This window comes from Polypterus senegalus, chromosome 9 (genome assembly GCF_016835505.1).
Source record: "Polypterus senegalus isolate Bchr_013 chromosome 9, ASM1683550v1, whole genome shotgun sequence".
Classification (NCBI taxonomy): domain Eukaryota; kingdom Metazoa; phylum Chordata; class Cladistia; order Polypteriformes; family Polypteridae; genus Polypterus; species Polypterus senegalus.
In genome coordinates this window covers 128,898,728-129,042,906 of record NC_053162.1, presented here as the reverse complement: position 1 = coordinate 129,042,906, position 144,179 = coordinate 128,898,728, and the positions used below count along the sequence as shown (strand labels likewise).

At 36.7% G+C, this 144,179-nt stretch overlaps 1 protein-coding gene across 1 annotated transcript; it reads right to left on the bottom strand.

Moving 5' to 3' along the window:
- Nucleotides 1–24,953: 24,953 nt before the first annotated feature.
- On the bottom strand, nucleotides 24,954–138,339 carry LOC120535778 (septin-7-like). Its single transcript, XM_039763837.1, has 13 exons — nucleotides 138,082–138,339; nucleotides 115,253–115,352; nucleotides 107,365–107,471; nucleotides 96,992–97,092; nucleotides 92,926–93,060; nucleotides 77,893–78,010; nucleotides 74,017–74,109; nucleotides 72,967–73,063; nucleotides 52,861–52,912; nucleotides 43,243–43,368; nucleotides 38,084–38,219; nucleotides 35,946–36,091; nucleotides 24,954–33,867 (listed from the first exon to the last, which is right to left on the bottom strand). The coding sequence occupies exons 1-13, from the start codon at nucleotides 138,118–138,120 to the stop codon at nucleotides 33,828–33,830; spliced, it is 1,290 nt and encodes a 429-aa protein (XP_039619771.1). The 5' UTR covers nucleotides 138,121–138,339; the 3' UTR covers nucleotides 24,954–33,827.
- Between the last annotated feature and the right edge of the window lie 5,840 nt (nucleotides 138,340–144,179).

Below are 144,179 nucleotides of genomic sequence, written 5' to 3'. Positions count from 1 at the left end.
CTTGAGTAGTCTTTTCACCAAATACTTTTTTACTCTTACTTGAGTAATTTTTTGGATGACTACTTTTTACTTCTACTTGAGTAATATTATTTTGAAATAACTCTACTCTTACTTGAGTACATTTTTTGACTACTCTACCCACCTCTGAAGACCATACAGCGGTTAAACAGAATAGGTTCCACTCAGAACAGGCCTCGCCATTGGTTGACCAAAGAAGTTGAGTGCACGTGCTTAGCGTCATATCCAGAGGTTGTCTTTTGAAAATAGACGTATGAGTGCTGCCAGCATTGCTGCATAGGTTGAAGGGGTGGGGGTCAGCCTGGCAGTGCTCAGACCATACGCCTCACACTCCATCAAATTAGTCTGCATAGCTGTCGTCCCAGAAGGAAGCCTCTTCTAAAGATGATGAACAAGAAAGCCCGCAAACAGTTTGCTGAAGACAAGTAGACAAAGGATATGGATTACTGAAACCATGTCCTGTGGTCTGATGAGACCAAGATAAACTTATTTGGTTCAGATGGTGTCAAGCATGTGTGGTGGCAACCAGGTTAGGAGTACAAAGACAAGTGTGTCTTGCGTACAGTCAAGCATGGTGCTGGGAGTGTCATGGTTTGGAGCTGCATGAGTGCTGCTGTCACTGGGGAGCTATAGTTCATTGAGGGAAGCATGAATGCCAACATGTACTGTGACATACTGAAGCAGAGCATGATCCACTCCCTTCGGAAACAGGGACGCAGGGCAGTATTCCAACATGATAACGACCCCAAACACACCTCCAAGAGGACCACTGCCTTACTAAAGAAACTGAGGGTAAAGGTGCTGGACTGGCCAAGCATATCTCCAGACCTAAACCCTATCGAGTATCTGTGGGGCATCCTCAAACCGAAGGTGGATGAGCGCAAGGTCTCTAACATCCACCAGCTCCATGAACTCCATGCCCAAGAGAGTTAAGGCAGTGCTTGAAAATAATGGTTTCAATTAGGGGTGTACTCGCTTTTGTTGCCAGCGGTTTAGACATTAATGGCTGTGTGCTGAATTATTTTTAGGGGAAAGCAAATTTACACTGTTAGACAAGCTGTACACTGACTACTTTACATTGTATCAAAGTGTGCTCACTTTTGTTAGATACTATATATATATAGTATATATACTATATATATGTATATATATGGTTGAAATAGTTTTACTGTCAAATAATGCCAAGAGTACGCGACACGTGTTTCGCCTTATATCTGGGCTCATCAGGCGTACACACTCACTGCACCCCCTCTCGGGAATTGAACCTCGGACGTCAGCGCTAGAGGCGAAGCCTCTTACGTTGCGCCACGGTGTGTGGTTTGTTTATTTGACAGTATGTAGATCGGGGTAATTACATTCAAGGCTTGTAGTCTGAATCACAATCTGACTGTATGGGTGGTTATCTACCAGGTAATGCTTGTGGTTGGTCAGCAAGTCAGCTAACATCTGCCACGGTGCCCTTAGTTAGCCGACTTGCTGACCAACCACAAGCATTACCTGGTAGGTAACCACCCATACAGTCAGATTGTGATTCAGACTACGAATGCCTTGAATATATATATATATTATATATACACTGCTCCAAAAATTAAAGGAACACTTTTTAATCAGAGCATAGCATCAAGTCAATGAAACTTCTGGGCTATTGATCTGGTCATTTAAGTAGCAGAGGGGGTTGTTAATCAGTTTCATCTGCTTTGGTGTTAATGAATTTAATAACAGGTGTATTAGAGGGGCAAGAAGGAGACGTCCCCCAAAACAGGTGGAGGCCACTGATATTTTTCCCTACTCATCTTTTCTGACTGTTTTTTCAATAATTTTGCATTTGGCTACAGTCAGTGTCACTACTTGTAGCATGAGGCGATACCTGGACCCTACAGAGCTTACACAGGTAGTCCAACTTCTCCAGGATGGCACATCAACACGTGCCATTGCCAGAAGGTTGCTGCGTCTCCCAGCACACTCTCAACGGCATAGAGGAGATTCCAGGAGACAGGCAGATACAATCACATGAAAAAGTTTGGGAACCCCTCTTAATTCTTTGGATTTTTGTTTATCATTGGCTGAGCTTTCAAAGTAGCAACTTCCTTTTAATATATGACATGCCTTATGGAAACAGTAGTATTTCAGCAGTGACATTAAGTTTATTGAATTAATAGAAAATATGCAATATGCATCATAACAAAATAAGACAGGTGCATAACTTTGGGCACCCTAAGAGATATTACATCAATACTTAGTTGAGCCTTCTTTTTGCAAATATAACAGCCTCTAGATTCCTCCTATAACATTTGATGAGTGTCTGGATTCTGGATGGAGGTATTTTCTGACCATTCTTCCATAAAAAATCTCTCCAGTTCAGTTAAATTTGATGGTTGCCAAGCACGGACAGCCTGCTTCAAATCATCCCATAGATTTTCGATGATATTGAAGTCAGGGGACTGTAACGGCCATTCCAGAACATTGTACTTCTCCCTCTTCATGAATGCCTTTGTAGATTTCAAACTGTGTTTTGGGTCATTGTCTTGTTGGAATATCCAACCCCTGTGTAACTTCAACTTTGTGAATGCTGCTTGAACATTATTCTGAGGAATTTATTGATATTGGGTTGAATTCATCCAACCCTCGACTTTATCAAGGGCCCCAGTCCCTGAACTAGCCACACAGCCCCACAGCATGATGGAACATCCACCAAATTTGACAGTAGGTAGCAGGTGTTTTTCTTGGAATGCAGTGTTCTTCTTCCGCCATGCAAAGTGCTTTTTGTTACGACCAAAAAACTCAATTTTTGTCTCATCAGTCCAAAGCACTTTGTTCCAAAATGAACCTGGCTTGTCTAAATGAGCATTTGCATACAACATTCGACTCTGTTTGTGGCGTGAGTGCAGAAAGGACTTCTTTCTCATCACCCTGCAATACACATGTTCTTTGTGCAAATTGCGCTGAATTGTAGAACGATGTACAGATACACCATCTGCAGCAAGATGTTCTTGCAGGTCTTTGGAGGTGATCTGTGGATTGTCTGTAACTATTCTCACAATCCTGCACATATGCCGCTCCTGTATTTTTCTTGGCTTGTCAGACCTGGGTTTAACAGCAACTGTGCCTGTGGTCTTCCATTTCCTGATTACATTCCTTACAGTTGAAACTGACAGTTTAAACCTCTGAGATAGATTTTTGTAGCCTTCCCTTAACCAAGATACTGAACAATCTTTGTTTTCAGATCTTTTGAGAGTTGCTTTGAGGATCTCATGCTGTCACTCTTCACAGGAGAGTCAAAGGGAAGCACAACTTGGAATTGAACACCTTAAATACCTTTTCTCATGATTGGACACACCTGTCGATAAAGTTCAAGGCTTAACGAGCTAATCCAACCAATTTGGTGTTGCAGGTAATCAGTATTGAGCAGTTACATGCGTTCAAATCAGCAAAATTACAAGGGTGCCCAAATTTGTGTACAGCCAGTTTTTCACATTTTATTTCATTTCATACAACTAAATACTGCTTCACTAAAAATCTTTGTTTGGAAAACACCCCAGTACTCAGATGTTCCTTGGAAATGAAAGACATACCACTGTAATCTTTTTTTGTTGAAGGTAGAGTAAATTATTATGCAGACTGAGAGGGATTCCCAAACTTTTTCATATGGAGAGCTGGGCAGGCCCATAAAAGGTCCTTAACCCATCAGCAGGACTGGTATCTGCTACTTTGGGCATGGAGGAACAGGATGAGCACTGTCAGAGCCCTACAAAATGACCTCCAGCAGGACACTGGTTTGAATGTCTCTGACCAAACAATCAGAAACAGACTTCATGAGAGTGGCCTGAGGGCCCGACATCCTCTAGTGAATATTTTGACGACCCTCACCTTCTCCCATCCCGGACAAACACTATTACTAAGAAAAAATAAAGTAACCCTAACACTTTTGAATTGTTTTGATCTTTTATATTCAATGCATAACAGTAACAGTACAGAACGAAAATAATAGGCTACATGTAAACTGAAGCCAAACAGTAAACATAATGTGCAATAACATGCTTAGCAGTGTGTATTACTTTACTGAACAGATTATTTCCTGTGAATACTGCAATATATCAGCCAGTCTTTCCTATGTTTAAATGAACTTGTGACACATGAACTTGTTCCCTTTCAAGGCTACAAACAGGATGGCATCTAATGTAAGCTTTGGGCTTGTTACTCTTGGGCCAGTAATGGGATGTCAGGTGTGATTTTTGTGACAGACAAACGAAAGTCACTGTGCATGTCAAGCTTGTTGCGTGGCTTTGATTTGATGGTGACAAGAGCACTGAAAGCAGTCTCTGATAGGTATGTGTTTGCGAATGGCAGGATGAATCTGGTGGTGGCATGAAGCGCAAGTCTTGGAGCGGTGCCAGGTCCTTTCACAAGCCAAAACTGCATGTATCGATATTCATCATAGAATTTCTTCAAGAGAGAATTCGACTTAATATCCATGAGTTCATCCTCAGCCTGAAGATATTCCATATCCTCCTCTTTCGTGAGAAATGGGTCCATCACCCATGTGTCCTTTGCGACATGTTCATTTATATCTGAAAACTGGGATTTCATCTCCTCCTTAAGCTGCTCCATGTGGTGGGTGAACTGGGGGATCAAACCATCGGATAATTTCCCCCCTGCTTGTTTATTTAAAGAGGAGAAGGGCTGTAGATCCCTCTTCACCAGTTTGTTCTTTCTGTACTCCACTTTACACAAAAATGCATCCACTGCTTCCTTGCACACCATTATTCTGATCTCTGCGCCCTGAATGCGTTTGTTTGCTTCATTATAGAGACTGAATATCTCCGCCATTTATGAAGTCTTAATTTGAAACTCGGCTGTCATTTCTTCCAGTAGTTTCTGGTTATGGAGGGTCAGGAAGTCTCTTATCAGTTTTTAATGTTCAATGAAACGCTCCAACACTTTGCCCCAGGACAACAAGCACACCTCAGTATGGAGGAGGAGTGTCTGGTGGGTCTCATCCTCACGCAGCTGTGCAAAGATTCGTTTGTTGATTGGATGAGCTTTAATAAAGTTCACAATTTTTACAACAGTCTTTAAGGTTTCATTTAGTTCCTCATAGTGGTGTTTGCTGGCCTGAGCCTGTCTGTGTATCATGCAGTGAAACACCAGGCAATGGGGCGCTTTCTCTTTCAAACGGCTGTTGAAGCCTTTATTCTTTCCCATCATAGAGGCAACTCCAACTGTGCAGCATGCAAATAAATTATCATAGGGAAGATTGTGTTTTGTGAAGTATGTGTCAAGAACACAAAAAACATCTTCTCCTCGTGTGGTGGTTGTTAGATTGACAGACATAGGAATGTCTTGTTTCAGTTCGGTTTTGTCGATGTACTGTACATATACAATCAGTATCGCCTCCTCTCTCACAGTGGTAGTTTCAACGAGCTGGATGAAAAACGGGCCCGTTTTGAGATTTTCTATCAGTGTGTTCTCACTGTTTCCAGCCATTCTATCAATTCTGTCTTTCACCATGTTGTTAGACAGTGGTACAGTCTTGAATTTGCTAGTGACCTGAGGTTCACACATTATTTCTGCCATTTTAATGCAAGCCGGTTTAATAAGTGTCTCTGCTATGTTATGTGGCTTTTTGGCTTGTGCAATAAGGAGAGAGTACTCAAATGATGCAATAGTTGCTTGCTTTTGGTCACTTCCAACCCTGGCAAAACTTTCCCTGATATTCTGAGGGCTGTTATTTATCACAGTTTCTTTTTTTCCGGAGAAAAATCTCCCTAGGTTTACCCACCGTGTCCGGGTGTTTAGTAGTCTTGTGTTGCTTCAGTTTGCAGGGTTTCATACTTTCATTCGCCAGTTTCTCACCGCAAATGACACACTCAATTTTGACTTTGTCCATTTACTCAATGAAACTAAACTCCAAGTAACTGTCCTGATAAATCCTTTTTTTCTTTCTAAGACAATCAATACTCTCTTTTCCCTGACGCTTGGCCATTTTTCAAAAAGCCCTTTAACTGTTTTACATCGTAATTCTGTGGTTAGATTAGCTTGCATGCTAGCTCCACTCTGTGAATACTAATAGTATTATGCAAATAGCGTCATTGTCATTGCCAATATTGCAATGTTTATGTTTTTTATAAAGAAATAATACAAACTTCTACAAATTTACTTGTTTAAGTTACATAAACATTAATTAAATGCCTAGACATGTTAAATAAACAAATATTTAAATAAATAAATTTTGCACCCCTTAAAATGGAGAGGTCCTCACGACCCACTGTGAGGCTTTGGCGACCCCTGGTGGGTGTCAGGACCCCCAGGTTGGGAATCAATGCTCTAGTGGGCTCTGTGCTCACTGCCCAGCACCGTGGAGATCGATTGCCATTTCCCATAGAATACCAGAATTGGCAGGTCCATCACCGGCACACTGTGCTTTTTACAGATGAGAGAAGGTTCACCCTGAGCACATGTGACAGACGCGAAAGAGTCTGGAGAAGCCGTGGAGAATGTTATGCTGCCTGTAACATCATCCAGCATAACCGGTTTGGTGGTGGGTCACTGATGGTCTGGGAAGGCATAGCCATGGAGGGATGCACAGACCTCTACAGACTAGACAACGGCACCTTGACTGCCATTAGGTATCGGGATGAAATCCTTGGATCCATTGTCAGACCCTATGCTGGTGCAGTGGGCCCTGGGTTCCTCCTGGTGCATGACAATGTCCGGCCTCATGCGGTGAGAGTATGCAGGCAGTTCCTGGAGGATGAAGGAATGGATACCACTGACTGGCCCCAATGCTTGCCTAACCTAAATCAAAAGTAACACCTTTGAGACATTATGTTTTGGCCCATCCGACGCTGCCAGGTTGCACCTTAGACTGTCCAGAAGCTCAGTGATGCCCTGGTCCAGATCTGGGAGGAGATCCCACCATCTGTTGTCTCATTAGGAGCATGCCCTGGACGTTGTGAGACATGCATACAAGCACTAGGGGGCCATACAAACTACTGAGTACGATATTGAGCTGCTGCAATGAATTTTTGGCAAAATGGACTATCCTGCCAGATCATTTTTTCACTTTGATTTTTGGGGTGTCTTTGAATTCAGCCCTCTGTAGGTTGATAATTTTCATTTCCATCAAACGATGCAACATCCTTTTGTTCCTAACACATTACTCAGTCCATATCAGTATAGATATCCAGCAGGATTTTTTTCTCCATTGGGACCTGATGTATTTCAAAGTGTTCCTTTAATTTTTTTGAGCAGTTTATATGTGTATGTGTATGTGTATATAACATACACCATTATTCAGATCTACTGTGGAGGATCTCACATGACCCGACCCAGTTTGTAGCGGAGACTTACAATGGACAGCCCATTCTCTTCCATCTCCTCAGAAGTCCTAAAACTAAACCTTTTGTTGATCTCTTTCACAGAAAAAGCAAAATGAATTTTCCACAGACACTCAATTTACTGTTTCAGCACATTTTTTGATTTGTTTATAAAAAAGTTTTTAAATTAATTTGCATAATAGAAATGAAAGTTTATTGAAAGATGCAACCAGAAACTCCACAGTTTATTTCAGTCAAATGTATTCTATTTTTTTTATTTGGCGAAAGAAAATTGGAAATTGTATGGCCTGGAGGCCACAAAAACAATTGAAACGGTTTTTAAAATTTTAAGAATGTGATCAAAAAAACTGTCATAACAAAAATCTTTTTTTGAATTAAATGCTGTTTTGAACAACAAGTCAAGCTCCTTATTTTTAATTCTTAGGACCGGTTATCTTTAGGAAGATTCATTTCAAGTCTCATATCCAGTTTCTGCTGGACTACTGTGGAGTATACACACATGAAACCCTGTGTGGTGAACTGCATGACACTGAGTTGACCTGCTTTGTCCAGATGAATGAAGTCCTGCCTTTAAATAGAGACGCTATCTATGCAATGCTTGCTGGTAATTAGAGACACACGACATAGCCTCATTACTGTACTGTATAGCTTTGAAATATGAGAGGAATTACCTTTGGAGGCTCTGAAGTGATACATTATCAGACTGAAACTCTTCAGCGTATTTGCAACTCAGAGCAGTATAGGCAGTATTAAATGAGTCTTGTAAGGCCACTTCTAAAAATTTTATGGTTTTCAGAAGTCTTAATGCACTTATCTGAAGCCGTTATCTGTGCTGTAGGAGGTCTGAAAGAGGGAAACTTGAGAGGTAAATTTACGCAAGGCTAATTTATACTAAGCCTGTTTGATATTCAGTCACATGCTATGCTGCGTTGAGTACATGTCATGGCGTGTGATACCTAAGCTGTGGAACACCTGAAACAGAACACATGAAACGTAGTTGTGCTAGAGGAAGTCCAGAGACAAACTGCTAGACTGAGTGCAGAACTTCTGGGTAGGAGTTAAGAGGACAGAATGAAGTTGAACCATTTCAATTGAAGCAAATGGAGACAAGTAGCAACATGACGGAAGAATATCAAATTATGAAGGGAACTAGCATAGCTGAAAGCAACGACTACTTAAAATTGAGTTCTTTGATAAGAATTTGGATCACAGAAGGAAGCTGGATAAATGTTAATTCTGCACAAGTATTAGAAAGTATTTTTTAATACAGAGAACAATATATGTGATGGTATGTTAACCATCCCCTGGTCACTTACTGATACGGGTGTGCTATGAGGTCCAGGTGATATTGGGAAAAAGTCACATAAAGGTCAAGAAAATTCTGAGTGTTTTTATGTGTTTATTTTTCCCAGGTTTGTTGTGAGACACCAGCTTTAAAACAAAGAAAAAAGTGAACTTACCTCCTTGCATGGTTCATACCATAGTTTAATGCTTTCCCAGTTCTGACATTGCCCCACCATTGTGTGCTTATCCTGAATTCTCTCATCTGTATAGGATGGCAGATTCAAACTGGGGATGTATTTTTGAGCTACTTGTAAGCATTGTAAGGAAGGGTAGGTTTAAGGCTGAAAGTGAAAATAGCAAATTATTTCAGCCCTTCCATTTTTGTGGGAACTTGTGTTTATTTTAATTTTGCCAGGGAAAGAATAAAGAGTTACATTAAAGGTGTATATTTGAAAATGTCTTCACTACAGTTGAGCAGGAGGCCCCTATTTGGGAACAACACAGCCACATCAGTTGGGAATGGCTGAGTACATCCCACAGAACCTAAAAACACGACTTTGGGGCATAAATTGGGAAGAGTGATGATGGGAGTGAATGGGGTTATTTAGAGGTAGGGTGAGGTTTTCTGGAATTATCTCTGTTCAGCACTGATCATCAATGGCCAGGATTTTTACTTGCATCTCTTTTTGGGAATAACTATATGCTTTTTGATGGCTACAAAGACATTTTCTCTGGAGCTATTTTTTTAAACTTGTAGTGATCTGCCCATATATTTGTATATTGTTTCGTTAGTTATTATTTTTGTTTGTTCACATTTCCTGTATGTTCTGGATTACTAGGTTTGTTCGTTTGTTCTAAACTTTGTGGACTACCATAATTGAGGATTTGACCTGTGAAATTATCAAAACACCTGTTTAAACATCACTCATCATGCAAAAACCTTTCTTAGGGTACCGTTGGCGCCATTAAATTATGAAATACTAACAGGACACTGTCTCTCTCTCTCTCTGGTGGCCTGTAATAACATATACAGTACTTGATATATATTACCAAGTAGTAGAATACAGAAATACAGCTCTCCCTTGGTATCCTTGGGGGATTGGTTTCAGGACACTCCGTGGAAGTTCAAGTCCCTCATATAAAATGGCATAGTATTTGCATATTACCTACCCTACTCTTCCTGCATATTTGAAATCATCCGTAGATTACTTGTACTAGCACTAATAACACAAAAACTTCCATGGATTTCAGCTTCCTTTTGCTGTATTGTGGGAATGCTTGACTCATTCTTACCAACATTATGGCCCACTTTGGCAAGCCACATTCAACTTTTCAAATCGAAGATCTTTTACATGTTTGTCAAAAGATAGCACTTTATACTTAGAGGACTTAAGGCTTGTTAACACTCGGATGCAGAATGCTACATACACGGTTACACAAAATTTGTACACATTCCAGTTCTGTGTATTATTTGGTGCACAGCACTGTGTGAAAGTGCGTGGTTACAGAATTCTTCTAATTTTTTTCCCCCAATCTTTCCATGCCTTTACATATCGATCTTGCAGATATTTACATTTTGCCTACTTTCACATTTGACCAGTGTCTGGGCGATTTCTTGCCATGAATCCATGCACATATGACTATCACTATGTGCTGTTATATGTTCGATTGCGTAGGTGCAGGTAGTGACAATTCAGACAACTGTTCCTCCAATGAGTATATATTTTCTTATCTAGAGCATGCACAGTCAATGCGCACAAGAGTATATAGGCCCACAGAGTTGTTGACGCAAGGGTTCACATGTCAGCACTGATGATGAAATTTACACCACGTGCACCCTAGCTGTGCCTTTCAATGATGTGGGCACATCAAGCATAAATGGGCCTTTAGGCTTTGAGCTTGCACTGATTAAGTTCCTCCAGTCTCTGCTACCACTGATTGGATGGCTTAGTGAGGTCCTATAACTGTCCCTGCCACAATTGCTCGCTCACTCTGGTGGAATGCCAAAAAGATGATGAAGCTTGACTACACAGGAAGTAAATATCATTACAAGGTGTATGCTGTTCAAACAGTGGAAAGATCAAGAGTGAAGAGCTGGTACATCCTCCCCCTAAACCAGCATCCTGAAGGGTATGTCTACACATCACTTCATTGGTGTGGATTCAGCATGTGCTGCAAATTCAAGTTTTGCTTTTTGGAACTTTCTGAATTTTTGCTTTGCACCCTCCTCCACCATAACCTGTCGTCTATGGGGTGTGAAAGCTTTAGATTCGTCAAAAATTTCAATCTCTAGTTTTCAATGGATCTCGACACTTTCAGGGTTTCCCGATACCAAAAACATCAATATTTCGATGATGGGTGTACGCATGTTTGTGTCTGAGGACAGTTTAGAGCTAAAATGGCTAGACAGAAAAATAACAAACTTGATATTTAAGCCTGTTATCATATGATGATGTGCTGATTAGATTTTGAGCCAAATCGTTCAAGAGAAAGAGGCACTCTAGAGGAACCCTCATCTACTGTAATTTTGCAATAAATTATGAATTCCTCTTGCCAATTGCTGTCATAATGACCTTTTTCATGATCAGAAAGATCAGCATCAGAGCAATAAATAATTATTGAAATGTTACAGAACCGTTTGGGTAACTTAGTTCCTACGGTGCAAAGCCTACTGACGCTCACATCCAAATTTTTCTTCTTTCAAATTGATTCAATGTTGGTTGAATCTGTGCATGCGGAACCCATTGATCCGGAGGTCTGGACTGGATAGGACAATGAAATTTGACATAGCTTAAAGTATAAGTTTGGTATTTTTCAAGTCAAAGTTATTTCTTTATAAACATGGCATAAACTCATTTACAGGTAAAATTGTGTTCTAAAGTTAATCACTTTCTATAAATATGAAAAAACATGTTGCCCACACTGGCGCTTTACATTGCAGTCTATGGGAGAGGAAAAGCTTAAAAACTAACCAAATACGTCTATTTTTCAAGCCAACACCGTTGCCAAGTACTGATCCATGTCCTGCGATTACATACACACTGCAATACGTCATTTGTTAACAAAAAATCACCAGTATTATGAGATTCAGCCACTTTAACATGAAGACTAATCGTGTGCGATAGCTCAACACTTAGTCTTCCCATGCAACAACCTTTCACACCCTTATGGCGGTTGTTTTCTTCCAATAGATAATGGCCTCATGTATAAATGGTGAGTACACACAAAAATGTATAAAAACTAAACTTGCCATAAAACCACACACATTTTCATGGCAGTCTCACACCAAGTTACTGCTTGGTTTTTCAAACAGGTGGCATCCAGTGTCAAAGCAGTGCTACTGTTACTGTGTGTTCTTCTTTTTTTCAGATTCAGATCAATAACATAAGATTTATCACATGTACAAAGAAAGACTTTGAAAAATTGTGCACTACCTGCTCCTTTGCAAGTTCATTGCAAGATCTCCTTACACTGTGGTTGAACCGGCAAACACCAAAACACAATTCGTAGCAATGTCCCTTTTCCAAATTGGAGTGGTCAACTGCATGCACATTGCCATTGCAACACTGCTGGATAAGTTACATCAGTCAGGAATGAATCACCCAAAGAATGAGCTGGCATTACATCATTTACAGCAGGAGAGCCTATAAAGACGTCAGCCCTGCACGGTTGCAGGTGCTTTTTCCAACTAGTGTGGCAAAAGGCAAACAGTCATTTTAAGGATTTTGAGTCACCTCAAAAAGCCATGTAAAGAGCAGAGAATTTATCTGTTGTGGAGCTCAGAGCTGACACTACACTATACTGTAAAGGCACCTTCAGAGAATGAAATTGCTTATGTAAATAGGAAGCATTTCCATTCTATTCATTTGCTGCTCTATAGTCCACAGAAAGCGTGTTGCATTGTGCAAGCATGTAGAGTGCTGCATAATGTGGCACAATTTTGACTCGCCCGTACCTGAAGAGATATGGTATTATGAAACTGACCCTGAACCACCAAATGATCAGCCAAATCAGACAGCGTTACAACTTCGTTTGAATGTAATTAGTAGAATGTAAAAACAGATAATGAGACGTAGCATTTATTTTTAACCAATTAATTTAATATGTGGTCAATATCACATAGTATCGCCTTTATATACCTTAAGGCTTAGTTCATTGGCCACACCTTGTACAGAATCCACTGTTGCATTTTGTGACTTCAGAACAGTGTCCATCAGCACACAGCCCAGCGATTTCTGAGGCAGAGGTGTGAGCATCCAGCGTCTGAAGATTTTCTGGGCACAGCAGCACCTTCACTGCCTGGATTCACATCCTCCGCATGGGGGTCAACTTTTTGCAATATTCTGTGAAACAGAATAAACAGATGGTGGGCTGTGACTCACCTTTTCATGTTGACTATGATATCTGACAATTTTTTTTTATTTCAGGCACTGTGCTACTTTCTGCATAAGCCAAACAATAGTACTTCTTTTCTTACCTCCACTTTGCATTTGCTGAAATTCTTTTTACCACATGCTTTTGCCACTGTCTTTTAACAAAAGATTGAACAGAAGGGGCTAGTTACTGTATATTGATTTGCATATTCAAATATGCAAAATTCGAGATGTCTGGGTGGGGCAGTAGGAGCATGCATGTGCTTCAAAATGCACATTGATTAGGATTTATAAAGGGAAAATGTGTGGAACTTTGCTTATGTACAGTTTTATGCATCTGAATTTTTAGTGCATAAGCACATTTCCAGTTTTGTCCGTACACCAAGTTTGAGTGTTAATTCTATGAACAGAGTTATACATGAGACACTAAATCAGTTAACTTTTTGTGTCACATGGTTTTGGTTTTGATTTACTTCCGTTTTTCATGAAAATTGACACAAGGGAATAGAAAACATATCTTTACCATGAGAAAAGTAGTACCAGGAATATACAATAAAATGAATATTTCCAGATTCCTTTTGTTGTCACAAAGATGTGTGAGAAACATGGAAGGTGCGGATCAATATGTGACAGCAGTCTTGGCTTGAAAAACTGACATATTTGGTAGGTTCTTAAGCTTTTCCTCTGTGCCCCATGTTTTGGCCCATCCGACGCTGCCAGGTTGCACCTTAGACTGTCCAGAAGCTCAGTGATGCCCTGGTCCAGATCTGGGAGGAGATCCCACCATCTGTTGTCTCATTAGGAGCATGCCCTGGACGTTGTGAGACATGCATACAAGCACTAGGGGGCCATACAAACTACTGAGTACGATATTGAGCTGCTGCAATGAATTTTTGGCAAAATGGACTATCCTGCCAGATCATTTTTTCACTTTGATTTTTGGGGTGTCTTTGAATTCAGCCCTCTGTAGGTTGATAATTTTCATTTCCATCAAACGATGCAACATCCTTTTGTTCCTAACACATTACTCAGTCCATATCAGTATAGATATCCAGCAGGATTTTTTTCTCCATTGGGACCTGATGTATTTCAAAGTGTTCCTTTAATTTTTTTGAGCAGTTTATATGTGTATGTGTATGTGTATATAACATACACCATTATTCAGATCTACTGTGGAGGATCTCACATGACCCGACCCAGTTTGTAGCGGAGACTTACAATGGACAGCCCATTCTCTTCCATCTCCTCAGAAGTCCTAAAACTAAACCTTTTGTTGATCTCTTGCCTACTTTCACATTTGACCAGTGTCTGGGCGATTTCTTGCCATGAATCCATGCACATATGACTATCACTATGTGCTGTTATATGTTCGATTGCGTAGGTGCAGGTAGTGACAATTCAGACAACTGTTCCTCCAATGAGTATATATTTTCTTATCTAGAGCATGCACAGTCAATGCGCACAAGAGTATATAGGCCCACAGAGTTGTTGACGCAAGGGTTCACATGTCAGCACTGATGATGAAATTTACACCACGTGCACCCTAGCTGTGCCTTTCAATGATGTGGGCACATCAAGCATAAATGGGCCTTTAGGCTTTGAGCTTGCACTGATTAAGTTCCTCCAGTCTCTGCTACCACTGATTGGATGGCTTAGTGAGGTCCTATAACTGTCCCTGCCACAATTGCTCGCTCACTCTGGTGGAATGCCAAAAAGATGATGAAGCTTGACTACACAGGAAGTAAATATCATTACAAGGTGTATGCTGTTCAAACAGTGGAAAGATCAAGAGTGAAGAGCTGGTACATCCTCCCCCTAAACCAGCATCCTGAAGGGTATGTCTACACATCACTTCATTGGTGTGGATTCAGCATGTGCTGCAAATTCAAGTTTTGCTTTTTGGAACTTTCTGAATTTTTGCTTTGCACCCTCCTCCACCATAACCTGTCGTCTATGGGGTGTGAAAGCTTTAGATTCGTCAAAAATTTCAATCTCTAGTTTTCAATGGATCTCGACACTTTCAGGGTTTCCCGATACCAAAAACATCAATATTTCGATGATGGGTGTACGCATGTTTGTGTCTGAGGACAGTTTAGAGCTAAAATGGCTAGACAGAAAAATAACAAACTTGATATTTAAGCCTGTTATCATATGATGATGTGCTGATTAGATTTTGAGCCAAATCGTTCAAGAGAAAGAGGCACTCTAGAGGAACCCTCATCTACTGTAATTTTGCAATAAATTATGAATTCCTCTTGCCAATTGCTGTCATAATGACCTTTTTCATGATCAGAAAGATCAGCATCAGAGCAATAAATAATTATTGAAATGTTACAGAACCGTTTGGGTAACTTAGTTCCTACGGTGCAAAGCCTACTGACGCTCACATCCAAATTTTTCTTCTTTCAAATTGATTCAATGTTGGTTGAATCTGTGCATGCGGAACCCATTGATCCGGAGGTCTGGACTGGATAGGACAATGAAATTTGACATAGCTTAAAGTATAAGTTTGGTATTTTTCAAGTCAAAGTTATTTCTTTATAAACATGGCATAAACTCATTTACAGGTAAAATTGTGTTCTAAAGTTAATCACTTTCTATAAATATGAAAAAACATGTTGCCCACACTGGCGCTTTACATTGCAGTCTATGGGAGAGGAAAAGCTTAAAAACTAACCAAATACGTCTATTTTTCAAGCCAACACCGTTGCCAAGTACTGATCCATGTCCTGCGATTACATACACACTGCAATACGTCATTTGTTAACAAAAAATCACCAGTATTATGAGATTCAGCCACTTTAACATGAAGACTAATCGTGTGCGATAGCTCAACACTTAGTCTTCCCATGCAACAACCTTTCACACCCTTATGGCGGTTGTTTTCTTCCAATAGATAATGGCCTCATGTATAAATGGTGAGTACACACAAAATGTATAAAACTAAACTTGCCATAAAACCACACACATTTTCATGGCAGTCTCACACCAAGTTACTGCTTGGTTTTTCAAACAGGTGGCATCCAGTGTCAAAGCAGTGCTACTGTTACTGTGTGTTCTTCTTTTTTTCAGATTCAGATCAATAACATAAGATTTATCACATGTACAAAGAAAGACTTTGAAAAATTGTGCACTACCTGCTCCTTTGCAAGTTCATTGCAAGATCTCCTTACACTGTGGTTGAACCGGCAAACACCAAAACACAATTCGTAGCAATGTCCCTTTTTCCAAATTGGAGTGGTCAACTGCATGCACATTGCCATTGCAACACTGCTGGATAAGTTACATCAGTCAGGAATGAATCACCCAAAGAATGAGCTGGCATTACATCATTTACAGCAGGAGAGCCTATAAAGACGTCAGCCCTGCACGGTTGCAGGTGCTTTTTCCAACTAGTGTGGCAAAAGGCAAACAGTCATTTTAAGGATTTTGAGTCACCTCAAAAAGCCATGTAAAGAGCAGAGAATTTATCTGTTGTGGAGCTCAGAGCTGACACTACACTATACTGTAAAGGCACCTTCAGAGAATGAAATTGCTTATGTAAATAGGAAGCATTTCCATTCTATTCATTTGCTGCTCTATAGTCCACAGAAAGCGTGTTGCATTGTGCAAGCATGTAGAGTGCTGCATAATGTGGCACAATTTTGACTCGCCCGTACCTGAAGAGATATGGTATTATGAAACTGACCCTGAACCACCAAATGATCAGCCAAATCAGACAGCGTTACAACTTCGTTTGAATGTAATTAGTAGAATGTAAAAACAGATAATGAGACGTAGCATTTATTTTTAACCAATTAATTTAATATGTGGTCAATATCACATAGTATCGCCTTTATATACCTTAAGGCTTAGTTCATTGGCCACACCTTGTACAGAATCCACTGTTGCATTTTGTGACTTCAGAACAGTGTCCATCAGCACACAGCCCAGCGATTTCTGAGGCAGAGGTGTGAGCATCCAGCGTCTGAAGATTTTCTGGGCACAGCAGCACCTTCACTGCCTGGATTCACATCCTCCGCATGGGGTCAACTTTTTGCAATATTCTGTGAAACAGAATAAACAGATGGTGGGCTGTGACTCACCTTTTCATGTTGACTATGATATCTGACAATTTTTTTTTATTTCAGGCACTGTGCTACTTTCTGCATAAGCCAAACAATAGTACTTCTTTTCTTACCTCCACTTTGCATTTGCTGAAATTCTTTTTACCACATGCTTTTGCCACTGTCTTTTAACAAAAGATTGAACAGAAGGGGCTAGTTACTGTATATTGATTTGCATATTCAAATATGCAAAATTCGAGATGTCTGGGTGGGGCAGTAGGAGCATGCATGTGCTTCAAAATGCACATTGATTAGGATTTATAAAGGGAAAATGTGTGGAACTTTGCTTATGTACAGTTTTATGCATCTGAATTTTTAGTGCATAAGCACATTTCCAGTTTTGTCCGTACACCAAGTTTGAGTGTTAATTCTATGAACAGAGTTATACATGAGACACTAAATCAGTTAACTTTTTGTGTCACATGGTTTTGGTTTTGATTTACTTCCGTTTTTCATGAAAATTGACACAAGGGAATAGAAAACATATCTTTACCATGAGAAAAGTAGTACCAGGAATATACAATAAAATGAATATTTCCAGATTCCTTTTGTTGTCACAAAGATGTGTGAGAAACATGGAAGGTGCGGATCAATATGTGACAGCAGTCTTGGCTTGAAAAACTGACATATTTGGTAGGTTCTTAAGCTTTTCCTCTGTGCCCAACACCCTCAATTGAGAAGTGCCAGAGATGGCAAGATATATTTTTTTACTTTATAGAAAGCACTTAACCTTAGAATACAATTTCACATGGCAATTACATATATGTTTCTGAAGAAATAACTTTTACTTGAAAAATAAACTTATCCTTTAAATCCAATAGGATGGTTTTGAAGCACTTTTGTTGAAAGATTCCTTGTTTGTTGTGATGCCTATTTATTAAAGAGGTTGGCCATTGTCAAGCCAAACAGGCACTACAAGATTCTATAAATGGACAACCAGTCCTGCTTTAGAAAGGACTGTCAGATTTCCCTGACATATGAATAAATTTGACAAAATGTGTGAGTACAGTCTACTGCGTGGGTGCTGAAATTCAATCCTGGCAGGCCACAGTGGCTGTATGTTTTTGTTTTGTTTATAAAGCAGAAGACCTGTAAAGTCGGGACTAAAAACAACAGATTTCCTTGATCCATTTATTTTACTTTGTGACTTTGTAGTCCTTTTATCTAACTTCATCTTGTGTTTAATAATTAAAACATACTGCTTTAGCACATTTGACCTCCTTAGCTATGGAGGTGGTGCGGTTTGAGTGGACAAAGAATCTCCAGTGATCACAGCTGATAAATATGCAGACCTTAGTCGGGTCTTAGAGTTAAAAGGCTCCAAAACTATGATCAGATGCCACCTACATAACCACAGCTTGTTTGGAAGGGTTACCAGAAAAAGGCCTCTGCTGTCAAAAAACAAATTCAAGTGCCCAACTTCTACAGTCAGATGAGATAATCATAGAGCCTTTTAGCAATAAAAACCAAGAGGCGGTATTAGCAAAGAGTCATGTAGAAAAACAACTTGCTAAGATGATGCATGTCAGGGTCCATGGCTGCAGGCAGGTTTTTAAATAAAAATGGCACTGTGTGCATTTGTGCAGCCCTGGGATATTCAACGGGGAGTTTGGGGCCAATTTTGCATGGTTGGTTCCAGTTTTATCACTGACTCTCCATTGGTCATAAGGAGATTGCGCCCACAGAAGTATAAGAAAGAAACAAGAGGGGAGAGAAGAAAAGATTGTTTTCTTTTGCTGTAACCTCTGTTCTATTTCAAATAGAGAGTCAGAACAGGAAAGAGTGGGTGCATGAGCATGGAGGGAAGTGGTCAGGAATGTCCCCAAAAGGAGCAAGCAGGTGGTGCTCAAGGGGCAGGGTCGTTCCAGCCACATGATTAGGGAGCAGCAAAAACCAACCCCTGAGTAAGCTCCTGTTGTAGGCCGTGTAACGGATGGTTGTGGTGGGAGTCAGTGCAGGGCTTGTGGGGTCTCTGTAGATGCTGAAAGATGATGGTAGGGGACACAAGTCAGGTTTTGGTTGACCCAGTGATGAATGTCAGAGGTGCAAGTCCATGCTGAGAAGACCCGAAGAAGGGAACATCTGGGACATGATTTTCTTTTTTTTTTTTTAAAGGGGCACCAGGGCTTTTAAAGAGGAAGTCCTGACTGTGTTTTAAAGTGGCTTAACTCTGTTTAGGTTTTATGTATTTAACTCATCCTCACCTTGAAGTATGATGGTGGATCTTTAATGTTGTACTGCTGGTTTTCCTACCAAAATCTCTGAACAACCTGTTAGGATACATGGTATCCTGGATACCATCAAGTATCTATCAGCAAATATTAAATTAAAATCTAGCTCTGCTAGGAAGCTTAAATTGGGCTGAGGGTGGATCTTCCAGCAGGATAGTGACTCAAAGAATACCTCAAAATCAATACAAAATGGTTCAGTGATCATAAAATGAAGGTTTTGCTATGGTCACTCCAATCCCCTGATCTAAACATAATTGAAAGCTTGTGGGATGAGCTGAAAAAGACGCCTCATAAGTACAGTTAGGTCCATAAATATTTGGACAGAGACAACGTTTTTCTAATTTTGGTTCTGTATTTTACCACAATGATTTTAAATGAAACAATTCAGATGCAGTTGAAGTGCAGACTTTCAGCTTTAATTCAGTGGGGTGAACAAAAACGATTGCATAAAAATGCGAGGCAACTAAAGCATTTTTTTAACACAATCCCTTTATTTCAGGGGCACAAAAGTAATTGGACAAATTAAATAACTGGAAATAAAATGTTCATTTCTAACATTTGGTTGAAAACCCTTTGCTGGCAATGACAGCCTGAAGTCTTGAACTCATGGACTTCACCAGATGCCGGGTTTCCTCCTTTTTAATACTCTGCCAGGCCTTTACTGCAGCGGCTTTCAGTTGCTGGCTGTTTGTCGGCCTTTCTGTCCGAAATTTAATCTTCAACACGTGAAAAGCATGTTCAATTGGGTTAAGATCAGGTGACTGACTTGGCCATTCAAGAATTTTCCACTTCTTTGCTTTAATAACCTCCTGGGTTGCTTTGGCTGTATGTTTTGGGTCATTGTCCATCTGTATCATGAAACGCCGCCCAATCAATTTGACTGCATTTAGCTGGATTTGAGCAGACAGTATGTATCTGAACACCTCAGAATTCATTCGGCTGCTTCTGTCCTGTGTCACATCATCAATGAACACTAGTGTCCCAGTGCCACTGGCAGCCATGCACACCCACGCCATCACACTGCCTCCATCGTGTTGTACAGATGATGTGGTATGCTTTGGATAATGAGCTGTTCCATGCCTTTACCATTATTTTTTCTTGCCATCATTCTGGTTGATCTTGGTTTAATCTGTCCAAAGAATGTTTTTCCAGAACTGTGCTGGCTTTTTTAGATGTTCTTTAGCAAAGTCCAATCTAGCCTTTCTATTCTTGAGGCTTATGAGTGGCTTGCACCTTACAGTGTACCATCTGTATTTACTTTCATGCAGTCTTCTCTTTATGGTAGACTTGGATATCGATATGCCTACCCCCTGGAGAGTGTTGTTCACTTGGTTGGCTGTTGTGAAGGGGTTTCTCTTCACCATGGAAATGATTCTGCGATCATCCACCACTGTTGTCTTCCATGGACGTCCAGGTCTTTTTGCGTTGCTGAGTTCACCAGTGCTTGCTTTCTTTCTCAGGATGTACCAAACTGATTTTGCCACTCATAATATTGTAGCAATTTCTTGGATGGGTTTGTTCTGTTTTCGCAGCTTAAGGATGGCTTCTTTCACCTGCATGGAGAGTTTCTTTGGCCACATGTTGTCTGTTCACAGCAAAATCTTCCACATGCAAGCACCACATCTCAAATCAACTCCAGGCCTTTAATCTGCTTAATTGATAATGACATAACCACACACCTGCCCATGAAATAGCCTTTGAGTCAATTGTCAAATTACTTTTGAGCCCCTCAAATGAAGGGATTGTGTTAAAAAATGCTTTAATGCTTTAGTTGCCTCACATTTTTATGCAATCATTTTGCTCAACCCACTGAATTAAAGCTGAAAGTCTGCACTTCAACTGCATCTGAGTTGTTTCATTTAAAATTCATTGTGGTAATGTACAGAACCAAAATTAGAAAAAAGTTGTCTCTGTCCAAATATTTATGGACCTAACTGTATAACCTCGAAAACTGAAGTCTTTGCTATGTGTTCTTCAACCTCATTAAGTATTAGAGAAGACTCAGAATGCTGTTTTTGAAAATATTTGTTTTGTTATGAGAACTTTTTTTACCTGAATTAGTTTAATTCAATTAATAGTGAGAATATTGTGTTTAGCTAAGAATAGGGCTGTCAAATCAATTTGTGATGCCACAGAGCTGGCTGAAGAGGAGTCTCAGTGGTGAATTGCTGCTTGGATGCAAGCTGGGGTCTGATAACCGCCAGCTGGGTCACCTAGGTGAGGGTGAATGATGTTTTAACAGGCCTTGAACACCCGTTGATCCCAGGATACATCACTGATGATGCATCCCAGCACTTCTGAGGAAGTTTTTTGAAAGTTATGCTTGTTAATATTTTGAATGAAAGGTCAAGAGGATAAACAATAGTTATCTTTTCATAGTCCATTTTTCTTTAATTTACTTAGCAGAGGGCACTGCACATCATCATCATCACCCTACAATTGGAGAAACACTTCTGAACAGTGGTCTGAAATTCTTACATAGCAATGCATGTTTATGATGCAGTCTCCATCTGATTAACATGCTTGAAACAACACACCCTGCTTAAGGGCATTCCTGTTTTAGCCATTGCTGTCTCACACTGTCGAAATTCCCCACAATGTTAAAACTAAAGTTTTCCAGAATGGGCTTTGTATATGTATTGTTGCAACCAGAATCGGATATTGTTAGCGGAACCTTGCATAATGAGCAACCCCCAGGCTCTAGGTTCAAAAAAGCCTAAAAATGAGAAGAGGCGGCTGAACAGGACTGGCAAGAAGAAAAAATAAAGAGGAAAGAAAAAAGTAAACAAATTCTAAAGGCTGGTATGGTTGAAATTCATCAAGGATCTAACAACTTCCAAGGCTTAAAAAGGATTCAAATTAGAGTAACAAACAGCCATGGTCTACTAGCAAAGGATGGACCGACTCAATCCTGACCAACAAATGTATCCATTTACAAAAATAATGTCAGTGCAACCCATCTTGTTTCCTAAATTGAGAGCTGGAGACTCCATACAGCTACAGCTATAGTTACAGTTGTGTCAACATAACCAAATTTCATACTTAGCAATCACGGCTGAAGGCAGTATTACAGTATCCAAAGTAAATATATAAAGTATCTTTAACATGTGAATAGCCAGTTTCACCTGGCCAGTAGAGATGGCAGCACGTAGCCATTGTTGGGCAATCAGAAGTCTTAATTATTCAGGCCACTGAATGGAGATATGATGATAGGTTGACTTTGTGCAAGTGCAACAATCTGTCTCTTAATGTGGACAAGATGAAACAGATAATTGTTAGTTTCAGGAAAGCTCATGTTGTCCACACCTTACTGCACTTTGAGAGCTCTACGGTGGAATTGGTCAAAAGCACTACATTCCTTGGTGTGCACAAGGCCTTACTTGATCGATTAACATCACCTTCATAGCTAAGAAGGCACAGAGGGGTTTCCACTTCCTTTGGCAGCTGAAGAAGGCAGGACTGCTTCCCCTGATTCTCACCACATTGTACATTCTACATAAGGTGTATTCTAACCAGCTGCATCACTGTCTAGTTTGTGAACTCTAGGGTCTCTGACCACAAGGTCCTAAAATGGATAGTGCACACTGCAGAAAAGATTGTTTCATCCTTCCTGGACTCCACTGAATACAGTATGTCTTTGTAATGAATTGAATCCACAAAGCTTACAGAATTGCAAATGACTGCTCCCACCTACCTCTGATAGTCTCTTTATTCAACTTCCATCGTGCAGAAGGTACTGTAGCATTTAAACCAGGTCTGCCAGGTACTACAACAGCTATTATTATTTATTATTATCCATTTCAAATTATTACTGTCTATTCACTTACCTATTTATTTTTAAGCATTTATCTATTATAGTATATTTCTTTACCTGTTTTGTACTTGCCCTTTGTTTATGTATATTTTGAACCACTGTCCTGGCAAAAGTTATATTGTGAAAACTGTATGCTGCACTACTGTGTATGGACGGTATGACAATAAAGCCACTTCAACTTACTTGAAAGTTAAATCCTACTTGGAATCCATGGGGTCCAAGGATGCTGGGGATGCTAACAGGAGCCATTCTTTATCATTTAACATATTTGACACAGATGAATGAATTTCATTAGTATCATAATGAAGAAAAATATTGAATTAAATAAACCACTTACCATTATTCATTTTATTTATAATTAGGTGGAGCTCTGGGCAAAGGCTCACTTGGCACAAAAAAAACAAACAAATTTCAGTAGAACAAAAGAAACAAAAGTGAGAAAGGAAATTTAAGAGCAGCAGCATTACGATGTGTGAAAGATAGAAAGCCATCCATTACAGACACGAGAGCAATTACTGAAGGAAGGACTTTGCTTTGAAAACTTGCTCATTAGTCATTGTGTATTGGTCTCAAAAATATTTAGCATATTTAATAAACATTTTTCGGCATTATCCTTGAGGTACAGAGGCACCAGCAAAGAACATTTATTTATATAGAACATTTTCATACATGAAAGCAGCTCAAAGCATAAAACTCTACTTTAATGTAAAAGTACAGTGACAGTGTGTTATCAAAACATGGCTTTTTATTAACTGAGCTATTATTCCAAGTTAAGTGCATCTAGTAATGCAATATAAAAAATAAAATGTTACTATTGCTGCATATATTAATTTTCTCAGCAGTGTCCAATAAAGCAAACCACATGAGGAAAGAGAACACTGAAAGGGCTGGAGACTACCCATGCTTTGAATTATATATATATTTACCACTGATGAGATTATCCATTTTAGCTAAAGTTTAATGCATTAATTAATATTAACAAGGAGACAGCAGAGAGCAGTGACAAAACCCAGATGAGCAGGGTATAAGAAAGTGGCCAAGAGCAAAACCGGAAAAGTTAAGAGTTAATTTGTGAGCAAGACCAGGGTTCATATCGTTTTAGGTTCTTTGGTTCATTTTGGCATTGTTTTTCTTGTGAAATTCCCAATAAGTTTGATGTGTCACATGACCCTCTTCCTATTGAAAAAACAAAAGTTGGATCCAAAATGGCCACCATGGTCACCACCCATCTTGAAAAGTTTCCCCCCCTCACATATACTAATGTGCCACAAACATGAAGTTAATATCACCAACCATTCCCATTTTATTAAGGTGTATCCATATAAATGGCCCACCCTGTACTTCAATATGTTTAATCTACCTTCCTTTTTCCCCACCAAGTAACGAAATCTAAATATACAACCTATTTTTTCTTTAAAACAGAAAGTCATACAGAACAATTAAAATTAGCTTTTCTTTTTAAAATAAGTTTGGCAAAACAATGAAAATAGATATATTAAATGGGCATGAAGCCAAATACCATTAAACAGTTGCTGAAAAGAAAGAAATGCGTTAAGTGATATCACTTTCTAAAATAAGTTGAAAAAAATTAATGGAAATGAAAACTAGGTGACAAACCAACTTTTTACCTGTTCCTCATAACAAGTTTTAAAAACTGGAGAAAATAAGTTATATAAAATAAATATTTCTATATAAAAACAATGTTAATGATGCATAAATGTCATTACAAGTACTGGAAGGACACTCTTCTTGAGACAAGCTTCAATACTAATGCCACACTGAAGTCAAAGTTTGTGTTTTTTTCTAGTTTATTGTGTTTAATATGGTGCAAGTACAAAGTACACTGATTATTCATTAAGTAGCATGTTTATTTAGTTAATACTGTACACCGCTTAGGAATAAAATACACAAGCACTCAAGAATCATGTTACGTTTCCATTTAGCGTAACAATAGTTTTAATGCTTAGTACTAAATATATAATTATGAAGAAAAAGTAGTTAATGGAACTGAAATGACTGGAAAAGCTGACAATATTAAAATGTCATATGATAAAGTACTTGGCAGCACTAAGGAGGATTGATGGCAGCAAATTATATGTAGGAGATTCTAATTGTTTAACAAAAAAATAAATATAAGAAAAAGTTTAATCTTACTGTATTTCAGAACAAACAGTTTGTATTCATAGGAATTCTTCCTGTGTGGGTTTTCCTCCGTTTCTCTTCCGCTTATTCCAAACACAAGTGTTTCTTGTTAGATTAACAGAAAACTATAAACTGGCTCAGTGTTGGTGTTTGTGTGATTGGGCCCTGATATGAAATGTTGTGTCCTGTTCAGGGTTGGTTCTAGCTTTGTGCATAGTGGTGCTGGGAGTGGCTCCTACTCCTCAGTACCTTTGGGTGGATTAAATGTATTTGAGAATGTTACAGTGTGTGTGTGTGTGTGTGTACAGGGAAGACCAATTGTCTTGATTTTTTTTGTTTTTCTGACCTAGACACAGATTTTAAAATAGCAGAAGGATTTTTTTCTACAAACAACATGAGCCTTTTTAGGTAAAGAATAATCTTAAATATAATTTTTGCTTTGTGGTTAATCTGACTGAGGTATAAAGACAGCAATATAATAAGCTGCCATTATTTAGTTGAATCAATCCTCCAACATGCAGCTCACCACTTGGTTTACAATTTCATCTCTCACTATTTAGGTACTGTTTACACAACAAAGCCTTTTTCCAGTTTTCTTCAAAAATACTAAATTTTAATCCAGATCTGTTGAAACAAATATATTCATAAACAGCATATTTGAGTTATTCTTACCATATATGACAACACATGAATAAAAGGACATCAGTTGTGAGGAAGTTTTTTTAAACAGTTTTTACATGCATTAATCTAAAACATTCACTGTACTCTTACTCTACAGTGCATAGGAATGTCCTTTTAAAAATATTAATATTACTCAGACATTGTGTGTCTATTTGTTACAAAACTGAATGCATATTGCACTCTGCAAGATTAAACTGAAATACCCAAAGTCTGAACATACAACTTATGTGTGTTTAATTAGGTTAATACTGTTTGCTTTTTTCCTTATAGTTCTGCAAGTTCTAAATATCTCCACTGGGGCACAGAAGTACTCAGAAAAATAAATAATATTTAACCACCATCACAGAGTCTTTGTATATGACTACCAATCCATGCGTTTATATGAAAGTTATAGCAACAAACATTTTATATACAAAGATAAACATGAAAAACGTGACCATGTAATTGTATTCAACTGCGATATTCTCAACATTTATTTTTTTTACCGAAAATAATTATTCCTCACATAATGCTGAAATACACATATTAGACTTAAAGCCCAATTTTATAATGCATATGAAAAACCTTTTTAAGAAATTTTACACACCATTTAAATTTGGCAGAATCTGACATCATTACAAATATGAAAGTCTTTAAAAAGAATTTTTAACCTAAATAAATGTGACAAGTACAACACTTTAATGGATAACTCATTAACAAGTGAAAATAAAATCTTAAATGGGAAAGTAGTGGCAAAACTCCTAAAAGAGCCATATTTTTTGTCTGAGCAAAGGGAAACCAGCATAGTCTCTGTCCCAGAAATCACAAAATCCTTCTACATTATAAGCATCTAGAAAAGCACCATTAAGATTTTATTTACCTCTGCAGTGGTGTTTCATGTCATCAAAAAATTTCAAAGTGCTGGTAATGGAAGACAGGATTCTGGTGGAAAGCAGCTATACATACTGGATGCAGGGACCAGTCAAATGAAGTCAGAACTATCAATGCAGCACGATAACAGCTCAAATACCAAATGACCAGTTGCTCAGGCAAACATCCTTGGGCCTTGTATTTGGTATTAAGAATGCTGAAACACCAAAATGATTTTGGTTCTTTGACCCTAATAATCGAATGTGAAAGGTATTAGTGGGTACGCATTACAGGTGCACATTGAGCTTACACTGAAAGTATACATATTCAGATTTGGAAGAGAGTAGGAAAAACAGCAGTGTATTGGGAAAATGAAGAGGTACACTGTAACAGTGTGAGTGAGATGTCAACCTCTGATTAGCACCTTCAAACTATGTAAAGCAGTTGGTGTTTAATTGTGTAACATTTTGCATATTGTTAACTCTTATCAAAAAGTGCATTAGCCAAAAACAGAGATGAAAACATTTTGTAATTTGACTGTTTTCTGAACTGGGCACTAGGGGGAACAAAGGTTGCCTGAGACAACAAATTTTCCCAACTACACCAATGAACATCAAAGAGTTGTGAATATCTTTTGCTACAAAAACTGTGTTTGTTCTGGGTATCAAACAACAAGCAGCAAGAACACATGCATACGTTAACATAAATATCTCTTTGTGATGCACCTCATTTTAATGTTAAATTTTAGAGTTTCAAATGCTGTAAAATCAAAATAATGAAATACATATGATCCTTCTGCAGCATTTCAACCATAACCATGAAGCTAAATACACAACCATGTTCATTCTCTAACAAACTTCAATATTTGTAGCCTAGTCTCTTCAAATATAAATGCAACAAAGTCATCAGAGTTCAAGTAACTTCTGTGTCTAGGAAGAAGTAACTAAATTCGTCTGCAGTGTGTTATATAACACTGTATATCAAGTGTTTAACATAAACTAAGCAATTTCTAGTGCTATTATTATTGTGATGTTTTTTTATTGACCACTTTTAAGATTCAAAATTACAATTGATATTAGCGTTTGACTTTGATTGAGTATCAAGGAGTACCCTGTACCATTTTTTTTTTTTTAACCACCAAAGAATCCTGTACTAGAAAATTCAGATTCTGGAAATATGATTGATACTTTAAGAGACATCTTTTGACTTTAACATAATGTGATCACAAGCTTTAAATATGATCATAAAACCATATAGAATGTATAGTTATGTACAGAGTACAATGGAGGTCAAGAAACTAAATCGATTAATGTAATGTACCTTTGCCTAAAGATGTCTGAAAGAGTCAAATCTGGAGTTATGTTTAGTGTTCACTGTTTTTGTTTCCTCTTCTCTGCTTTTGAAATTCATATTTTTTGGAATATTTTTAATGCATTTCCTGTTATTGCTTACCATTGTATTAGTCTATTAGTCTATACTTTCTAGTATAATGAACAGCTAGAGTAGTATTTTGTCATATACCTGGAGTTGTCATTAGTGACATGTGATAGCTTCTTATGATCTCTTTGATGAATATTTTTTCTTTGTGTTTAAGAATACTAGCACATGAATAAAAACTGAGAGATGGACAAGTATGTGTGATTTTGTGGCATAAACCTGGCAATATGGAAGCAATTCAAACCAGGATTTGAGCTACATGTGAAGTTAAGACTTAGGCTGAACTGAAATAAGCTACTCTTTCATTAGGAAAGATAGAAATTGGTCAGTAATGAAACTGAAAAATAATATTAGCAACAAATATATTTTGTCTCTAGGTACCTAAACCAATTTCAACAAACATAAGCAAAACTTTATATGGGTTCCACAATTAACAGACATGTGTTTGCTAAGAAATCTCCACCCTAAAAGTTTTATATAGTGGTTCAAAGGAGCATGTTACATGACCTCTAATTTTCCAATAACCTGCATTTGGACAAATGAAAACACACAAAAAAACCACACATACACACAGACATGTAGTAATGCCTCTAATAATGTAAATGTTTTTGTTTCTCTGTAATCTGGTGTTTATCATAAGATGGTTGTTCTTGTAATGACTCTAATTGGGCCTTTTGAACTGTTAACAATAGGTTATATCTGGCTGTCTTGTGTATAACACAATTTGAATATAGACTGCAGTTTCTGTAAACACAGGTGGGAAACACTCAAAAACTAAATATAACTCAATTATATAGGTTAAATTAACATAATGCGTTCCAGAATACTATATTTATGCAACCGGTTAAAATATTATAATCATTATAATATAAAGCTATAATCATTTAATATATCACCCTCCAGTTGTGAGTATCATTAAACAAAAATAATTTAATATCTTTCAAAAGATATTCTGAACCTCTTTTAACATGATTATTCCACTGTTTATGGTCGCTAAAGAACAGATTGATGTTTTGAATATCAAAAAACTAATGTAAAAACAGAGCTTAAAAAAAATTTGTCTCTCTCTTGCCAGTTTCACATTTACCCAAACACTGTAACACTAAATAGTGTATAGTACATTAGGCCTCAAATTACTTTACTGTTCGCAGTTGAGAGATTGAGTAAAATCAGGATGACCTCTTGGAATTGGCAAATGCACAAAAGAATGCAAATTCATATGCAGTATATGTAGTATGCCAAACCTACTTCCAATGATCATCTGTAAAGTACAGTATAGTTCAACAAGAGGGAAGCACAGTATGCAGGTGTTTCACTATTTAAGACTGTTATGAGTACCTACTTTAAAAATAAAACTGTAAATAAAAGTAAATTTTTAAATATACTCACTAAATTATAACAGTTTGTTAAACCAATCAGATTCTACATTTAATATACAGACATTCCTGTTATGTAATGAAGCCTTAAGAAGTTGCTTAAATTTCATGATAGAGAAGGAGGGCAAGTGACGGTGAGTACAGCAAACTTTCAATCTTAAAATTGTGTAAGTAAGCCTTGTGTAATTCCAGTTTCCTAAATATACATACAGTAAATAAACAGTACAATTAGGTGTACTGCTTATTTTGATCTTTTAAAACTGTTTTTCATTCCATCTAGGGAAAATGAGGAGTTTTTTTTTTTTTTTTTCAAATTCATAATTCAGTTCAAATTATCGGCCATTTACATATAATATTTAATCTTAAAATATTTTAACAATTATATTAAGACTCAAAGCGTTTTCAAATAACTAAGGTTTTTTATTCACACAATATTTTTATTCCCATGAAAGTATCAGTTATTTAGAGTATACTGTTTATTCTTCAGTCACCTAAATATCTTTCCATTCATTGTTATTCCACATTAAACAAGTATATTATACTTACTGATTTGCATTGCTCTTCACACATATCATTCAACAATATCTCTAGTCTTTTAAATATGTTAACTTAAATGTGTGCTTGTACATCTGCACACATATAGTAACTGAAGCCGGACAAAAATCACAATATAAATCTGCCTTCTCTCTCTCAGTCCCTCTCTCCCCCATATACCAACTACATGACACTGCCACTCTTCTCCTCTGCATTTATATATAACATTGGACTTGCATATCCTCTCTTTTACAAATGGGTCTAATTATGACTTCTGTTTCTCTGCCTAGTCTTCAACTAAAACCATTTGCATATATTATAACACTTTATTAAATTTGGTTAAAGTAATCTTTATAATACTACAAAATTCTATGGCACTCTCAAGTCATCCAATGATTGTATTACAGAAGTAGATCCTCTGACTCATATGACCAAATATAATAAATGTGAATGCAAACACCACAAGGTGTTGCAGTCAGAATGCAAGATCCTATAGATCATATTTAGCAAATGGAAATGAGAGGAAAATCAAGAATTAATCAAGGAAATGCAAGACATTATTATTGCAAATCACATAAATCTGCTAAATAGCTAGGAGTCTGAAATAAACAGGCATACTTTTGCTAAAGTGCCACATAGAAATACTCTAAAACAAGTGTCATGAAAGCCAAGGAATATTTCCACAAAATCTATAAAGGTAGACACACTCTGAGGAAATTATAATTAATGATATATCATACCATGTATTTACACTCTTTGAACCTCTCATAAATCTTCTGACCATTAACTGTAATCATTCATTATTCCACTCTGCCCACCTCTTCTTCCCATTTCTTGTGCTCACGCCTAATTATTGCTTTCTTTATTTTACCAGTAAAAATTATTTAGTTTTAGGCAGACATTTTTTGTTGCACAACATGTGTTTATATTTATAGGAACAATCATCACTTCCATTAGTGAAGAAATCTACTATGAGCTTTTAGCAAGTACAAATTGCAAGAGTAATATTTTTTTGTCCTTTCATCATTTGTGTTGAGGGAAGAAAAAAAAAAAACAACATTTTGATTAGGTGAACTCTGGTTTGATCTAGCTACTGTGGCAGAAAGAAATAACAGAATATATGTGTGAGGTAATCCAATGATTACCATGTAGCTTGCAAACGAAATACTACACAACTATACTCCTATATCACCCAATTCCTTATCAGAATTGAGTGATGTTAAGGGTGGATTCCCTGAGGGGTCAGTGCTGGACTCGTCACTATCAACTTCCTGACAGTGTTCAGAACCCATTAAGAAGGCTAACAGAATGTTAGGTTTTGTGGCACAATGTGTTTACAAGTCAAATGAGGTTATGCTTAAGCTTCATAATGTACTGGTGAGGTGTCAACTGAAGTACTATGTACAGTTTTGGTTTATAGGCTTGGGGGGAAAAAAAAGAAAGAAAAAGTGCAGAGAAGAGTCACTAGGTTGGTTCCAGGATTTCAGTGTATGCATTATATGTAAAGGAGCTGTGCCATTCTTGTTTAAGCAAATGGAGATTAAAATAACATGATTGAAGTTTTGACAAAAAAATTAGTATAATAGATTGGGTCTGTTACTTGTTCGCACAAGCATTAGGTAGGTTCCACCCCCAACCCCAAACACACACAGACAACCATAGATACATGGAATAATTTACCAAGTAATGTGTTTGACAGTAGAAGTTTAGAGACTTTCAAAACTAGACTTAATGTTATTTTGGAGAATTATGTGACAGGGAGCTTTGCTGGGATGAATGGCCTGTTCGTGTCTTAAACACCTATTGTTTAGTTGCCATTAAAAGTTCATGAGAAACTTGCAATGTCTTCATCACTCAGAGTGAGCACCACTGAAGACAGTAGTAAGAACAGAATACCTTGTGGCCTGGCTCAAGTGGCAAGGGCTACTTTTATGAGTATAGAATGCATTCACATACTACTGAAGACTGAGAACATATAGCTGCATAGGAAGCAAGTTTCTCAATATTGCTACAACACTTTAATCCAATATGAATTAACACAACTGCATTTCAGTACTCCTGACATCTACTCTTCCTGAATTCTGTGCATCTTTACCTCATCACTGTTACTTATGTACTTGCTCACTTACAGAACCAGAATAAATGCACAATATATGTCTATATACTGTGTCTCAAAACTGATAAATATATACAGTAGCAGGTCAAATTAATACAGCATTTTAATAATAATTTTAACTTTATTAAATTAAAAAGTGGTCATTGGAAAAAATAGGCAACTCAAAAATAAACAATTAGCCCACTACTGAAACGTTCATAAGCCATTTCACTGTGCTCTATAAAGTCACAAAGACTACAGAGCCAGTTTGCACACTTAAGTACACTCAGCAGTTCTACATGTACTCTTGGTTCTTAAATATCCTTATTCACAGCACTGACATAGGCAGCAGAATGCAGAGAACAAGTAACATTTTCACACTCTAAAACAATACACTGTAAAGGCTAAGCTGCCATACCCTTAACATTGTCAGAACATTTACTACTAAATTGTTATTTTTACTAGTATTAATTTGGAGATGGTTTATTATTTAGTTTGAAGGCATAGGCTTTTATAAGATTCACTGCCCAAATGGCCTATTTTGAAAAGAAGGATTTTGGGTAACAATGCTGAATATCATGGGACATGTGACATGACTATATTCTTCACAACTATAAGCAGGAAAAGAGGAAAAATTAAATAATGTTATACATGCAAAAATGATATCCACAAAATTAAAGAAAATCAAATATATAAAAATGCAATTTAATCTAGCGTTTTCTTAAACACTATTTTTTTTTTAATTAGACAAGTAGTTATGGTGTTATTTTATGATTGTATCCTGCAATGGTCTGATTCTAGACTCCCAGCCTAAGATTTCTAGGCTTTGCTCCTCCAAACTGAATAACTGATAATAGCAAGTTCAGAAAATTGATGTTTTGAAAATATCGTGAATTTTGATATAAAAATATATGCAATGGGTAAAGTTTCTTATATAAAAATTCTACAATACACTAGGGGTTATTTATAGTTTATCTAACCATTTAGAATTTATTTGAAAAATATTTCACTGAAGAAAAACAAAATTAGAAAATTAAAATAAATGGATGAATAAAAGTTCAAAAAATAAATAAAAATGTTTTGAAATTTACAGCATAAGCAATGTTTCACTGAGGTAAGGATTGTGAAAAGTAATGCAAACCAAAGATAATCCTGTCTAAAAAAAAATCTATCTTTATTATTTACAGAAAAATAAAAATAGGAAATGCAACAAGTATGAGCTTATTTATTTTCTAGAATGCCGCATATCAAATTTTAAACTGTTGAAGTTTTGCTTAAGTGGCTTTTTTTCTCCTTCAAACTGCAAATTTTGTATTATATGGTATTGGCACCTTGTTACTACCCTCAGAATACAAGCTGCAATTTTATGCAAGTACTGTATAGGTAGATTAGCCAGTCTCTTGGCATTTTAAAGAACATGTACTTTATAATTGCAAGAGTATAATATGTGTGTGTGTGTGTGTGTGTAATATATATCTTTACTTGTCTAGGAAAGCACTGAAGGAAAATGTGAAGACTTCATTTTTATTTCCAGACACCTGGGCGAAATTTCAGAAGATTTTTCCCTTCTTCTTATTCTTTTCCATTGTTCTAAAAAAAGGAAAAAAGTAATAATTAAAAAAAGTAATTCCAGGTGTTGGTCTTTGGAATTATACATTATAGATTTGTACTGGACAATTCTAGTGACCACATGCAAATAGACAGTCTGTTTTGAACTGCAAGTTCCAAGACATTATTCAGTTGTAAAAAAGGCATAAAACTCATTCTTAATTGTGCTTACTGCCTCAGCATCTATTAGTTGCTTCTCTCTCTACTCACTCATTCACTCTTCACACCCATACTCAATTTTTGTGCAGTGAAGTTAACTCTTAATTATTTACTAGGTTAAAAAATGAGTGACGGGATATGTTACCATTTTTGGTGTTGGCAGCTTAATTTAAAAAAATAACTGAGTTTATCTGACAAACTATATTGATCCTCTGGCCTTCTAATCATTTACTTGATACTGAAATTCATCACTAATAAATTAAAACACACACATTAATTAATTTCATTATTATTAAATGAGGAATGACTGTTAAACAATTTTAGTCTAATACTGCTACAGTTTTACAAATGACAGACCTATAAATTAATCAGACAGAACCAATATTATTTCCATTATATTTAGGAGTTTATTAATGTGATTAGAAGATACTGGAGATCAACTATGTATGTTCTAATTCAAAGAATTTGTGACAAGTAACTTCTCACCATCAGCAGGCTTATTCTATGAATTTCACTGGTCAGTTTTGGCTATCAGTTACAATTTTCCATTATACTACCAACAAGCCAATAGTGAAACCTTACCACTTTTGAATGACTTATGCTTTGGAAATAATCTGTTTCCAGTAACAGATGTCCCACTTAAAGTCCTCAAGTCACAATACTGGCCAAATATTAACAATAAAATGGTCAAATTTATGCTTCTAGTGGCTCTGCTAGATCTAAGTAATCAGAAAGCTACAGACATTAGGAGTTACTAAGTTGCTCAAGTAAACAGGTAAATGACATGTTAATGTACCATTAACATATCAGGACCAGATCATTTCCATAATTCATCAAAATCATGGACACTATCATTCACAGTAGCACAATGCAGAATGCCTACATTGCGTTTGGGTGGACAGGATACCAAGGTCAGATACATCCATAAAACATTGTCTTTCACTGTGGGCACCACATGTTTTTGTTTATCCACTCTACATTCTGCACAGAATAGAATTTTCTTTTCTTCCATTGTCTAAACACATTGCCTAAACATATTATAACTCACCACTTCTATATTTACTATAATACCTAACAATGATTTACATAAAATGTCTATGTATATGACTATATATGCTGTCAGGGATGCCAGGGGCGACGACCCAGTGGGGACGCCTTGAGGACTGGAAGAGGGTGTGCGCCCACCTTGGATCACGTGGGGGCTGCCACTCTGGTTGCTTTGGGGGCACGGGTTGAAGGCATGGAAGCCCAACCCTGTAGGGGTCCGTGGTCACCGCCAAGGGGTGCCCCAATGCCTTGGGAACCCTGGACCTCAGTACTTCCACCACACCAGGAAGTTCCGGGGGGGGGTTGGGTGGGGGGGGGAAGAGAAGCAGGGACACCCGGAGTGCTTCCGGGAGTACAGCCAACACTTCCGCCACACAGGGGCGTGTCGGCGGGTGATTGCCGGGGAGCACCTGGAGCATATCCGGGTGAGGATAAAAGGGGCCACCTCCCTTCATTCGAGGCTGGAGTTGGGTGGAAGAAGGACTAAGCAGGAGAAGAGAGTGTGGAAGCAGCCCGAAGAAAGGCATTGTTTGTGTGGCCAGGACTTTGGGGGTTGTGTGTGCACTTTAATCTTGTATATATTGTAAATAAACGTGTGGTGGTGGAAAAACAACATGTCTACCTGTCTGTGCCCGGGTAACTTTCACAATGCTCAGCTGCTGTTTTGTATATTTTACTGAACATTATTTTGTGCTTCATTTAAATATTCCTATTTATAAAGATATAAATTTTAAACTAGAACAACATGTGAACTGAAGAAAGATATGGAGACAAAAGAGTTAATTTATTCAACTCATTTTTTATGCAGAAATGTAAATGGATTCCTCAAATATATAAGTTAACGTAATCCTTACTTTGATGCATCAAGTTTCAGTTGCTCCAATACACGTTGCTGTGCTTCCCAGGTCATCTTTTCTTCTTCGAACTGTCTGCGTTTTTCTTCTAGTTCTTTGTAATGTGCTTCTAGGTTTTTCTTCATCTGCTCATGTCGGCGCTCAAGCTGTAAGATAATTGAAGACAGAAAAATAGAGAAGTAGTATGACATTACATTTGTCCTTTTCTAAGGCCACAAATAATTTAAAAATGTATAAATGTGTTGTTTGCATGAAGCTTAATTCTAAACACTCACAGAGGACTTGATTAAGATATGCAAAAAAAAAAAAAAAAACGAACTTGAAATGAATATGACTTCTAGCATAACCACCAACCCATATCGACTATTAAGAAAACCTACCCAGCAACAGGCAGCTAAGGACAAGGGTAGCTTCCAGGTGGAAAAGAAAAGTAAATACCTTCATTAGATGCTAGGTAGTGAAAGGGTTAATTACAGCCTGGCAAAGCCTGTCATGCATGGTGCCCCAGATGAAAAATAAGTATTAATAGCGCATATGAAGAACAAAAAAATGAGAATGTGTGAAAGACTTCTGAAAGAAATTGAATGAAGGAATTCAAAAATTTATTTTGAAATGGAACAAAGGGGAAGCATTGGCTTCTCACACACCCCTTTGGGAATCATACAAGTGAAAACAAGTGTAGAGTGCTAACAAATAGTTGTTTGGATGTGACAGTGAGCAAATGTGATTATTTCTGTGATCACACACAATGCAAAAAACACTATATAAACACCATTAATGGTCTGGGATTCACAAATGTGACGTTTTGCACATGTTATTAACCTAGCATTTAAGAACAACTGATTCAGATCTCAGACCTCCTTGCAAGGATCAGAAAATTATATGCATTTTAATTATTATCATACCATTTTAACATTAATATCATTAATTGCATTCACTGTTTGAAAATTGCTTGCCACAGTTCTACACATTTTAATATGTTACATATATTTATGTGGAATCCTAAAAAAAGGCAGAGGCTCAGAATATCATCAGAGACAAAGACAGTAGTAGTATTAGTATCACTTCCACAACAGAATAAGTCTGCTATAGCTGAGCCATACAGGGAACTGCTCAGGTAAATGATCATGCATTTAAATGGTAATCTGCATTCATTTAGATGCTGATCCATTTGAATATTGGAAAATTATAAGCAGAAACATACTCACATTTGCAAGAACCTATGTCACCAACAAGAGGATTATTCTGTGTGTGACATTGTCAACATAAGCACATATTTGCTTATTGTTTACTCATCTTTATCAAGAGACACTTAAGAACATAAGTGAGAAACTTTTGAGCAATGCAGTGCTGTGGTTGCTCACCCGAGATGGTTTTAAAGAGAGGAGATATGAGATTTTAACAATATGGCTACATTATTATGTGCTGCTTTTGTTTAGTGCTACATACAGTATGCTGCAGAGAAACTTCTCAGAACAGATCTGGCAAAACTCCATTATTTCATTTCAATACCTCAATTATTATACATTTATAATGTTGATAGTTATAAATACATTTAGGATGAAAGGGTAAGATGTATACCCATGATACTTTTTATTTTGCTGCATCAAGAATGTGTCAAATTGTGACATTACTGTATCATATCAAATAAGAGAATTTTGTGATTAATTAAATCTCTAGTATTAAGTCATAAATCTGTATAATAATCTATGAGTGCATGTTGCCTAGTGACTTAAGAGTAAAAGTGTTATGAGAGAATTGCACTAATATCCACTATTTGAAGTATAAACACGAGACCTTCTGTCTTCCATTTTAAACACTGTTATAAGCAGTCTATAAAACACTAGAAAACCATTTTAAGTAAAATGAAAATCACATACACCTTTTTACAGATATTTTCTTCAAGACTAAAATTTTGTTTAAGTATTCCTTTAATAGTAATATTCATTTTTTATTCTTCACAGAACAGGAAAATGGGGAAAATTAGTTAAAAGAAGGGCAGTGAGTAACTGAAATTTCAGAAAACTAGTAACACTCAGTTTATGAATTCAGTCAAATAATGAATTGAATAAAAGCAGCTTATAATAACCATACTCAATCAAGACCTGTAATAGTGATTATTGCAACAGTAGAAGTACCTCTGCCTCTGAATCCTTCAATTTTTGCTTTTTCTCTTTGACTTTCATCTCAAAAACTTGTTCCATCTCGTTCTCCATTTTCTTCATTTTTGAAACATGTTCCCTTCTCTCTTCTTCCATTTGAGCTAAGGGACTCCTTAAAAGAGCAATTTATTTTATTTAATAACATGCCAAAATATCAGAAAACAATGTGACAATTAAATGTTACACTACAGTTTCTTGTAACACACTATATAAAAGGTATTCAATTATAAGTTTTTTCTCTTTTTTCCTCCTTATTTCCCAAAGAGAAAGTTAACCAAGAAATAAATAGGGCTTTCAGAAAGCACTGTGCAGATGGTTGCTGAACTGACTTAAGCATTATGGTATATAGTACTTTTTCGAATTACTTAAGGTAAAGAGTGAGGTTTCACATGATGTAGAGTTAGAGTTATTGTTTTTATTAATCTGAATTTAAGGGTTATATTACTGTAAGACTAGGGGGCTTCGCTCGCCAATCCCCGTGTTTGGTTTTCCGGATAACACACTTGTAAGATTTTTTTTTTTCTTTGAATTGTTGCTATTTCATTAGTTTCACTTTTATTTCAGAACTTCTGCAAAAACAATATTTGGAATCTTTCGTGTCCCAATATGCTGAATCTTTTAAATGAGGTATGTGAGTCTTGTGTTTAATGACTTTGTACAATAATTTAGGATAGGTTTCTCTGTTTGGAATTTCAGCACAGACAAAATGATCCACATCATCAGCAGTTAATAATATTTTTTTGCAAAGTAACCAATAAATGCATGTGAGTTAAACCCCATTTTTGAAATTCTCTGACTTAAACTAATTTCCTTTTGTTTGCGTCAATTTGATCTGTGCTATCTTTTTTTTGATACTGTAGCGACTGATGTAATAAAGTGTCACAAAAGTTCTACTTTAACAATCGCTGACTGCGTAACCAAAAACACAACTTTCTAGCACCCTCTCCAACCCCTCCTCCCACAAGTCTTGCCTCCCCCTTACCGCATCAATCAGCACCCAGCTATCAGTCTTCCGTGCTGCACTCTGCCCTCCCTCGATCGGACCTAACAGTCACTTAAAACAAAAAAGGCTTCAGCTTGGCTGGGACGCTACAATACTTTCAACTGTTACTGCTTTCATATTCTGTACCTTTCTCTGCATATGTATTGTGCCTTGGGTCTCTTTTCTCCGCGCTGCTCTTACTTCTTTGCTGAGAGCATAGGATCTGTGTCTTGCACGTGACTTTACTTGACTGAATATTTTGCTGGCTGTCCTTGCTCTTATTCGATAAGAAGGGCGTGTCTTGCAAGAATCGTATGTTCCATATCCCAGCGAGACTGCCCTGGGAGAATCTCTTGGGACCAAGTCTCATGTTTACAGTCCCCGTGAGACGCTCCATGGCCAGTCTTTTTTGTCTTGCGAGAACTTCCTAGAAGATCACGTATTGTCGTCTTGCTTTTCCATTCCAGGACTTTTTTTATATATTGAGAGAAAAATTTTTTGGGACTGAGAAGATTTTTCAGCCAAGATTTAGTGTAAATAAACATATCACATTTGTAAGTATGGATACTAAATACCATTACACATTTTTATTAGACTCTGAAGTCTTGGTAGACTTATTCCTGTTTACTAGAACAGTATATCACATATACTGTACACAAATGATTAAAATGACTCTTGAGGATTAAATACATTTTATCTACTTCACCTATACATAAAATACAAAGTTACACAGTTCTGAACTCCTTAGGTATTGTATTTTTCCATCCATCCATCATCCAACCCACTATATCCTAACTACAGGGTCACGGGGTCTGCTGGAGCCAATCCCAGCTAACACAGGGCGCAAGGCAGGAAACAAACCCCAGGCAGGGCTCCAGCCCACCGCAGGGCACACACACCCACATACCAAGGACAATTTAGGATCCGCAATGCACCTAACCTGCATGTCTGGACTGTGGGAGGAAACCAGAGCACCCGGAGGAAACCTAAGCAGACATGAGAAGAATATGCAAACTCCACACAGGGAGGACCCTGGAAGCGAACCCAGGTCTCTTAACTGAGAGGCAGCAGCACTATCACTGTATTTTTCTATAAATTAAATATAAGGCCTCTCAATTATACTTACAATTAACAAGTAATTGCTGTTCTTTTAATTACATTACTTAATTTAATTACTTTAATCAATTAATTATTAATTTTGTAATTACCAATAGGAATTCGCCAGGCTAATACAGTAGAGCACTTTAAAACACTGCTGAAAATACATTACTTTAACATGGCCTTTTCATAACTTCACTTAACTTAATCTCGATACTCTGCATGTTCAATTCATCATAACTACTATTCATAGTGGCTCTAAAATCCATACTAACCCCTACTCTCTCTTCGGTTTCTTTTTCCGGTTTCTTTGTGGTGGCGGCCTGAGCCATGGAGCGGCCTGCGCCACCACCACCTACTCAAAGCATCATGATGCTCCAACATTGATGGACTGAAAGCCATAAGTCTACGTGACCATCATCATCAAATCCTTCCGTGAGAACCCTAAATACAGAGGACCGTTTCATTTATGTTTGATAGATTGCCCAGAGGGGACTGGGCGGTCTCATGGTCTGGAATCCATGCACATTTTATTTTTTTTTTCTCCAGCCGTCTGGAGTTTTTTTTTTGTTTTTTCTGTCCACCCTGGCCATCGGACCTTACTTATTCTATGTTAATTAATGTTGACTTATTTTATTTTATAACCGTGTCTTTTATTTTTCTATTCTTCATTTTGTAAAGCACTTTGAGCTACATTTTTCTGTATGAAAATGTGCTATATAAATAAATGTTGTTGTTGTTACTTTCTTTATCACTGTCACAATAATGTAATAATCTTCAAAGGACTAGGCATACTGCTGCTGTAGATATCAAATGACAAATAAGTGCTAATTATAAGAATGAATCATAATCATGTATTGTCAGGTTGACTGATGATCCACAATTGTATTCACTAGCTAAAAAAAAAAAAAAACACTAATTAAACGAGACTTTGGGAGGAGGACGATTGAAGACAAATACAAAGAAAACAGAATGAGGTATAAGGATGATCAGGATTCAGAAGTTTGGTCAGAGAGAGCAACAGAGTGGATAATTTTAAATATCTAGGAAAAGAAGTAGCCCAATATGAATAATTAGAGATGCAGAGAGAACACATGGAGTGCAACGTGGATCAAAGAACTACAAGAAGGCATCAATAGTACTGTGTCATCAAATAATTAATGCAAAGGTTAAATGTAAAGTTTTAAAAGAGTGGTCAGATAATGAATAGAGATGGAACATGGGCAATAAATAAGTGCAGGAGAAGTTGGATAAGGCAAAAATAATAATGTTGAGATGGATGTGTGGAGTCACAAAAAATGATTAAGAATAAGAAATGAGACAATCAGAGATTCAACCAAAGTGTGAGAGGTATCTAAGAAAGAACAGGAAAGTAGGTTGAATTGGTATGTATATGTGATGAGGACAGACAAGGAATATGTTGGCAAAAAAGTGATGAAAATGTAAGTACAAGGGAACAGAATGTGAGGTAAGCGACAGCAGTGGTAGATAAAGTAAAAGAAGAACTAAAGAAAAATAGTTTTACTGGGGAGGAGATGCTGGACTGAACTGTATGGAGCAGCCTGGCCAAGCACATCGACCACATATGGAAGTGGGAAAAGATGAAGAGGAGAAGAAAGAAGTAATTAAATGAGACTATTAAAACCTCATTGAGGCTATACACAGCTTTCTATGAACCATTTACATCAAATGTGCTCCTTTGCTAAAAACATACAAAGGAAAAATGCTGCTTACATTTATCATCAAAGGCAAATAAGTGAAGGAGATAGTGAAAATTAAAAGCATTCTCCAAAATAAACTGCACCTTTTCAAGTCAGCTAAAAAACCACTACTAAACGTCACCAATTTCCTACAGTATTCCCCTTCTCCCTAAAAAAAGTATCACAGATGAAGTACTGTACTATAAACATCACTTGTTTACATCAGTCATTTCGTTATATGACAAAATCAGCAAGTTAACTGAATCTAAATTACATGCTGATCAATATATGCACCATCTATCAGCATCAAGGGTAAGTTCAAAAGAATGTTATATTATGATGTACTATCACATTTTTCAGATTCGTCTCTGCCTATTGTTAATTTTAAATCAGACTTTTCTTCTGTTATAATATTTACAATTTTTTAATCTTCCGGTCAAGAACCATTTTTAAACTCTCATAAAGAGTCCTAGGCTGGCAGAGCTGTAGCAGTTAAGGTTTTTAGATTTCACACCCTGAGGTTGCGAGCTCAAATCCTGCTACAAACACTGAGCAAGTCACTTTATATGCCTGTGTTCCAAATCACCTTGGATAAAAGTGTCAAGCAAAGATGATTGTTATAATAATAGAGACTGCCAGTGAAATGGAGAATAAGTGCACAGATGTACATTATTATTTCTCAAGTCTCAAAGGATTTTTTTTTTATTATTATTACGGACTGATCTCCTGAAACAGGCAATCCCTGAAATTAACAGGTAAAGCGCCAGACAAAAGACATCTATCAGTAAAGTCAGATTCAAGAATTGGTTTAGCAGTTTTCTAGACAAGAACTTGCATGATACCTAGAAATAAGAGAATTAAAAATCACAATATTTATTAAACATAACAAAATACACTATGTATTGTCTCAGAGGCACCTATGTATTTTATGTATGCAGTGATCCTGTAACCACACTCCATAAATATCAGTGGTGTCCATAAAATATGTAGAACTAGCCAAAGACAAAGTTACATTTGTTACTCAGTGTTTGATTATGGCATCAGATATCTGTCAGATTCCATAGTAAGTACTGAATAATTTAATGTTCCCACATGCTCACCGCTACACCTTAAACTGTCCATGCACCTTGAAATACTATACTTGTGGAGCTTGTTAATAAAGATGATTGTTCACTGAAAGGACAACTTCCTATTTAAAGTTCTAATTCAAGTAACTAGAAATACTGACAACGTGGCTGAAACATTTTGAGTAATATAAACCTAAATATTTAAACTAATTTAAATTTTCAATTGAAAACAGCTTTTTACTTGAAATAGTGCATTAATGTATGGGGGGAGAGGGAATCAACACTTACTTAGTAAGTTGACCTTTAGTCTTAGTTGCATCGACTCCATTGCAGGTGACAGCAGCCAATTTTTTGCTTCTATAATTCTCATAATGCACATTATTTGTAACATCCTTCAAATCCTGCATATGGGTCCTTAGATAGAAGAAAAAATATTAGTTAAGAATATTACGCATGAAAGATAAAACAGTCACCTAGAAAAAAAAAACATTTTTACTGCATGTAAATACTTTTACATTATATATTAATGCTGAAAACCCATGCTCAAAATTATCTTAATTTTTGAGTTAAAACATTAATTAGAATTAATACTCAATTAAGATTTTTTTTTTTCATTGGGCAAGTTTGTATTGGTATTATTTCAAACCAGGTTGTCAGACTGAACTAATTTACAGATAACAAAACAGCCCAAACATAATCCACCATATAGGTTGCCTAAAAAAAACAAATAAAAAGGAAATCACAAATTAATCTAAGAGTTCAGTGTGTACAACCTAACTCATACTACACTTTGCTTTAGGAAATGTCATTACACAATGTACACTACTGCACTGCTGTTAAAGAATGGCCAAGATGCACTGAAAAATATATTGTTAACTCTAATCTGAAAGTTGTCAGACCTAATATGTTATTAAGTAGAGAACCAAGTGATTTCTATTCTATTCGAGCTTTTTGGTCTCAATGGTGCACACTCAACTTGACTTAAATGGGTCATCACACATCATCATCATCATGAGATTACCATTCCTACCATTAAGCATGGTGCTTGCTGAATAATGTTAGCAAGTAAAACAGGATTTGGAAATTTTATATTCTAGTAGGATGGCAATTAACATACTTTTTCAAAAGTTACTTCTAACAAATGTTGACTCAAGGGATAAATATTTTTACATAATTGGTCATTTTGTAGCATTGGCAGTAGAAAGAGCAGCTGCCTCTCAGCTCTAGAGTTCTACATTAACCCCAGTTACAGCATATGAAATGTTTGCATATTTTTTTTTATTTTATCCTGGTATTGTTCCACATTCAAAAATGTCTAAGTTAGGATTAAGGACATCTCTGCATTGGCCTTGTGTAATATACAAGTGCAGATGTGCTGATGACTAGATCAATAAAGTAATAATAATAATAAAAAAAAAAGTAAAAAACAAAAATGTAATAATATTATATTGACACCATAAGCAGTTAATCAAAACATCTGTCTTACCAGACTCATTATAGGTGTAAATCTAAATATAGGTGACAAATTAATTCAATGGAAAAAGTGTCTGCTTATATACCTAATGAAAAATTAGGGATGTTCTGATTAGTTTCTTTTAGGGTCTATGATGTTTGATTATTCATCATCATTAGAATTGGTTGATGATTCAAATCCTATTTTTCACCTTCATTTTTTTTTAAACATTCAGCCTCTGCATAATTAACAATGTAAAAACTTTATGTCCCATTGAACAGTGTTAACCAAGGTATTTTTTTCGCCTATTACAATAAACTGCATGGCACACAAGTTATTTGGGTTTTTTTTTGTATTTTTTTTAACAAAATGAAAAAATGTGGGCATATTATTCAGACACCATCAAAATAAACATCTTACTAAAATAAAATAACTAATATTTATACACAAAAAAAAAAAAAAAAAAAACACCAAAACAAAATAAAAAAAAAAGATATAAGGCTAATAAAGCTCTTAAGCTAACAAGCCTATTGTTTACTAATCAGTGAAGGTGGAATCTTTTTTGTCTATATGTGCATCTGTGTATTTTTAAGAGAAGCTGTTCTGCATCTAATTTAAAAATAAGCAGTTGTAATCAATAGAAGCTTGGACATAGTCCAGTGTCTCTATTGGACTGAGGGTGGAGAGGAGAATATTTTTATTAACTTACCCATCACAAATGACTTGAGTGCAGATGCTTGCCCTAAGCATTGCATCAATATTAACCTTATCTACACAACAAGAGAGGATCAAAACTGGTTTCATTTGATGGGAATACAACTGCCTTCTGGCTAGAGATAAACACATGTGGGAGCCTGAGCAATTACAGGCTATAAAATTATTGTGCTCTGAAAAGACTCTCAAGGAAGCCAATTCTTTCTTTGAAGATAAAGCAAAGTTCAATTTAGTTAATGGGTTAAGAACTGTTTGGTGCCAAAACACACTTACTTTAACCCCTTTAAATGTTTTCTGACATCAGCAATGAGTTTATTATGTAAGAGGCGCCTTCAGGGAGTCATAGCACACTCCATCTGATTACTATTGATCTGCAAAAGTGTAATCGCATCAACTATATACAGTCTTTATGTTCAGCTGCTGCTCCTTACTGGTCAATTAACTTATGTTGGGCCATACAACAGAATATAAGAAGACTTGTCATGATGACCAATTTGCAAGATTTTAAGCCAATCTTCCCAGAACATATGTATGTGTTCTTAGCAATTATCCACCATATATTTGTAATTATATTACTTTACTGCCGTATATAATTCTGAGTTTGCCGTTTAATAAATTAATACATATATGTAAACTACATCACATCTTTTGCTCTGCTGTAGTGTTTTTGATTAAAAATAATAAAATATAGCCCTTTTTCCCTGTGCACACACACTGGAAACTCAACCTTCGAGGTTCACAGTCTCAATATTCACAATAGGAGAGAACTTAATGTACTGATGGGCAGAATTTGGTAAAGCATTTCTCATAGATAATATGCTCTGGTCAACAGTGACCTTGTTCATCAAATATTTTCCTGAAAATTTGCCATGCAGGCAGCATAAATTAACTTTTATTCAAAAGCACCTCAGCCAGTATCAGAAAAGGGACAGCCTCACATGTATATAACACAGATCTTAGTAGTTGGCTAAAAATTTGCAGAAAACTTGCAAATGCATTTAATCACAAAATCCGCACACAGAAGGAAACCAGAAATTTGGTAGTGCATACGTGTCTTAAAGGTAATGTCTTTTCGTATGGATCTGTATGTGACCTGTAACTGTAATGAACACCTCTACATATGTCCTTCAGTCGAAGCATCTGTCCATTTTCTAACTGGTGTATACAGTTCAGGGTTGTGCTGGGATGCATCTTACAACCACAGTTATGCATATAGGAGTGTGGGATGTGGGAGGTCTACCAGCACAAACAAAAGTCGCAGCAAATAACCATCTATGCAAATAAAGTGGCTATTTGGCTTGCCTATCCCAGTGATGACATGAGTGGCTCCATTTGCTAATACTAAAATAAAATGTATTTAGTCTTTTGCTTCGAAGGGCAAGGGACATCGTTTTATTAACACGACTTGGATTAGTTAACAGAGATGTTGCACAATGGGTGGCACATCGTGAGCACCTTGGTGTACAGTAGTACAGTAAAACCAAGGAAACGGTTATTGACTTTCACTGCACCAAATGTCCTGAATTTATGTCCTGCAAGTACGCTTGGGGGTATGGGGGTTGGATTTGGGGGCTGGGGGGTCCACGTTAATGAGAGGTTGGACTGGTCCTGCGCACATATAGGAACTATATAAAAAAGGGCAGAGCAGACTTTTTTTCCTTTGGAGAATACATTCCTTTAATGTGGTTAGTGACATTCTTCACATCATCTACAACTCTGTGATGGCCAGCACAATTTTCTACATTATGGTGTGCTGGGCTGGTATCATCATTTCAAGAGTGGCCCACCGAATTAACAAGCTAATTAATACGGCAAGCTCAGTTATAGGATGTACTCTGGACCCCCGGAGGTCATAGTGAATAAGGGAATTAAAACAAAACTGAGTGCTATTATGAACATGCTGCACATCCTCTCTCTGACACACGGAGTACATTCAGACAACAAATCATTCAGCAAAAGTGTGTTATGAAGCACTATTGGAGCTCCTTTATACCAATAGCAATATGTCTGCATAAGGCCACACTGTGACAGCCAAGTCAGAACTTTACTTTCTTTTGAATTTTCATTGCTTAGTAGTTATTCTGGTGTGTGTTCAAACAAAATTGTGTGTGTAGGTTTATTTATTTACTTACATACTTATCGACCTGTTTATATGTTTATTTATTTAAAGAGCTTCTGTAAAAAGCTAAACTTTCCCTGGGGACAAAAAGTTTGTTTGTTTGATCTCTCTCTCACTATCTATATGATACTTGGAAAGACATTCCCCTAATGACTGACATTGAGACTCAGTTAAAACACTTTTTTTCTGCAGGTCACTTGTTAAGAAGGCAAAAATTTGTCAAAGCTGCAGAGGGAGATGTGATGCTGTTTATGGCACTAAGCACATTTTCAAATATGGTTACATTTACTAAACAACAGAATCCCTTCAAGGAGCTTTTTTCAGTTTTGAACATTTGTGTATATAGAAATCACTGAAGTACAGAGCATTTGGAAAATTTGATGAGAATAGCTGTTTAAATTCTGGACACACTGTTAATGTTAATTAGGCCTAGGTAAAAAAATATCGATTTTTGGATTAATTGTTAGTTTTCATTTAAATGATTCAATATTGATTCTTAAAGTCTCAAGATCGATCTTGTGAATCTCCATCCTGCTATATTACTATATGCAGATTTTTGCGTCCAATCCAGTATATGGGCTAATGCACCTGTTAAGGACTTCTGCAGAAAAAGCACTTTACTATCTTGCATAAAATGGTGTGCTCTCATCAACTGAAATCAGCATCTTAGACACTTAAGTCAGATGCGTGGACTTAGTATGGATTCAAATGGTGCATTGGTAAAGAACAATGGAATATAGTAAAAGCAAAGCTATATGTAAGCTGTGTAACTCGGATGTTAATTATTGCTGTAACAGAACAAATTTGAGAGATCATTTACCCCAACGTCAGCCATAAACATAATCTCATTAGCCATCCAAATGAGTAGAGCCTAAACAATCCACACTTGAGCTGGCAGGTTGCTCCAAGCTTCCATTTAATTCAGCTTGTGCGGCAAAAAAAACAAAAAATCTATAGCAGTTTTGATCTGTAAATATAAGAGACGCTACACCATTGTTGGGCTTTTGACAGATGATACAGGTTTTTGAACTGCGGTATGTTATACCAACCAGAAACAATTGAGTGAAGTTATTGTATCGATGCTTTAGGAAGATCTTATGCAAAGAATAGCCACATCTCTCATGGCGGTTAAGAGAGCAACCATAACTTGTGACAGCTGAACATCCAGGGCAGCAGATTCCTATGTGACAATCGCACATTAAAAACAACTGGGCACCCGTGGCAGACATGTTATAGACAAGCATGCTGGTCACACCGAAAGCAACCTTGCTGTCTATATAAAGAGCCGCTGAGATGACTCACTGTTGTTCCAAAAACCTTTCTAGCATTTCTAATGCACTGTTCCTTTGCATGGCCACATGAAACACAAGTTTGTGTTTGGCCAAGTCCAATAAACATTGTCTCTCTTTAGGCATGTGGCTAGATGTACAGGTACAGTGAAAAAAGTTGGCAAGACACCTCTTCTTGCAAAGCAAGTGGGCAACTGTTGGAATTTTCAGAACAGCCTGCGATACAAAAGTGAAAGTGTGCACAAAGCAGCCAACTTGGAAGTAGCTCCACAATAGTAGCATTATTAGTCAAGATGGTTGGTACTTTTTTCTTTATGTTCCATTCATTCAATGTCATTGTCAACAAACGTTAGCTCCAGATCCTCATTTTAAAATGCTTCCTTTTTTGTCTGGGGAATGTCAGGACACATTTTCCATACTGATTAATGTGGCTACTATATTCACTAAGCAATTGAAGATATGTGTAACTTGTAAAGATATAGAAAGATATGTCTTCCTGCTGTATCTTTAATTTCGACTAATTCAAGATTATCTTAAATGTCCAACAGGGGAATAAATTTGGCTAACAGTTTAGTTGAAGGGTTTCTACATGCAGATTCATAACACACAAGTAAGTATATTAAATAACATACTGATTCTTTAGGAAGCAATATTTGATTATTTTATAATATTTGCAAGATGATATAGATGTGTGGACTCTGATGCGGTGTTACAAATGTTGATTAAATTATGGTGAATTTTGAATGAATGCTGTGAAAAAGTTTTTTTTTTTTTTTTTTTTTACAGAGTGATATTTGTTCCTTACTTTCCAAATGTTGATGTCAACTGTTCATTACTAATCAAGTATTTCTTCTTAAATATAATTCAATGCTTATGCATATATTATGAAGTTACTATATAGACACTCTTCAGATAAAGTGTTACTGAAATTTTTCACATTATTTTAATGTATGCAATGCAAGGTTAAGTAATTTCTAAAAAAGACACCATTGCAAACATATCAGTACATGCTAATTCAGTCAAGATTAAATTGATATCGAATTGGGGCATTGTGAATCAGTCAGTTAGTCATCATCCAACCCGCTATATCCTAACACAGGGTCACGGGGGTCTGCTGGAGACCAACCCCAGCCAGTACAGGGCGCAAGGCACGAACAAATCCTGGGCAGGGCGCCAGCAGAATCAAATCAAATCAGAACTTCAGTGCTGATACTCAGCCCTACTGTTTAATGAATGCATAACGTATGGAAGATTGAAAAGGCAGTACAGTAACATTCTGAATATTCGTTGAAATTTTGAGTAGAAATACACTTTAAAAAAAAAAATTGAAAAAATAATTATTTGATATTTAACATTAAATATGCATTTCATCAAATAATTCTGTTTTTTGTGCTATATACAGAAATGTATCGCTAATATTGGCACTCAAAAATTATTTGTTCTTAAAAATTATTGTTCACATGTAAAACAATTGCACACACCTCCCTCCCCATTAATTTAAGTGCATTTCATGGAGTTGAAGGATGTTTCCAGATATTTCTGATTTTGACAATCAAAGAGAGAATTCATCAGAGTTGGCTCATCACAACTGGTGAATATTCTTTAATATTTTGGCCTTGAATTAAATGTAACACGTTAATTTAAGTTGCTCTCTCTCTGAGGTTTCTATTCTAAAAAATATGCTAAAGAATAGTACTAGGAATAGTTTCATGTGAACTATTATTCATGTACCACACACTTAAGGCATTTTCACCCCAAGTTCATCTACAGCACTCTTTTTGAAATCTTGTGCAATTTCCATAAAAGTCTGCTTCTTTCAGGTAGAAGTGAACATGCCAATCATATAGACTGTGCCAAGATTCATTTGGAAAGGGTAGTCTTGGTGCGGTACCAAGCGAACCCTGTAGCAGCTGATATAAGGTATGAATGTGATACAACATGTGACCTAACTACAGGAAATAATGAGCATTATGGGTGAAACTGTGCTAGCTGTAATAGGCTAAGAGCCTGCTGTTGGTAATTTGAGAATTTCATGGACAGAATAATGAGTTGATTATTAACATGAAGCATTAAGAAAAATATGAAGGTAAAAATAAATATGCACATAAGAATAAATCTAACAAAATTCAAATAAAAAACTCATCCAATTACCAGTCAATCATAGCAAGCCAAGCACCTGATTCAGGCTTAGAGCCGCCTATGAGATTAGACGGTAGTTTAAGAAGAAGGAAAAAATAAAATGTGTAAATTCTGTTGTAATCTGTTCATCAAGATACACACAGAGGTGACGAGAAATGAATAGCAATGCTCTGTGAGGCTGACAATCAAACTTCTTAATGTTTCACCACAAAAGTGATGCGTCCAGGTGGGGCATCCTCTCAATGGGATCACTTTGAGTGTGATGCAAATACTGGAAGCGCACTAACTTTGACATATGTAGTAAGCGTTCAATATTTAAAATTAAGCAAATATAAGTTTTTTTTAAAAAAACAGAATTAATCCCATAGACATGTGACTTGAAATAACGAATATGAAGTTATGTTTAAATTTTGGGTACTGTAGAGTAAATATGCAACATGAAACTATAATATGTCTACTGTCATAAAATGTTAGCACATCATTGTATGCCCTCAGCAGAGTTTGCCTTCTTAGGTATATTTGTATATTTTAACATGTTCTTTTCACACCATTTGTAGTAGCAAACAATTTTCAAGTAGGCTTCCAGGTGTTTGATAATATGCACTCTCTCATAAAACTATGTTTGGTAATTAAACTAAATACTTGTGGAAAATGTGACAGTGTGCAAGCAAAACTGTTCTCAATCCTCCATGATATTTTTGCTGTGTACAAAAAAATGCTGCTCAATAAAACATGTCCTTGACATGCCTACTGGATGTTTACTGATATGTTTAGTTTGCTTGAAATTTTGCCGTGTTAAAATCAACCTAACAGGACTGAAACAAAGTAACAAATCATCCCCTGATTATAAACAAAGCAAACAGACTATAAGTGTGGAAATGGTTACACTAAAAAACCTACTTAGCCCCTTAAGGTTTCATTATAAAGCATCATGCTAGTTAAACAGCACTTAATTTCTAAGGTAGCATAAGGTGACTACTGTATTAACCATTTTCATATTTATTTCCAAGGGTATATAACCTAAATCTTTGCATACAATACTAAATCAATGCTAATTCATATATTACAGTAATTTATAATCAATTCATAACTTAAGTAAAAATCATCTTAGAATACTAAAAATAAACTGAGGTCAGATTAAAGAAGAAGTTTTCCATTTTTCAAGTCAATGTTATTTCTTCACAATCACCGTGTATATTAATTTGTCACATAAAACTGTGATCTAAACTGAAACTTTTTTTTTTTTTTTTAATTTAAAGATATTTTGCCTTTTCTTGTAGGTTATAATGAGGGTTAAAGGGTACCAGGGTCTAAACATGAAGAAAAAGCTTAAACATTCCAAATACATCAGTTTTTCAGGGCAAGAATCTTATTGAGTATAAATCTGTCTTGAGACTGCACAAATATTGTAAAACAGTGTATCAATGTTACTTTATAAAAATAAAAGTAAAACATACTATTTGGGAGATTTGGCATTTTTAAAGAAAATGGACTCTCCATCTCATCTCGAGGAAAAGGGCACTAGCCTATCATAGAAGCAAATGAAACACAGGCACCCAGACACAATCCCTTGGAACTGTTATTTCAGATTTTCTTTTTGGCTTATCCAACTCAACTAACCACATTTGATAAACATTAGGTCATTTTTTTTTCCTGTGTTTTTTGAGCACAGGCAGGTGAAGTGATTTGCTCATGGACACACAGTGCTAGAAGCAGAAATTTAACAAACAACCTCACAGTTTGAAATACTATGTACAAAGCTTTATATATACTGTATATATAAATATATTTTGTGTAAAGAAAAGCATCCAGTTAAACAATGGCACCAGAATTGTACTATGAAAGTTCCAATGCAAAACCAGGTAACACAGCTAGTACACCATAAAATAAAATAACTATGGCATAAAGTTTACAATAAGAGGTTTAGTAGTTATTAAATATGAAATAAGTTCATATAGAAAAATAATGATCAATGACATTGAAAAAGAGGAATTCTTTGGAATAATCCCCATCATAAAACTATATAAGCACGGTTCATTATATAATTTTGTCTAGGTTCAAATGTAATTAGTGTCTTGTTGGTACCTTATCTTAACCTTGTTAATGTCAGGTAACCTCAAATGAGATAATTCAATTTAGACAAAAAAATGAAATATAGAGTTAAACATTTCAGCATTATTCAAAAGTCATACCTGATTAACATGTTACGGAGAATTGTGAAGTCACAGTGCTCTCCATTTTCAACTATAACAGAAGAAAGAATTTAGTTACAATGTGTAATATGAAACTGTAATAAAGAATTGTGAAGAACTGATGAAGTATGGGAAATGACTTCCTTCAACTTGCAGAAAGCACAGTTTATATGAGAAAATTATGAAATAATTAACCATGAACTCTTAAGATTCTTTACATATTTAAACATTTTTTAATTTCTCAGTGAGAAAAAAGAAAAATATTTTGAAGTATTCATGTCAAACTGTACAGGATTATATGTGATGTTTTTACAGTTAAAATGCTAAAACCTAAGCAGCCTTAAAAATATCATGGCTGAATAAATGTTGTATTAAAACAATATGGAGTGTAATTGTTTTAATCTATGTTATTATACAAAATGGTTCCAGGTGATAAAACACTGTGTCCAACTGATTAAGAACATTTAATCTGAAACTGCCTTTTTACAAGTTGAACAGCATACATTAATTAAGAAGCAAAACTAATACAATTTTTCAATGCCAATAGATATAATGACCTGCACTGCGTAGTAATAAAAATAGACAGATTGAGCAATGTATTGCATAGGAAGCATTCAGAAATGATATGACACTAGCAAAATACCCAAGCTTCGCAGCAGCAAAGTGCTCCTGTAAAATATTTATTAAAAAGAAAAGTAAACCTTTTCAAACTGAAGGAAAATATACCAATAATTATTTGTTAAGGATCTCTTTGTATGCCACATTGTCAGTTCGGCCCTCCGGTTGTAATATGACCAAGTTGTGTGCTGAGCTTACTCTTGAGCATGCAACATACAGTTGGCCATGTGAAAAGCAATCTTGTCTCAGATCGCACAGCTTGGACTGCTGCTGTTATAATCAGTTTGAGTTTCATGGTTTGTTTCAATTACGCTAGTACTTGCAGGACTTGTTGTGTTGAAGTAACATTTGGCATCTGTCAAGTGTTTTAAGCATACAACCGGTTTCATCGATAACTTAGCATCCAGCTTTTGAGAGTTTAAACATTCATAAACATCAACAAGTTTCCACTACTCAAATCGTCACCTGTCAATCTAAGTTGTTTAAGAGGCATTGGCGGTTGTCCAAAGGTGTAAAATATTTGGCCATTTCGGTACACTTGAAAGCGACAACCGAACAATGCAGCCATCAACTCGCAGGCAGAACCATAGGTGAAAGGCTTAAGCATTTCATTCTTATAGTGCTCCTGTGTAATATAAATATCTCCTGTACCATCATCAGTCCACACCTTGAACCTGTCCTAGTAATTCGATACATAAGACACAATGTTCCTCCGGATATCAAGAGTGAGCCTGATATGGCCGTGCAATATGTAACACAGAGAATGGAAAAGCCAGGCGCCATCTCTGGGCATGGAAACCACTCGGTAAGTGACAGTTCTTTGATCGATGGTGATCACCTCGATAGACATGTTAATGGGGGTACTGTTGGAACGATAAAGGAAATGGGTACCTTAACAATGTAAACTTAGTCTAAATTACCTATACAATAACTATAATAGTAATAAACGAACAATAAAACAGTGGAGAAGCTGTGGATTAAATAAAAAGGCTGCAGTTATCAGCAGTGAGATGTGAATACCATGGCGAAGCAAAGAAGGGAATGAAGAGACCAGACCTATGGACGGCCTTATATAGGAAGGCAGCCAACAACGTGGGAGGCGTGAGGATGGGGGACCCAACGCCGCCTCACACTGCGACCGAGCTGCAGGCTATGGACGTATATATGTATGTAAGTAGGATTCAGTTAGCGTTAGGAACCCGTGTACCAAATTTCTTGAAGATGGGCCCACAGGTAACAAAGACCGTTGGAAAGTTCAATATGGCGGCCGACAGTGGCGTCATACCACCGAAATAAGTATGTTCATCGGTTTTGGTTAGCACAGGGAAGCCACCTGCCAAATTTCGTGAAGATGGGGCCATAAGAAAGTTTAACATGGCGAATGTTGTCGACCGTTATGACCATTGCATGTAGAATTTCGAAATGAAACCTGCTTAACTTTTGTAAGTAAGCTGTAAGGAATAAGACTGCCAAATTTCAGCCTTCTACCTACACGGGAAGTTGGAGAATTAGTGATGAGTAAGTTAGTGAGTGCAACAAAGACTGTTGGAAAGTTCAATATGGTGGTCGACAGTGGCGTCATACCACCGAAGTACGTACATACATCGGTTTCGGTTAGCGCAGGGAAGCCGCCTACCAAATTTCGTGAAGATGGGGCCATAAATAAGAAAGTTTAACATGGCTGACGTTGTTGACCGTTATGCGTAGAATTTCGAAATGAAACCTGGTCAACTTTTGTAAGTAACCTGTAAGGAATGGGCCTGACAAATTTCAGCCTTCTACCTACAAGGGAAGTTGGAGAATTAGTGATGAGTGAGTCAGTCAGTAAGTCAGTGAGGGCTTTGCCTTTTATTAGTACAGATCTATATTTAATTATTCTGAATTGTATTCAAGAAATTTGTTAATGGATGCATGGTATTGTATAGCTAGTTTCAAATTATTTTATGCTTGGTTTCATTAGGAAAAAAATCTATTCAATTATCCATCTGCTTTTCTGAACTTGCTTCTTCAATTACAAGTTATCCTGGAACAGAAGCCAACCATGAGCATGAAGGTAAGTGCATCATACTCTGGCTTTCACTCACACTCACTCAAACCAGGGAAAATTTAAGCCATCAGAAATTGTAACTCCTACTCTGGAAAAAAAATTACTCAGTAAAATCAGTAGTCAGCAAATAATACATACTTTCACTTCTGTAAGGTGATAAATTAACTGCAAAAAATGCAACTAGGCAGAGCAATGTGAAATTGAAATGAAAGCAGACTGCAAAAAATTGCTGAATATTAATAACATTTTAAATTCAGCTTTTGGTAACCTTAATAATCTGATTGCAAAAATAAACTACAGTATATACTAGTGAATAAGTCGGGCCTTGAAATCTGAAAAATCGATCATAAAATCAGACCATGACCATTCAAATATACGACACTTAAATTTTTTTTTTTTTTTTTTACATCTTGCTTCCTCCAATCTTCTCAGACGCATCAAAGTTTGTTGCAGCAGCGTAGTTACCAATTTCTTTGCCACTTCAACAACTTTTAATTTAAAGCCAGCTTCATAATTTTTTGGACCGAGCGCTCCATCGTGGATAAGGAATGCTCTTACGGTAAAGGTGTATGAGGGTGTGAGATACAAAAAACACAAAACAGTGCAAACGTCAATTTAGAATAGTTCGGGTATCACCATGTGGTCACGTACACACAATACATAGAAAAAAAAGGCAGTGTGCTCTGTGGTTACTCTGTCAGGTGGGCGTTGGCATATCATAATCTCTTAGACCAATAGCGCAACTTTTCCGCATTCGACTTATACAACCTACATTATAAAATACAAGAAATTATAAGGTAAGATCAAGCCACCGACTTATTCGCAGAGAACTTAAACACGAATATATACAGTATTTATATTTTCATAAGATGCATGGTCTAGTTGTTTTTACTTTTTTAGTCATAAAAATATAATTAACACCAAAATATAAATGCCACCAGAATAAAAGCCAGGGAGAGACAGAATACATTACCAGAAAGTCCTTTGATTGACGCAAAAACCTTATTGGATGCAAAGGTATGAAAGTGATGTTTTTTTTGATATGTATTATTTCAAGTGTTGAACATCCTAACATAACCAAATAAAATACTGATTAACTTAAATAGAGCTGAAACTGATTACTACACACAGGAAAAGAGAAAACTGATTATAGCAGCACACATTTATGATTATTGCATTCTAGCATACTAGTTCAGGATTTCAGTACAGATGGAGTTCAGTTTTGGAGTTTAATGAAGAGTTAATGATATGGATAGTAATTTGGAGGGGAGGCAAGTTAAACTGAGTAAATCGAAAAAGGAGGTGATCAGACAGAAGGATTATCATAAAGGTCATCAGTATGGAACAGCACTAAGTAGAAAATGAAAGAGGAAGAAAGATGTACACAAGTAATCTTGAAATGTGAACATTACAAGGCTGCCTGAGAAATAATTATACACATAAAAAAAGATTATTAAATAATGAAATAGGCTGGTGTCATTCCTGCTTCTGAATTTCAGTTGATTCTATATGAGGTAACAGAGTTATGCAGTTTATTAATAAGTACTAGGCATAGGAATAGGATGTAAACCGGAAGGATTGTAAGAGACTACTTAAAACACTTTCAGTAGAATGGTAAGAAAGAAAAAAATGAAGAGCTAAAACAAGACTGCAGAAACTAGATAATGGAGCCAAGTGTAGCATGTTATGCATCCTTATGATATTTCCCTGACAAAATAGCCAAGTCTAACTCTATCATCTTTGCCATGGGCCAATACTGTGATTCTGTACCCCAACAACAAATCTGAAGCATTGACTTCATTTGATGTTGTGTTTTCATTGCATTTAGTACAGCTAGCATATTCTAAATTTTCCACTGGCCAACAGATTAGTTTACCTTTAGACTGTCCATTAAATGTACTTTTATGTAAAGACTTTAACTGAACCAAACAAAAATAAATCTTCTTCAAATGTGTTGCTCCTTGAATTACATATTGGTGACATCTGTGTATAGGTATATAGCTGCTTTGTTGGAAATGGATCAGTTTATCAAGATGTGAGAATCCTTGGAGTGTGCTAGAAATCCATATGCTGCCCACAATGAGATGCATATATAGCTGAAGTTAAAATTTTACATACAACCAGGGTGAGTTCTTTAAAACTCACTTTATACCTCACACATGCCTTTTCATTTCTGCCCATCAAGTATCATTTGGATTGTGGTCAGGGCTTCGTGATGGCTACTTCAATACTTAGCCTTGTTGTCCTTAAGCCATTTTGCAGCAACTTTGGAGGTATGCTTGGGGTCATTGCTCATTTGGAAGACCCAATTGTAATTGAGATTCAACTTCCTTGTTGAGCTTTTGAGATGTTGCTGCAGTATATCAACATCATTCTCCTTCCTCATGATGGCATCTGTTTTGTGAAGTGCACCAGCCCCTCATGCAGCAAAGCAACCCAAACGAGATGCTCCAACCCCCATGCTTGACAGTTGGGGTGGTGTTTTTTGGCTTGCAAGTCTCACCATTTTTCTACCAAATATAATGATGGTCTTTATGGTCAAACAGTTCAATCTTAGATTCATCAGACCAGATGACATTTCTCCAGAAGGTAAGATCTTTGTTCCCATGTGCCACTGTAAATTGCAGTCTGGCTCTTTTATGGCGACATAGGAGCAGTGGCTTCTTCCTTGCTGAGCAGACTTATGTCAATATACGATTTGTTTTACTGTGGATATATTTGTCTACGTACCAGCATCTTCAATAGGTCCTTTGATATCATTCTGGGATTAGTTTGCATTTTTCGTGCCAAAGTACGTTCTTCTCTAGGAGTCAGAATGCATCTCCTTCTTGAATGATGTGATGGCTATATGTTCCCTAGGTTTTATACTTGCATATTATTGTTTGTACAGATGAATGTGTTTGGAAATTGCACCTAGGATGAACCACATCTGTGGAGGGTCCACAGTTTTTTGGCTTTTTTTTCCCCTTGAGGTCTTGGCTGATTTCTTTTGCTTTTTTCCATTATGTCAAGCAAAATGGCAGTGGGTTTGATGGTAGGCCTTAACATACAGTAATTAGGATGACTGGCTATCATAAGCAAATTGTCTAATTGCATAAATGCTTGACATCGTTTTCTGCAATTTTCCAAGGTATTTAAAGGTAGGTTAATTAGGAAAGTGTATCTAAACTTGTGACCTTCAGAAACTGTGATATAGTCAATAAAAACTAAAATAATCTGGCAGTGAGCACTGTTGGAAAAACAGTTACTTTTGCCCTGTACAAAGTAGATGTCTTAAACATTATGCCAAATTTATAGTTTGTTAGTTTAAAATCTGTGGAGGGGCTATAAAGCGAGTTTCAAAGAATTCACTCTAAGTGTATGTAAACTTCTGATTTCAACTGTAAAACAAAATGAAAAGAGTTGAAGACTAATGACAAGAACACATTTAAGATAGGTGCTCATATATGTCCTAATATCACTGATACAGGAGTGAGTAGGAAAAAGTGGTTTTCATAGGAGAAGATGGTCAGTTGAAGTGCTTGCCACCTCTATTCATCTTTGGTGTATAAGCAACCAAAGAAATCTATATTTAAGTTATTTTTCTGTTTATTATTGTTAACCAAGTAATTTCTTCCGTCAGGAAACACTTCTGCCACATAATATTTTTAGCATTAATTAAATTAATCTGAATGTCATTACAAAATAGTAAAACATTAAAAACTCTATTGTCCATTGAAAATGACAAGAATTAATAATGGATCACATTTAAATTATTAAATATTCCTCCCTACTGTTTGTTTTGTCAACAAGAAGAAAAGGAAATTATATAGTAGAACAAAAACAAAGGAGTTATAGAAGTATGTTGCACAATGTTAAAATAGTGAATTACAGAAAGTACCAATTTTTAAACCAGTAATTTTCTAACACTAAGTTGCACCAAGATATTCATTGTAATGTAGTAGAGAAAACATCACACTTCAAGATTTTTTTAAGATCAACTATACTGCTCGCACTGAATAAGCTTATTATAGTACACAACAACTGGCCACCTGCGTGTTCCTGCTCGCACTGAATAAGCTCACGCCTTCTGGTGCACGATGTCAACACAGCACGGAGAAAAGAAGAAACAAATATATGGGACATTGGGTATAAATTTATTATACTTGTAAAAGTTAGCTTTTTTCAGTTTTATTCTCTCAATCACGATCGTGCTCTAACCCCCAGCTCCTCCTGATCTGACTGTAACTAACAGCGGCAATATAAATTCACACCCGATCTGACACTGTTTGTTTCCAAATAATATTGCATTAATGTGATGATGTTTTCTGATTGGTACTATTCAGGTCATAAAATGATTTCTTCAAAATGTCACATATACTGTCTCTTTCTTTCAGGTGTGTAATAAAAACTACAGTATAGATAGAAGTGTGTACATTGCAACAGGTACACATGTTGTAAATGTAGGAAGGACGGTCGTGTGTGAACTGTTAACATTTGAATTTGATGATTGCATATAGCGCCAAACTGACCTCTCTGTACTATTCTTTCCTCTGCATGTCCTGGAGTACAAAAGAAACAGCCCCATACAGCAACGTGGAGACTGGCAAGATCGGGGAAAAAAAAAAAACATGCGGTAACTGATTACAACCGCAAGATGTTATGCGAATGAATATGAATAATATGAATAATGTTGTATCCGTGCCACAATGTTTTCTGAAATGAACTATACAGGTCATAAAATGAATAATTGCAAAGATCATATATACCTATGTCTCTGTTTTTTGTTTTTGATATCATAGACCATAAGGTGCATACTAATTCAGCGTGAGCAGGAATACTCAATAAAACTGAATTAAAAAAAAAAAAATCAAGTGACGGTGAGATACGAAGAAGGAAGATTTACCAGCGTTTGTGTGTCAGCTTTTATCCTTCCAGATCAGAGAATGTCCAGTTCCATTGCCTCAAAACACCACTCACATCTACAGTTACTCCCAGTTTCAAATAAAAACTAACAGCGTCAGTTCCCTAGGGCGGTAGTATGTATCGTGATGGTGACTGAGAGAATAAAAGGGGGGAAAAAAGGTAACTTTTACAAGTCCTATAAATGTACACCGTCTGTTACAGACACAAACCAAATGTATGTGTGTACAGTATAATATTAACAATAAGAGCAGCTCACTACTGAAAATGGCAAATATAGGAGACAGTCGGGATCGAACCAGGGACTCTTGATTACAAGTCAGCAATTCTTACCGCTACGTCACGGAAGCTGTTGTATAGTCCTTGAACCTTTTGTGAAAGTGTTTATTTGATGTTTGGACTTCAGGCTTCACACATTATACAGTTTATGCCAACATTTTGTCATTTACTACTAAAATATGAAAAATGTTTCTGTTTTAACAATGTGTTTACACAGATTACCATAGAAATAGAACACACATGAAATACATGTGTTCCAAATAACGATCTATTATTTCCACTCTAAAACTCTAGCACATCACTCCGAGATAATCAAGGCATGAGCTGGGAGAACACTGTGCATGTTCTGAGGCAGTGGGGGGATGGATTAGCAGGCTGCTTGCTGCTTGTCTTTATCAGCACATTTACAGGACAAAAGATGCTGACGGAGAGGTGCAAACGGATTTAAGGTGGGCCGGATTCTAGTGTTAAGCAAGTTAAAATATTTTACCAGAATAGACCTACCCAAACTATGTAGAATAACTTCTCAACTGAAACCCTCCACCTGCATCCTTGACCACCACCACCAACAGGCTTTTTTTTTTTTAAAGAATTCTCTGTTGAGCTAATTGATGGTGTACTTGACATAGTCAATGCATCATTAGATACAGGGGTCTCCCCTGACTGTCTTAAGACTGCAGTTGCTCAAGAAAAACAGTTCCTTCATTTTTGACAATTTCAGACAAATATCTAACCTGCCATTTTCAAGTAAAATTCTAGAAAAGGCAGTCATTACTCCGCTAAATGGTTACTTGAATAAACATTCTATTCGTGACATATCCGCTCAGGTTTTAGAACAAATCACAGTACAGAAACTGCACTGGTTAAAGTAGTAAATGACTTGCAAGTTAATGAGGACAGAGGATGTATATCTGTTCTTGTTCTCTTAAGACTCCTTAAGTGCACATCTCCTTGAGTATAGCATTTGACACCATTGATCACAGTATTCTTATAAATTGCCTTAAGTCAATGGGTGGGCATCTTCAGCAGCATCTTAAATTGGCTTCAGTCTTACTTAACAGGTAGCTGGGTGGTCTTTTAATCTTGGAACCCCTGCAGATTTTTTTTCTACAGCCTAACTGGAGTTGTTTTTGTTTTTTTTCTCTGTCATGGCCATTCGACCTTACAGTTTTCTTGGTTATGTACTGTATAATATTATTGCCTAATCTTGTTAGTTTATATTTTACATTAACTCCCTTTTATTTCATTTTGTAAAGCACTTTGGGTTACACTGTTGTATGAAAACTTACCCTATAAATAAATGTTATTGTTCTGCAAAATTGACAAAAATGCTTGAAAACATACATATCACAATACTGTAAAAATAACAAAGCACTTTACTCAATATGTTTTCCTTGAGTAACATATTAGTTTATCTTTCTGAAATTAATTGAATTTCTGGTTGGGATCTCAATTAAGGATGAACTTTAAGTTCAGGAGTGTCTACTATGAAGAGATAACAAGAATAAACTTTGAAAGATGCGTCACACCACTGAAAGGAAGTCTCCACTAGCTCCCACTATGAAGCTGACAAAACTGCTAGAAGCAGTAATGCTACTAAACACAAAAATTGTTACTATCTCCTTGAGTCAGAGGAATAGAAAAACAAGTCTACAGGGTAGTAATGCATATACATACCTAATTCAAATACACAAATGTCTCCATTTTCTTTCACAAATTATATTACTTGAGCTTTTGAAAATTTTACACTTGGTTTTGAGTAAACTAATAAGATTTCTGTTTCAGAAATGATAAATAATATACAAAGAATCAGCAGAAAAGTAAAGCAAAAGTTTTTGATATTCAGTTATACAATTTATTAATATGAAAGTATAAAGCTAGCTGCTTTAGACACCTTAAATGGTGTTGCTGGATGAAATCAAAACTGGCAAATCAGAGACATCAAAATATTACAAAATTAATCAAATATAAATCAAGTGTTTACTTCCTTAAAAACCCAACTATGTTCACATTTCTGTTTTGTTTATCAAATGTTGAACAAAAAAGCTTAATTTATGCATGCTTTTTTAAAACTCGGCAGCTGCTCTAATAGATTTAGGAAGGGACAGCAAGAGGAATACAGTAGCTTGATAAATCTGTTGCACTTAAACTATGAAGTCAACTTTCTAAGACTAAATAAACAAAATATACAGGACAAACAATACACTGGAAAAAGGTCTGAAAAATTAAGGATGAAAAATTTACCAAAAATGCCTTCTGTCAGTCATGGAAAAGAAAAAAAAATGACAAAGTGAAGAATATAATGAAAATGTGTATTCATAATAAATAATGAAATGTACAAAAATGAACAGCCAAAGAATTCAACTCACATCAATCATTAGAACATAGCTTAACAGGCATGACATTCTTGCTTCATGAAATTTTCCTCTTAAAATAGACTTGCTTTAGAAAAGTCCACTCTGCTTGTATTGGAAGTGAATACAGTAGAGTCTCGCTTATCCGACATAAACGGGCCGGCAGAACGTTGGATAAGCGAAAATGCTGGATAATGGCTGGTGTTAAGAAAAATCCTATTAAACGTCAAACTATGTTAGAATTAGTCACGAACCTAATAATCATGTTTTACAAAAAAAACAACAGAATAAATTAACTGAAAAAATGCACTTACAGTTACAGAATTGTCTGAAGTTAAATACAGTATGTATTGTACTTAAAGTTCAGTCCTGTGATGATTTAAAAACATTTTTGATCGTAGTTTGCTTTCCTGATGAGTGCCGTTTCTTTGCTGTCAAGTCTTGCCATCTTTGCAGCACCATTATGTCGATTCCTGTAGCTTCTTCTTGTTGCTCAATGTACAGTAATTAATTGCAGTTTCTAGAGCCTTAACTCCATCACTCATATAGTCAACATCCGTACGAGCATTTACTGTTTACTACAGCATTGTGACTGCGTGTATGTGTTTGTGCTGTGACTTGCGAGTCCCCGTCTTGCACCCAAAAACTCGAACCTGAGTCTCAGTACTTTTAGCAACACCAGCTTTATTCAGCTTGAAACAGCAACAGCACAGCTACTTATTGTAGTGGGACCTGCCACTCTCCTATACACAGACACAGGAGTCAGGCAGGGTCAGGGGGAAAGTAATACTGTGCCCTGCACATTTATAATGTTCCTTGTTCCTTGTATCACCCATCAACGGCAGGCGCTTAAAGCATGTCCGCGGTCTTTTTAGATTGGCTTTTATGGCGAACTGCTACAGCGCTGGGAGACTGTGATTGCTTTAGGACGCTCTTCCGTGTGTTGTCCAGTTGGGTGGAATTCCACAAGAGTTTAGAAACTCACTCACACCAGCCATGATTCTTTTCAAAGGTAAAGTGCAGGTTAATTTGCTTTCTGCATTTTTACTTTATATTTTGTATTAATCGTTTTTATAGGAATAGTTTTGGGTTGTGGAACAAATAATCCGAGTTTCCATTATTTCTTATGGGGAAATTCGCATTGATATACTGTACGAGTGCTTTGGACTGCGAGCACATTTCCAGAACGAATTATACTAGCAAACTGAGGTTCCACTGTAATTAGCTGTGGTAGAGTCGGGAGCAACAAAAATAGACTACGCTCACGATCGCAACTTGCAATTCTTGTTGCTGATTGATGCGTTTTTTTTTTGCGGTGGGACGTCGGATAATACGGAATGTTGAATAAGCGAAGGTAGGATAAACGAGAGTCTACTGAAAATACTATACTCGGGTCCATATGTATTTGGATAATGACACAATTTTCATAGTTTTGGATCTGTACGTCACCACAACAGACTTGAAATAAAGCAATCATCCTGTGACTGAAGTGTAGACTTTCAGCTTTAATTTAAGGGGTTTACCAAAAATATTGTTATGGGCCATTTAGGAATGATAGACATTTTTCTGCATAGTCCACCCATTTCCAGGAGTTCAAATATATATGGACATTTGACCGACAAGCTGTTCCATAGCCAGGTGGGAGCAGTTCCCTCATTATTTTAATAAGTATTAAGTAAAAGGTCTGGAATTGATTCCAAGTGTAGAATTCGCATTTGGAAGCTGTCACTGTGACCTCTCAATACAAAGTCCAAAGAGTTGTTCATGCAAGTAAAAATAGTGCATCATTAGGCTGAGAAAATAAAAAACAAACCCTTTAAAAAAAATAGCATAAACATAAGGAGTGGTCAAATCAACCTTTTGGTAGATTCTTTAAAAGAAGGAACACTTCGGTGAACTCAGCAATACCAGAAGGTCTGGAAAACCACAGAAGATAACTGTGCTGGATGATCGCAGAATTCTGTCCTTGCTAAAGATTAACCCTTTACAACAAATAGCTAAGCCAAGAACACTCTCCGGGAGGAAGACCTATCATTGCCAAAGTCTACAATCAAAAGACGACTGCTCGAAAGTAAAGACAGAGGGTTTACCACAAAGTGCAAACCTCTGGTGAACCTCAAGCATTGGAAGGACAGATTAGACTTTGTTCTAGAAGTGGACAGACTTTTAAAAACATTTTCTGGCAATTTTTTTGGACAATGGAAACTAAGATCAATATATACCAGAATGTTGTAAAGAGAAGAGCATGGAAAAGAGAATAAACAGCTTATGATTCAATGAATGTCACATCATGGTATTGGCAGTTTTATGGCATGATCATGCATGGCTTCAAATGGAAGTCAATCTCTAGTGTTTATTAATGATATGACTGCTGGCAAAAGTAGCAGGATGAATTCTGAAGTATACAGGGTTATACTATTTGCACAGATTCAGGCAAATACTGGAAAACTGATAACACTTCACAGTACAGATGAACAATGAGCCAAAACATACTGTGGAAGCAAACCAAGTTCTTTTCAATGCAAAGAAGTGGAATATTCTTTAATGGTCATGTCAATCAAGTAACCTCAACCCAATTGGATATGAACTTCATTTGAAGATGACAAAACTGAAGACAGAAAGTCCAATAAGCAAGCAGCAACTGAAGACCGCTGCATTAAAGGCCCGCCAAAGTATCACTAGGATGAAAACCCAGCACTTGGAGATGCCCATGGGTTCCAGACTTAGGGCAGCTATTGACTGTAAATGATTTTCTACCAAATATTGAAAATTATCATTATATTTGATTGTTTGTCCAAATACTTTTGCGCCCCTGAAAACAGGAGGACCATGTACAAAAATATTTGTCTTTTCTAAACAGCTCATACAATATTTTTGTTAAACCCTTTGAATTAAAACTGAAAATCTATACTTCAATCACATCTTGATTGCATTGTTTCAAATCCATTGTGGTGGTGTACGGAGCCAAAATTATGAAAATTGTGTTATAGTCAAATACTTCTGAACCTGACTGTATGTCAGGAACTAACTATTGCACTGGAATCCAAACTTTAAAACACTTTTATTACCATAACAGCTAATAGAAAGCAAGGTTGCACAGGACAGTGCTGCAGGGAACTGAGTAGAATTGTAGACTTAATTGCTGTTTGTGAGGTGATTTGTCTTCTCCTAGTAGGTGCAGTTTAGTCTTCTCTGACATTTTCAAGAAGTGCATGTTTTGCCAGTGATTGTTTTGCCAGTGATTGAAGATTGTCTCAGTATAGTAAAGTATCACATAAGGGACAGACGTCACTCTGTGGTTGGTTTCAACCTTAAAACAGATCGTGCCCAGGATATGTTCTAGCTCTCTACAGCGCTGTAGTTAAAAGTCGTTAAACAAATGGATGAATAGATAACAACTAGTTTCAAGGTAGTACAATTTAGGCTGCTTTATAAGGAAAAATCAACTGATGTTATAGTGACACATGTAGTAGTAGTAGTAAAAATATTAATGAGACTTTGAAGTGTATTTGAGCCTAAACATTACAAGTTCACTCCTGTAAGTGCATTACACTTTCACCTTCACTTTAATCAGTTACTCTACACACAGTATATTTGGGACAAACTGAAAATGATAAGAAAATTATAAAAATGAGAAGCCCCTAAAGTTCAAATCTGATTTTTTAAATATACGTGCCTTGTTGCATTAAAAACTCTAAAAACAGATTACTAGTACAAAGTATAGCATAATAAAGTATTTAGGCAATTTATGCCTATAATTTTACTTCCATAATTATTTGCTTTTCTTTGAAGATGGATAACTAAAATGTAACTTCTTTTGTATGTATTTTAATGTGAAGGATAGATATAAAAGGGGAACTCTGTGGAGTAGATGTAGCACTGCTGCCTTGTACCCAAGAGACTGATGTTAGAGTCCTGGGTACTCCCTGCATTAATGTTCTCCCCGGGTTTTTCACTGGGTATTCCAGTTTCCTTCCACAGTCCAAAGAGATGCAAGTGACATGGAATGATAATGCTAAATCAGCCCTTGATGGAAGTATGCGCACATGCGTGTGTGCATGTTTTCTCCGTGCAATGGCCTGGGTGCCCTGACTAAAGACTGCTCCTACCTTGTGCCTGATGTCTTGCTGGGATAGATCCCAGCTTCCAAATGACTATTTGAAATAATTGGGTTTGAAAGACTGACAAGATAGAAGTTAAAATGTTTTTAAATAACATTTTTTACTTCTATAACATTGCAAATGTTACAAATGCAACTGATTTTCAATTAGTTAAAAATAAACTCAGAGAAGTTTGGGTGAATGGACCATTCTACATAAACTTAACTAGGTATATTGCAGCTGTGTGAAAGTATTCTGCTGTATCATAAATAACAATAATAATGAGACTCGGCGGTACAATAAGTTTGTCTATTGAATGCAGAGAAGGTTACTTATTAGTACAATGCTTTAAATCTAGTCTATTTGTAAAACTAACTGCTGAAATGAAATGTTTGATATTTTTCAAGTTAAAGTTGTCTTTTCACAATCATAGAATATATAGTATAACTTACCATGTGAACTTGTGTTCTAAAGTGAGGCAGTTGTTATAAATATAAAAAAATAATTACATAGCCTGTTGCAGCATTTATAATGTAGCTCAAGGGACAAAAAAATGACCAAAACAGCCCACTTTCAAGAGGCAAAGATATTTAATTTAAGAAAGCATGTAAAATAGGAGTAAATAATATTATCACAAATTCTTGGTACTATGCCCTTGAGATAAAGATATGTTTCCTGTTCGCTTGCCTGCTCAAAGTGGCTATAATGAGTGATGTTTTACACTTCCATAGACATACATCCAATTGCCACTTCAGCCTGTATATTTTACTCCTTCTGAAACACCATTCCTGGTGTATTTACAGCTATACCAAACTTAAATCAGGAACCATGTATGGTGTTTGTGACAGTGTGTGTTTTTTGCCTATTACACTTTGTGATGTTAAAAGTTCACATAGCATATCGAGCGTAACAAACCAATTACTTAATTTTACAGTGCATGTCTAGTTGTTTTTTGTGGAAGACATGGTAATAAGACAAGAACTGAGGAGTAAGCAGAGAACTAATTAGTAACTTACAGTACTTCTCAGCAGTTACTTAAGCTCCTATTCTGTGTTCCATTACTGAAATACCTGGAGCACTGACAGGTGTTTTAGATTTTTTCAATGATACCTTTATAGCTGTCTACAGAACAGCGACAGCAGTTCTCTGTAATGTCGAGTGCAACACGATAATTTGGGATATGTTAGAGAAACCACACTTCCTGGGACTGAAAGTTAATGTAAAAGGACAAGCAGTGAGGTTAGGCATATACTGTAGCCTGTCTCTCTTGAAAATGACTGAATAACATAAAACATTAATTTTGCACCCCCACCCCCCAACATGCGACATGGATATGCTATTTTACAATTTGTGTGATCTGAACATGCAGAAAAACACACACCATTGGTTTGAAGAATACATATATTTGGTAAGTATTAATGCTTTTATTTTCACGTTTGTACCCCCTTTCTTTTGACCATCATTTTTAAAACCCAAGAGCAGAGTAGGTATTTTTATTATAAAACATGCTTCACTTTGGAAAACAATAATTTGTCAAATAACTATATCCCAGGGTGGCACAGTGGGTAGCGCTGTGGCCTCGCAGTCTGCATCCCAGGTTCTCCCTGCGTGGAGTTTGCATGTTCTCCTTGTGTCTGCGTGTGTTTCCTCCTGGCCCTCCGGTTTCCTCCCTCAGTATAAAGACATGCAGGTTAGGTGCATTGGTGATTCTAAATTTTCCCTAATGTGTGCTTGGTGTGTGTGTGTGTGTGTGTGTGTGTGTGCGCATGAGCGCCCTGCCCGGGGTTTGTTTCCTGCCTTGCACCCTGTGCTAGCTGGGATTGGCTCCAGCAGACCCTTGTGACCCTGTAGTTTGGATGGATGGATGGATTACTATATCCATTACTGTGAAGAAATAACTACAGCATGAAAAATATCAAACTTATCCTTTAACTCAGATGCCACTTTCTTATACTGAAGAAATACTACATACAGTATTAATTGTGCCTTAATAATAAAAGAAAATCTTCAATAAGAAATTATACATGGTCTCCTGTCACTGTATTATGAACAACAAACTGTATTCAGATAATTTTAAACCTGGAAAGGTTAAACGCTGTTGTATCTACTAATTACTTAAAAAATATACTTTGTATTTGAAAGTTTAAGATGTTGCATTTTAATGAATACTTATTGTGAATGAAAAGAGTTGGGTTAAGACAACATTTATCATCTGATGACATTGCTTACATTCTACAAACAAAGAATATCTGAAGCTGTGAGATAGAAAAAACTTTTGAAATTTTCCACTTGTTACTCAGTTGGGCCCTTGAGCAAAGCCCTTAACCTAAACATTAAATCAGGGGCACTGTACAATGGCTGACACAATGCTCTGACCCACAGAGGTCAAGCGATAAGACAATTTCCCCACAGGTTTTAATAAAGTATATCAAATCAAATTCAAATAAAAAAAAATATTGCAAAAGCATAGCTCCTAATGATGAATAAATATCAAGCTGGAAACTAACTAACACTAGAATAATGATTCCTGGTCAAGGTTTATCTGCAGCTTAAGGATTATATTATTGTGCAACAAGAAAAAAAGAAAAAAAAACTATTATTTTAATTGAATACACGGTAACTGCTCTGCAAGAAAAAAAAAAACTATTATTACTTTAAACAAACACATGGTAACTTCTCCGATTTAACACTAGAATTACCATTGCCTACGAAAAAACTCGTAATTCCGTCCCACCTTAAATTGCTTCTTAAATCCCTTCACACCTCTCCGCCAGCGTCCTTTGTCTTCTAAATGTACTGATAAAGAGAAGCTAGGAGCAGCCGGCTATTCCATCCCCCTACCAATTTAGAACGTACACGAACTTCTCTCAGCTCATGCCTTGATTGAGAATCTGGGAGTCAAGTGGAGTTTTAGAGTGGAAATAATAAATTGTTATTTGGAACACACGCATTTCATGTCTGTTCCGTTTCTACAGTAATCTGCGTAAACACATTGTTAAAACAGAAACGTTTTTTATATTCTAGTAGTAGATGACAAAATGTAGGCATAAACTATATAATGTATGAAGCCTGAAGTCCAAATATCAAAGAAACATTTTCACAAGAATAACACAACAATTGCGCTTTTATTCAAAAATATAACTGCAGAAACAAAAAGCCGCCTTAACATGCGACATTGACAGCAGATTATTGTAACTGCCTTCGTGGTTCAATAGAATCAGTTCCCTCTTGGGAATCAAAAGGTCACGGGTTCGTTCCTGCGCCTCTCCATTTTGAGAAGTAAACTGCTCTTAGTCTTACTATTTTAGAATGAAAGCATACATTTGATTTCAGTATGTAACAGCCGGTGCAATTTATGATCCTTGTAAAGGTTAGCTTTTTTTTAATTCACTTTTCATTCTCTCAGTCGCGTTCAGAATCAATCCATACAACCCCATCTGACATGGCTGTTTTCACATAAAGACGCGCTATAGCTCTGCAGTGCACCACGATGCATACTAACACCCCCCACCCCCGGATGCTGACACACAAACGCTGGCAAAGCTGCCTTCTTCGTATTTCACAGTCACTTGCTTTTCTTTTTATTCAGTTTTATTGAGTATTCCTGCCAGTCCCCGCATGTTGCTGTATGCTGTTTCTTTTATACTCCAGGACATGCAGAGGAAAGAATGGTAAAGAGCAGTAACTTCGGCGCTATATGCAATCATCAGACACTCCCCATCTGCCCGTGTCGCTCAAACACAGGAACATATATTGGTGTAAAAGTATAACAAAAGTGCACTTTTATTCAAGTGCACTTTTTCCATCGCCTTTTCCTGTAAGAAGCAATGTACACACTCTCTATGCTGTGGTTTCTATTACACACCTGAAAGAAAGAGACAATATATGTGAAAATATCATCGCACTAATGCAATATTATTTGAAAACGAACAGCGTCAGATCGGGTGTGAATTTATGCAGGAACTGGAAATTCTCTGATGCAGGACCTTCCCCCAGGGAAGAAAGTACAGTGTCAGGTGCTCATTCAGTGTAATAGGAACCATAGCACAGAGAGGTGTGTGCACGCAACAAGTACACGTGTCGTAAATGTAGGAAGGACGGTCCTTGGGTGTGTGGGAACTGTTAATATTTGAATGTGATGATTTTATATAGCACGGAATGAAAATCAGCACTTCTTAGCATTGCACCATGCAAGCTGTCGTATCAATCGCCTACTGTAACTTGCTTTCTTTTTTCTTCGGTTATACAGGTAGTCTTGAATAAAAGTGCACTTGTTTTGTTTGCGAAATGAAGTGTCTGCGTGCACTTTTCGTGGCATTACACGTGTATTTTTTGAGCATGCTCAAACACAGGAACATATGTTGGTGTAAAAGTATAACAAAACAACGGGCAGATGGGGAGTGTCTGATGATTGCATATAGCGCCGAAGTTACTGCTCTTTACCATTCTTTCCTCTGCATGTCCTGGAATACAAAAGAAACAGCATACAGCAACATGCGGGGACTGGCAGGGACACTCAATAAAACTGAATAAAAAGAAAAGCAAGTGACGGTGAGATACGAAGAAGGCAGCTTAGCCAGTGTTTGTGTGTCAGAACTCGGTGGGGGGGGGCGCGTTAGTATGCATCGTGGTACACTGCAGAGCTATAGCGCATCTTTATGTGAAAACAGCCGTGTCAGATGGGGTTGTATGGATTGATTCTGAACGCGACTGAGAGAATGAAGAGTGAATTTAAAAAAAAAAAAGCTAACCTTTACAAGGATCATAAATTGCACCGGCTGTTACAGACTGAAATCAAATGTATGCTTTTATTCTAAAATAGTAAGACTAAGAGCAGTTTACCTCTCAAAACGGAGAGGCGCAGGATCGAACTCGTGACCTTTTGATTCCCAAGTGGGAACTGATTCTATTGAACCACGAAGGCAGTTACAATAATCTGCTGTCAATGTCGCATGTTAAGGCGGCTTTTTGTTTCTGCAGTTATATTTTTGAATAAAAGCGCAATTGTTGTGTTATTCTTGTGAAAATGTTTCTTTGATATTTGGACTTCAGGCTTCATACATTATATAGTTTATGCCTACATTTTGTCATCTACTACTAGAATATAAAAAACGTTTCTGTTTTAACAATGTGTTTACGCAGATTACTGTAGAAACGGAACAGACATGAAATGTGTGTGTTCCAAATAACAATCTATTATTTCCACTCTAAAACTCCACTTGACTCCCAGATACTCAATCAAGGCATGAGCTGAGAGAAGTTTGTGTACGTTCTAAATTGGTGGGGGGATGGAATAGCCGGCTACTCCTAGCTTCTCTTTATCAGCACATTTAGAAGACAAAGGAGCTGGTGTGAAGGGATTTAAGAAGCAATTTAAGGTGGGACAGAATTACGAGTTTTTTCGTAGGCTCTGGTAATTCTAGTGTTAAAAAAAACATTCCAAGGCAGTAGATAAATGATGCATTAAATGTGTGCACATTTTATAGCTGTAACAGCTCTACCTTGTGACCTAAAATACTTCTCCCAATAAACTCAAACCAATAAATAAATAACACTGTCTGATTAGTCTGTCCATAGATTTTAATATGTATACAAGGTACACACTGCAATGTTCAGAGGAAAGAAAAAAAAAATCTATTGCTTACAATTGTACATGCACACTGAACATGTTATCACATATTAGAATGTTAATAAGCACATTTTTTTGTTTCATTGTTGTTTTTGTGTTACTTTCCATTTAGAATTAAATTCTTAAATGAATACATACTTTACTAATAAAATCACAAATGAACATTAAGAAACATACCTTCCGCAACACCCCAGGGATACTGACGACCTCTGACCTTTTTTCCATTGACTTCTATGACGGTATTACTGCCTACTACAGCTAGAGGCATTCTTTCCTAGGATATACAGAAATTACTCTTATATACACATAAAAATTGTCCAAACCTTCAGAAATAACTGACATTACCAAATCTATTCAGACTATTTATTAAAAGTAAGAACATGAGTCATAAATTAACTACTTTTATTGGCAGACGCAAACATTTTGTGAAGTGTTCAGCTTTGAATAACAATTTAGTAATAACTAGCAAGTTCTAATGCTTAACAAGCTGAAAATAAAGTACCAAGTTGCATGTTTCCAGAGTTCTGCTTAAGAGATCACTCACCTCTGGAAAACTGTCATACACAAAATTTTGCTGAGAGGGCAATACAATGTGCTAAATTTTTATATAACACTATAAACGTCATATATAGTAAAATCAGTGTATTTTGTATGATAAATTAGTACACAAATTAATAATTGCTTTAAAGCTGTTAAACGGTGACATGTACGCAGAGAAAATAGTTTTTGAAACTTAATATTTTTAAGGCTATATGACCTTAAAGTTGTTTTCTTTTTTTTTTTATTTTACATTTTTATACCAAAATGTCCCTTATTGTAAGAAAATGTCTGGCTTGGTATCTTTATGTTGCTTTCATAATTACGCATCTGGGTAAACTAAAAGGTAGTCGACTTTTATTTCTCTTGTAGAAAGGTCACCACTTGAAGGATTCTGAGTGAACTGATGAAATAAGATCTTTCACCTTGAATAAGAATACAGATACATTTCCAGTTCAGGTCAATTAAATTGGCTGTACTGATAAAACTGTCTGCACTGCACTTATATTATTTGGTTTGTCAATATTCAGTAATGTGAACTAATACAGTGTCTGAAACAGAATGTATTGTTATTTTAAACTCTTTCAAATAACCAATAATAACTTGAAGTGCAGTACCAAGTAATTTGAGATTTTGAGAAATCTTTTCCTATTAAACAGTAGATAGATTAAAAACTATACAGATAAAAACCTTAATTTTTTTAATGAGTTTTCTGTCTTCATCCTCTTCTGCATCAGGAAACTCATAAATCTTTATCTTGTGTTCCTGAATTTCCTTCATTATCTGGAGATAAAAGAGAGAAACTGTGATCCTGCTATTCAGAATGCAAAAAAAAAAAAAATTCTGTGGAACAAGCAGTGTGGAGAATTTCAGATTCTACCAGAGGATTCAAAGCTCTGTCAAGATATTTAAAGGGAAATAGATTGAATATAAGCCAAAATATGACTTATGACTGGAATGTTGAGACATTTATAATAAAAAAAAGTGGCTTCTTGTGTTTTCAATACAAGCGATTATAACATAAAACAATTAAAATCAGATATGTTCTCAAAAAATTCAAAGTCAGTGAATACACTATATATACACAACTATACTAATGTGTTGCTTTTTCTTTTACTTTTGAAGGAAAAAAAATAAACTGAAAAAAATGACATTCTATTCTGTTTGCATCAAAGACTTTGTTTGTCTATGGAGAGAGCCTTTTGGCATTGAAGCAGCAACCTCTCAGTTCTTTGCACAAAGAATGAAACATGCTTGACAGGCATGTAAATTTGTGACACTTGAAACGAACTGCTCGTGGAAATGGACCACACCCATATATTTCAATAGTTTAAGTGGAGAAAAAGCCCTGGTTTTACAGTCTCGAGGAAAACATTATTAACATGGTGAACTAGAGATTCTCAAAACCTTTCCACTCGTCTCCTGTTATTTAACAATTTAGTAAGCAATAAAACTATGGAAATTAAAAAAAAACAAAAACCTGATGTTATTTTTTGTCAATGAAGGTAATAAAAGTCTTTTTATGTTTTACAGTCCATATCACAATTGAATTGCATGATTAGCATGAAACAACTTGAATTATTTTCATTTGCTGTTTTCTTGAATCCCTCACTCTGTAATGTATGGTTCTGTAAATGAGTAAGACTTTATAATACAGTACAATATATTCGATATTCCATGAAAACTGCAAGGCAAAAACTATCGATACATGTGCCTCTTCAGCCTACAGCGAAGTTAGCTTTCAAAGAAAACTAAAAAAAAAAATTACAATAACGTGCAATACTCCTACACACTCAAAATCCAGACTTAATGGCCGATTATCTCATGATAAAAAGCAATGTACAAAATTAAAACGCTGCTACTGAAAACGTATCCTTACCCCTAAACAAGACTGTTTACTCCCCATAGAAAAACTATTGTCACAGAAGCTGTTAAATACTAGAATCCCTGAAGACTACGAAAAAAGTCGTAATGTCGGGCCACCTTTACTTCCTTTGCACTCTTAATCAGCATCTTTGTTTTGCAAAGTTATCAATCGGCACAAGCAGCCTATTATCTCATCCCCCACCGACGCAGATGAAGTCATACTCACAATTCTCAGAACTCAAGTCTATTTATCTGGCAGTGAAGTGTCTGGAATTGTATAGGGTAAATAATATATTGTTATTTGGAATACACACATTTCATGTGTGTTCTGTGTCCAACAATCTGGGTAAATGTAGGATGTGAAGCAACACATGTTGAACACATAACTAAAATGTAAACATTTTTCATGTCATAGTAATAATTGACAAAATATTAATGTGAAGTGTATAATGTGTGAAGACTGAAGTCCAAATTATTAGCTCAGAGTCTGACTTGACTTCAGCTGCCTCGGTGGGGGATGGGTGAGCAGGCTACTTGTTCTGATTGACACATTGCAAAACAAAGATATCGATAAGGAGATGAAGTTAAGATGGCCCAGCATTACGAATATTTTTATATAACAGAGAGATATAACATCAGTTACCCACTGACTTAAAAGAGGTGGGTTAGGATTCTTCCAGTTAGCAAGACAAGTCTACATGGTAGTAGTGAGGTAAAGGCAATCAGTTTGTTTGTCCTTCTCCACTTTAAGCTCACCTGGGAGTACAACAAACACAGCTGTTAATGGGTTAGGAGTGATTGCGTCACCAAGGTTGTCTGAAAGGCATTTAAAGATTTTGGTCCAGAATGATGTTAATTTAGTGCAGGCCCAAAACATAAGGCCCAATGAGGGTAGAACTTGATTGCAACATTCGCAGGTTGGATCTTGCCCAGGAAATATTTTGGACAACTTTAAATGAGACAGATGTGTTTGATAATTTAAGTTGAATGACTGTAAGCTTTGCACATATGGAGCAAGAGTGAATTTTTTGCATGGCTGCCTTCCACTCCTTTTCTGACTTTGTAAAGGAGGGACTTTAAAATGTTTTTACATATTACAGAAATGTTGCCTGAGTCCTCAAGACTGATCAATTTTTCTTCTGGAATAGAAGTAGGTGGGAGGTGATGAAAAGTGAGCAGATTTTATTTAGCAAAGTTTCTAATTTGGAGGTAGTGAAAGAATTGTGTTGATGGAAAATTAAATTTGGAGTGTAATTGTTCATAGGATGCAAAGACGTTAACTATGTACAAATCTCGAAGTGATTTAATCCCAAATGTTTTACAAGCATTAAAAACTGTGTACGTTTGAGATGGTGGAAAAAGATGGGTAGCGTGCAGTAGTGCCACAGATAAAAGCTTTTCTGTCTTGAAGTACTTCCTACATTGGTTCCATATTCTGAGTGAATGAAGCACAATTGGGTTGATAGCATATTGCCGAAAACTTGTATTTACTGGGGTACAAAGCAAGGAATATAAAGTAGTACTGGAGGATTTTATTTCTATTGCGGACCCAGGCTGTGTATGTTCATTTATTTATGTCAATGTCTGATCCAATGTTATGATTGGATCTAACTTCTTAAAAAATTATTTACTGATTTATATTGGAATGCTTTGAAATAGAAAAAGAAATTTAGGAAGGATATTCATCTTGACAGTGTCAATTTCCAGCTAAAGTGAGATGAAGGGTAGACCATCTATTCAAGTCTTGCTCAAGTTTTTCCATTCAGACAGCAAAATTTTGTTGATAAAGAGCTTTATGTTTACCCCTAGGTATTTAAACTGATCTGAGATGATAATTGGGAAGGTATCCAACCTAATAATATGTGCTAGAGTTCACTGGAAAGAGCACACTTTTATTCAAATTCATTTTGAGTCCAGAAATGTTTTGAAATTCTGCTAGTGCTGTTAGGACTGCATGCACAGTATTTTGTGGAACTGATATATAGATAATAGTACCAAGTCATCTGCATATAGTGATATTTTCTGTTTAAGTCCTTCTCTGATAATCCCCCTTTTTCTCATAAGTATTTCAAAAGTGAACTGCCAGTGGCTCTATGGTGACTGAAAACAGCAGCAGTGACAGGGGGCACATTCTAGTTTTAAGTAGTCTTAAATAATGTTAATACAAACTGAAGTTTGTTGTCCGGTATACAGTAGTTTGATCCATACACATATGTTCGGGCCAAACCCTCATTTCTCCAATGTAGTGAAAAGGTAGACCCATTCAACCATCTCAAATGCTTTTTCTGCATCCAACGATAATAGTATCTCCGGGGTGTTAGACTTTGTGGGTGAATATATTACATTAAAACAAAATTTGCATTCGATTTATTTTATGCAGCAAATTGTACAATCTTAGTTTCAATAGTTACCTAGCACCTCTAAATTAGCCTCATTAGAGTGAATGCGTAGTCTAGAAAGCCTGATGTCCTGGCTACATTGGTGTTCGCCTTTGTGCTCACTGTGGCCTGGATAAGCACCAGTTTCATGCAACTCAGAAATAGATAAATGGGCTGGAAAATAACCTGATGTATGAACACAATTGTGTTATGATAATGTAATTTTTATGCAAAAATGACTAATTTTCAGATATTTTTTACCCACAAAGTTTATTTGATTGACAAAAAGTAGATATTAATTTGGATAATGATATGTGAATACCTGTTTTTTAAAATGAAGGCACTCTTCTGGGGTGAGAGTGTCTGCTTTTGCAATCAAAGGGACAACATTCACTTTTTCATGAAGTCTTTTCATGAACTCAATATCCAGTGGCTTGAGCCTAACAGTAAAAGAAAAAATATTGTATGTGAAATGAAACATATTGTTTATTATATTCAGAAAATTCCCCACTTTAACAAAAGCAATATTTCTCCAATTACCAATAGCCCCAACAAATAGTTTATACACATATCTGTCACTATTCTAATTTGATCTTCTTTGTATAGGCATTTTAAACACCTTGATTCAATATTCTCTTCCTCAAATGCCTTTGAACCAGTTTATACAGTTTTAACAGAACTTCCAGCAGAGATTTCACTCCTAACCCATACGTACGAAATGCATGTAGCCAGCCTCATACTACTGGCTTGCTATCCACTCTCAACAGAAAAGCCGATTTTTGGATTCTTCAAAAAGAGACTGCTAATAGTGTTATAAACAAGATTATCATTTTAAATTTATTATACTGGGTGAGCCAAAAAGAAGTACCACATTTCAAATGATTATTCAACAAAAATGTTACAGATAAAATAAATTTCATTAAGACACGAGAAAAGGTATACAAAATAAGTTTTTTTCCAATGTGTTTTAATATTGTTGTCTTCAAGGTGGTGGCCACCATTAACGATACACTCTTGGAGATAATTTCTGAATGCTCGCATGTCTCGTTTGGCCATTTCAAGGGGAACAGCGGCGATTTCGTGGCAAATAACATTTTGAGGGTTTCAAGGTTTTGAGGTTGGTGTGTGTATACCTTCGACTTGAGATAGCCCCACAAGAAGAAATCACATGGAGTGAGATCAGGCAAACATGAAGGCCACCCAATATCGCTGTGCACGGAGATCAACTTCCCCGCAAACATCTCACACAAAATTTGTACATGGATCTCTATGCCGTATGAATTGTTGCTCCATCCTGTTGAAATCAGGCATACACCACATTTATTTCTTCCAATTGCTGCCCACTCCTAAAAAAAAAAAAAAAAGTAAGGGCCTACAATGCCAAATTCTGAAACAGCGCACCAAACTGTAACCCTCACACTGTGCAGAGGTCTCCGATGAAGTTCACAAGGGTTGGTTTCAGCCCACTAGCGAAAGTTTTGCTCATTTATGCAGCCATTTAAATGGAAATGTACCTTGTCGCTGCCCATGACGATGGCATCTCGATGAACAGTTTGCAGAATGTTCATGCACATCTCTATACTGCTCTCCCAAGGAGTTCTTCAACTACCATAATTTTGTATGGATGGAAATTAAGGTTCTCATGCAAAATCCTCCTCAAAGACGTGTTGGAAATGCCTAAGGCAGAAGCATGTTTGTATGTTTAACATTTAGGAGACTACAAAATTGATGCCCTTACAGCTTGGATGTTTTCAGGCATTCGTACAGTCCTAGGACAGCCTGGAGATTTTCTTTTCAATGTTGTACCCATCTGTCTAAATTTAGCTACCCTCTGAAGAACTGCTTTCCGATTTGGGACATCACTGTTAGGAAGAATGCTGAAGTGCGTTCGGAAAGGCAAGTTGCGTAGTGATGATAGATTTGTTGTTTTTGAAGAACGCTTTGACAGCGAAAGCACTGTGAACCCCGGACCAAAGCATGTTACGAACTGAAAACTACAAGAAATGACCTATCAAAGGACCCCCCACCCCAGCCCACTTGGCTGCCTCTACCTTGCACAATGTGGTACTTCATTTTGGCTCACCCTATATTTAAATACATTGATTATCTATAATACATGAAATATAAAAATTTCTCATTGTTTTCTACTTTTACTGACTATTTACTATTTTGTTCATTTAGTGCACCCTACTATTTTTGGAGAAGTTGGGGAGACCATGCACACTACTTTTTAAAAACTTTGACAAACATTTAAAATAGTTAAATGTTTCCTGCAGTAGCTCTTGGCATCATTACTTATTTGACCCAGATATCCACTTTGAATTTGAAGTAAAAGAAACGGGCAAAAACATAAATAAAAATGAAAGACAATATTTTGGTTGCGTATGTGTGTACATTCTTTACAAAGAGACGTTGTTACTAGGTTAATCCCATATAATATACAAAGGAATTCGTATTAACTTGGCATTGACTCATCTCTGACTTGACCTAAATAAAATTGGCTATTCGTATTTTATTTGCGTGAAGGTTTCTTGGTTGCACAGTGCATAGATACTTAATGGTCTACAAGCTTAAAAAACTCTAAGGGTTCTTCTTGTATATGCAAAATCAAAAATTTCCAAGATTTCAGGCATCAGTATGAGAGCATTCATCAGCCTTCACGGCTCTTGGCAGGGAGTTTGCATTTGCATAGAGTTTGCATTCCTAACATACTTACAACACTAAACTGCCAAACAGCAGACTGGAAAAATAATATACTCAATGAAGCTGGAATAATAGTGGTTTAGTTGCACAGACAAATTTGGAAACACAGATCCTGTTTATTCCCCATTTTGTTTGAACTGGCCTTGAGCCCAGTTCAGTGAACAGAAGCCGAAGTTACTTTTTAACATCTGTTTATTCAGTTAACTGGCTATAAGGTCTATATAAGATAACAGTTTAGAAAAAAGAAATGTATTTGCTTAGAATAAAAAAAAAATTACAACAATCAATTATTTTGCTGTATATCGTGTTTTGTGGAATAACTCCAAAAAGAAAATCCAAAAACAAAAACTGTGGGAAAGTCATGATACATTTCTGATGAAGGCCCATTTAACACCACACCAATAAGCAGACTATAACATGGGTGAAACATCCTGCTAAATGCTGTTCTTTTTTTCATGTTTCTGTATGCATATTCAAACTGTTCTGCAAAGAATGTATACTCGGTAGTTGTTTTATTAAGTAATAACTTTGTAGAACAGTGATCATTACAGTGTTAAGCAAACTTAAGGGTACTTTTTTTTTCTCTTTTCTAATAGAATGTAGTTTTTGGTTTAAAATATGTTTAATCTCTTGTACATACAGTGCCCTCCTCTTCAGATGATTCCACAGGTTTTCAATAGGGTTCAGGTCAGGGGGCTGAGATGGCCATGGCATAACTTTGATTTTGTTGTCAGCTAACCATTGCAGGTTTGCTTTGGACATGTGTTTCAGATTATTATCCTGCAGGAAGATCCAATGATGACCCAGTTTTTGTTTCCTGGAGAAGGCAGCCAGGTTTTGATTTTAAATCTCCTGATATTTCGCGGAATCCATGACGCCATGTACACAAACAATGCTTCCAGGAACTTTGGCGGAAAAACAGCCCCACAACATCACATAACCTCCACCATATTTCACAGTAGGGACAAGGTTCCCACCAAACCCACTTTGCATGTTTATTGCCAAAAAGTTCAAGTTTGTTTCATTAGACCATAGAACAGAATTCCAGTCAAAGTTTTGGTAACATTTTACAAACTCAAGGCGCTTACATTTGTGGATAACTGACAGAAAAAGATTCTTTCTGGCATACTTTCCAAATAATCTTTTAGCATGGAGATGTCATCTGATGGTGGTTCTGGAGACCTGATAACACTGGAAATTTAGTTTTTCTTGCAATTCCCCAACAGTTATCCTTGGAGATATTATTGTCTCTCTTACCATCCTTCTTACTGTAGGGGGAGTAAAATAAACTTGGGTCATCTTCCAGGCAAGTTTGTCACAATACCAATTAATGACCACTTTTTTACTATTGTCCTAACTGTAGAAATTGGTATTTTCAGACAAGCAGCATTTTTTTATTGCCATTCCCTGATTTTTGAAGGGTGACACACTTCTCCCTCATTTGGATGGAGTGTTCTTGTTTCTTTGCCATGATGATGGTTGGCTAAGGAAATCTGGCACTGTGTCTCCTCAAATTTGTATCCCAGTTAATCAGGAAGTCATTGAGTTCAACTGGAAAGATCCTGTACATTCCAATGTCCAATTTAAATTGGAAACATGCTTCAGTTACATTGTTTTACATTAATTTCCAAGGGTGCCGACAATTATGGCAGATGTGTTTTTGTTAAAAAATATTTCTTGATGAGGTCTTTTTTTTTTTCTTTGAATGAACAGGTTTCAATTAAAAATGTTTCTTATTTTTTCAGTGCAAGATGATGGTTCTCCAGCAAACAGGGAATTTTTTCTGACCCTTCTTACTAATTTTTACAAGGGATGACAATAATAGTGTAGGGCACTGTATATAGTAACTTGCCTTTCAAACAGATATTATTTTCTGGACATTTTAGATGCATTAGTTTGCCTGTTATTTTTCAACATACTTAACATAATGTCATTTAGGCTGGATGCTAGTGTAATACTACTTGTCTATTTTATTAGGTATATTATTTATATAATTTATGCTAAACATCACTAAAAAGACATTATGGCTATAAGACATATGAATCAATATATAACATTACCCATTTAATCCAATTCAGGGTTACAGAGCTCAAAGCCTATTCCAGCAAGATATTAAACCATTCTGGACATGCTGCCAATTTACAGAAACACCCACTCATGCACAGACCCACATAGGGACAATTTAAAAATCACCATTTTACCTAAACTGTACAATAACTGGAGGAAAACGAAAATCTATGCAGATGAAGAACATGCAAGCTCCATACAGATAATGGACAAGATGATGATTCAAATCCAGAAGGTAGAACCCACGAAGTACATGCACTAACCACTGTGCCACCCTAGAGCAGACTTAAAAAAAATCTCTGTACACACACTGTACATTGACATAAGAATTACATCACTGAATTTACGCTAATTATACAGAAAGCCTGCAGTGGGCTGGCGCCCTGCCCGGGTTGGTTTCCTGCCTCGCACCCTGTGTTGGCTGGGATTGGCTCTAGCAGACCCCCCGTGATCCTGTAGTTAGGATATAGCGGGTTGGATAATTGATGGATGGATGAATATACAAAAAGCATTAAAGTGGTAGCTAACAGTGCTGGATCTGCATGCTTATGATTTGATCAGAATGATTAAACTAGTATGCAATACCAGTGAATTTTGTAAGAGGCCACAGAAACTTGAACTACTGATAATGAATTTTAGAATCATTTCAAAATTGCTTTAGAAATTTGAAACCAAAAATAACACAGAATTACAAATCAGCATTTCAGCATTTTTAAAAAATGCTGAAATGAGTCTAATGGGGCTCTTTACAGTTAAACACTTTAGGGCAGAAGGATTTTACCCCTCCTTGAATGCCTTCTAAAGCATCCTTCTTTAATCTCCAGCTAACAAGTTTGCAATGTTAAAGATTAAAACACAGAGCATATACAAAAAGTACTTTTGTATTACTGTTTACATTGTTTGTATCAGAAACACATTTAAATGTATGGGTCAGGGGGCCAGGAATGCACTGCGTTGAACGACTTAATACCTTATCTATACTAATAAAAGGCAAAGCCCTCACTGACTGACTGACTCATCACTAATTCTCCAACTTCCCGTGTAGATGGATGGCTGAAATTTGGCAGGCTCATTCCTTACAGCTTACTTACAAAAGTTAAGCAGGTTTCATTTCGAAATTCTACGCGTAACGGTCGTAACTTGAACCTACTTTCGACCATATATATGGTCATAGCCGGCGGCTCGTTCGCCGTGTGAGGCGGAGTTACGTGGGAGACGTGATGATGCGGGACGCAAGTACGTAGAGAACACGGAAGAGCTCCAAAGAGCGCTGAACAAAAAAATGCATTACACAATTGAGAAGGCAGCAAAAGAATATGAAGCAAGTGACGCATACAAGCATATTCATGAGTGCAGCTACTTCGGAAATAAAGCACGGTGTTAACCTAAAGTTTAAATTAAGTTCATAGACAGGATGCCGCTGGCGTTTGTCATGCCCACGACGCATACGATATTCGCGAGATACAAGTTTAATGAGAAGACGCAGGGTTTAAACGAGATTTCTGATCACTTTGTAACAGAGTATAAATTGCTGGTATGCCAGGTCTGAGCTAACATTAAATAAGGCCATGGATATCGCAAGATCGCCCGAGATAGCACAAGCACAGCTGAGAAGCTTCGATGCATGTACTCCGAGCAGCTAACGTGAACTGACTTTGCAGGACTGGGAAAGGTTAAATTAAGTTCATACACACGCTACCGCTAAATAATCGCAGGCAAATCCACAACTTAATAATCGGGAATGCCTGTTAAACATCTTAGATTCACAAGTACCGATTTGGGTAGTGAGAACTTCGATGAATGAAACCTGTTATCTTTACGACGGTTGACAAACACGGAATATAACTTGAACACAACTCATCCTCCAAATACGAACCTGATTGAAAGAAATAATGATAATCAATTCCTTGCTGACAGCAACACTTATAACAGTGACAAAACAATTACATTGGTATGAATCTATACTAATAAAAGGCAAAGCACTGACTGACTGACTCACTCTCCAACTTTCCGTGTACGTAGAAGGCTGAAATTTGGCAGGCTCATTCCTTACAGCTTACTTAGAAAAGTTGGGCAGGTTTCATTTCAAAGTTCTACGCGTAATGGTCATAACTGGAACCTATTTTTTCGTCCATATACTATAATAGACGTCTGCTCGATGGCCGTGGGAGGTGGAGTTACGCCTCCCACTTAATTTAGTGCCTGCCCATATAAGGCCATCCCGTCAGAGGCAATCCAATAGAAACACTGCCACTAAATATTAACGGGTGAAGGGCTGTGCTTATGCAGACGAAGATGAGATGGTCAGGCTGGTGTTTGGCAGAAACTCAGTGAAACTGCGAGAGCAACTTTTAAGTGCCGGGTCTTAGCTAACATTAAATACAGCCGTGGACATCGCACAAGATGGCACCAGCACAGCTGGGAACCTTCGATGCATGTACACCGAGCGGCTCACATGAACTGATGCAGTGCACAGACAAAAAGCAACAGTTCCAAAGAGTGCTGAACAAAAACCGAATTACACAACTGCGGAAACAAAGCACGGTGTGAACCGTAAGTTTAAATTAAGTTTATAGACACACTACCGCTGCCGTTTTTCATGCCTACGACGAGTATGGTATTCGCGAGATACAAGTTTAATTAGAAGACACGAAGTATAAACGAGACTTTGGATCACTTTGTTGTGGAGTTAAAAATAAAGTCGTGGACATCGAGAGATCGCATGAGCACAACTGAGAAGCTTCGATGCATGTACTCCAAGCGGCTCGCGTCAAATGACTTTGCAGGACTGGAAAAGATTAAATTAAGTTCATACACACGCTACCGCTAAATATTCACAGGCAATTTCCACAACTTACTACAGGGAATGCCTGTTGAACATCTTACATTGTCGAGTCCCGATTTGGGTAGTGAACACTTCGATGAATGAAACCTGTTATCTTTACAACGGTTGACAAACACGGAATAAAAAACACGTCCTCCAAATACGAACCTGATTGAAAGAAATAATGCTAATCAAATCCTTGATGACAGCAACACTCATAACGGTCACAAGACTATTACATTGACAATCATGTTACGTTATTTTTAAAATGTTTCCTTTTCTTAGCACAAGCACAGCTGAGAAGCTTCGATGCATGTACTCCATAACGCGTTAAAAAAATAACGCATTTAATCACACTTTGCATTCCAAGCAAAGGGTAACTTTTGTCAATGCATGATTTCCTGGTACATCGATTACATTGATGCACACATCAGAGCTACAACAATGTAAGAGTCGGAAGAAAGCGTGTTGCTAGCACTGATCGGAGGCAAATTTCATTTCAAAAGACTACCTGACGAAAGCCTTGATAAAAGCGTGGTGTGGTGCAAACTGTGCAAAAATGAGTTTGCATACCACCGACGGCACTTCAACCTTACGGTTCCATCTAAATGCAAAACATGTTACAGCGAGCACAGAAACTGTGCATGCTGTTAGCACTAGCAGTACGGGTTCGAGTACAAACAAAAGGTGTCGGCAGCCCAAACTTCATGAAATGACTGGCTTCAGGACCAAAATTAGTAAGTCATCATCGGTCAAACTTACAAATTCTCTTGCAAAATACATTGCTTTGGACTGTAGACCACTAACAGTGGTGGAAGATAGGGGGTTAGAAAATGTGCTACAGTTAGCGTATTTCAAGAAAAATTCAACAGCTTTATGACACTGAAAAGCAAGCAAAATTACATGCATTACAGAAAGCGGACTGTGGCTCTTACTGGGGATCATTGGACTTCCGTGGCCGTTAGTAATTCTAATTACATCTAATTACAAAATGTTCAATGATCACACTGTTTTAGCCTAATGTACAAAATAATTTTGGCTAAGGTTACTCACAGTTTAAAAGGTGAGGCTGGTCAAATTACCTTTTATGTTTCTGCCTTATTTTTTTAAGAAGAAAAACTGCACTTTAATGTTGAAATTTTTGTATTTATTATTTAAAGACAATACCATTCTGAAAATGTACTTAAAATACCATTTATTTTTGTCCAATTTTAGCCAGGGGTCATATTTTTGTTTCTGTTTTGAAATGAAATGCAGTTTAAATGCATTGTTTTTTCAGAAATTAAAACAGCTTGAGTTTACAATATTCCTGTCCATGTCTATTATTTGATTCTGTCGCCCACTAAAACCCTTTTAAATTAAAAAACAGCATTTGCGATTTTGGGCAAATTTTCATGTGTGCTTACATTCGATTAATGAAGATTAATTAATTACACAGCCTCTAATTAATTAGATTCATTTTTTTTAATCGAGTCCCACCCTATATATATATATATATATATATATATATATATAATATATATATATAGCTCACAAAAATTAAAGGAACACTTTTTTATTGGGCCTGGCATGAAATCAATTAAACCTGTCTGATAATTTTCTGGTTGGTTAAGCAGCTGAGGTCATTGTTAATCACTTTCAGCTGTATTGGTGTTCATGGACTTAACGACAGGTGCACTAAAGTGGCAACAATTAGAAAACCCTCAAAACAGGACTGGTTTTACATGTGGAGGTCATTTCAAGTTTCTCCCTCTTGATCTTTTTGGCTGGTTTTCCACTCGTGCTAGTTTTGGCTTGAGTAATCATCTCTACTGGCAGTATGAGGCGATTCCTTAACCCTACAGAAGTTGCACAGGTTGTCCAACTTCTCCAGGATGGCACATCCACACGTGCTGCAGCAAGAAGGTTTAATGTGTCTCCCAGCACAATCTCCAGAACATGGAGGAGATTTCAGGAGACTGGCTGTTATTCTCGGAGAGCTGGACAGGGCCGTAGAAGGTCCTCAACCCATCAGCAGGACCGATACCTGCTCCTTTGTGCAAGGCAGAACAGGCTGAGCACTGCTCGTGCCCTACAGAATGACCTCCAGAGGGCCACTGGTGTGAATGTCTCTACCCAAACAATCAGGAACAGACTTCATGAAGATGGCCTGAGGGCCCGACGTCCTGTAGTGGGCCCTGTGCTCACTGCCCAGCACCGTGGAGCTCGACTGGCATTTGCTCAAGAACACCAGAATTGGCAAGTCCGCCACTGGCCCTGTACTTTTACAGAAGAGCAGGTTCACCCTGAGCAGCTGTGATAGACGTGAAAGAGTCTGGAGAAGACAAGGAGAATGATATGCTGCCTGCAACGTCATTCAACATGACAGGTTTGGTGGTGGGTCAGTGATGGTCTGGGGAGGCATATCCATGGAGGGACGCACAGACATCTACTGCGCAGGAAATGGTGCTCTGACTGCCATAAGGTATCGAGATGAAATCCTTGAACCCATTGTCAGACCCTACACTGGTGCAGTAGGTCCTGGTTTCCTCCTAATGCACGACAATGCCCGGCCTCATGTGGCAAGAGTATGCAGGCAGTACCTGGAGGATGAAGGAATTGAAACAATTGAATGGCCTTCACGATCCCCTGACTTAAACCCAATAGAACATCTGTGGGACATTATGTTTCAGTCCATTAGGCGCCGCCAGGTTGCTCCTCAGACTGTACAACAGCTCAGGGATGCCCTCATACAGATCTGGGAGGAAATGCCACAAGACACCATCCGTTGTCTCATTAGGAGCATGCCCCGACATGGTCAAGCATGCATACAAGCTCGTGGGGGCCACACAAGATACTGAATTTGAAAAAATGGACTAGCCTGCCACATCTTCATTTCACTCTGATTTTAGGGTGTCTACACAATTGAGCCCTCTGTAGGCAGAAAACTTTTATTTCCATTAAAAGACTTGGCATCCTTTTGTTCCTAAGACATTGCCCTGTCGTTATTTGTATAGATATCCAACTTCATATTGAGATCTGATGTATCTAATGTGTTTCTTTAAAGTGTTCCTTTAATTTTTGTGAGCAGTGTATATATATATATCACACACACTAGCAGAATATCCGCGCTTCACAGTGGCGAAGTACTGCCTTAAAATTTTTATTAAGAAGAAAATTAAACCTTTTTAAACTGAGGGAAAATATACCAATAATTATTTGTTATGGATCTCTTTGTATACCACATTTTGAGTTCGGCCCTCCGATTGTAATATGACCAAGCTGTGCGTGGAGCTTACTCTTGAGCATGCAACATACAGTTTGCCATGTGAAAAGTAATCTTGTTTCAAATCTCAAAGCTTGGATTGCTACTGTCATAATCAGTTTGAGTTTCATGGTTTGTTTCAATTACAACAGTATTTGTAGGACTTGTGTTGAAGAGACATTCGGCATCTGTCAAGCATTGTAAGTATACAACCGGTTTCATCGATAACTTCACATCCAACTTTTGAGAGTTTAAACATTCATAAACATCAAAGTGTCCACTACTGCAATCGTCACCTGTGAATCTAAGATGTTTAAGAGGCATTGGCGGTTGTCGAAAGGTGTAAAATATTTGGCCATTTCGGTACACTTGAAAGCGACAACCGAACAATTCAGCGGCAGCCATCAACTCATATGCAGATCCATAGGTGAAGGGCTTAAGCATTTCACTCTTATAGTGCTCCTGTGTAGTATAATTATCTCCTGTAACGTCATCAGCCCACACCTTGAACCTGTCCCAGTCATTCAATACAAAAGACACAATGTTCCTCCGGATATCAAGAGTGAGCCTGATACGGCCGTGCAATATGTAACAATGAGAATGGAAAAGGCAGGTGCCATCTCCGGCATGGAAACCACTCGGTAAGTGACAGTTCTTTGATCGATGGTGATCGCCTCGATAGACATGTTAATGGGGATACGGTTGGAATGATAAAGGAAATGGGTACCTGAACAATGTAAAGTAAGTCTAAAATACCTACACAATAACTATAATCGTAATAAACGAACAATAAAACAGCGGAGAAGCCGTGAATTAAATTAAAAGGTTGTAGTTATCAGCAGGGTGAAGATGGGGCCATAAATAAGAAAGTTCAAAATGGCGGACGCTGTCGACCGTTATGACCGTTACGCATAGAATTTCGAAATGAAACCTGCTTAACTTTTGTAAGTTAGCTGTAAGGAATAAGCCTGCCAAATGTCAGTCTTCTACCTACATGGGAAGTTGGAGAATTAGTGATGAGTGAGTGAGTGAGCGAGTAAGTGAGGGCTTTGCCTTTTATTAGTATAGATATATATACACATTTACACACACACACACACACACATATATATATATGTATATATAATGAAAGCTGTTATCTTTATAATGGTTGACAAACACGGAATGTAACTTGAACACAACACGTCCTCCAAATACGAGCCTGATTGAAAGACACAATGATAATCAAATCCTTGATGACAGCAACACTCATAACAGTCACAAAACAATTACATTGTCAATCACATTACGTTATTTTTTAAATGTTTCTTTTTCTTTTTCATTACTTCTTTAACACACTACTTCTCCGCTGCGAAGTGCAGGTATTTTGCTAGTTATTTAAATATAGCAGTGGTTGCCTATACTTGTTTGCTTTTTTGAATTGGCCAGGATAGTAAAAGTGGTGATTATTGTGCATTTTTGTACATTTCCAGAAAAAAAAAATCATAAAAATATATAGATCTGTAAATGACAATCAGGATGAAAAGTAAAAAAAAAAAAAACAGTATCAAATTTAGTTATTTAGTAGTTTGTTACACTACTGAACTGGCTCAAACTTACGGAAGTCTCACCAACAAACATTTATACAACTTTCAACAACATAAAATAGCATATCTTACAATGCTAATAATAAATGAATAAACAATATGCTTCAGAATAAAAATGTTATAAATCATTACCACCATTTTAGCAAGGTTAGGCACTCTCCCAAATATTTCTTCCTCCACTATGTTGAGATATAGTGACATCTTTTTGGGATAAGACCGATTCTTATGGTATCATCTGATACCACCTGACAACTGTTCTTTTTTGGCCTCATCCCTTTCACCTCCAATTTGGTGCATCTGTTTACACAATCATTGTTTGATTTTTGCCACAAATACTGAAACTGCCTAAGCCAATTCCTCCTCAGAAGTAAGCATGCTGCCTACACAGCACTATTCTGTTAAACATTTATCTTCCTTTGACTCCATGATACTACACATAATCATCTGATCATTTTCATCACTGTTTACTCCAGCTTTGTTATATGTACCTCTTTCCTAATCCACAGCTGTCATAGAGAATACTGCTTCTCAAAGAATTTCATAAACTTTACCCTTCAATGCTAGAAAGGTTCCATTAGAAGTCAGACTAGTACACAGTGCCTGGAATTATTCCAGACATCTTTTTTCCCTGCTGTTGCTGTAGATCATTAGACACCATCCGCATTCAACATGTCACCCAAGGACCAGAACTTTCCTACTTTCTCCAAAACAAATTATCAATTTATTTAATTTTTTTAAAATCAAACTTTACACGTACTACATTAGAATTCTTCACTTTTCGCAAATACCTTCTACAAAGGTGTTGTACTTTTTGCCTGAAGAGTACTCCTCACACAACTATATCTTTTATGCACCCACTTCCACCAAACCATGCATTGAATTGAGTTTCTCTAAAGGCCACACACACACACACACACACACACACACACACACACACACACACACACACACGACAGTCATGCTTGCAAACCTTCCCCACCTCTTGCTTCCTCGTTTTGAGCTATCATCTTTGGTCTTCACTGGAACCTTTCACTTTCAACCTTGCTTTCCATTTCATTATATTCTACTTTAATTCCACTTCATTTTTTGCCATCAAAACAAGACCATCAGCATACCATAGCTCCCTTGACAATCCTTTATCACTATCACAAAAAGCAACACATTCAGAAAAGATCCCTAGTGCAGCCCCACCTACATCTAAAACTTTTAATACCCTCATCTGCTGTTCTGATTGTCATTCAAGGTTCCCCACTCAATGACATCACCAGAGACACAAACCATTCATCCACATCTTACCATCTCAATTTCTACCTCAATATCTCTTGTGGCAACCTGACAAATATCTTCTCCAAAACTACAAATACATAATACTGCTTCTTTTCCTTTGTATCTGTTGTTCCCTTTTCAAGCATAAAACCAAACTATATTTCACTAACTTTTCATTTATTCACAATGCATTCATCTGGCACACTCTCAACCACCTTGCTTACATGCTACAAAAGCTTGGCTGCTCAGTATAACCCACCCAACAATGGAATACCATTTGTATAGTATACTGTAATAAGAAAAAACTTTATTCAATTTTTATGAATCCTCCCTTTATACAGAATCATGTTGCAAATGTCTGTAAACCATTTAGCTCAAGGACCTTTGGCTGCCTTCAGTGTTTTCAACACTTCTCCAGTTGGACCCGCTGCTTTACTATTTTCATCTTTATCAGTGCTTTTGCAACCTCCTCTTTCAAAAACATGGAGCTTGGTCCTTTTATTTTCTTACCATGACCATCACTATTTAAATCTTCTTCTCATTCAGGATCTTCTTCACACATTTCTTCTGTGTATCCTTAACCCCATTACTATCAACATTTTTCAAGCAATTAACACCTACTATAATTCATCTTTCTTTTGTCACCTGCTTAGCAATCCTGAACACAATTTCCTTTCATTTTTTATTCTGCATTTCACTTGCGAACTCCGTTCTCTTATAGTCCTGGGACCTCGAACTGTTCTTTTAGCATTTTGCTTTGTTTCCTTATAGACAGACCATGTCACATTCTGCCTTTTTTCTTCTTCCACACTTTATAGCATTAATCTTTTCCTCAGTTACCATCTCTAACCCAGTGGACAGGAAATCAAATTGCTCAAAATAAAAATAAAATCATAATAAAAAGGAAACATGTTAAACCCAACCAAAGAAAGCCATTTCAGCCTATGAGCCAGTGAAGTCAATCACTGCAACCCATTTACATTCAAGAAGAGTTTACTTTTTAATCTATAAGGACTTTAAGGAAAATCCAGTTGAGACAATATACAGACTTAAATGTTTTAAAGATTTTTGCAATACAATTAACCGTCACACTGTGGAAGTCCCAGTAAAATTAAGCATCTATAATAGGTATGGTTAACAGAAGTCTCCGATCAAAGGTTACTGGTGGGATAAGACAGCATTTTAACCTGAGACTAATAATAAATAATTTAATAAGAAAAATTATATGCACCTTTCCTCTCTTTTTAGCTACTGTACCACATTAAATATATTTGCCATTGACCTTATGTAGACTGCTCACATGGCTATTCAAATATTTTGTATTTTTTGCATCACTTCCCTCATCCATGCTTGCAGATTGAGTTAGCATTAAATGCAATACTTGCGGATATACTGCTTACAGGTGTTTTTTTTTTTTCCTGGAATTATGAAAACAAATATTATAGCATACATCTATTTGTCTAAACAATGTTTTAATCACAGAAAGTCTGAAAACTTACAGTATCAAAATCTTTGCATTTTTCCCTAATATTAAGCATTTGATTCTCATCTTTTTGAGAAAGGTAAAGCACATGCTAGTATCAGAGTGTACTATGAAAATCAAGATTGAAACACATCAAACTAAAACATAGATTTAAAAAATGCAATTAAGTTTGCACTACATACCCATGGCCAGATGGGGCAATGAAATAAAGACAGCAGTGGACTCGGTTATCTGGCATGAGCCTTCTGTTAACTCTTGACTCAGCATTCAGAAAATCTTCAAACTTGCTGTCAATATAGTTTATAACTGGCTGCCAGCTGGACAAGAGACATAGCAAACATTATTAAAATAGTAGTTAATAATATTATAGAATTTTTCCAGCAAACCCCTTTAAGTGTTTTTGAGGATAACGGTTAAAAGGCAAAATTTTATATACAAAGCTCAATGCAAGTGTGTATACATACATTTGCACACCCTTGGTCTAATCTCAACAAAATTTTGCACACAAATCCCACTTTATCAGATGAGACAAACTACTTTGGAAACTAAAATTTTGACCCTGGTGTTACCTTGGAGATCCCTTTTTACTGTAGTAAGTTTTAAGGACAGCGCCTTTTCTTGAATTTCGACCCCTAAAATTAATTTATTTCAGACCTCAAAATCTGAGAAAAGGCATTGTCCTGTACTGTATTTGAACAATGCCATTTATCACTTCATAATTATTATCCATCAAATTTGAATTTTATCAGAATTTATTCCTTTTTCGGGGAAAAAAATACCTCCTAAAAAAAGTACTATAATTGGTAAAGTGTGTTCTGCTGCCAAATAGAAGTTAGATTACCCAGACAAAGTATAATCATAGTAAATAATATAATAAAGAAAGAAACAAATTGCCGCTAGATCTGCAAAGCATTATGGTAGCAAAAACTGCAAAATGTACTTGCAATCCATACTAGCTTTTTGCTGTGAACTTCATTAACAACAATTGCAATGAAAGTAAAACATTTTTTCACGATGAAAATGTAAAAAAAAAACATAAAGTAATAACTTCAGCTTTTATGTTCTTTGTCGCCTCGCAGTTAGGAGACCCGAGTTCGCTTCCCGGGTCCTCCCTGCGTGGAGTTTGCATGTTCTCCCGTGTCGCGTGGGTTTCCTCCGGGCGCTCCGGTTTCCTCCCGCAATCCAAAGACATGCAGGTTAGGTGGATTGGCGATTCTAAATTGGCCCTAGTGTGTGGTGGGTGTGTTTGTGTGTGTCCTGTGGTGGGTTGGCACCCTGCCCAGGATTGGTTCCTGCCTTGTGCCCTGTGTTGGCTGGGATTGGCTCCAGTAGACCCCCGTGACCCTGTATTCGGATTCAGCGGGTCAGACAATGGATGGATGGATGGATGTTCTTTGTCTGTTTGCACATATCTTCTTATATAATACGCTACCGTGGCTGTTCATTTGTTTGTCCAGGATTTTACATCACCTGAGCTCGCAAACCGTTTGACTTATTGACCTGAAATTTGGTACACATATACTACGTGAAGTCTACTATCCGCTTTTGAGGTAATGATTGACCTCCAAGGTTATTCCTCTTTTTATTTTATTGTATCAACTCTCAAGAGGCAGTCAGCAGGGCGGCCATGTGGCGCTTGCATACGGGCGCTGTTCTCATCCCTACCACCTTCGCCATCATATCTTAAATCATTCTTGAGGCAGATTGAAGACTTAAGTGCAAGCTTAAGTGAAAAACTAAAGATAACATACTAAGTAATTGAAACACAAACACTGACTTAATCAGTTTTAATGCAAAAAAAATGCCAACGAAAGAAGAGAAGAAGCAGGCCGCTAGGGTGGAGAAAAGAAGAGCTGTTCAGGAAGCAGCAAGCGAATGCTAAACATACAGAGAAAGAGTATGAATGCTCAAGTCAAGTGTATTTACTGCACATTATCGTGCAGTGCGCCATTACTGGTTTTTCATAATCTCATATGGTGCATTCATAACTAAAATAATTGGAATGCTATGTTTACATTGACATTGAATCATAGGTCAAAAATAAAGTGATTATAGAATGAAATATCACTACCTTGCATTCTAAAAAATATCAAGATATCCCTAATGGGTTTTTAGGGCTCTAAAATATGGTAGCAGGCAGAAAACAGCCTGGTCATATGATGTTAAAAGTACAACTAATGAGTTTCAAACAATTGCAGCTTTTGGGCCTATGATACTGTTAAAGTTGTAAGCATTAAAATATATAGTGGGAAAAATGGGATTTGAATAAGAAAGTCAGCAACTGAATATTTCATTTATGTGCTAGATTTATATAGTGTAATGAGCATGGAAAAGTATGCTTTAGTATAAGAATAAACTGGTTTTTAAATCAGTATTTTTGAAGATGATTAGGGTGCGTAGAAGCTAGCTAAGGGTAACTTGTTATATTGTTCTTTGTGCAGTATATTAAATTGTACTTACTGCATCATGTGCCAGTTTAACAGATGGCTAGTACAGAGAAACGTTTCTTAATTTCAACCAAAAATGAAAAGAATGTGTACCTGAAGTCAAGTTTATTGTCTCAGACTGCTAGAAGATGTCGGTGTACACAGTGAATTGATCCCTATGTTAAGTTTAGTTTGAAAATTGACAACAAAGTTCTGAATGCTACCTAAAACACTGTTACAATTTAGTTGTTTTGTAGTTTTTTGGTTCAAAATGATCTGAATAAATTTTCTGCTACTTGTAGAATACTCCTCCACTGGTAGACCACGAGTGAGTTTTTTCCCCATATTGTTACTGTAGACTGGAAAATAAACAAAACACTGACTACAAATAAGAAGCTGCTACCTTTACAGAACATGTTGTTAAAAAGATCCAGAACTATATATAAAGGTGGAATATAATTAGCTTTTTTATTTCCCTGTGTTGGCAAAGATGCTGTGTGACAAAACAAAACCAGTGTTTAAAGTGAGAGAATTTAGTATAAATGGTTCAACTAATCTTAATTAAATGCAAACATCAATTTTAAAACAAAGAAAATAGCAACATTTAAGATTACTGCATTACTAAGGATGTACAGATAGTCCCCAAGTTACGGACATCCGACCTACGACTTACGAATGGGGCCACAGCTGCAACGCATGCGCCTCAATAACTGCCGCTCCGTCATCTTCGGCCTGGGGATGCTACAAGCGGTGACTAGACGGAGGCTGAAGGGGGGGCGATTTCACTGCTCATGCAGTGTAGTGTCCCTCGGGTGGCTCCCGGGTGTCAAGCGGTGACCCATGGTCCATAATCACCAGGGCCACAGCTATTGCTCATGTGCAGGATGGAGACTTGATGGGGCAGTTCGCTGCCCGCTGACCATGCCGCCGCAGTTACTGCTCGACTGGACGCAGGCTGGACGGAGCGGAGGGAGGTATTTCACTACCCGCCCACCACACACAGCTTCCCCGTTCGTTCTCGGTGTTGCGGCTGGTGATGCTGCAAGTGGTGACCCAGTTGTGGCTGAACAGAGGCCTTTAAGGGTGAACAGGGCGGCAGATGGTAGCATTGTAGTGTACCTCAGGTGGCAGGCTGTTGAATGGGGGAGGTGGCGGGCAATTCACTACCTGCTTTTGGCCGCACCGTGTTCGTTCTCAGTGGGCGGCAGCATACTGTAGTGGAGGTGACTGTGTGGTGGGCGGGTGGTGAACCACCCCTCGCCGCCCCCATTCATTCTTAATAGCAAGTCTGCTTGTACCGTTACGCACACAGCAGGAAGTTGTCTCTTGTCAGTACATCAGACGTGTTGACGAAGGGTTCCTTCCTGCTGTGATAGCGTGTACAGTGCTGTGCAGAAGAGCTCATCTTAACTGTTTGTCTTCATCCTTCTAGAATGTCTCTGAAACATAAATCTGATGCAAGTGCTGGTGATACAGTAAAGAAGAGAAAAACCATCACCATTGAAAATAAAGTAGAAATAATAACAAGGTCAGAGAGAGGAGAAACTCCTTAATTCATTGACAGTGCACTTGGTTACAGTCGGTCAACAATAACATTTATTAAAATAATATACCTGTTCCGACAACAAATTACATACAAATTCAACTTAAGTACAAACCTACAGTCCCTATCTCATACGTAACCCAGGGACTGCCTGTATATGGATTACCAGTTTGTTAAAAACTGAAACAGGCCACTATAAAAAGGAAAAGAAAAGCTAACTTTCTCAATTTGTTCAAAAACTCACAGTAAAATATGTTACACTAATTTACATAAACATACCAGTTGCTGTTGTCCACTGCATCTCCAAAGCCAGGAGTATCAACAATAGTTAAAGTTAGCTGAACACCTCCTTCTTTAATAAGGACCTTCGACTGCTCAACCTGAAAAAGAAATATTTTTTACACCATAACAATATTAATGCTGTTTTTTTCAAAATTCTGGGCAACTGCAATTAATTACTTTCTCTTATGTAGCTGGTACTGTCTCAGAGTATGATGCATTACATATAATAAATGTACTGTTTCAGACATGAATAAAAGAATAAGAACTGGCTAAATAGAATACAGAAATCTTATTGTAAGTAAATAAACCATTCTAATTTTTCAAAAACATACTTTTATTAATAAATGAAAATTTAAATCCATTCAGCAAAATTAATCAACAAAAACTTACTGCTTCTGATTCTAAAATGCAGACAATAATAGCATTTAAAAACTGGCTGCAAAATTACAACATATTTAGGTTCAGTGACTTAAACTGCAGCTATCCTTCTTGAGTTGCTGAGTCAGCTTACAAGATAAAGTGTGACTAATTTCTCTTATCTCTGTTTGATGTGCTTACTTGTCTAGCTTGAAGATTGACCTAATACAGCTTAGCACATCTCTAGCTACAATAAAAACTTCTGCTTTACTCATAGAATACATATGTACAGATGGGACATGGGCAGTGCTAAAAGGTTCACTTCTTGCCAGAGAAGGAACTAATTTCTACATATCCAAGTCTCAAGTAAGCGTCAAGTCCTGACCTTCAAGTATCAAGCCAAGTCTTAAGTTATCTGTATTACATTCAACCAAGTCAAGTCACTAAATTTAATCAAGCAAGTTATGTCAAAGTTGACAAGACCTACGTTAAAAATGTGCTTGCATTTTCACCATTTGCAAATTATTGAATTATGATAATGTATAATAACATCTAAGCTAAGAACAGACTTTTTCTGTGAAAACAATTCTGAATAAGTAGTAACAGCAACTTGTATATAAAATTGTTTTACTTGGAAGTAAATTACTAAGATGCTATTGATATTCCAGAGTTTCCTCATAAGTGCACGGTGTCTAACACCTGCTCAAAAAGGTAATTGGGTCAAAGCATAACCAGTATTCTCAATGAAGGACATTCAGTTTAGTTACAGCCTATAATAGTGTCTCTGTTCAATTAGAGTACTGCAACTTTCACTTTTTTTTTGTTTTGTTTTATGGTACATTGCAAACAGCTCTGACTCACTTCAGCCACTGATAGGACATGGTCTTAATTTAACAACAATTAACTCTAATAAACAAAAGTATATAGAAACAATAAAGCCTCAATTATCTGTCAAGGGTCGGGACCAAGGCTGTGATGGATAACAGAAAAAATGGATAACAGAACAGCTACTTTCAAACTGATATACAGTAGATTAGTTTAGTGAATAGTCAAATTTATTTATAAAGCAAAATTATTAGGGCTTAGCAAGTGAAAGTGTTATTATCGCGTTAAGGCGTTAATTAATGCCGACAATTATTTTATCACGTGTTAACGCAGTTTTTGTTGTTATAATTATTATTATTTTGAAAGCCTCAGTATCGCCAGCGATCGATAGAGATCAGTGATCTTCTTGTTACAGCACTTTCAATGCACTTTTGCTAGAAGGAAAGTTAGCTTTGTTGATTTTACCTCGATTCCTAGTGTGGGCATGAGTAGCAAAGAGCAAACAGCTTCTAAAATGGCATGTTGGGAGATACCAAAGTGAATGCTCAAAGCAAAATAATCCGTGGATGACTTTTTTCTTATTAGCACTGAATCAGACTCTGATTTGTCGGACTCCAATTTTGATGCAAGTGTTCTGGAGACGTAGATCGAAAATGAAAGTGAGGTACCAGCATCAGCTGATTGGTCCCCAGCTGATGTGGTGGTACTGAACACATTCGTGTGGCTAATGCACCTATGGCAACGTTCGCCTGGGAGGGCAGACACTTAAAATGACAGGAGGTATAAACTATATTGCGTCTCACCGCAACTGCCACCCGCACACACCTGTCTCACAAAGACAGCCAGGCAGCCAGCCCACTGTACATTCCTGCTGGCCGTCGAGTCACCCTCTGCACAGCCACTGCTGACGCAAACTGCAAACAGGCGTCAACAGCAGGCACGACAGGCAGCAACAGACGTTTTATGTCGATTTATGTGTGAAACCATTGCTTTGGGCACTTTTCAGAAAACTGAGTTTTTTGGAAAAAATATTAGCCCTCAAAGAGTTGCTACTGAACATACACTGTTCCAGTGAAACTTGTGAGGCTATTGCTGTATTTTTTAATCAAAAAATTAATGAATTAGAAATAATATAGTACATCACCCCAATACTGATCCTCTTAAACCCCAGTACTCCATTATAAACAAATTAAATTCTTTCACCAGGGTAGATTTACCTGATTCATATAAAATAATTTCTCAACTGAGACCATCCACCTGCGTCCCTGACCCAATACCAACAAGTTTATTCAAAGAAGTATCCGCCATGCTGATTGATAGTATTCTTGACATAGTAAACTCGTCATTAGATACAGGGGTCTTCCCAGACTGTCTTAAGACTGCTGTAGTTAAACCCCTGGTCAAGAAAAATAATCTTGACTCCTTTGCTTTTGAAAATTTTAGACCTATTTCTAACCTGCCTTTCTTAAGTAAAATCCTAGAGAAAGCAGTCATTATGCAGCTAAATGACCACCTCAATAAACATGCTATTCAATTGGGTTTCAGAACAAATCACAGTACAGAAACTGCATTCGTTAAAGCAGTAAATGACTTGCGGGTGTCTTAAATTGGTTTGAGTCCTACCTGGCAGGTAGAAAATTCTTTGTTGGTTGTGGTAATTATGCTTCAAAGAAGACACATGACATTCTATATGGTGTTCCACAAGGCTCTATACTGGGTCTGCTGCTCTTTTCGATTTACATGCTTCCGTTAGGTCAGATTATTTTTGCAGCATAATGTGAGCTACCACAGCTATGCGGATGACACACAGCTGTACTTATCAATAGCACCTGACGACCCCGACACTCTTGATTCACTGACACAATGTCTTACTTGTGTTTCTGAATGGATGAGAAGTAATTTTCTCAAACTAAATAAGTAGAAAACAGAAATTTTAGTGATTGGCAAAAATGGATATAATGAGGTTATTAGAAATAAACTTGATGCATTAGGATTTAAAGTCAAGATGCAGGTAAAGAATTTAGGGGTAACTATTGACTCTGACCTGAATTTTAAAAATCACATATTAATCAGATTACTAGGACAGCATTTTTTCCACTTAAGTATAGCAAAAGTTAGACCTCTTATAACATTGCAAGATGCTGAGAAATTAGTTCACGCTTTTGTTTTCAGTCAGCTAGATTACTGTAACGCACTACTCTCAGGACTACCCAAAAAAGACATCAATCAATTGCAACTAGTGCAGAATGCAGCTGCTAGAATCTTAACTAGAAAAAGAAAATCTGAGCACATCTCTCCACTTTTGATGTTACTACATTGGTTACCTGTGTCATTTAGAATTTACTTTAAAATACTGCCTATAGTTTATAAAGCCTTAAATAATCTCGCTGCATCCTATATTTCAGAATGTCTTTCACCTTGCACTCCAAATTGTAACCTTAGATCCTCAAATGAGTGTCTGCTTATTATTCTGAGAGCTAAATTTAAAAGAAGTGGTGAGGCGGCCTTCTGCTGTTATGCACCTAAAATCTGGAATAGCTTGCCAATAGGAATTCTAGGCTAAGAAGGTGGAGCACTTAAAAAAAAAACTGTTAAAAACTCATTTTAACATGGCTTTCTCATAGTTTCATTTTAGTTTAATCCTAATACTCTGTATATGCATTTCATTATCAATATCATTCCTCCATAATCTGTACTTACCCCTATTTTCTCTTTTGTTCTTTTTTCCGGTTTTCTGTGGTGGCAATCTGAGCCACCACCACCTGATCAAAACATTGTGATATCCCTAAATTGATGGATTAAACGCCAGAAGTCCACATGACCGTCATCATCAAGTTCTTCATGTGAACCCTGAATACATTGAGGACTGATTGTGAGGTTATTTATGTTAGGCAGAATGCCCAGAGGGGGATGGGCGGTCTCGTGGCCTAGGAACTCTTGCAGATTTAATTTTTTTTCTCCAGCCATCTGGAGTTTATTTTTTTTTGTTTTTTCTGTCCTCCCTGGACATCAGACCTTACTTTTCTTCTATGTTAATTAGTGTTCCCTAATTCTATTCTCTTATTTATTTTGTCATTTGTCATCATGTAAAGCACTTTGAGCTACATTATTTGTATGAAAATGTGCTATATAAATAAATGTTGTTGTTGTTGTTTATACTGCTCCCTGATAAAAGAAAATGTTTCTGCTGGTATCTGCTTCAGATAGAAAAGAAAACAGATTTATAAATATTAACTTGCTTTTGCTCAGAAAGTGCCTGTTATAAGGTTGTGATTGTAGCTCTGCACTCTGAGGGTAACTTGTTTTTCTATAAGAAACTAGATAAAATGTTAATGCCCTGGCAGTGGCAAATGGCTTTTGTTTTATATTTGATTTAATTACATTAATGTTTAAGTTGAGATTTACAAGAAATATTTTAACTGCTACTATGTAAAGGGAATACTGTTGTTAAAAAGCACCATATTTGTTTAAAGTGTTTGCAAACCAAATACATGCAATACACTACTTTTGAGTTCATTATTGAATTTTGCACATAATGTGATTGTTTTGATTGTCGGCAATTAATCGCAAACAATCATGCAATTTATCTCGATTAAAAAATTTAATCGCTGCCCAGCACTAAATACTAAATTATATTTTGTTAATTAATTCATATATTATTGTAACAACCATTGTAATAAGCAAAAACAACTCTGAGGTACTGGGGTTTGAGTCTTCGTTCTGTAACAAATGGTGCCCTGTCTCCTACTCCGTTATTTGGAATATGGAGCACACCTCCAAAACAATAAAAGAAAGCATTCCCTACCAATCAGTTTATCTCCCGACACTCACGTTCTGTCTTTCTCTATGCCGCAAACACTCCTGATTATCGTTTCCTGGAACCGTACTCAAAACTTCCTTCAACTGCACCCTCCTTTTTCTCCTAACTTCTCTTATCACACATGTCCGTCCCTTCCAGAACAGAAGCCATTCACTCAGTCCCACCACTTACAGCATTCATTCCACCTTTTCTGCTCCCTCACAGTACATGACAAGCCGCCTGCATTTTACAATATATTAACAAAACATAATAAAACAGAACTTAAAATGAAAATTGCAATACAGAAGAACATTAACATTAATACAAAATAACATTACCATGAGTGGTTTTCGTTTTCAACACGTTTTTCAATTTTGTCGGCATGACGTTTTATATTGTTTGCTGTTGTTCTCCCTACTCCATAAACTGAAGCAATACTTGAAGTACTTTCGCCGTTTTGTAAACTTTTAATAATTTCAAGTTTTTGTGACAATTCCAACACTACATGCATAGATTTATCGGCCATAAAAAATGTATAGTAGATGGTTGTATCAAAAGAGAAAAGCTATGAAATAATAAACTGAAGGTACCTAACTGACTGACACTGTACACGCACAAGGGAGAGTTTTTTTTGTTTTTTTTTGCCCTGATGGTTAATGGAGACTGGCAGTTAATCGAGTGATGTATACCCTTGGCAGTGTTTAGCTTCAGTAATGTTTGTTTTTGTTAGGCAAGATTATTGCATCTTCCATTAAAAGGTTGCCATGTTATAATGAAACAACATGAGTGTCATGAGTGAAAGCTCTCCAACTGACTTGCAGCCAATGTGTTACAGAGTTAAAACAATCTTAACACAGTCATCACTTCATTTAAGGATATAAACATCCTAGCCAACTAAACATCATTCTTCCGATTCAGGTAACAATGTAAACCTTCCACCTTCTAAAAAATCATCTAACAATTGTAAGCTACAGATGGGGCTTTGATGCTCACCATAGCACCAGTAGCCTTGCACATTACTTACTGCATATGCTAAAGCACTTATGTTGCTCTTCTCTGGAGCCTCCTTTTAGCTGGCTTGGCAGCGGGAAAGATTCTCACTTGGACTGGCAGTTCACAGAGATGGGAAAACAAGTGGACTGTGAGTTGCACTCACACCCTATGTGGAGAGTGTGTGACTCTAAATCTTTGCAGAAGAGCATGGTTGGGGGTTACAGAAGGACAGCGTGAATTGAGGTTAACAGAGTTGGCATTCAGCCAAGGAGATAGACGGAGGGTTCAGTGATTAAAGTGGTACATTAGTTGGAACAATGAAATCAATTACAGTGTTTGCTGCCAGCGCTCTAGACAGCATATAATTCTTTATGAATCTTGAAATAACATAGCTTGAAGACAATGTTGCATTGATAATTTTTGACCCTCAGATCTTATCAACAGCCACGCAAATGTTTGCAGTAAAGTCTGCAGTAAATTTACAATAGCCAAAATTGATAATCCCCAGTGCTGATCCATTAATTGTTGTTGCCCTCCAATAGGTTGATTAGTCCTGATTGACTTACGCAGCTATTGAGTACTTCGAGTATATTTAAAAAAAATGTAAATAAGGAGAATGCAATTTGAAAACTAATAATTATAGTGTTAAATCATTTTTAAATACTATCATATAGTCAAAAATATTAAGACTCATGTACATTTCAAGTCATGTGACTGAGTCCCTAACCTCTGCTACTTGCTGTGAAAAAGTATGTACACTCCAAATAGTTTGCTGTTTTTTGTTTATTTTGGTTTTGTTTTGTTTTTTTTTTTTTTAATATATATTTTTGGGAAAAGTATGTTTCATAATCATTTCAATAATACTGAAAAAGGTAATCTACTTTGAAAAAATTCTGAAAAGAAAAGAACTGAGCACATCACTCATGTTTACCATTTAAATCAACAGAAATGCACTTTTCTTGTGTGGAGAATGCTAGTACAACCCTACTTTTATTACAGCATCATATTTGTCAAATTAGAATAATGTGCATCTGATTAGAAGTTCATTACAGCAGGCATTCTCAAACTCGGTCATGGGGACCCACTGTGGGTGCAGGTTTTTGTTTTGTTGATTCATACTCGGTGACAACACCTGGTAACACACTGATATCACTTAATTTGCTGTTTTTTTTTCTTTTATTCGACATTCAGAAAAGCACAACAGCATGATTTTTACATTTATAAAAAATTTAGAAATATTTCTGCTTTTGCTATAGATTTAAATGCTTAACTCTCTATTGTTGATTTCATTATATTTTGCACTTTCACTGTGCAGTTTTCCCCTTTCGTTGTATCTTATTAACGACAATTTAAAACGAGCACAGCAGATACCCAGGCAAACAGAATTAGTAAATAAAGGATTAATTAAACAATTAGAACACCTAGAAAAGTACAATGAAATCAAGATGGAAATATTGTTAAAAAGAAAAAAAAATACATTATTCCTATATAACTGCTTGGCACATTTGTTTTTAACCAAACTTAGTTTTCTAATTTCTATATTGTTCCAAAAACAGAGAACTTGGGGAAATAACAGTTCACTTAATTAGCCCAAGAGTTAAATTAAAAACAGAATCTGGTTGGAACAATGCTGCGATAGAAAAAAAAAATTGTGGCCCTCATAAAAATGATTTTTAATGTCTATGAAACTGGAAAGGGTTGTAAAGCTATTTCCAAAAAAAAAAATGCAGTTAATTATTCCATTGATCCTGAAAGATCATTTACAAACATAACATTCTGTAAACCCCCACATACTCTAAGCAAAACAGCATAAATACATACAGTGCATACCAGCCTTTACCCCTTCATCGCAGTGAGTTTTTATTTCAGGTGGAAGTACAGTTATAGAACACAGGTCCTGCCTGAAACCAGAACAGAATAACACACTGGTGTTCCTTGCTAAGGACTTAGAGAAAACATGTCTGTAAGTGCTGCATGAACACTGAAAGAATAACATATTGGAGGATGTTTTATTAACTTTGAAAGCTAAAATGGGACATGAAACATTTTCTTTGTTCAAAATTTAGATCAGTCAATTATTAAATGTTTTAAAACCATTATTTTAGATGTGCATGTCATTTTTGCATGAAATTGAAAGAGTCTGATATATTTTCAAGGAGCCATGACAAATTAAGGTTGAAAAATGTTTTGAACTAAGGTTTTTAAAAAAATTTGCTAAATTTATCATTATAAATGTATTAGAAATTACCATAATACTTATTTTAGGTCATATCTCCCTGTCTCACAATATCTAACTACTGATAAAAGAATTTCAAAACTATACCTTTACTTTAATAAAAATACATAATTAGATAATCCAGAACAAGGATTTACAGTATAATCTAATTCTCAGGTAATAAATGTACTGTTCTTTAATTTTTGCCAGACAAGGAGAAATTCAGTTTATATTAGTACACCAAAAACATCACTCTTGACTATCAAGAATTACACCGTATCACTGAGGGATTCTTTAATACAAGCATACAATTGTTATGTGTGTCATGAGTGACTTGTGTTGCTGTTAATGCAATGTACTTGTGAGATGGCAGTGTAAACAGAATGATGTTTCAAAGTGCAATTCCCAGCACTGAATCTGATCCATCTATACAGTTAAAGCTCCCTGCTGGACATAACTTACTATACTAAACAACCCTTACTATACCATACAAATTAATTTTTCTTCTCAGATGAAAGAAAGCCACTTTGTCCATAATACTACAATGGGTCCAAAATATATTGTACTACTTAAAATCAGAAAAGAAAAAAAAAGTAAATTCAGTCAGCAACTCATAAATGAATTCAAAAATGCTACCATGTAAGGCACCCTTATTGCACTTGCTGTGCTATTTATGAATAGCTGGGTGAATTTACTTTTTTAAATGACTCTAAATGTTGAACACACACATGGCCACTTTCTGGCCATTTTAATAATATTTCATTATACACTTACACCTATAATTGTCTTTCTTCTTGTTTCTTTTTGGGAAAGGGGCACTTAATGTGTTCACTACAGTGATCCCTCGCTATATCGCGATTCGACTTTCGCGGCTTCACTCCATTGCAGATTTTAAATGTAGCATATCTAAATATATATCACAGATTTCTCGCTGGTTCGCGGTTTTCTGCGGACAATGTGTGTTTTAATTTATGGTACATGCTTCCTCAGTTGGTTTGCCCAGTTGATTTCATACAAGGGACGCTATTGGCGGATGGCTTAGAAGCTACCCAATCAGAGCATGAATTACATATTAAATAAAACTCCTCAATGATATACGATGTGCTTTTCCGAGCGGTGCTAGATTGTTTGCTTTTCTCGTTCTCTCTCACTCTCTCTGACTTTCTCTGCACCTGACGGAGGGGGTGTGAGCAGAGGGGCTGTTTGCCTAGAGGATACGGACGCTCCTCTACAAAATGCCGCTTTATCGCAGTGCTTCGGCATACTTAAAAGCACATATTGATTTTTTGATTGTTTGCTTTACTCTCGCGCTCTCTCTCTCTCTCTCTCTCTGACATTCTCTGCCCCTGACGTTTACTTCTTTGAAGAGGAAGATATGTTTGCATTCTTTTAATTGTGAGAAAGAAATGTCATCTCTGTCTTGTCATGGAGCACAGTTTAAACTTTTGACTAATGGGTGTTATTTCATGTCTAGGGGGCTCTAATAATGTTAACAGTGTGGGAGAATTTATAAGGGCTTAAAATATATAAAAATAACCATACAAATATATGGTTTCTACTTCGCGGATTTTTATCTATCACGGGGGGTTCTGGAACGCAACCCCCGCGATCGAGGAGGGATTACTGTACACTGAAAATATAGCATTTTTAAATGTAGTAGTGCTACTATGTATAATACAGTGAAATTCCTACATGCAAGTCCAAACAACATACAACACATTATCCCTTTCTGGCACTATGATGAACAAGAATGTTTATAATTTCACTTTAATTAATACAAAAATATAAATCAGCTCACCTGATATGCTTTTTACTCTTTTTTTTAAATGTATTTAACTACATGAAAATTAAAATGGGCCAAAAATATATCATAACTTAATGTAATGATCCTTAGAAATTAAAAGGAAAAGAGGTATTGGGGAAATGCAGTTTTGACTGAAAACATATTATTCAACAGAAGTGTAAAGCGCTACTAGGGCTCCTTTTTATGTCTGTTCATCTCATCTTTTGCCAAGAGAGTTTTTCCTTTCTTTTTAGTTTCTTTCCATTTAGATTTCCTGGTGTGTATTTGAGAGGGATTGTTGTTGGTCATAAAATTTATTTATTAAGCTTATGTTAAAAGACAAAATCCAAAGGCACAAATAAAGTGCTATCTATCTATTTGCTAACATATTTGCTTACTTGAACAGTCTTTTTAATCCGCTGAGAGGGACCTGGATATTCCTTGGAATATAAATCAGTAAGGAACAGAGAATTTATTAAAGTTGATTTCCCAAGGCCAGATTCACCTGAAGAAACAAAAAATTAAGTTAAATGCAACACATTAGGTTAAACTCAAGAGAAGTTGTTTGTTACATGTCAATGATGACAGTATTCCATTACACAGGCTTATTAATATTAATATTTGAAATTTAAAAAACTTGTAGCATTACTTGTTTAGTGTTTAAAGCAATACAGACACTCCTCACTTAGTTCCTACAACTAGATCATTAAGGAAATTGTTCAATAAGCAAGGAGTTGCCCCTTACCATTATTTCAAGCATACAGTACTGGTACGCCCTTTTCCAGACAATGCTTGAATGAGGTTATGTAGCAATTGATGAACCAATCCTCAAATAAACCTTGCATCATCCATGTTTTTTGCACAATAGTAAACAGGCATCAAGCTTTTTTCCCAGATTAACTTTAAATCTACAGACTCAAAAAAGTAATTTAATGCTTGTACAATAGCCATTCCTGAGGGCAAACAGATCCTCAACAGAAGTTAACGAGCCTACAGCAGAATCATGTCCACACCAGCAGCTTAAACATGATGCTACTGGTACAAACAATTGCAGAAGATTGAGCAAACATCTGTCACATCTTGGTCCTTCTGCTGCTTTAATGGAATAGTCCATCCAAAAATTCTATATATATATATATATATATATATATATATATATATATATTTTTAGTAGGTTTTTACCCCATATGGTTTGTAGCGATGTCCAAGAAAAAAACTTTAATCTCATGTTTTCATGGAGAATGGAGACAACACTGTTTCTGACTGAATGGCAGCCTATGGTGAACAACACTAAAACTGTAAACAATATCAAAAGCATTCATGAAAAAAATATAACTTTACTCATGTTGCATAATCCACATATCAAGTCCTCCAGTTGTGTGTTCATAACATGCAAATAGGTCTGTTCACATGCAAATCCAGTTTTCCCTCTACTGTGCCGGTCGCTCCGCTCATTCTTTGAAAAAGACCAATGTGCTCAAATCAAAAGTGCATTCATTACATGAATCCTGTATAATATCTAAGAGTGTTTATTGACTAAGAATCTGTTAGATATCAATTATACTTCAATAAAAACTTTACAGAGTATTATAAATAATATTCAGTAAAATATTTCAGTACATCATTATAGATTCTTGAATAAAATGTCAATTGCAAATATAACTTCATTACTGTAATTTTGTGACAATACAAACAAAAAAACCTTAATTCACATTTATTGTTTTAAAACAACCTAGAGCTGCCAAGATAGTCACCAGTCCTTTGCAACTCTGAACAAGGTTAAGCAGGATTTAGAATATTAAGTAGGTGGCACAGCGGTTAGCACTGTTCTCTCATGAATCTAGCAGCTAAGTTTTAAAATCCACGCCGTGTTATTGCCCATGGGGAGCTTACGCACTCCAGCAGTATATTCAGTGATTTCCTCCAGTTACTTCCTTCCACGATTTTATTTGAACAGTGTCATGCATGAGTTGATTTTTTGGAAATAGCCCAGATAACAATATCTTTAGTAAAAAGTATGTCTTTGGGAAGTTGTGAGTATATGATTGGATAAATGATATTTGGATTGGATAAGACAAGTAATTTAATTTTTTTCAATATTTGGATATTGTTTGCTATTAAGCATCTGGCCCATGACTACAAACAGCACTGAGGCAAGTAACAGATGTTCACAAGATTTCAGTTTAGAAAAGAATAGAGAACAAAGTTACAAATTAACACTGCATGGGGATAGGTTGTTCTGCATTTTCCTTGGAAGTCTAATGGGTGTTATGACTTACTTTTGCAATCTATGAATTTTTTTTATATGTTACAAATTTGAGAGAAACAACATACACAGACACTGCTGATTAAACATTGCACAATTATTTAAATTCTATGCAAAATATGCAACATCTTATTTTGTGTGTTTCATAATGTCATCAACAAAACGGCTATCTAAAATTGATGTGAAAATTTGGGAGCCTGAATTATTGGTTTGTGTCCCATATGGATAATTTTGTTTGGTCATTGATGGTTCCATATGCACAACTCCATGAGCCAATCTAACCCAATCTTTAAAGACACATTCCCTTGACAACAGATTTTTGCAGGTCTCTATTGGCAGTAACTCTTACACACTCTACACAAGCTTCTTTTATGGTCAGATGTAACAGAATCATTTGGGTTAACATTACATTTCTTTTCTCCAGCTTCTATAAATTTCATGATATGCTAGGAATATTTACTACTTTATGAAAATTTAAATTAACTACAGGATAGTGAAATACCAAATGACTCACACATAAAATCTTTGCACTATATTAATAACAGAGAGCTACTGCTTTGTGTATGGCTGATGCACCGTGGCTATCACTGCACTTAAGCAGACATGTACTGCACTTGAACTTAAGGTGCTGAAACATGTTTCATGTCAAATCACTCTGCATAAGGAAATAAAACAATGAAACACCAAACGAAAAATGGTTGAGAGTCAAGATGAAACAGTAAAAAGGACAGGAAAAGAACTTGAACTTGTATGGAGAACAAACACTTTTAATATTAGTGGGAAGCATAGAGTACTGAGAGAGAAAATGTGGCTTTATAGCATTGTTTGCAATAAGCACACAAAAGGGGGATGTTTAGAGCACGATGAACCTTTCTGTTTTGGCAGTACACTACATTTTGTTTTCATCATGAGAACTAATACAGATTCACAGGGATTCTTTTGGTGATTTAACTTTCCAACATAGTGCTTGTCTGTCAGCATGCATTTCTCTGTTGTTCTCTCTTTTCATATGCATCCTGGATATTGTCTCATGTGCCTATAAGCCTTCATGTTTGCCTGCTGCCTGACATTCAGCAGATGTTGCCAGTCTTCTTTTTTTCCTTCTCTCTGTTGTGGTGGAATTTAAAATAAGTGATATCTAGCACATAAACTTCTTGTATGTCTTTATTTGTAACATTAAAAATAGTCAGGAAGCTAGACAAACCAGCTTTCATTAATAAGGAATGCACCATGGACCAAACTTCATTGTTTCATTATCTCCATTCTTTCATGTTTAATACACACACACTTTAAAGTAGCTGAGCCGGGAAGGGAGTTGTGCATGAGCTGCTCAATCAATCAATGGCCCAGGAAGGGACAAAAATAATCTTATTCTGTTGGTCACTGGAAGTGAATTGTGGCAGAATCAGGATTGGATGAACAGAAGGGGTTGCATGAACCCATTGGTCCAGAACTATATCAAAAAAAGATAGATCAGTATAAGGCAAGGCTCCCCCTCCCCAGAGTTTCTTTCAGCAATTGTGTATTATTTATGGTGTTACCAGAAATAAGAATAATTATGGGGGAATGTCAAAGTGGGAATTTCCTCATTGAACAGGCCAAGCTGGCTGTTTAAATGTCGAGCAAAGATAAGGTCAAGTCAAATAGGCAATGTGACATGATAATAACAAATGTAAATTATTTTGTGGAAATATGGTGTGTTCACGAAGCAAGTTGTAGAGTTGAGGATAATGAGTTGATTTTTCTTACTTGAAATATGAATTAGAGATTGGTTTCTTTTTGGGGAGTGTTAGGTTTTTCTTTGTTTTATGTATGATGATGTAAATGATTTGTTGATTATTGACTAACAAAGTTCAATTAAAAAGTAAACCTTTCTTTCTTTCATTATATTGAGAAAGGAAGGCTGCCTGGCCCCATGCAGAGGAAGATTCGAATGCAACTGTAAGTTATTGGGCCACCTGAAATTACACATCAAACATTATCAGTTTGTATAGTTTTGGTTTGCCAAGCCACATTCTATTTGCTTCTATGGCACTAGTTATAACAACATGAACAGCAGTTATTCCAATGCTGAACTCACTGTCTCTTTACTTGGATGCCTTTCATGGAAAAAAGCCATCATGCTCGTTTAAGCATGGTGCTATTTCTTTGAAAGCTGTCAGTAAACCTTGTTAAAATGGTGTAAAAAAAAAAAAAAAAAAACTTTTTAGATCTATCTTCAATTAGTTTGGTACATATATTGTTATCAACAATGAAAAATTTAAATATGATATAAGCTATTTATTATTCTGAAGTTTAAAAGGCAAATCATTAGAAGAAACATACTCATAAATGGTCCCTCACTCCAGCTAGTTCCTCCACATCTAATGTTGGGGTGTCAAGCTCAACATTGAAAGTCACTGAGTAGGTTGCCATGGAAAATGTTGAGAAAGCCCATATGTATATGTTACTGTAATTAGATTACACTACTTTCTCTACTTGCATTTTACTGACTTGTGAATGTGTGACAGTGTCAGAGTCCTTGGAACAAGTACACTACCTCATACAAATATAACACCTATAGGGTGGTTCGCAGGAGTGTTACAGGAGTTACTATTGTCATTTTTATCTTGTTTGAAATTTTGAAAATGCTTTGCTTCTTTTTTGAAATGTATTCAATGAAAATTTGATCACACAAAACAGTATCATGTTTATTAATGTAAAATCTTTTAACTATTGTAAATGTTTACAGGACACTGCAGTACCGTTCTTTCTTGGCATTTTATTGACTTTTGGACAAGTGCACTTACTCAAGGAGAATCTGGCTATCTTAAGAAGAAAAAAAAATGTGATCTTCAATTTTGTGAGCATCCCTCAACCTGTAGTACTATAAATCATGAATCTGTCCTTTTGGTGCTGAGAATTTACAACAACCGTTGCTAAATGTAGGTCTTACTCTTTAACTAGCTATCAATGTATTTTTTTTAAATCTATACTAATAAAAGGCAAAGTCCTGACTGACTGACTGAGACGGAGACTGAATGACTGACTCACTAATTCTCCAACTTCCCGTGTACGTAGAGGGATGAAATTTGGCAGGCTCATTCCTTACAGCTTACTTACAAAAGTCGTGCAGGTTTCATTTCGAAATTCTACTCGTAATGGTCATAACTGGAAGATATATTTCTCCATATACTGTAATGGAGTTGAGCTCGAAAGCCGTGGGGGGCGGAGTTTCGTGTGACATCATCACGCCTCCCACGTAATAACGTGAACTGACTGTCAACGCAGTACGTAGAAAACCAGGAAGTCCTCCAAAAAGCGCTGAAGAAAACATGCATTATATAATTGAGAAGGCAGCGAAACAATAATAAGCAAGCGAGTTACATATACAACCATATTCATGAGTGCAGCTACTTCAGAAACAAAGCACGGTGTAAACCTAAAGTTTAAATTAAGTTCATAGACACGCTGCCGCTTGTCATGCCCACGGATAATGCGGGATACAAGTTTAATGAGAGGACGCAGGATATAAACGAGAGTTTTGATCACTTTGTAACTAAGTTAAAATTCCAGGTAAAAGGCTGTGCTTATGCAAATTCTGAGAGACTGTGTTTGTGGGGGATTGACAGTTAAGGCGGGTGGGGGAGTCACGTCATCATCTTCCCTCCCATTCACCTCATTTCGCTCTGAGCTGAGCTCCGCAGCTGACGCAGTCTTACAGAAGTGACTTTGTGACGCTCCTACCAAATACTCACAGAAAAATCCACAAGTTAATACACACGCTGTCTGTAGAGTTTCTCCACACTGAATCCTCCAGGCACTACTTACAAAAGGTTACATTGACAATCGTGTTATGTTATTTTTAAAATCTTTCCTTTTCTTAGCACAAGCACAGCTGAGAAGCTTCGATGCATGTGCTCCATAACGCGTTAAAAAATAATGCATTTAATCACACTTTCAATTCCAAGCAATCTGTCAATGCATGATTTCCTGGTAAACTGATTACATTGATCAGCGTTTCCCCGATTCATTTTAGCCTCGCACCCAATTGGTTTGAGAAGAAGTATGAAAAAATAAGAGGTTAACAAAGACAAACAGATCACCGATTGAATCTTTATGAATAATCGATTCGCCATCAATAATTGTTTTGGTAAAGCCATACTCAGTGTAATCCTCCTTCCATTTTATAAATTTTCCGCCACTAGCCATGATTAAATGAACGTAAAAAAGTAAGAGCGAAGCGAGGGTGACTTATTCAGGCAGGCAGGCACGCTCAATAGCTCGAATTTGGATATAAGTAGATTCAATTTAGTCCCCAGAAATATCTTTGGTAGGAATGGAAGTTGAATTTAGTCTTTAAATTTCTATAGTAAAGAAATAGTTATGCAATGATGACTAAATCTAACTAGGCTTTATATATTCAGGTTTTGACTTTATATATTCGGGAGTGACCTTATACACTCACCTAAAGGATTATTAGGAACACCTGTTCAATTTCTCATTAATGCAATTATCTAATCAACCAATCACATGGCAGTTGCTTCAATGCATTTAGGGGTGTGGTCCTGGTCAAGACAATCTCCTGAACTCCAAACTGAATGTCAGAATGGGAAAGAAAGGTGATTTAAGCAATTTAGAGCGTGGCATGGTTGTTGGTGCCAGACGGGCCGGTCTGAGTATTTCACAATCTGCTCAGTTACTGGGATTTTCACGCACAACCATTTCTAGGGTTTACAAAGAATGGTGTGAAAAGGGAAAAACATCCAGTATGCGGCAGTCCTGTGGGCTTAAAATGCCTTGTTGATGCTAGAGGTCAGAGGAGAATGGGCCGACTGATTCAAGCTGATAGAAGAGCAACTTTGACTGAAATAACCACTCGTTACAACAGAGGTATGCAGCAAAGCATTTGTGAAGCCACAACAAGCACAACCTTGAGGCGGATGGGCTACAACAGCAGAAGACCCCACCGGTACCACTCATCTCCACTACAAATAGGAAAAAGAGGCTACAATTTGCACGAGCTCACCAAAATTGGACAGTTGAAGACTGGAAAAATGTTGCCTGGTCTGATGAGTCTCGATTTCTGTTGAGACATTCAAATGGTAGAGTCAGAATTTGGCGTAAACAGAATGAGAACATGGATCCATCATGCCTTGTTACCACTGTGCAGGCTGGCGGTGGTGGTGTAATGGTGTGGGGGATGTTTTCTTGGCACATTTTAGGCCCCTTAGTGCCAATTGAGCATTGTTTAAATGCCACGGGCTACCTGAGCATTGTTTCTGACCACGTCCATCCCTTCATGACCACCATGTACCCATCCTCTGATGGCTACTTCCAGCAGGATAATGCACCCTGTCACAAAGCTTGAATCATTTCAAATTGGTTTTTTGAACAGGACAATGAGTTCACTGTACTAAAATGGCCCCCACAGTCACCAGATCTCAACCCAATAGAGCATCTTTGGGATGTGGTGGAACGGGAGCTTCGTGCCCTGGATGTGCATCCCACAAATCTCCATCAACTGCAAGATGCTATCCTATCAATATGGGCCAACATTTCTAAAGAATGCTTTCAGCACCTTGTTGAATCAATGTCACGTAGAATTAAGGCAGTTCTGAAGGCGTAAGGGGGTCAAACACCGTATTAGTATGGTGTTCCTAATAATCCTTTAGGTGAGTGTATATTAAAGTTTTGACTTTATATATTCTGACACCGACTTTATATATTCAGAAAATCAATGTATTTGCCTGTTTGGCACCCCATAGTATATGTGTCTATGGATGTGTCTATGGATGTATGTATGTGTGTACACACACACACACACACCAGCAACACTCATACGACAACAACAAAACAATTACGTTGTTAATCATGCTACGTTATTATTAAAATGTTTCCTTTTCTTTTTACTTCTCTGCTGCCAAGCGCGGGTATTCTGCTAATACTGTTTTCAAAGACTGTCTACTTGGAGCTCTCATTTGCATTAACAATCCACTACAAAACATCTGTAAGAATTTGTACATACAGAAGACACTTACCCACAACCATTAGGGTGAACTCAAAGCCTCTTTTAACTGATTTCCTGTATACTTGGTTTGGAAGATTAGCAAATCCAACATATCCATCCAGATTTCTCTGCTAAAATAAGGAGAAAGTAACATAAATTGCACAACTAATCATAGCATTACTAAACTTTATAACTACAAGGTTAAGTCAATAATTGTCAGCACTGTTGTGATAATTCTGTAGTTTTCTAAGAGTAAACAAGGCCACTAAATTTGCACCAAAGAAGAGCACAAAGCAAGACCTGCTTTTTATGGCTGAAGATGTACCAGGGCAAACAGTTTCATTAATTCATCAGAATCATGGTACAAACTTGTTTGATGTTGTTGATAGAGGACACAGACAGACATTAAACTCCTACTTCGCGCTTAGCACTTGTTCCAACCATTTTTAAACCTACTTATGTAAAAAGCTATCTCCAAATTGTGGGGAATGCCTTGGTCAGTCAGAACAGTGCAACATCCCAAACAAACCTCAAATTATATCCTTTGTGCAGTCCACCTTTTTATTCTATAAAGTACCCATATTAATGATAACACAAATCTTTCATAAATCTTTTGTCAAAAGTTATTGTAACTGGAAATATTTAGTAGCCAATCAGACGATTATTTTTGCCAAAATAATTTCACCAACAGGACATATTAAAACTAGCAGACCTCTGCCAACTTGGCACCCAAACCAAAGTTACAGTGAGATTGTCTTTTTATTTAATTATTTCATCTTAACATTCCTCTCATGAGGAGCATTAAACCATCAGGATGTATTTTTTTCTAAATAACATGTGCTCGTAACAAAGGGAGAAGAACATAAAACACAATGTCTTCATTTTTATTAAACAGGAAGTTTACTTAATATCACCACAGCTTTTCAATGTGCTGTGAATATTTTAGTTTCAATAAAATAACAGTTTAAAAGTAACCTGGCTTTGTAAACCACCTTTTTTGAGACATGGTGGCAATGTCACATTATATGCTCAGAGTATGTGAATTGATTTATATTGCACAGTTTTCATAATACAACACTTTAATAAATTCTTCTGCACACTGCATAGACAATAAAAAAGGGTGTTTCAACATAAACATTATTTTTGAAGCTTGCTGCTGACAGGTTACCATCACCCATTCTTGTATTTATAAGCAATATTCCAGTTTTCTATATGGACTTGTCGTGTTACTAAGTAATTCAAAGTCTGGGTTGCTAAATAAATTAAAAAGAGCAATGGTATCAGCACCAATCTTAGACAGTCACCACTGATGACTTAAACCGTTTGGAAGTTCTGTTTTCTGTATATCCGGATCTTAATACCTGTATGGAAATTAATAGGCACAAAACAAAAAACACACACACCACGTTGCTGGTACATTACTAAAACCTTTAACTTGCTGTATTCACTTGCATATTTCAGCACATGATCCTCTAAATTTGTAAATAATTTATGTTATTGACTCATTCAGCTGTTAAAACTGTCTTAGACCATTTTTGTTTAAGGGTTTCCAGGAATCAAAACGGCAATGTAGCCTAATTTTACTACTACATTTAAAAAAATTTGGACATGTACATATTTTTATCTTGCTATGCACATGTCATCTTTCCATTTTTGGTCTTAGGTTTATGACACTGTCCTTTGTGAAAGATAAGGGAAGCCACACTGATGCAACAATTCTGAAAATACTATCAATATATGACACATCAATCAACAGATATAAACCTCTGAACATCAATCAAATGCCAGATGAGGTATCCACCCCCAGAAAATACCTTATAATTAACATAAATGTACTCTGTACTGTATGGATAATAAATACCATACTTTTACACACATACTGATAATATGCAAACATTTACCAAGTATTCAGTGCACAAGTAAGGGTTCATTATTTACAATGGATGGTAAGAATTAATTAGAAAACCATTGATCATACTGTAGCTGTTAGCACAGCACGTCATTCTCAGGCTAGTCAACTATTGAGCCACTACATGATGGCCTCAATAAAATACAAACTCCACAGTACTACCTATAACATATCGAATGACCATGTTCTGTAAAGTACAGCTTGCTCATAAGTTTACATACCCTGGCAGAATTTGTGAAATATTACCCATTGGAAAATAAGTAATCATGCAAAAAGCTTTCCTTTTAATTAGGAAGTGTGCACAGGTGAAGCAATATATTATCACATAGTTGTGTGTGCCCTTTAAAAATCATAATAACTGAAATTACCCAAATGGGTGAGATCAAAAGTATACATATCCTTTAATGTTGGGGCTGAGAATATACACACAAGTTGACACACACAGGTTCAGATTAAGGGTAATTAACCAAGAGTGTCCACAACTGTAAATTCGTTGATTGTAATCAGTGTCTGTGTATAAATAGTCAATTTAAATTCATGCAGAGCTACACTTACTTTGCTGGATACTGTCCTATAGGGAAAACAAAAGAATTGTTAAAGGACCTGCTAGAAAAGGTTGTTGAACCGTATAACTCAGGAAAAGGATATAAAAAGATATCCAGAGATTTGAAAATGCCTGTCAGTAGTGTTCAAACTCTGATGAAAAAGTGGAAAGTTAGGGGTTCTGTTGTTACCAATGGCCAGTCAGGTAGACAAACCAAGATTTCAGCCTCAACTGCCACATGACATTTGTTGAAATGCTAAGAAAAACCCACAAGGCACTTCAGCTGAAATGCAAGCAAGATCCACCTCCATGCTTCACAGTAGGGATGGTACACCTTTCATCATGGGTCTTGTTGCATCCTCTCCAAACATAGCATTTATGGTTGTGACCATACAGTTCAATTATGGTCTCATCACTCCAAAGGACTCCAGAAGTTTTTAGGTTTGTGTAGATACTGTTTGGCACATTGTAAACAGGTCGTTTTGTGGTGTGGGCACAGTAAAGGTTTTTATCTTGCAACTTGACTGTGTAGCCCATTTTTGTTCCAGTACTTCCTTATTGTGCATCTTGAACAGCAACACCACTTCGTTGCATTTCAGCTGAAGTTTCTTGGCATGGCTCAGTATAGAACAAAGTAAGTGCAGCTCTGCACGAATTTAAATATACTATTTATACACAGACATTGATTACAATCAAAGATGTTACAGGTTTGAACACGCTCCCTTAATTACTCATAATTTGAACATGTGTGTGTCAATTTCTGTTTATATTATCAGCACCAACCTTCAAAAGTATTTAAATGTTTGATCAGGCTCCTTTGGGTGACTTCAGTTATCACTATGATTTAAAAAGGGCACACACAACCCTGTAATAATAAATTGCCTTGCCTGAGCACACTCCATAAGTTAAAGGAAAGCTTTCTGCATGATTACTTATATTTTACCATCAACTGGCCACACACAGGACCTCCTCACAAGATTTCTGACCAGGGAGTCAGAAAGATAGTTAGAAGAGTAGCCCAAGAGCACAGGATCACTCAGAAAGAGCTCCAGAATGTCTTGGAGGAAGCAGGTACAATTGTTACAGGGAAAACAATAGGCAGTGCACTCCAATGACATGGCCTCTGTGCCTGGTCACCCCGTAAGACTCCATTATTGAAGAAAACGCAAGCTGAAGCTCGTTTAAAAAGTTTGCTACACAACATTTCGACGAAAGTTGAACTTTTTGGCTGTCATACTACACACCGTGTTTGGAGGAGAAATGTTACTGCACATCACCCGAAAAACACTGTACCAACAGTGAAATTTGGAGGTAAAAGCATCATGGTGTGGGGATGTTTTTCATTCAATTGTATTGGCAGACTTCATGTAATTGAAGGAACAATGAATGGGGCCATGTACCGAGAGATTCTTGAAATGAATCTGCTGCCATCCACCAGGATAATAAGGATGAGACGTGGCTGGACCTTCCAGCAGGACAATGATCCAAAACATACAGCAAAGGAAACTCTCAGTTGATTTCAGAGAAAGAAAATCTAATTGTTTGAATGGCCCAGTCAATTACCTGACTTAAATCCAATTCAGCAATTGTGGAAGGAACTAAAAGAACCAACCCCCGACTCCACCCCCCCGGACTTTAGAAGAATGTATCAAAAATCCCACCCGAACAATGCACATAATCGGTTTCTTCATACAGGAAGCGTCTTGAAGCTGTCATTATAAACAAAGCCTTTCCCACCAAGTATTAAATTAATGTGTTCAATGCTTTTTCCCCGCGTCATTCCACTTTAATACTTATACATTTATTTATGGCCTTTAACTCTTTTAGGGCGGTTGTCGACTTCTGTCGACACAAAGGGTTAATGGCAGATGTTGACTAAAGTTGACACCCGGGGGAAAGGGCGATAAAATCTGTAAAGAATGATAAAACTCACCGTTACTTTATAGGTAGACCTTCTTTGCAAAGAGAACTATTACACCTGTTGACATGACGTAGTATCCCTGTATGTCCGTGAGTAGCATAGAGTAAACAATGTCTACAATGGCAGTATCGTCTGGCGAGAAAGCGAAGTGAATGCGTAAAGCAAAATACTGTGCGTAGTGCGTATTATTTATTTTTTTACATATTATTGCTGTATCGACCTCTGACTTATTGAACTCCAATTTTGAAAGTCGGGTACCAGCATGAGCTAATCAGTAACCAGATGATCATAGTGCTAAATACGCTTGTGTTGCTGATGCTCCTATGGCAACATTTGCCCTGGGAGGACTACACAGACATAGATCCATTAGAGGAAACCTGGCTACTGGACTTCAAATGAAACAGTGTGCTAGTTGACACTACAGATTACCAGCCACCTGACTACTACAGATTGGTTTTTTTTTGTTCCAGAAAGTGCCTTTCAGCTCATGACTGATGAAACAAACAGGTATGCAATAAGTGAATTTACATGTGGTAGAAGCTCTAGGAACATATTGTAAAACAGAGTAACATTTGTCATAAGTATTTTATGTTGATTTACGTGTGCACATGCTCCCAACCTATGTGTGAAATAATTGCTTTGAGTGCTTTTTAGAAAAGAGTTTTTTAGAAAAATATTCAGCCCTGGAATAAAAGAAAACAAATTAGCCCTAAAAGAGTTAATGTTGTGAATTATTTGCACTTATGGTTTTCTTGATATAATAACATCTGGTGAGAGTTTTATGCGAATAGCCTCACTGGAAATATATTTACTGGCAATAAATTTGACACGTTCAATACTTATTTCCCCCACTGTAAGTGGCTTTTAGCCCTTCAATGTAAATCTCCTGCTTTTGTCTCTCCTACAATCTGGAAGTCTTCATTGTACAAACTTACCATTTTCAAACTTTTTACATTTCATATCAACAACTCTTTCAGCTCTAGTATTCATAAATGGCTTAATGTGGTTCTGTTAGGAGGGAGGTGTTAGAAAAAGCTGGTTGGGGGTTGCTCCATGAGGCAGTTTTCTCCAGTATGCCTTTCAACATTTTGCTGTGTGTTCTGCCTGGTGTGTGTGTTGTGCCAGTTTATCCATCCCCCATAACCCCCAAACCCTCCCCAATGAGTCTTTGTTTAATAATGAAAACCTTTTTTTTTTACTTGATAGCACAGTGGGATTTACTGCTTTATTAAGTTATACAATCCTGAATTTTTAACCGGATAAGCAGATATCCACAGTCCTGAACAAAATTTCAAATAGGTTTCATTAAATTGTATTTGTGATACACATTTAAAACATTACCGCTGTATTATCGTCTGTAAAAACAGATGAAATTTTGCTACAAATGCTACAATGTCGAAGAAATGGCTAAAAGCATTTCTGTGAAACTCAGTAACATACCAAAATTTTCAGAAAACACACCTTGTTTCATCACAGGGTCATATGTGATTGAAGCATTCCCTCACTTCTCTCACTGTCATAATCCTTGATGTTGCACCAAGTGCTGGTCATGCAATTTGCAATTTTAAGATTAGCAGCCCTTTTTAAGCAAAACAATCATTCATAGATTGGCAAAGTTTGATAATGTGGAAGTCTGAGAAGTTCAGGTTGATACATTTTATGTATGATAGGGGTTAACCATTTATTATACAGAATTGTTCACTACCCATGTAGCTGTGTACTTTTAGGTTCTGGATAGAGAAACAAGCTTTCATCTTTGAAAATGTGAAAAAGGGTGAAAGAAGCAGAGCTAAACTACAATATTTTGTTTATCCTGTATACAAATACGTGGTCTCCACCATCCACAGTGTTCTCCCTAGCGTCTTTTAGCCAGGCGCTCTGCCCGGATAATTTAGTTGAGTGCCCGGTTGTCATCTCGCATGACATTGTGAGGTGACAGCCGCAGATCTGCAGGCACAGGCAGATCTAATGATCTGCACAGATGGCAAGGGACGAGCGGGCGGGTGGGCAAATACTGCTAAAGCTAATAGCGGGTGTCGAGGCGGAGCAGAGAGTATGGTGAGGTGGGGTTTCAAGAGCGGGCTGTACATGGTAATAGCGAGGGTGTAGCAGCTTATTACAGTTGCAAGGAGTATGGAGAGGTGGGCGGGCGACAGGGGGCTGTACATGCTAATAGCGGGAGCGGAGTGGCAGTTCACAAGCAAAGAGGATGTGGAGGTGGGCAGGCAAGAGGAGGTCTCATAAAATAAAAAAAAAATAAATAAATAAATAAATAAAAAAAGTGTAGTGAAACCAGCCTGTCAGATATCAGAAAAAAGGCGTCAGGAAGTGAAATCTATGTTCACAGCATCAGCGCAGTCTGTATAGTGCGGCTGAGCGTACAGCATTTCTCTTCTTGTAAAGTACATAGCAAACCAATATATAAGCATACAGTTGTTTAAGCATTAGGTGTGTTCTGTGTGCAAAAATCCTTGTAGCAGTCACTGTGGTTCCTGTTTAAAGTGGTCCCATCTGCCGTTCTTATATTTGCTCATATTTGGACCTGTGTCCATATTGCAGAAAGTGTGTAGAAACCCTTGCAGCACACAGTGTCCTGGCAAAAAGTTTTGTGACTGAATTGCTGAGGGTTTTGTACGGAAGCGTATTAGGGCCACAGTGAAGAAAAAAAAACATGTCGTGAATAAAGTTAAGATGTTGACTTTATTCTCGACATTTCCACTTTAATTTTGATGCTTATTATGTCTCTTAAGATGAGAATAAAGTCGACATGTTGCTATATAACTTATGACGTGGTTTTGAGAAAATCTAGTAAATTAAACATTCCTTTTAAGATGAAGTTTTGTTTATGATGTTCTACTTTAATGACAAACTAGGGGAATAAAGTCAACATATCGAATTTAATCTCAAGATAAACGGCAAGAATAAAGTACAAATGTCGAGATTAAAGTGGAAATGTCGAGAATGTGTACCTGCCGTAGTGCAAGTGTGAATTGAATAACCAACAGGCTCTCCCTTTCCCACTCAAAAGTCTTAATGTTGGGAAAAATGCAGATTACACCTCTGAAAGAATAATGCAAGAGCTGCTGGATGTCTTAAAATCAGAAATAAAATCTAACATACTGATAAATATACACACAGAAAAGTTTTTCAGTATTCTGTGTGATGAAACCACAGATACCTCAGATGTAAAACAATTAATTATTTACATTAAATATGTTTGCCAGGTCACTAAAGAGGTCAGAGTTAGTTTTGTATCAACACACAATATGATTGACTGCATAGCGAAGACTATAATCAACACGCTGAGTGAGACTATGGACACTCTGGGCTTGAAAATTGCTAATCTGGTTGGACTAGGTTCAGATTGAGCAGCTGTTATGATTGCGAAACAGAAAGGTGTGGCAAAACTGCTTAGAGATAAAACATCTGGACTGTTGGTCAACTGTCACTGTGTAAAAACACTGATTGGCCCTTGCAAGTGCCCAAGCAGCAGCTGCTGTACCTTATTTAACAAAGCTGAACATCTTAAAGCAGCTGTTCTATTTCTTCCAAAATTCTTCAGTTAGGATGGCTGTTTTAACAGAAATTAAAAATATTCTGAACATTCCCAAGATTAAGCTGAAAATGGCCAGTGACACTAGATGGTTGTCTGATGACCTTGCAGTACAGTCACTACAACAGTGTACGAGTGATCTCCTTGGAGGGCCCAGATCCTGGGAACTTTGATTATGGGAAAGCTTCAGACAACTGGGCCTCTAGGAAGAAAAGAAGAATAAATATTTAACTGAAGACACCTCCTGCATATGCAAGTTGGCTTTGAAGAATATTTTTCAATTTTTCTTCATTAGGTTTCCTATACATTTTTTAATGTTTTTATTTTTCTTCCCAACAGCGACAATACTTGTGCCTGTTGGTTTACGTCATAACAATTGTTGTTTAAAAATATTTTTGTTAGGGTTGCAGGATCCTGAATTGGATACTACTTAAATTTAATACAAAATATTCTTTCACAAGTGTCAAACCTTAAAAAAGAAGGCATATTGAGCTTTGGAAAACAATTAATAATAATTAACTAATAAAAATAGTGCACATTTAATTTTCCACACCACCAAATTTCCCTGTCCCACCCCACCCAGCTACTTTTTCTTGCCACCCAGCTGGAAATTTCTGGGGAGAACACTGAATACATATATCTGTGAACAATCATTGAGAACAAACTAAACTTTGATCTTAACCCAGAGCAAATATGTAAAAAAGGGCTGTCATAACTGTTTTAAAGTGGATAAAACCATAATGACACTTTTATTGAATCCATCGTCACATTGGCTTTTATCTGTTGGTTTGGAAACCTCAGCAACAACAAGATATCATCTTAAAGACATTATAAAAATTTGCATTGGTTCACAGCAGATGTCTATCACTGAAATGTATTGCAAACAAGTTAGAAAGAAAGTCACCTCAATTCTGTCAGATAATAGCCATCCTCTTTTCTCTAAATTCCAGCTATTGTCATCAGGCTGCAGATCTAGGTTTCCAAAGGTAAAGAGCAACAGATTTAAGAATTATTTTATTCATAGAGCTACAAGCAATTTAAATACTCTTATTTGTAGGGATGATGCTAAATGTTAAATTCTGTATTATTATTTTGTATACTGTCAAAAGTAATTATTGTTCTTTGTATTGATCTTGAGTGTTTGTTCATGCAATAACATTGGTATGTCAAATGTCTTTGTTGTATCTATTGGATCTCTGTAACAATGTCTTCTGTTTTTGTAGTTTACTGCCGCAAACAAATTTCCCTATGGGATAATAATGTCTACCTAAACCCAAGAGATCCCTCTTTACACCCTCCTTTCATTCATTATAATATGGATGCAGGAAATTCTGAAACTCTCAATAAAGACAATATCTCCTCTGAACAAGTCAACCTGCCAGAATGATGGACAAAGAATAAATTTGAATATTTCAAAACAAATATCCAACTGGCTACTAGTTCACAACAGTAAAATCAGATGCAGCATATATTACACAAGTCACTGAACTTTCTTCGTCCATCTAGAAGCCAGTGGCTCGCACTGTATATGAACAGAAAGAATGTACCATTTCTTTCCTGCAGTGGTGTAGATTAGTGATTGTGGTATACTGGTACGAAAAACACCTTTTTAAAAACAGTACTACACCAATATTATGCTAATTTTGGTATAATTTTATTTAAGGACGCTGAGAACTCCAAAAGGAACCCTCCCCTTTATTATATGCAGTGCAGCAGGGCAGAGGGGCACTTGTGTATGGGCTGGCGGGATGAAGCACCTGGCAGTACTGTGGATGTGAGAGTTACTTTTTTTTTTGCTTTCAATATCATTCTGGTAGGGGTATTTAGGTGGGAAAGCTGATATTGTATGGCCCTATGGAATCCATTTTATTTTTTCACAAATTCCGTTTTCTTTTTTTTGATTTTCCTTTTATTTTTCCTCGATTTTGATATTTGGGTTTTTAATGTTTTTTTTTTTTTTTTGATTTCTTTTACTGTAAGAAAGCAGAAACAGCTACAACAAAAACAATAGTGAAATGGCACTTTACATTCCTTATAATGAAACAGCCCACTAACACAACTGAACCTTATTTTGCAGTTCCATTCATCAGGTAGGAGCCCATTTCCTCCATGATGCTGTATGCGGAGACTGCAGTATAGGACAATAAGTGCCTTCCAGAATTGTAAGAGCTGTTACTAGTTTGATGCATCCTTCTGAGATGAAGGATAATTTCACTTTTAGAAAAAAGAAAGAGTGACCTGCATTTAAGGGCTTGTTTCTTAATGAGGAGAGGCCTGTTCTTCTACCCAGGTTTGTAGGGGCCGAGTTTATTGCGGAAGAGTCAAATGTGGACCTTGCATGCCTCGTCCCCGCACAGCAAAATATTTATTAAATCCAGGAACATCATTGTTAATTTTTAAATGGGAACCCTTGACGACCAGTGCCGTTCAAAAATAATATTTTTCTACAGGAAAGGCTGTTAATATCAGTTAAATACCTGTATAATTTAAATTGGTTAAATGCATCACATACAATTAGAGCTGCCTACATAGAAGAATTACCATACAGCCAAGTGTTTACTCACCTATCACTAGGATGAGAACTATGTGGTCTCTGCTTTCAGGGCTTTCATCAACTACAACACATTTTCTTGCCACAAATCTTTCGAAGAATGGTGTCCATATGTTGTTCAAAGACACGGGGCAGATGAATTTGACAAAGACTGCTCTCATTTTCTTGCAGCGCGCCTCTTTGTTTACAATAAAGAAAGGATGCATCTTCGTTGTTTTTATTGAGCAAGGTATGTCTGACTCACATGGACACAATTGGGTGTCTTGCATCCGATGATTGTTTTTTCCTCTGTTGTAAACTAAAGGGGAAAACTTTTTGATCTTAATTTCTTCTTGATCTTGAGATAAGTTTTAGATTTGACATGGTCATTGCAAGTATCTTTTCATGTCCAGTCTATGGTATGCTGGCAAAACCTACAGAAAAGTTGTCCAGATTCGTAAAAGTCACCGGGATATTGTTGTGCCCACAATTTTGCAGTTAAGCACATGTTTCTTAGTTTTTTCGACGTAGTTAGGGTATCTGATACTGCTCGCTTTGACATTTCTGTCTCGTGCAGCTAGCTAATTTGCGTGCCTTTAAAGAGAAAACATACAGGAAACACGTGCACAAACAGATAGAGGCATGACTGTATTTCTACGAAGAACTGCATTTACTTCAAAAACAACAAACTAGAAAATACTGCAGTATCTGAATAATAGAACTACAGATTTTTCAATCGTTTATTATTTATTGGGAAGTTTTGTAACAGTCACCCCTTCAGTCTCTACATTCCGCACATTTCCGTTTTTAAATCTAAAATCCATTTTTAAGCATAAATTCTGTGATCCCGTCTGTGTTTTCCACATCGCGGAAATCATATAGCCCTAATATTGGTACCAAAGTTAAAATTATAGTATTGATCCAATACTAGTGCAAACAGATGTAGTCAGCAAAATTCATTAAGAAACAAGTACAGTGACTTGAACCTGTAAGGAAATGCTGTATGCAGGTGAGAGTAAGCCATGTGAGTGGAGCAGCTCTGAACAGTGTGGCAAGTAGGACTGAAATGAAAGAAAAAAAAAAAACGCAATGTACAGTTTGAAAGCTCCTGTAATTATTGGGTAAATCCCAAGGCTGACTGTGGAATAACCTTAGGAAGATAACAGAATCTCCTGAGGCCTGCAATGCGAGTTAGCCAGGGTCTGTCACAAAGAGCTAAAATAGGTCCACTGCCACTTGTGTGTCAGTCCGTTCTCCACCCCTTTTTGGGTTATCACAAACAAATTCACAAAATAAACATTCTTAACATTTCTCCATGAAAGCAAACATAGAAAATGCATCTTGTATGAACTGGGTTATGTTTTGTAATCTGTATGCGATATGCATACTTCTGACATAACCAACATGACTGGTTTAAATTTTTCTTACATTCTGTACAAAATTTTGTCTGTATGACACCCTCACCCTTTAAATAGTACATATACAATGCTGAAAAATAGTAAAAGCATTATGCCAAATGAAAGCAGTGTGCAGATATAATAGTTATATACAGTATGTCACTACTGAAAATAAGCAATGTATTCATCTGAGGTATAATTTAAGGGAGAAAAATTGTACAGAAAGGAGAAAAAAAAAATAAAAACTATTAATCACTCTTACAGCTGCCCAATAATTGTACTAAGACATTTATTTTGAGTAAGAAAAATCATTTCCTCATTTGTGCAACAGAGCAAAAAAAAAAAGCAAATGAAATAAAGACCAAAAGACTGTGATTCACACTTTTGATTATACAGCCACTGCTTCCCAATGTTATCATTTTCTACAGGAATGTGTCAGGCAAGAAATTGGTTTCAAAGTAGTCTATCATTTGGAAAACTACTACGCATGGATGAATCATACTTTCCAAATTTTTCTCGCCTTATAGTGCAACATTTACATCAAGTGCCAAACAAATTACCTCTACACAACAAGCAGTCTTAAAACCATGTATGTTAAGTATAGTGAACTGCTATTTGATTCTTTGCAAATGATTTGAACCAAAACAATCAAAGGTACATTTCGCTGGATTCTTTAAGGTTCAACAAAAATCAAATACACGAGAAACCAAACTGCTGCATTTTTAGTACCTTGATGTCCTACAACACAGATAAAAATACTGTTATATCACTCGGCCAGTATGGCTTACTACTAAAAGAGAGTCTACTATGCTCTGTTTAATGCATGCACTCCAACATGCACCCTTCCTAACAAAGTTACGGCTATAGTAAAAATCCATTTCACTTAAGAATGTTGCAATTCAATTGTGTGTCATTATGATAACTTGCACTTTTAAAATTGAACCATAAAGTTCTCCCTTTATTAAAGTACCCGCAGTACATGCATAGTATGATGAGTCTAAGTGACCTATTTTTAATTTTTGCATCACTCTAACAGCTTGCCATAAATCATTTTTTTAGTATACAAATTTGAGATTTTGTCTATTGTAATATATACAATTTCTTCTTCTGCAACCTTTACCTTAAACAGAGACAATTTATTAAGCAACTATCAAGATAGCTATAGCAATGGTTTCAAGGCAACTCCCCTTTAAATTTTCTAAAGCAATTCTGTAAGAAAAATATTATAACTGTATTCAGAGTCAGGGACTGCAATCTCAGTCACCAAAGAATAAGCTTCTCAAATCATCCTCATCCACTCATATCCATCCATTTTGGAATTATGACAGATGGAACCCCCTCGTCCAATGTTCACTTTACTATAGCAGACTCTCTTAAATTACTAACTCACCATTTTAGTTAGCTCAAGTAAGAAGTACAGTAATCCCTCCTCGATCGCGGGGGTTGCGTTCCAGAACCCCCCGCGATAGATGAAAATCCACGAAGTAGAAACCATATGTTTGTATGGATATTTTTATATATTTTAAGCCCTTATAAACTCTCCCACACTGTTAACATTATTAGTGCCCTCTAGACATGAAATAACACCCTTTAGTCAAAAGTTTAAACTGTGCTCCATGACAAGACAGAGATGACAGTTTCTCACAATTAAAAGAATGCAAATATATCTACTCTTCAAAGGAGTGCGCGCGTCAGGAGCAGGGAATTTCAGAGAGAGCGCTCGCTAAGAAAAGCAAACAATCAAAAAACCAATACGTGCTGTTGTGCTTTTAAGTATGCCGAAGCACCGCGATAAAGCGGCATTTTTTAGAGGAGCGTCCATATCTTCTACGCAAACAGCCCCTCTACTCACACCCCCTCCGTCAGGCGCAGAGAATGTCAGAGAGGGAGAAAATCAAACAATCAAGCACCGCGCGGGAAGCATATCTTACAGTACATCATTGAGGAGTTTTAGTTAATACGTAATACATGCTCCAATTGGATAGCTTCTAAGCCATCCGCCAATAGCGCCCCTTGCATGAAATCAACTGGGCAAACAAACTGAGGAAGCATGCACCATAAATTAAAAGACCCATTGTCCGCAGAAATCCACGAACCAAAGAAAAATCCGTGATATATATTTAGATATGCTGACATTTAAAATCCGCGATGGAGTGAAGCCACGAAAGTCGAAGCGCAATATAGAGAGGGATCACTGTATAGGTCAAATTCCATTAGAGCAAAGTGCTCAGGAATGAAAAAAAGGTTATTACAGGCATTTCGTTATAATGGAATTAGAACATAGAGTGGTCTTTTCACCATGTACACTTGACAAAGCTAACTACAGAATGCTGAATGTGATGGAAATTTCTGTTTTATTCCTGCTAACATCAATGGTAACAAAAAGTTTAATCTTTCTCTGTAAATTGCTTTAATTACATAAACAGTGCCCATCGGTGTGCCCTCAACTTTCATAAAAGGTATCCCACAGGTACCCTCACAAAATGGATTGAACGGCTATCTCTGTCTGCTCTTTGTTCTTTCATGGGTCACTTTTTTCAGAAAAAGTTCATGATAAAAAGTTTGAATAAATAAAGGTTACATTTGTAAAGAAGAACTGACACATTCAAATATATTTTTAAGATTATAGTGTGCAGGTGTTCATTGGATAAACCCTCAGCAAATTTATGAAACACTTTTGCTGAAGAGCAAGCCAAAACTTAATCCTCAGTCTGATCAGTATTTTCAGCAAAGTCAAACAATACCTTGAGAAACCCGGAAATAAGGAGTGTAGCTGCGCAAACCTACACAGTTCCACAAGTACAGCTGAAGTCAAATCTAACTGTCAGTTAGATACGGCCACAATGTCTCTGGTCTGCAGTAACCCTTCTTGAGCTCTGCAGCTGCAACACTGAGACAACTGTCAAGTAAATCAAATGACAAAATAAAATCTAACTGATTGTTCAGCAGAGCTCCTGAATCACAATTATTTGCCATGTACAGAATAAATACAGTAATCCCTCCTCGATCGCGGGGGTTGCGTTCCAGAACCCCGTGATAGGTGAAAATCCGCGAAGTAGAAACCATATGTTTGTATGGTTATTTTTTTATATTTTAAGCCCTTATAAACTCTCCCACACTGTTTATAAATATTCCCCGCACAGTTACACAGCATAAACCCTTAGATATTCGGTAAAACTCATTTAAATTATGTATGTAAACACACGGTTTATATACAGTAAAACCTAAATATTATTTTAAAGATATCAAGTGTCTTCGATATCATATATGTTACAGCTAATACGATAGACAGGCCACCAGCAATAAATACGTACAATGCAAGAAAAATTGTATACAGTAAATGTGTGTACAGTGACACTAAATGTACGTACATGTACTAATTACTGTAAGTAGAAAATTAATTATAGTTACTCACCAACAATGACACGATGTCTTGTCCGATAACGAGGAGTTTAGTTTTACTGCACAACAAAGGAGAGCGTTACAGCTCTTCTAAAGGAGCCTCTTCAGGCAATTGTATAGCACCGCCGTTGTTCTTCTTCCAGCAGACTTCAATCCAAATCCCTAAAGCAGATTCCATCCAGAATACTGCCTTATTACATCCACTTACAACTTGTTTTGCACCGTTTAAAAGGACACTACGGCTGTAGATCTTAAATTCCTTTCCTACTTTTTAAATAAAAAGAATCGTAGCCTCATTGATGCCATAATGGCGTCCTACAGCGGTGTAGCTTTTCCTTTCCTTCAAAATATCCAAAAATTTTACCTTTTCGGCAATCATTACCATCTTCCGTTGGCGCTTGGGCAAGGCCCCTGAAGCAGTAGCAGGAGCAGATCGTTCTGGAGCCATAATGAAGGCTTGACTATGCACAAAGATAAACATAAAAGAGCACAACTCTTTACACAGCGAAACACGTTGATGCTGAATGAGCGAGACGAGACTTCCTGGTTAATGCCGCGGAATCGAATTCAGCGCTCCGTCGCTGAGCCATTCAGCACACAGGAACTTAACTGCGTGCTCCGATTGGTTAGCTTCTCAGCCATCCGTCAATAGCATCCCTTGTATGAAATCAACTGGGCAAACCAACTGAGGAAGCATGTACAGGAAGTAAAAAGACCCATTGTCTGCAGAACCCACGAAGCAGCGAAAAATCCGCATTATATATTTAGATATGCTTACATATAAAATCCGCGATAGAGTAAAGCCGCGAAAGTCGAAGCGTGATATAGCGAGGGATTACTGTACTTTTGTTTAACTGCTTTTATACACAAATGACTGTTGTAGTGAATTTTGCAGACAAACCAGACTTCTCTATAATGAGGTTTTTTATAATATTGGTTCTTAATGAAATTGGACAAGACCAGGATTTTCTTAAAATAGAGTTTGTTCTATCAGTATTTGACCTGTATATTAAAAAAAAGTCATTGGAAATCTTGAAATATGCTACAATTAAGGAAAATATAAAGTATGTAAATTGACATATCTGAATTAGAAATACGAAGGTGCTATGCCTAAATGATCTTAAAATTGCAATATGTCACACTACAAAAAATGAGTAAAAACTCCAAGTTAAAAAAAAACCTGCAATGAAAATGGGTTATTAAAATGTCCATCCATCCATTTCCCAACCCGCTGAATCCGAACACAGGGTCACGGGGGTCTGCTGGAGCCAATCCCAGCCAACACAGGGCACAAGGCAAAAACTAATCCTGGGCAGGGTGCCAACCCACCGCAGGACACACACAAACACACCCACACACCAAGCACACACTAGGGCCAATTTAGAATCTCCAATCTACCTAACCTGCATGTCTTTGGACTGTGGGAGGAAACCGGAGAGCCGTTATTAAAATGTTTATCTCCAAATCTGTGTTCCTTCAGTATATGCTAGTTCACCCACCAAAAGGGGACTAAGGTCCATTTGGACCACCATACCTATGATCAATGACATCATCAGTTTACATCATTTAAATTACAGTGTTATCTATCTGCCACTGTTTGCTGCATCTTACCCAAACTATACTTGAACAATTAACAAGACAGAAGCCAACAGCTTTATCGCTCTACAGAGAGAGAAAAAAGAAAAAAATTGCAGTTAATCGCAACTAAATATTCAAAATGATGCAATGTCTGCCACAGCCAGTGCAGTTTAACAAAAAGTACAATATCAAAATATACAAATTATGCACACATTTTATTTTAAATAACACTGGTTTATATTAGAGTTGTAGCTAAAAATTATGTTGATAACTGAGTAATCTGGCGATTATTTTGTTGATTACTAAATTAGTTGGATTATAAAATTTAATTTGAAATTAAACACAAAGTATACGAAATTTAACTCCAAATAAACAAGTCTGTACAAAACTGTTAGAAATGTATTCTTTATAATATCTACAAGTAGCTCATTGTTAAACAAAACATTAAAGTTTTTATGCAACCTTTATATAATAATACATTGAAAATAAATAGTAATAAATACAAAAAAAAAACACTTTGTAGCACATCTGGCTCTGGTTGTGCAAAGAACATACACACACAAAATTTTCTTAAAAAATACAACGGTTTTCAATAAATTCATTTGCAATGTGGCATATATATTCAGAATTACATTAAGCCAAAACTTCAAAATTAAACATGAAAATTAAACTATAAGGTTTTTTTCAGTTTCTATGAAAGAAATCATCATATAAACATCATATAAATATCTTGACAACCACAGTATTCCACAACAGAAGAATCTGTTGCACCATCGTGACTTTATTAGTTTCTTTTTTTCTGTAGTAATGTTTAACAATGAACCTTGTTTTCATATGTTGAGGAAATGTCCAGACGATCTTCCCTTTGCAAAAAAAATTATTGCCTTTACTTATGTGAAACCGAGTTCTTCCTTTGCTATGTAATATGCCAAGTTTATTTTAACTGAAAGTTCATATTTTTTGCATCATCATTTGCGTTTGTGTGTCTGGAAACCTTTAATCACCTCAGACTCTTTGGCATATTTGCTTACAGCCAATAGACTGTAGCAGTCTACTGCATGTCATTTGCTGTTGCAAGTATGCAGTTAGATTTTCACATTTGAAAAATGCGTGATCCTCCCAAAAAATTCTGTTTTAACGGCAAAACTAGCCTTGCTACAACAGTACTTTTACATTATCATTTCATCACAATCATTTTTGTCCATCATGAAATTCTTTCCCATATGCTAGAGTTTTATTTTAATTGTAAAAGACTGGACAATGACTTAAATTACTCCTCACTTCAAACTGAAGTCATGTCATTATGCCAAGCCTAGCAAACATTGCATTCATATATCTGTATCACATACCACAGAAGTAACATTCAATTTACTGGGATGATGGTGAGTCTTTCTACTCCACAGAGCCTAAAGCTGTATGTTTCCTATTCAAATATATGTGTATCTCCATTGTACTCTCATGCCATATGAGGCCAGACCTACATTCCGCCTTTTTTTTCCTGTGATCAGAGTAAATTGCGCCCAAACTCTGGAAGTCTTAGCTCACAGTCTTTTCTAAGTCTTACTGTGTGCCTTTTTTTCAATTGTATTCACAATTGAATGAAGTAGTGGTACAACTGCATAGTACAAGTACTCAGCCTAATGATGTAGTCAACTAATCAATGAAAGTAATTCATTGTCAATGTTTTTAATAACTGAATATTATCAATTATGACAATTAGTTGTTGCAGCAATTATAACTGACATGGTCTTACTCTTAATAATCATTTATTGTTTCCAGGGATATCTACTTTGTAATAAGCCTGTTATATACTTGTTTAACCACCTCCCTGTAAAAGGACTTTGCTGGTGGAACTTTTGAATGCTGAGGATGACCTCAAGGTAAAAAATGTAGCCCAAATAACCTCATCCATTGACATATTGACAGACTGACATATATTTGAAGATGTATCAACAAAACTGCCTACAACAACATCTGAAGACCCTCCCTATGGCATTTGCCACTTGATTGACATACAGGGTGGCCAGTCTGAGATCTCTTTTCTTCTAACAACAACAACATTTATTTATATAGCACATTTTCATACAAAAAGTAGCTCAAAGTGCTTTACATAATGAAGAACAGAAAAATAAAAGACACAGTAAGAAAATAAAATAAGTCAACATTAATTAACATAGAATAAGAGTACGGTCCGAATGCCAGGGTGGACAGAAAAAACAAAAAATAACTCCAGACGGCTGGAGAAAAAAATAAAATCTGTAGGGATTCCAGAAATTAGACTGCCCAGTCCCCTCTGGGCATTCTACCTAACATAAATGAAACCGTCCTCTTTGGATTTAGGGTTCTCACGGAAGGACTTGATGATGATGATAGTCACGTAGACTTCTGGCTTTTAATCCATCCATCATTGTTGGTCAACACACTGGTCATCCCGCATGCACAATCAAACGCACAAGCTACTGCAAAACTCCGGCTATCTAAGTGATCTAATTAGCCTTCCAATTTATATCAACTAAAGAAGGGATAAAAAAAAATTGTTGTTTATGGGCTGGATGTGGAAGAGGATTTTTTTGTCTCACAATGTCACAATCGAAGTGCATTTGTCTGATCTGTGAATCTATCACTGCTATTCCAAAGAATTAAAATATGGAAAGGCACTTTCGAACTGTTCATAAAAACTACGAAACTGACTTCCTTCCGAAAAGCAATCTGAGAAAGAGAAAGGAGAGGGAACTAAAATCGCAGTTAATCTGACAGCCGTCATTTTTCACTCGGTTGAACTCAAAAGCAAAGGCAGACACACCGAAGCATCATTCCAGGTGAGTCACTCGATCATTAAACATAAGAAGTCCTTCCAAGATGAGAGATGATAAAAGATGCCTTCGTTGAGGCAGATGGCAAGGCAGAAATTCCTGCTGAGATTTCAAGACCCCTGGCCATAAAAAAAGGAGTTTCGCCTTGTCATTAAACATGCAGAATACAAGCAACTTAATAACGATCAACAGCCACTAGACTTGGCGTTTTTTTTCCGATCTGACCAACATGTTAAATGAGCTTAATTTACAGCTGCAAGGAAGAGAGAAAACCATGGTCAATATGATTAGCTCAGTTAATGCTTTCAAACGAAAAATGCAACATCTGTCCTCAAAGCTGCAGCGCCTATATTTGGGGAACATCCAAAACCTCGCGTCAGAGCTGGAGACGCAATGGAACTTAACAGCATACGCTACAGAGCGGATTGACAATTGTCTGGCAGACTTTATCTAATGGAAAAAAAAGTTTTAATTCGAGTGATGCCCAATGTAGTGGAGTAAGAGTAGCATTTCTTCTTCACAAATGTACTCAAGTAAAAGTAAAAAGTATGGTGCAGTAAAACTACTCTTAGAAGTACAATTAGAAGTTACTCAAGTAAATTTAATGAAGTAAATGATACTCAGTATGTGTGTGTGTGTGTGTGTGTATTATATATATATATATATATATATATACATACATATATACTGCTGGAGAAACAATATGCCCAGTGTTGTCACATATTTCTTTCCTAATATGCTAATCATTTACTTAACAAGAGCTGTTGTACGCACACACACTCTTTTTATTTTGTGTATTTGTGATATTTGGATTGAATACATTATAATTATTTTAACTTGAAACATTCTGTTTTTCGTTTTACTGTTTTAAGTATCCTTTGTTGTAAAAGTTTCACTTGAACTCTTTAAAGAAAATAATGACAGTTTTCTGTTATTAAAACATTTAGACCACTTCTTTAACCCTATTAAAATCAGAACAGAGAACAGATAAGATCCTGAATTAATAAGCACAATTTAAATCTGATTTGGAATCAATAAACTCTAAATGATGTCAAACCCTACTTGAATGCCAGATACCTACCATTTCTATAAGTCTGAGTTCTATTTTCTTAATGTGAAATCAGTTTCTGCAGGTAATTAAATCTGTTATTTTTTTGGAAGGCTTATCCTAACTCTACTTCAGCAATTACATAGATTAAAGAATATTTATGTTCATGTTAAATACTAGTCTGGTATCTTTACATAATACATTTTTAAGCTAAGTCAAATGCTAATTGCATTTGTTAAAAACTGGCCTTCAAAAATTCAGATAAAATGTTCTTTTTTGTGAGTTTGTACCAATCCAGATCCATCACATACTGTAAGGCTGTACTTCTTTCGACTTAAATGATAACCACTCTACCAAATTATATATCCGCATTCCCCCACAAACTCCTGCAACTCCTTTTTCTCACTTTGCATGTAAATCAGATGGCACAGCACTGAAATGAAAAAAGCAACTTTGTACTGAGAGGCTGGTTAGATGTTAAAAAAATAAATGCAAAACCATCTGATTTATTAAGAATAGATGTAGATCAGGTTACAACGTAAACACAATTATTCTTATTCAGTACCAGAATCTACTGGATTACTACTTTTTACATCATTTTAGTATACTTTCTTGTTAATATGCTCTTTTTTATATACAGTAATTAATTAAAATTAGTGGTTGACAACACTAAAGTTGCTAGCTACTGGCTCTACATCGTAGCATGTTGATTTTGATTAAATCTTTAAAAAGAAAATATGTTTATTTGTTCTTGTTACGTATAAGTAATATTACAAAATACAAAAGTAACATTAGTCGACTGCACTCAGTTAACTGGTGGAACATCATAATAATACATCCAGCAAGGTTAGGGTTCAGCACCTCTACTAAGTGACCGAGTGGCTTGTTCTGTACAAACGTTTGTATAAAGAAATCGAGTTTACAAAATTTGTTGATATTCTTAGAAACATTTAACCGAACATAATAAAAACAGTAGCATCTAGATACACAGAAGTTCAACAATAGAGTATATTTTTAACTGAAACTGTGCTTGAATGAAAATCTTCTGCTACTGTAAATCTCTCGTACCAAATGCACTACACCAAAAAAGAACCGTGGCTTTAATGCCTTCCTTATTGCTGAAGCAATGTTTGCCCTTAGCATTTTAATACAGGACGGTGCACTGCTCAGATAGTTTTGTCGTTAACTTATAGCTAAACTAAAATATTTTCACATTCTGACACTATAAATAAACGCGTAAACATTGTGATACAGGCTGTAAGAAAAAGCAAACAATGTATATACTGTGTACCAATTATATTTCAGATTTTATAAATAAAGTCTAGGATACTAATCTCTACAAAGCAGCTTCGCAAACTAGTTCCTTAAGGGGATACCGTATTTTGTTAGTATGTAACACTTAGATTACACATTTTTTTAATACTGTTCGGTAAATTATTTCAAATCGCCTGTACAAATACGTTTCAACAAAAATGTTGAATCTTTAATTCACAACAGCTTTTGTATATTGTAGAGGCGCAAAGACCTTTACAGTAGATCGCTATTCGCGGTAATATCACAGAAGCTGCCATATTATTGGCGGCTGAAAGAGTCAATTAAGATGATTCTGTTAGCAAAGCCTTGCTATAAGCGTGTCTATTTTTGGCGAGCTTTTACGCCGCTGGTTTATTTTATCAATGTAACGAAGATAAGCAGGAAAGTTGTCTCAATCAATGGAGAAATAATTGCATGATTCTGGAAGAAAATAATATTAATAATAAAATACTAATGGTAATAATGCGAAGTGTAATACTCGAAGTAGTCCATGGGTGCGACTAGATGATGCCGAGAACGGCATCACATCGAACCCGATCGCTGTAGCTGCGAGGAAAACATAAAAAAAAACATGCCAGCTTTTACTTTATTATTAATTGCAGTCAAGACATCATTATTCTTACTGATAATTATGATATATACGGCCAAAGAAGAACAGTTGCGGCCGTTTCAGCAGTGAGCTCAGAAGGAAGTATACGAAGACGTCTGCAATGGAGGATACACAGACTCACTCACTTGTACAGTACTACAAAAAATGCATTTGCATTGATGTTAGATCACGTTTTCTGTTTTCCACTTTACAACAAATAATATGAAAACTGCGTTACAAATCGACTGTGCCAAATACTTACTGATATACTTCCAACTACTGAATCCGGTCTCTCAATCATTTTAGTAACGACAATCCCACTTTCAAAGGAAGCTAAACTCCAATTATATTATTTAACACACGCTTAATTCCCGAATAAGTTGAGTTTCTTCAGCTTTTCAAGAATAACGGTCATGAATAAAAAACACGATACCCAAGGAAGTAAAAAAAAAAAAAAATAAGACAAACTGCCAGAAATGTGTTTCAATGCAACCATCTGAAAAGATGGGCGTTTCATCTCATCCTGATTGGACAGCCCAAATCCAGCGCTGCCCAATATCGCGATGTCACACGAACTGTGATAAACGAAATCTAGTTTGATTGGATAGAATGAGAACAACGGCAAAAAGTGCATTTTGGGTAGTGTAGTTTAATTAACGGTAACCAATAACGAGACATAACCGCTAGACACACCACAGCATTAGTCATGCTTAATATCATTGTTACTTTTTATAACTGGTTTACATTCTTCCTGCTGTGACAATTTCTATATACTGTAGTTTTTAAGCTCACATTGCAAGACAGAATGTGTAACTTTCAGTGAGTCCATGAAAGAGATCACTGAGAAACAGAAACTTTGCCTCAGGGAACTTTAATCAAAACATACTGTGTTGGCTAAAGTAGGGGAGAAATACTAGTAGCAAGGTGCCATGTCCCTTGACACTTACTGCGTTTAGAGTTGTCATTATCCTCCTACATATAAATGCTTATCTTATAAGACCAGTACTTACCAGAACATATTAAGAAAGACTGCATTAAGAAGAGCAAACTAAGTAAAGGTAGAAATTTGCAAGCAACATTGAATATAGACCATGCAACTTGAAAGACCATTAAATATGCAGTCATTATAGCTTACAAGACTTCAGTGTGCAGAAAAAAATCTATCCATCCATTCTGTTTTGAAGAGCATGGTGTTAGGGAACCCCAGTCCATATTTTTATATTATATTTAAACATGAAGCTGCTCAAATATATGTGATTTGTGCTATGCTTTAATCAAGCTTTATTTTATTTTTTTTTTTACAAAAGAGATATGCAAACAACTATCAATAAGCCTGTAAAATATACAAGTGTTTATTATTTTTTAAATATGTTTTTTTTTTTTCCTTTTAGTGTTAGATCTACACAATTTTTAAAAACCTTATCTAATGGTAAGTGTTGCTGGACATTTTTATAGTGTCAGCCTTCACCTGTCCTATTCAAATACATGATTAATTTAATGTCTGTTGTGCAGCAATGAGCAAAACGTTTTCAAGAAGGTAAGGAGATGCCAGGCTTCATTAGCAGCAATTTGTATTGTTGCTAATGAGCAATTCGTGTTTCACCCACCTTTGTTAATTAATAGCATATACACTATTCATCATACAAAACAGTATTTACTGTATATTTATTTTGTGCGTGTCTATTTAAAATATTCCTAGTTATAAAGTCACAGATTCAGTTCTTACGTAGATAAAGGTTTTCTTTTCATCCACCTGAGTTGTTTTAAAGCCAATACTGTACTGTAATATGCTGTCTAGATGTGAAAAGGTATCATACTCCAGTGATCCTGTGTCCTCTTTGGAATGCCCCAGGCATGGTTAAATCTCTTGGCACAAAGTCTAGTCTCGCGGGACAGGCTGATTATTACTTTCCTTGTTCTTTCTTCTTCACTTAGTCGTTGACATGTCATCTAGAATGTATAAAATATTTAAGAGCTGAGAGCACAGGAACTGTGTCTGCCAAAAGCATTCCAACAACTGAGCGGTTAGATGACCGTGGTGTTGTTTGAAAATGGTTGTAAGTAGGACATGACTTGCAAAAGTTACTGTCCCATGGGATTTGCTTCCAAAGGTTGTAAGTATGATGTGACTCGGCCGTCTCGCGGGACGTGAAAGTGTCTCTCTGTCTCTCTTCAAAAGATCAAGTCTCATCGCAGGAAAAACAGTGTTGTTTTGTTTCCAGATTTTTTTTATAATAGAGAGATAGTATTACTTTTTACCCGAATATGTTAGTAATATTTTAATAGTTTGGTCTCTTTTGCAGGGTTTGATATAATAGTACAATTCATTTAGTATAGTATAGCATAGTACACTATAGTATAGTCTAGTAGAGAATAATGGTAGTATTTAGTTCTTATACTTCATACTAAGTTGTATATTTTATTAAGTATACATGTAGTCCTTAATTATCAGCAAATGAGAGCATACTTCAGAAATGCACATAAGTGTACAGCATATATGAATTTGCTTGTTTGTGCTTTTACATATAGCTGTATTACATGACTTTCATATGTGTTTTGAAATACTATTCTCAACTACTAAATACAGCCCTTTTCTTTTTTGAGGAGTCTGTTTAATATCTTACCTCAGGTTAGTTCTACCTGGACCGTGTTCTTATAAAGATCTGAGGGCTTTCAACCGCTGATTTCTAAGTTTAATCTCAACATCTACAACTGCAAAGATAATTACAGAGTTAATTGCAGATCACAATTTATCACCCATAGAGATTTTTATATCCAGATTCAAGAGAATATTTCTTCTTCCCGTCAGTACATCATAGTTACTCAAGAATTGTCTATTGTTTCATTGATAATAATTTTCTACCTACTATGAAATCTTGTAAGTTCAACTCTATTGTCTTCTCCAACTATACTTATTTTCTGGAGCTTACATCACTATGCCCTATGCTATAGTAGAAATTACCAATACAACTTGAAATAAAAGAAGGAAACATAAAGAGATAACTGACACATTTAAGAAGTACTATAAATCCTTATATTTTTCTCAATGAAAAGAAGATGAGACACATACTAAGGAGTTTTTTGATAAATACAAATAAACAGGTTGCTATTATTAATAAAAAAGAAACTGATAAACCTCTGACACTTTTAGAATTACAGGGTTCCATGAACTCATTCCAAAGTAGGAAAGCCGCACAATAACACAAACTCAGATTGCTTCAAATTAAAACAAGGCATTTGACAAGGGTGCCCTCTATCAGCTATGCCTTTCAAGCAAGCCAATGAACCATTGGCTATTTATCTAGAAACAAACCAGAGATCAAGAGGATCATCAGAGGGTTGAGAAGAAAATGTCACTATATGAAGACAATATGGTGGTTTTTATAGCGCAGCAACAATCATCTCTACCAATAGTTTTAAATGTGTTAGGAGAATTATATAATATCTCTGGATTAAAATTTAATTTGAATGAAAGTGTTAGTTAGACTTTATTATCAAAGAGGGAGCTTGTATGTAGCAGGAAAGTACAAAGATATAAGTCATTTTTACACAGATCCAATAAAATCAACAAAGGTGCATCTACTGACAGTCAGTGTTATCATACTGTATATACACACACTCAAGATTAATACAAACAACAATAACTGATTTTAATTGTAAATAAAGTAATATTATAGAATTTAGCAGCATTTCTTCAAGTAACAGAATTCAAAATGATTATAGCTCTATGAATAAAAGAATTATTAAATCTGTTGCTCTTATCCTCACAAACCTAAATTTGCAGGTTGATGGTAACAACTAAAATTTTGAAAAAACAGGAAGGCTATTGTCTGACAAATTCGAGATGACCTTATTTATAACATGTTTATAATACAGTTCAGTAATAGGGATCTGTACAAACCAATAATGTTACTGTTAATTTTTAATTGTTAAGATGGTTTATATTCCTAATGCTGAGATTCCCAAACCAACATATAAAAGCAAATGTGACAACAGATTCAATAAAGGATTTATAAAAGACTGTCATTATTATTTTCTCCAATTTAAAACAATTGAGTTTCCTAATAAAGAACATCTATGTCTGTCCCTTCCTACAAATTTGTTCTGTGTTACGATCAAAGCATAGTCTGTTATCAATGATTTTCCCCAGCTATTTGTAGTGCTCTACCATTTTACCATTTACAATGTCTCTCCTTTAATTAAAGCTGAGTCTGTGGAAGAAGGGGAGTGCCTGAGATCTACAACCATACCCTTTGTTTTAGAAATAAAAGGGAACAACCATACCATTGCACAAACTCGCCAACCACAGGTCCATGGCTATCCTCCTTATCTTGAAAAAGGCTCACAATGACAAAGTTGTCAGCAAATGTCAGGATACTTCTGTCCTTGTGTATGCTTCTGTAGTCATTTGTATATAAGATAAACAAAAGAAGTGATAAACAGCAACCTTGGGGGTGTTGATAGATATACTTAAGCTATCAGAAAAACAGCCATTTATACTTACTCTTTATGTTTTATGTAACTGAACAATAGTGATTACTTGCAACACCAAATTGGTTGGATTAGCTCGTTAAGCCTTGAACTTCATAGACAGGTGTGTCCAATCATGAGAAAAGGTATTTAAGGTGGTCAGTTGCAAGTTGTGCTTCCCTGTGACTCCCCTGTGAAGAGTGACAGCATGGGATCCTCAAAGCAACCCTCAAAATATCTGAAAACAAAGATTGTTCAGTATCATGGTTTAGGGGTAGGCTACAAAAAGCTATCTCAGAGGTTTACACTGTCAGTTTCAACTGTAAGGAATGTAATCAGGAAATGGAAGGCTACAGGCACAGTTGCTGTTAAACCCAGGTCTGGCAGGTCAAGAAAAATACAGGAGCGGCATATGCACAAGATTGTGAGAATGGTTACAGACAACCCTCAGGTCACCTCCAAAGACCTGCAAGAACATCTTGCTGCAGATGGTGTATCTGTACATCGTTCTACAATTCAGCACACTTTGCACAAAGAACATCTGTATGGCAGGGTGATGAGAAAGAAGCCCTTTCTGCACTCACGCCACAAACAGAGTCTCTTGTTGTATGCAAATGCTCATTTAGACAAGCCAGACTCATTTTGGAACAAAGTGCTTTGGACTGATAAGACAAACATTGAGTTATTTAGTCATAACATAAAGTGCTTTGCATGGCAGAAGAAGAACACTGCATTCCAAGAAAAACACCTACTGTCAAATTTGGTGGAGGTTTCATCATGTTGTGGGGCTATGTGGCTAGTTCAGGGACTGGGGCCCTTGTTAAAGTCGAGGGTTGGATGAATTCAACCCAATATCAACAAATTCTTCAGGATAATATTCAAGCATCAGTCACAAAGTTGAAGTTACGCAGGGGTTGGATATTCCAACAAGACAATGACCCAAAACACAGTTCGAAATCTACAAAGGCATTCATGCAGCGGGAGAAGTACAATGTTCTGGAATGGCCGTCACAGTCCCCTGACTTGAATATCATCGAAAATCTACGGGATGATTTGAAGCAGGCTGTCCATGCTCAGCAGCCATCAAATTTAACTGAACTGGAGAGATTTTGTATGGAAGAATGGTCAAAAATACCTCCATCCAGAATCCAGACACTCATCAAAGGCTGTAGGAGGCGTCTAGAGGCTGTTTTATTTGCAAAAGGAGGCTCAACTAAGTATTGATGTAATATCTCTGTTGGGGTGCCCAAATTTATGCACCTGTCTAATTTTGTTATGATGCATGTTGCATATTTCCTGTTAATCCAATAAACTTAATGTTACTGCTCAAATACTACTGTTTCAGTAAGGCATGCCATATATTAAAAGGAAGTTGCTACTTTGAAAGCTCAGCCAATGATAAACAAAAATCAGAGAATTAAGATGGGTTCCCAAACTTTTTCATATGACTGTTGTCAGAGACAGCTGGGGAGACGACCCGGCCAGGACACGCAGGAGGACCAGAGGAGGGCTTGCGCCTTCCCCAGACCACGTAGGGGCAACCACCCTGGTTGTTTTGGGGACCTCAGGTAGGGAGCTTGGAAGCTCAACCCTGTCGGGGCCCATGGTCGCCGCCAGGGGGCGCCCCTTTGCCTTCAGAGCCCTGGACCTCAGCACTTCCGCCACACCCGGAAGTGCTCGGGGGAAGAGGAAAGGGGACACCCGGAGTACTTCCGGGTGTGTAGCCGGCTCTTCCGCCACACAGGGGAGTGTCGGCGGAGGAGTGTTGGGAAGCACCTGGAGCTCGTCCGGGTGTGGATATAAGGGACGAAGTCTTGGAGGAGAGGAGTGGAAGTGGCCAGAAGAGAAAAGGCAGTGTGTGAAAGGCCTGGAGTTAAGGGGTGATTGGTG

Bases quoted from the DNA above. Each gene is read 5' to 3' on its own strand.
- LOC120535778 (XM_039763837.1), bottom strand. From the start codon at position 138,120: ATGATTGAGAGACCGGATTCAGTAGTTGGAAGTATATCA. The intron at 115,353-138,081 runs GTAAGTATTTGG...TCCTTATTTTAG, and splicing joins CAGTAGTTGGAAGTATATCA to CAGAGAAATCTGGATGGATA. The intron at 74,110-77,892 runs GTATTCACATAT...TTTTATCTCCAG, and splicing joins GCCTTCATTTTAAAAAACAG to ATAATGAAGGAAATTCAGGA.